Source organism: Cygnus olor, chromosome 1, assembly GCF_009769625.2.
Source record: "Cygnus olor isolate bCygOlo1 chromosome 1, bCygOlo1.pri.v2, whole genome shotgun sequence".
NCBI classification, from domain to species: Eukaryota; Metazoa; Chordata; class Aves; order Anseriformes; family Anatidae; genus Cygnus; species Cygnus olor.
Window position 1 is genome coordinate 40,177,573 of NC_049169.1, and position 144,179 is coordinate 40,321,751.

Sequence of the window (144,179 nt, forward strand, 5' to 3'; positions counted from 1 at the left end):
GTAGGAAAAACCCCAGGCACCAGCACGTGCTGGGGGCCACCCAGATGGAAAGCAGCTTTGCAGAAAGAAAACTAAGAGTCTTGGCGGACACCAAGGAGAGCATGAGTCAGCAATGTACCCTTGCTGCTAAGAAAGCTAATGATACTCTTAGCTGCATTACACAAAGTGTTGCCAGCAGGTCAGAGAAGCTGATCCTTCTGCTCTACACAGAATTGGTGAGGACACACCTGGAGTACTGAGTCCAGTTCTGGGTCCCTCAGTACAAGACCTGTACATACTGGAAAGAGTCCAGTGTAAGGCCACCAAGATTATAAGGCACTGGAGCACTTCTCCTACAAGAAAAGGCTGATAGAGCTGGAACTGTTTAGCCTGGAGAAGAGAAAGCTCAATGTCTATAAATACCTGAATGGAGAGGGCAATGAAGACAGAACCAGGGTCTTTTCAGGGGTACCCAGTGCCAGGACAAGAGGCAATGTGCACAAACTGGAACGCAAGACGTTCCATCTAAGCATCACGAAGCACTTCTTTATAGTGCAGATGATGGAACATGGGCACAAGTTGCCCAGAGAGGTTGTGGAATCTCCCTCCCTGAGAACTTCAAAAGCCCCCTGGATGTGGTCCCAGGCAACCTGTTATAAGTGGCCCTGTTTGAGGAGGGGGTTGCTGATGACCTCCAGAAGTCCCTTCCAACCTCAAGCATTCTGTGAAACAGTGTTAAGTTCTTGTCTCCTTTTTTTTTTTTTTTTTTTTTTTTCTGCCTTGTATTTTATTGATTTGTACATCATAATCTCTTCTTAGCAGGAACTTTGCGATGTGCCATTTACCCCCTGCTGCTTTTTTACACACACATAAATACATTAAAAGAACATTAAAGATGTGCCAAAGACTTAAGACTGTCAGCATTAACATTGCTTGTGCAGTTTTAATTTGGTCTCTTGTGTATATGATGCAGCTGTTAATATTTTCCACAGAACCTCTGCCTCACTCAACTCCCAAGATGGACAGAGTTTACCTAACAAGCAGATACACAGTATCTCATTTGTCCTCATTTATGGCAAATAATTAAAGCATTTTTTAATGTGAAAATATTCCTTTTCTCATGGGTGTTTCTAGAATACTCATCATTACAGTGATTTTCTTGCACAGACATGCACAGACATAGTGTTTGCAAGACAAAAAAAAAAAAAAAAAAGATTATTGGGAACTTTTCCGTTGGGTAAAGAAGACTTGGGGAATCAAATCTCTTAAAAAATAGGCTCAGTTGCTTCATGGATGACAAAAAGAGTCTCCGTTGCAAGGGTCCTTAAAATGGCATCTTCAGATGAATCATGTGAAAAACATTTAATGGCTCTTCTGATGAATTCTCATACCCTACATGACTACTGCAGCACATGTATGACCATTGCTATTTATTATCTTGAATTACATACAGATCATCTCCATCCTATGTGACTCTTAGTGTACCTGGAGGAGCAGTTTGTCTTGACCATCTTCAAGTAACTTATCCATGACTGAGTTTAACTTTAGTCTATTCAGTGACAGCAACTGCCTGGAGGAATCTTAGTGATAGGCAGACACTCTGTCCAGGATACTCATCAGGACACTGATGCACAGAAGTCATACACATTGGTTGAATTTAGGTGCAGCAAGACGAGCCTAGGAAAATATTAGCCACTGTCCAAAATTCCCACCCAGAGAGCTCCTATTGCAATTACTCAAATGCTTTGCTGTCAAGGTGGTCTCTCTTCATTCCTGCTGCCCCATATCTTGTAGTCTATTCTTGTCCCAAGCTACTCCTTGATTTCTCTCTTCTACCTAATTCTTATTATAGACTATCTCACAATTCCATTTCTCATTTTCATTCCCCACCTTTTGTCTGTTTTTTGTTGAACCTCCTGCACCTTATCAAGTTGCCCACATGGACCACTGCTTCCAGGCCCCTTGTCCCAGCATTATGCCTCTTCCATCCCAGACACTTCCAGCCTTTCTCTGCTTTTTAGTCAAATCTTTCTCTCCTTCCTGCTGAGAGGGGGGCAGCAGCAAGAGATGCACAGCATATTGGCTCCTTCCCTCCCAGCAGACATGAGCAGCAGCTATGGGAAGGTTGGGCTCAGCCCATGCAGCTGTGGCACAAAAGTGTCCAGATGGGAGATGCGATGTCAGTACCTACCAAAGCCACTGCTGAGAACATTCAAGGGGAAGATTTTTCAATGGCCTGTAAATTTTCCAAATTTAGGCAGTTTCTCTTGGGGATAGGAAAAGTCTCATCCTTGACAGAAGAAATGCACCTGACCCCTTTTTCAGCTTGTGTGCCAAAACCTATGTCATCTTATTAAAAAGCTACCCAAGCTGCTTCTTACTGTAGGAAAAAACTCTTCTTCCTCCCCTTCTTTTCATTCTCAGAAACTGAGAAGAAGGAAAAAAAAAAAAGAGAGAGAGAGAGGTTGAGAAAAAGAAAAATTAATGTTAACATTTCACAAACAAAGGCAAACATTCTGGCCTCAGCATCTGGTAAGGAAAGAACAGCCTTCATGGTTTAAGTGTGGCAAAATTATAAGAAAATGAAAACAAAGACCTTCATTAGAAAATGTCACACAATGTGCATTATGGGCAGTCCTACTGAGGCCTTCTGCAAGAAAGAAACAACATTAAGTAGACTTAAGTTTCTGCTAGTTTATGATTTTTGTTATACGTTAATGCTCATAGATGCAGCAGGGTAAAATTCACTTTGTGCAGCCATCCGGATGCTTCTGTTGAGTATTGTACATGAGGAAAAAAAAGGGGAAGCTGGGCGGGAGGTGATGCAGTAAAGTCACACTAACTATTGGATACCGTAGAAACAGAAAAACAGTTGTACAGAAAACTGCATAGAGACCTAAAGGGCAGTAAGTAAAATACTACCTTTCCTTTGTACGCATGCAATGCTGTTGTCTTAAGACTGAGTCACTCCTTGTTCCAGATAGGCTTATTGCTTCTTAGTACAATTCATTGCCTACAAAATGCAGGTGCTATTTCTATAACAGTAGGAATTTTTACTTTGCAATGGGTTTTGTAACAGATTGTAACAACGACATATTCAAATGACTGCTTTGTCATCCATTCCTCTCTTTCTCCTTTTTTTTTTTTTCCCCAGTAGTGATGGAAGTTTTCCACCTTTAAGACAGGACTTGCTGCTACCACCAGCACTGAGCTAAATTTGCTAAGTTGATTGTTCAGGCATAAAGATCCTCCCTTTCTTACTCTTATTTTTCCCAGATACATCTTTTCTTCTGTAATCCTCCCACAATGTTTTTCTTTCTTCCCTTCCTCAGCCATTCCCAGATGCCAAAAAATTATTGCCTTCGTATAATATCTTTGAAATCTCTTTGCAGTCATTTCCACTGCAGTCCCACTGGTGCCTACTCTCTCTTCACATGATACTTTCAATCAGTGAGCAAATTCTCCAGCTGTGCTGTTTAGCATGATGTGAAACAAGCTGATTAGTAACAGCAGCAACAGGAGTAATTAAAAAAGAAACTAGAAAGGATACAAAAAAAAAAAAAAAAATCCTCCTTCAACACAGAGTTTTCCCTTAACACTTACCCCTTCTTCCTTTTAAGAAAATCAACATTTTAAAACTAAATGTTTGCCTATAGACTTCAGGTGAATCCAAAATTCAACTTCTACACAAAAAACACTAGAAAAGAATAGTGGTTGCTGCATCTACTACAACCAAAGAGCTGGCAGATATGTGATGTTCTCAATAATATATTTATATATATATATATTTCTGTAGCTTTTTATGAAGACCATGTCTTATGACTGATATTGAGTAATCAATCTTTATTTATAAAGTCGTTTTCCTGTTTATCATATCTTAAAGGAGTGTAGAACAAATTCACACAAAAATATCAGGGACAGACAAAACAGAACTAAATACATTAAACAAATATTTCTAGAAGAGTGCAGCCCATATAAATTATGAAAACAACATCTGATCAAACAAAGAGAGATCTTAAGCTTTAATTTAAATGCATGAGCAGATGCAGCTGACCTAAAGTCACTGGAAACAACAACAACCAAAAAAAGCCAGTCTCCCAAAAGCAGAGCATGAGAATAGAATTTTTTGCCATTTTCAGTAAGCCTGACTGAATTTCCTTGATTTGAAACCACAACCAAGGAAAGTTGATGAATATATTTCCATGAATAACAGTGAGATTTATACTGGGCCCTAAATGAAAATGCGGTCTATTAGAAATTATGCAAAATCTTGTCCAGAATATTTAAGAACTTGTCAAAATTACGCATCCTTTCCCAAATACTAAAGAACTTTGATATTTGCCTTTTGGTAATTTTAACTCCTTCAATGTGTCTGGATTCCTTATGGTCACATATTTATTTCTAAAGATGCTCTGTACCATGCTAACTTTGTACTCTTGCTATCTTTTCTGAGATGAAATATAAGAGGAGTGACAGAATGCAGTGAGACATCAAATAGAAATATGTCCTACAGGGTTAGGGCCTTTGTATTTCAGAAAATGAAGGTAGACGTGCAAGAATGAACTCAAATGTGATTGGAGCAATGGCAAAATCAAGTCCTAGTTGCTGAAACCTTGATTCTTGCAATATTTTTAACCAGGAAGCATCTAAATTAAAAACAAACAAACAAACAAAAAACAACTAACAAACAAATGAACAAAACCCACCATGAACAGTGCTGAAGTGCTGAGAGAGGGAAACCTACATTCCAGCTGAGTGTTCTCGTCAGAGGTTTTTGACCCTTTTTCTCACTGATCTCTTTTTGTCTCTGCTTTGCACTGCTTTGTGTGCAGCATCAAGTGGCAGACACAAGAAAGCCTGACTACTTTTTAGCTATCACCTTCTTGTTGCCTTTTGAACAGAGCTCAAATCCCTGCGGGCCAAGTCTTTCCCAAAACCAGATTTCCTGATCTCTTGCCAAACCTTTCAGATATATCTGTCTGGGACACAGACTCAAGCACTGGCCGTACTTGCTTATGCTGTTTGGCTGTTAATGTGTTTCCTGGTACCTTTGGGCCAAGCAGTGATCTCTCAGATGATATCTGCAAGGTTCAGGGCTAAAGTATTCCAGATGTGGTTTTCAGTAATCAAAATAAACTATGTTTTTTTTGTTGTTTTTGTTTTGTCTTTACTTTTGTTTGATTAGAAATAGAGTTTAGCCAAACAAATATATGCTATAACATGCCACCTGCTATTGTGTACAAACAGTTGGTCTGAGCTGTTTTACTTGGTAGTGCAGACATAGACAAAACCCCTCTGTTGTCATAGCCAGTTTAATAGATATAGACCCTGGCTTCCTTCTCATTTCCAGCTTCACAGAGATACTGCATCTTACAGAAGTATCTCAGTCCATGTTAGGTCAGGATTTTACACACACCTCCCTTCCTGAAGTGTCCTGTTGAGAATTGCTATCCAGACATTTAATTTCTGTCATTTACCATGGAGGATATCTGAGGGCTTACTCCTGCATTTTGAACCACCCACCCTAAAGAGATGGGTGACAAACCTTTAGATTTTATGTTGTCAAGCTTTCTGAAATGCCAACATTACTTTTTAATTCTCAGCCAACGTACACTGCTAGCTAAGCCTGAGAACTTGTAGCTCTGCTTCATTTCTCATCTGCTGTCATTCCTTCTCTTCTAGGTTAATTCCTTCCACTTCTCATTTCACATGCTAGTAGAAGCAGAATATCATCAGGCAGACATCACTGAGTATTTGTTTTTATCTCTTCACTTTGATTGGTTGCTGTTAACAAAATCCTCTAGGGGTAATTTGAGAAGTGTCCTTTTATGTCACCTTTATGCTATGATACTCTGGAAATGAACTGTGAGAGAGTAATAAATAAATTCAGACATGTTCCCCCCTCTCCCCTCAACAGATTGTGCAACTGCTTGTTTGGCTTGGGGTAATATATACAATACACCCCAAGAAATACTTGCATAATAGAAAAAGAAGGACATATTCTAAAATTGTCTGTTTAGGATGGCAAAATGTGGAGTTGTCTTGGCCTACTTAGTGAGGTGTGTGTTTCTACATGTGGGGGCTGAGAAATGATGAGAGCAGAAGGTTACATATGGCAGCCTTACCGCTATCCCAAGGTGACTACACAGTTAAATCAGCCTTAGTTGCCAGTTTGGGAACAGAGCCTCCCTAGCTGTTTAAGACTGAGCTTTGAAAGGTATGTATGGGTATTTGGCCGTATTAAATCATACCTTCTTTCCTTGCACCAAGTCTTCTTGTTCTACACATGACTGCACAATGGAGACCTGACATTTTCATCACTTGCCTGTCCTCTTCATATTTGTTTCAAAGTTAATTTTGTCTGTGAGGGTTTCATAATTCCTTCATCATCCCACAGGACTCTACCTCTGTCATTGATGATTCCTTTTTTGTAACTATATTTGCAAAAACTGCAGTCTAATTTATCATTTTTTTAACATTTTAAAGCTCTTCTTGTAACAGCAATATGTGGAACTTTTTACTGATCTCAAAATACTTCACAGAGAAGGTCATCTGACATTTATGTTGTTTTGTTTTGTCTTGTCTTGTCTTGTTTTGTTTTGTTTTTAAGACACTTGCCCAAGGTTACCTAGAAAACCAATGGCAGAACTGGGGAGAAATACAGATCTCCTGAGTTCTGCATCTTCTGTGCCTTCCCCAGGCAGGAAGGAAATTAAGAAATGCTAAAAGGTCTTTAATCTCTACCTGTAAAGTCACTCAGGGATGTGCAAAAAGAAGATGTAGTTTAATAATACCATGGAAGGATAAAGGCTCTAATTATAAATGATGCTTCTTTCAAAAGCACAAAGCTCTGACTAAGGCCTGATACTATGCAGCCATTGAAAATATTTCAGGTTTATGAGCTAGAGCTGAGACTACTTGCTGTTCAGAATAACATTTATTTTTCAGCTAAGATATTCTTCAGTTGCATAGGTAAAAATCTATGCAGAAACTTTGCCTCTTCATACTTTGATGATATGTAAAGGGCATTAGAGATACTTTATATCTTCGGTTAGATGCAGTCCAGAATGGCAATAGGTCCCTTAAGCATATAACATTAATGCAAATTGTACAGTCCTTTCTGGAAATGCATTCTGTGAACTATAGCCAGATAACCAAAAACTTGTCGTATTAGCTAGTATAGAGTTCCAGTCAAAGGGCTTGGGACTCAAATGCTCCCTTTCTTCCTCACACTAATTATCTCCCCCAGCCATGAATGCGTTATCTCCAGTGTACTATAAATCATCTGAAACAGAGCTCCTGAATTGAGGAAGTGGGGTGGGACTGTGGGGGCGAAGAAACACATGAGTAAGAAAAGGGATCTCTGGATCATCTGTTGTTAAAAGGGAGGACAGATAAATTGAGGTTTTTGCAGGACAGTTTTAAGCCCCATCTCTAATTTGTGCTTTATGCTCCATATCGTTAAGAAAAGGCAGGTCCTGCCGCATGCAGTTAAGTTCCTTAATTTATTTTGGGCATTACACTGTTTCAGAATTGCTAAGCGACTCACAGTCAGCAGATCACAGAAACTGCATCAGTCCATGCTGTCCTCAAAACAGTGAAGTCACTGCTCCATTTTGTCACTTTGTTACAAAATGCCGGAACTGTAATTAGGACTTGGGCTTGAGTAGCTCTCAAATTACTGGAAAAATACAGATTTCATAATTCATGTCATGAAGGGCATCACCAACCAATCTTATTACAAACATACTAGTGTGTGTCCACTACCTCCACTGAAGCTCAAGAAATCTAGGAACATATTGCATTAATAATGCATTAATGCTAAGACATTCTAGTCCACTCTTTATTTTCTTTCCAAATAATAGGAGTACTTACCCTATAGTTCATTGTTAGATATTTTGTGTTTTTGTTGTTTTGTTTTTTCATCACTTCAAAATGTTGAAGTAATCCCTTATTTTCTCCATTCGTGATTTCTGGAGCAGGTAGAGAGAGCAATTGTAGCCTCTGTCACTTTTCTATACCATCTTCTGTGTATGCTGGGGACATCTAGGGACCACTACAGACACACGGAATTTCAAGATATCTCAGAGGTGCTCCCTATACTCACAACGTAGTCCTCCCAATTGCTCAGATATGTCCTCTGTCAGCACAGCCAGAATAGAACAGGTTAGAAAAAGCAGCACTGAACATTTCAACAAAGATATGCCCCTGTGCTAAACGAAATGGTTGTCAATCTCTGAAGATTTCAAGTCCACTTAGACATTCCAGAAGGATGACAAAGGTACTTGTTAGAAAGGGAGGTGGATTCTATATGGGCTAGCCACCAGAACACATTAATGTACAGGTACAGGTTGCTTTCCACAATTAAAAACGGGAAATATTTCTGCTCTGATTTCATTAACCTGCATATCAAGTGGTACAATTTTCATCAGAAACCCTACCAAAATTTATCGTTTTTTAAATGGAAACCTTCTGAATCATACTCAGATTAGTTACTTGTAAATATATAGGTAAATATATGGGTAAATAAGGTATACACATATGCATATATGCATGTGTGTTTGTATACATGAAATGATTAACAGAGTTGAAAACTGCCAAGCAATTCTATTCACAAAGCTAGAAGTGACCAAATGCGTGCAATGTTTTTGAGCGCCAAGTAAGACTAATTACAATACTCAGCTGGTCTCCAACAAATGAATGATCTTAACTGTTTGCTTTTCAGCTGCCAGATGGAGTGAAGCAGAATAGTCTGAGCCATGTATCTAGGGATGAGAAAAATCTCTAAAAATTGAGATTAATGTTTGATTGTTTCTGACAAGAACACTTTGTACCTCCAAAATCATGTACATTTGCAACTCCAATTTTCATCTAAAGGACACAAAGTGGTTCAGAAGCAATAGTTCATTTGTCCAGCACCCTCCTAAGATATGCATGCATTATATCAGTTTTCCAAAAGGACATAGTGGACCACAGATTGTAACTGATTGAATTATAGGTCACATTACCTTGAATTTGGCTGGTGGTATCTAAGAGTCTCTGAGCTTTGTTTTAACTCCACAAATGGCCCTGGTGAATTTCCCTGATGTTAAGAAGGTGCCGCATGCTGTAGTAAGGTGCTCATGGCTACACATGGGATTCAAGCCCACAGTGGAATGATGGGCAAATACTGCCAGCAGCGAAATCAGCTCTGACCCCCACTCATCCTCCAAACTGTTTTCAGTTCAGGGAGCGTTCGTGGTACTACCTACTCTGCTTTGACCAGAAAATAGCAAGATCCAAAGCAGTTCACAGCAGCCTGCTTCAGAATTGATGTTCTTAAGTTCTGGAGGAAGCGCGGGTCTATTTAACCAGACCCAGCTGGCAGTGCTGCTGAAGTGCCTTTTATGCCTGGCTGGCACCAGGGAGCCGGATCGTGATCCCCAGCCGCAGCTGGGCACCAGCTCTCTTCCCATGCGGGCAATTGCACCACATACGGACTAAAGTGCAAATGAAGTTACTGCAGTCCAACCCTTTTGCTGATATAATTAGGGTGAGCAGAGGGGAACAATACATTTGAAGTTGCAACTGCTGCTCCAGCCACATCCAGCTGAGAGTTTGACACATCCATAAAAACAGCATGTGTCATGACATTTGAAGAGCAATAAGCAATCCCAGGAAACTCTTCTGAACAAGCTGTGTACGTACGTGTGTATGTGTGTATCCACTTTTAATTTGCATTTAAATAATTCTGCTTGTTATTTACTGATGTTTCCAGTCCCTTTCCCCTCCCCTCCATGTACCAGCAGGAGCTTGTTATGTAAGAGAAGTAAAAAATCTGTTTTTCACTGCTGGAGGCTAGATATACACAAAATTCTTCTATTTATGTCCTTATTAAATAAGGACATCTGTAGAATTTATACATCCCACAGATATGAAGAGTTTGATCCACCAAGTGTTTTATGGTGGTAGAGAACTATAATTGTATCTAAATAAATGAAAGAAAAAATGAATAACAATTCTGATATAGGTAGGGCTAGAGATTATATGTCCTTTTTTATCATTATTATTTTTATATATTTCTTTTCATAATAGGGCCAAATGCAATTCACACAGGGACAAATAAAACCTGTGATGTTGAGGCTCCATGTGAAGATTTGGGGTGTTGCACAAGATTACAGTGTCTCAAGCATAAATTTAAGAGGAATGGTTAGATGACTTTATACTTGATTTAAATGAAAGGAAAAAGCCCCCAAACCTGCCAAAGTGGTTCTATGATGTCTGTCATTAATATTTTACTCCCAGATGACTGACTTCATCTATCCTAGTAAAATATAAGCTTTCTTTGTATTGAGTATCAATGGGGATATATACATTTACCAAATATAGGCTGCCTGAAACCCTATCTCAAAACCATCCCAAAATGAATGAGGTTATGAGGATTTTCTTCTTCCTTGTGAATAAATGGTTTACAATGTCTGCCTTCAGCATTTTTTCAAGATGCGAGCAGTTTTCTACAACCATGAACTCTGAGCATCCTATATCTAAAGTTTTTCTTTTATTTCTTCCATTCTTATCCCGTGTGTTAATACTATAAAATAGCTTACGCTAAAATAGACTGTAATTTGTTTCCTTGTGCCATCTGGTGGATATTATTTGTAAATGCACAATTGTATGCATTTGGAGAAATTCATCCACTCTGTTGCATTGCCAGGATTTCTTGCAAGGCAGCAAGGCATCCAGAAGAATTTTAGCTCTTGTAAATATTTCTGCCTCACTTTAATAACATGCTGCACTTTTATTTCCTATGGGAATGGAGGAGCACAAAAGTTAATTCTTCACCTTGAAAAAAAATAAAAGAAAATAAAAAATTTAAAGCAGGGCGAAAAATTGTTATGTAATTTGTAGACAATTCCATATTTTGAAAGTTGTCATATACTTCAGGGGATTTTTTCATATTACTGCAGTGAAACAACCTTACAACAAATCAAAAATAGCTGATGATTTCAGAAAAACTTCTGTAAAAGCATCAATGCGGTAGTGTTGCTCCCTTGGTAAAAGCAAAACTCATTTGTTTTTCTTAGTTCCTTCAGTAACTTCCATGTATTAAAATGCCAGACAGCTGCTAAAATAATATAAAGAACTGAATACTTTTAAAAGTATTTTAAAAGTACATAATTTAAATATTTTCTTTAAAGTAATTAATACATATATAGTTTCTCTTTTGGCTATAATTTTTGTTTGTTTGTTTGTTTTTATTTCTTGTCATATTAATGATTATATATTAGTAATGTGACCTGCATCACTTTAAATAATCACATATTACTTGTTCATCTCTAGTGCCCACCAAAAAACTACCATTCCACTGTTTTTATGGATGGAAGTTATTTATATTGGTTAAAGCACATGTTTTTTATTTTCTAATAAGACAAGAGAAAGAGTCAAAATGACTTGCTTACACTACGTAAAAACTCCTTCAAGATTTTATTTTTTCCTGGGGAATTTTCTACTTCTTTTCTTATTTTAAAATGAAATTTAAAAAGATGAGAAACCTTAGGATGTAGCTTTCATTGAACTTACATATTTTCCAATAAAGTTTATGATTTTCAACTCGAGCTAGGCAGAAACATCTCCATTCAGAAGCCCTCTGTGAATCAAACCCTGGGTACTTTCTACTTGTCATGACTCTATTGTGAGAAAAAGTTATATTTAGTTAGGATTTAACTTTGGCTTTCAAAGCTTAGATAAGTGTTATACTGAAAGTCTCTCATTTCTGTGCATTCATGTCTGCTTAACAATTAACCAAGAATTACTTTACCAACTGCATCTAATTTAACTTTTGTGCTTAATTTCTAGGATTAAATTAAAAACAGATGGCCCCTGAGTGGTAAAATGATCATAAATTAGTCTGATATATTGAAATTAGCATGGCAAAATATTAAAATTATACTGGAGTGCATTTTTTGCTGTGCCTTGCTTTTTGTAAAAGTTAGCATGATGGTGCGTGTAATTGAGCAATCTTGCACTACAGATCTGGAGCCCTAAAACTCCATCTGTCCAGAGAGTCACTTCCCATGACATGGGGTACTTTTCCACAGAATTACGCAGAATTTTCTCTTCTTAATTGCATTCTCCATTAAAGAAGACAGGACAAACATTAAGATGTAGGGATCTGCTCAGGCTTACGAAGCAGTTTAGGGGCATAGGCTCTACGAATTCGATGGTCTTTAGGCACTCATTTTACTTCTGGGCCTTATATGCTAAAACACGCTTATCTCCCTCAGCTCCACATACAGTCAGCAGAGATCTGCTTATCTCAGCATGCAAGAGCAATCAGACCCCAAGAATTAAGTTTAAGGAAAACACATTTTAATTCACATCCTTTTACCTAGAAAGTCTCTTTCAGGTGAAGGACTTTTTCTAGGACTTTCCTCCTAAGATTTTGGCTCGAGCTAGAGAGCTCTCCTTTCTCTACTTCTACCTCTTATGGACAAGGGTGGAGACTTGCACAGACAAGAGTAAGAGTTGTTTCTATGAATTGTGTAAATATGGAGGCATGGTCACAGCATAGACAGAAAATCATCTGCTTGTTTAAAAACCGTGCTAAAGTCATAACTGATCCTGAGACACATTATTTGATTAACTGATGCAGTGGGTAGACAAGATTAAGCCTTAAAGGATTACACCAGCAGTACGAAACTTCCGTGATCATTTTGGAACAGGCAGGCAGCCTAGTGATGTTTCTTTTCTACTTATTAATATGAAGGAATGCCAAACACTTTCAAGTATTTAGCCCATCTTATTGGAACGGCTGAGAAGTAACTTCCATCTACCTCCTTCATCTGACCTGTCCTCCTTCTCCTCCCCTGACATAGATTGTTGTGGTTTAACCAGCAGGCAGCTAAACAATACACAACCAATCACTCACTTCCCCACCCATCTCACCTGCATAATGGGACAGAGGAGAAAATTGCAAAGTGCAAGAACTTGTGGGATGAGAGAAGGACAGTTTGGGGGGGGGGGGGGGGGGCGGGGGGGTGTTAGGAGAGGAGAAAAGAAAATGGGAAACAAAACACAATGACAGGAAAAAGAATAAAAAACCAAGTTACGCGTAATGCAATTGCTCACCACCAGCCGACTGATGCCCAGCCAGTCTCTGAGCAATGGCAGCCCAACCCCAGGCCAACTCTTTCCAGTTTTATTGTTCAGCATGACACCATATGGTATAGGACATCTCCTTGGCCAGCCTGGGCCAGCTGTCCTGGCTGTGTCCCCCTCCCAGCTCCTGGTGCATCCCCAGCCTCCTCACTGGCAGGGCAGCGCAAGAAGGTGAAATGTCCTTGGCTTTGTGTAGCTCTGCTCAGCAACAACTAAAACATCAGTGTGTTATCAGCATTTTTTCTCATCCTAAATCCAAACCAAAGCACCATACCAGCTACTAGGAAGAAAATTAACTGTATCCCAGCCAAAACCAGGACATACAGTAAGCACCAAACTATTCTTCAAGAAAGTTGTGCCTGTAAGCACAAAGCAAAGTATGCACTCAAATGAAGACAACACAAATGGAGTTGATTTATTGGTGTCCTCAAGGCTTTTGTTCAAAAGACTGCTGCTGAACGTAGGGATAATAAAATAACATTAGGCCCCTGGGATCATGTCAGAATTAATATGACCTCAATTTCTGATTGTTCTCCTGCCTGACTCACACAATGAAATTTTTTCCTTACAAAAAGTTATTCACTTTGTATGTGTGAAAACCAAGTGGCATTGCTGAGAATTACCTCAGCTGTGCAAGACAAAAAGCATGTCACAGCACACAAAATCAGGAGCCGCCAGTGCATGTCTATCCTTGCTTATGCCAGACTTTTATGTCAGTCTAAATGAACCTTCTTGTCCCCATGTGACCAAGAGGTCACACCTGCCACCTTGCCCAGCTGTGTTTCTGTGCAGTCTCCTTCACTTGCTCCTTCACTACAGCTGCAGTGGTGTGACTTGCCTGGGTTCTGCTTTGCAGGGTGAGGATTTTTTCCTTTCCTTTTTCTGCCCAGCAAAATGCCAGAGCAAGTAGTGCAAAGCACATTTGCTCTTTATGTAGGGTCATTGGAGACTGAGTGAAGGAAGAGATTTAGGGAAGGGTCTCATGCCCTGAGACTGCAGTAGGCTGCATCCTCACCCTGACATCCTTTGTCCCTTTACTAAAAAGAGACAGTCTGGGGAGTAGGAAACTTTCAGGGGAGATAGGAACCATAGTTCATAGATACTTCAACATCTTCTTGTCTGATAGTGATGTCTTGTTCAGTCACATCATGACTCCTCTTTGGTATCAGCACTGTGTATCAATAGTCTCTAGGATTACTGGGTGTTAACAGCAAGCAGGAGTATGTGAATAAAAGAAATAAAATTGCACATATAGTTGTGAAAATGGTAAGTATATGCAATTTGTTTTCCATTATATTCCCAGATTTTCTGTATTTCAGTAAAAGAGATAAAAGAGTCAAATTGCCCTTTTGCCACATCTCAGACTCCATCATCCATAGTAGTCTTGTTCTGTTGCACTGATTTATTCATTTGCCTCTTCTACAAGTGCAAATCTAGGAATTACAGTAATTCCATAGAATTTGAAAGACCTTTTGTGTTGGAATATATCAGTACACGGGGGCTCTATTGGTGCATTGCAGATAGTGTTATTTTCTCTATTCTGTCTTTAGACATTTTTGTTCCTGTTTTCCTTCACATCTGGCTTTACACAATTTAAACCTGTAGAGCCTAGTACTAAAGTAAGTGTATCACCCACTACTGCATCAATGGGAACCTCAAATTTCCAGGGGGAAAAAAAAAAAAGCACAGAAATTGTTTAAAATGTAATATATTATTAATAACATTAATTATTATTATTATTATTATTCAATCAGAAAGGCAAATACAATGTCCTGAAATCCCAAGTGAGAAAGTGGAAAACTTATAAAAACTCTGCAAATACTTATTTCTTTTCAAAACCAGCACTCTGGAAATTTGTCTGTCCTGGAAATATTTTTAAAGCAGACCATGGATTACCTGGTTTCTGAGCACACCTTGTGCTCCTGAAGTATATCTGAATTCCCTTTTAAATTCAACAAAACAGGATACAGTGTATTTAGGACTCCATATAGTCATGCATATGCTAAAACTTAATGTTGAAACTGTAGTTTTTTCTATCTTTCAGTATTCACAAACTACTGGTGAACTTGAACCATACCCTGTTAGGCCTGAAGGGATCTTTATGATTACATAATGATGTGTAATGAAGATGAATCACAGTAATTAGAAACAAAATGAAACCAAATGAAATAAAACAAAACAAAAACCTCACCATCATTTAATTGAAAAACTTCCCAAATTAGGGACAAACCTAGATACAGATGAAAAGAAACAAGTCCCACATCTTCCCTGTGATCCTGGATTGAACACATGCACGTTTCTTTTCTATGGTTTCATACATATTTTTCTATGAACTTTTTGTCTAAAGTTTTTTTTTTTTTTTTTTTAATTCCTGTGTCTTCCTGTGCACATCTGGACTATGTGTATACACCAGGTGATATGCTAAGATTACAAGATCACAAGTTTGAGGCACGTGCATCTCAAGAACTAGCTCAAAAGCTCCTTTGAGATGTGCAGTAGCTGTCAGAGGTCAGCTCTTGTAAGGGAAAATTCCACCGTAACTGTAGCAGGACCTTATTCCTCCTGATTGAGATTCCTGCCAGACTGATTACAGCACAACAACAACCAAAATAAATTAAAAAAAAAAAGAGTATTTATCTCCTTGGTAAATTCAGAAGCATAGAATAAAACGAGAGGGGAAAAAAAAAAACATTTTTTTTTTCAAATCACAAAAGCCCTTCACTTACTTAAAAAAAAAAAAAAGTTATCTAAGAGAGATGCAATATGTGTGAAGCATCAGCAAGTGCTTTGTAAGCATACTTAAATACACCTTGCTAGAAAACAGAAATTTTGTCTTCTAAAAGCTTTCAAGGATTAGATGCATTTTTTTCGAAAGCATCAGAATGACATTTTGAAGGAACTAAAAATAAATGCTTATTATTTAGGGAGCAAAAAAAACCACACACACACAAATAAGATAAAATAAAAAACACAAAAACAAACAAACAGAAACAAAACAAAGCAAAACAAAACTCTAGAAGAAGGACCAACAATGTAACTACTTAGCTCTAGTAAGTGGTAACATCAAATAAATTCTTAAGACACTTTGACAAATATTTAGAGCAATTTAAGTAATCGACACAACGTGATTGCACTTGAAAAAATAGGAGGCCACGTTTGCCTTGGAAGTTATGAAGTTTTCCTTGACAATGTCCCTTTTTATTTAGTTCTGCTAAGATATCATGGCTAACATGCAATTAGGAAAGCCAAGCCTTGTTTGCCATGATGTCACTGACATAGGACAGTCTGGCGTAGGGCAGGTGGTAATAGGCAGCTTGTGGCGAACCAGTGTTTTTGTCATGTAGGAAATTTTATGAACAGTCTGACTTCAGGCAGCTTATTCAGATACTCTGTGGTGTTAGACAAGTTATTTTAGCACTTTGGAGGTGTAATCTCCCAGTCCAAGCACATAGTCCATGGGGCAATGTGCAAGCCACTTTATACTGATATGCAGTAGCTAGATGGGGTGAAATGGCTGACCCTCACAGCAGGGCTCTGTGGGGACCAAAGGCACTGGAGAGCAGGAGCACCCATGTCTCAGAAGAGCTCCCTTCCCAGGAAAAGCACAAAAGGCTATGTGAGGAGGTCTGCCATTGCATGTATGTCTCTGTTGGCTGGCAACATGTGGGTGGATTGGGAAGACAGGAGCGTTATACATTTGGCTGGATCTCTGTTCAATGTACTATAGATAGTCTCCCCTTACACAATGCTGATCAAAGAGGAGCCAGGACAGAAGGATTCAGATTCTGGCAAACTCCTCATATCCAAGTCATTTTTCTTACATGCCTTTCAAAAGCTACTTTTGCTTTTCCATGTGCCTTAGTTTATTTAGAAAGGCAAATTGGTCTAAAGGATGCAGCTCCCAAACCTCTCTAAAACAGATATTTCCAGGAGAAAGAAACCAGTCCACGGGTCTTCTGCATGACTAAAGAACTGTGCTGCAGGCTGTCAGCATCCTTCCTGGCACCAGAAATTTCTATTTGTCTTCTATTTCCTTCTGCACAACCTCACCACCACAGCAGGAATGGTGACACCTCCTCCCCATCCTCCCCAGTCTGCCCACACTAATTCAGCTTGGTATTTAGCCTTTCACACCTACCTGCAAAAGAAAAGCAACAGATTTGAACTCCATCTGTGAGAGAGGGACTCAGACTTCAAGTCTTAGGCTGTTGGTATAAAAAGACAGACCTGACTGATAGGGCACATGAGATAAATCCTGCTCAGCTCTCTCTGGAAACAGGGTGCACAGCTTGAATTGAGGTTGGGTTCAGGTCTGCAGCAGTAGGCTTGGCTCAGATACTCATACTCTGGAAAGACAGATAATTTCAAATAACCCCCCGTTCTTAGTGCTTAGCTCTGCCTTTGCCCAGTCTCAGCATGCAATTTTAGCCTGATAGCCTAAACAGCATGGCTTGTGAGATCATCCATGCATTTTACGTAAAGTACATGCATACAGACATATCTACACACATATAAATTATATTAGTATGCATAAGTCAGTACCCAGTTGCCATCCTCTCAACCTCTCCTTAAAACAAACAAACAAACAAAAATTTACTAAATAAAATGGACTCCTCCACATCCTTCTGGGCAGTTCCTGACTTCTGTTTCTAAATCTGATAGCAAAAGATGATGGAGAAATTTCATCCCCACAAGTTTCCTGAAAACACGGTATTGGTATACTTGACAAGCTAAAGAAAAAGCTTTTGACCTGGGTCTTTGTAGAGAATCTACTAAGTAGAACACTGATAGAAGTCTCACTCAGTAAGAAAATCTATAACTGGACTTCGTATCTTTTTAGTCATAGAGAACTCACCTAGAAGGCAAGAAGACTCAGAACATAGGTGTTGCTATTTCCTCTGCCTACAGAGCAGCTTGTTTGAAGTTGCTCTAAAGAGGTGCATGTCAAGCCTTGCTCACTCTGCAAAAAGCTCTTTGGCCTACTTGGGTCTTGGATTATATGCTGGAGCACGGACATTTTAACCTTAGTTAGCAGATCCTGCACTGGAGAACTTATTGACAAGGGACTATTGATGATCTCAGACATGAAGGCATAATTACATTCAGTCTGCTGAAGGAAGAAGAATTATTCTTTTATTTGTATAGCCTTTACCTACAACAAAATTGACATGGAACATTTCAAATGTTTCAAAGCCTGAATCATGTAAGGACAGTCTTAATGAAATCTCCGTGTATCAATATTTTACACTTGAAATGTGTGAACAGTAAATGACTCTTAATTCATGAATCCTCATAAATGTTAGATTATTCTAAATGCATTCATCATACAATGCATCTATCATTTGTGCTCAGCTTAAAGGTGAAATGATTCTCAAGGTCCTCTTCATTCACCAAAAATAGACTTTGATTTTGTTCTGACTTATCTGACTCACAGATCCTTCCTTCTCCCACAGTTCTTAAAAGGAAGGAAGGAACGAACGAACGAACAAACGAACAGGGGTAGAGGAGTATAGCTGGCTTTCATGTGGATCTGGAAGACTTTGGGCACCATCAGTAAAGAAACTTTTCCCTACCTATGACTCACTGGAAGAGTGTAGGAACTATGCCATCTACCTTGAGTGAGGATCTACCCTGCGAACTTGAACTGTGTGTATAGGTTGAATTGTATAATGACAACTTTGTATGATTGAAGGGGAAGGGGAAAAACACGTCCTTCTAAAAATAGACATGATCCAGATGGAGAGAAGGACAGGGCAGGAGCTGCAGCTGCCCTAGCATCTGCCACTGCACCTGGGGCTCTCTCCAAGATGCTGCTTTCATTGCTTTTTCCTCTGTGAAAATCCCTTGAAGGGGAGCCCACAGGATTTGGCCATCTCAGAAACAAGACAAGAATCTGTGAAGAGGCATTGCATGAAATGCATGAATGGACCAGCAGCTGCACTTGTGAGATTTAGGCAAGTACTTCCTGAATCAGGGGTCTGGACTCTGTAACCTGAACAGCAAAGCCACCCCATCTGTCTTCATAGGGGTCTTTATCTACAGAGTGGTAAGAGAAGCTGGGTCACAGGACTGGGATCAAAATTGCTTCACTGCTTCTTCCTTTCAGGTCTTGACTAATATACAAAAGGACTGTGGTTGCCATGATTGCTCGTCCTCTCTTCTTTCCTTTATCACACTGCAATATTTTGGGAGGTGGAGAGGAAATATGTTATTGCTTCTGAGCACCAACTCACTGAGTACAAATGAATTGAACAAGAACTACGTGAGATGACTTCTAAATAGAGACGAACAGAATTTGAAATAGCCCATCTGACAAAGTACACACAGATACCATCAAAATACTCATGGGTGAATGAATAATACAATCTGCTTAACATCTTTAAATGGCATATTGGGTGTATGCTCTCTAATGCTCACCAAAAAAAACATCCTTTGGGGCCACTTATGTGAAAAAAGAAAAAAAAAAAAAAAGAGATCAAGAAAGTAGAATTGAGTTTGTATATGAGAAAGCTTCTATAACTTCTTAACAAGGATTTCAGTCCTTGCACATAAATACTACAATGCTCAGGACTTTCACCCAAATGAGAGAAATACTGCTAAGCTGCTGTCTGATGTTAAATGGGCTGCACACAATAGATGTAAGAAGCAAATAATTCAGTGGAGCACTTGTGGGTTACACAGAAGCTTGCTTTCAATGTCATCTCCCCTAATAAAAATGCAAATATAAAGCTAATTCAGTTACATGAGCACTCAATAAACCTTAGTAAGAGCAAAACAAAAGTGTTGGACTATTCTTTCGTACAATATAGTCACATCTGATTCTTTCACTAATGTGCTTTTAGGAGCTACTTGATTCTATCATTTGAAAAGGTCACAATTCATATGCTAAATGGTTCTGTACTCTTCCAAGTCTGGTTTCCAAACAAGTGAATAGCTTAGTGACCTCCATGAGCTGTTGTCATTATAATACATAGCTTCAGTCAGAACATTTTGTACGTGAGGTACAGTTAAATAAATAGCCAAATCAGCAACCCGTTGAAAGAGGGCAGTTCAGCTCACCTAACTTCAGCCACCTAAGTTAGTCATCAAAGCTCTCTGTGTAGCTGATGGAGCCCTCTTGGATACTTCCGGAAGATGACTCATCTCATCCTGAAATGAGTGACAAAGACAGATGAGATGAATTGTCTTTTGGAAGTACTCATCTCTCTCCATCAGCTAGAAAGAGCTAACATAACTGTCTTAGGGTATCCTGGATGATTAGCTTTAAGATCTCTAGTCACTTTTAGCTGTCCATCTGAACAATGAGATATCATGATTTGTATGTATAAAAGCTTTTAGAGATCACATTTCTCTATTATGACTTCATAAGTAACAAATCCCCTCATTTATGGGCAGATCATATGAGTATGTATATATACATAAAGTTTCAAATTTACGTTTATATCTATATTTAAAGAACAGATCAACAAGTAGCGCTTCTTGGAATGGACATCCCTCCTTTTTTTTTTTTTTTTTTGTGACTGGATAATGATGTTCTTCAATAGGTTTTAATTTTATAAGCTGTCAGTTAACCTTTTGATAACCGGAAAACAGATCACCCAAAGATAAGGTCATTCTGCTCCCACCTTTCAGAAAATTACAGGGAGATGGAACAGAATTTGCATGGCCACAGTTCCTAGTTCCTGGAGAGCACTTTGATATTTCAACCGAATTGAAAGGCTTGCCACTATGCTGAATATAAGGGACAGACAGAGGGAACTGAAGCATTTGATTATCAGGACTGGCAATTCACAGTGATTTACCCTTAAATCTTCTGTCTTTAGATCTTAACGAGTATTGTTGGCATGTACACATAAAATAGCCTGGTGACAAAGTCATAGTCAATAACTGAATAAGTAAAAAAAGGAACTGCTACAGTGGTTTCTGTGTAACAATATTGTTAATGACAGAACACCATTCTCTTTAGTGACTGCCCTCCACCCATTTCCTACTGACTTTGTCTACTAATGATGTAAATTTTCCTGACCCTCATGGAGTCATCATCTTTTATTTATTTACTTGTATTACAAAAGGTTGTCATCATAGACAAGGGGCCCACTTTTACCTGACGCAGAAGGGAAAATGCAACCCCTCTCCAGAGTGCAGAGAGATGGGAACCTTTAAGGCCTCTGTACTAGTGCTTTATTTACATCCACTGAAGAGTGAGCATCTGGAAGGAGCCAACAAACATGTCTACATAAGCTTAATATGGAAGAGCATTTTGTAGGACATGGGAGACTTCATGTGTACATATATAGAGACATATATATACGCACTCACATACATACAGGTCTATGGAGAGGTAGACTGAGAACAAAGAATATATAAAGTCTTGAAAAATATAATAGTTGTTAGAGTGCTAGAGAAAAACATGGGAATTCATCCGTGCCAAAAGTGTGGAAGTTACTGCACTCAAATGCTACACTGCAGTGAAGGAGCCCAGGGCAAAGTGATTTATGAGTGGATATTTATAGTCAAAAGATAATTAAAAAAAAAAAAGTCACATTTAGTACTTTGTGCAACTTTCTTGGGTTACTGAACACTTAGGAAATGGATTGATGCATGTCTAGTTAGCTGTGCTGAGCTGTGTATAGCATACAGCAGGAGCCCTGAACTACAAGCAAAGCCAGCAGAAATAAATAAGTGCCCACATTCAGTAAGAGTAACTAACTTCAGTAACTAATGTCATTGCCTTACAGAAGGATTTAAATAGCAAAAATAATCACTGCTTAAAGTAGAAACAATTGACCTTCAAAACATAGTTAAGAAAAAAAAAAAAAGAGTCGCCTGAAATTTGTGATTTTCAAATCCATTGCATTAAACTTCTTTCATTAGGAGTACTCTTCAGAGCCACAAAAATGCTCTAAATAATGTATACGGACAATAAAAAGTTTGGTGGGGAAGCACTGATGGCTTTACCTATGGAATCTTTTTCCTAGTCCTGAACGTAGGGGTTCTAACACCATGAGAAGTGATGACTTCCATGGCACTAATGCCTGGCCAGATTCAACACAAACTGTTTCTTGACAGTTACCTGCTGAGTGACCAAATATCACTCTGTAGTTACACTGGAGATCTGGTGTCTTGCTACAGATGCATCTTTCCCTTTAATTACTTTGATATACTTTGAGTTCCCCTGGGAAATAAGTGTTTGTAATGGGGAATTCTGACAGAATTCCACAGCCCCTGTGTTTTGTTTATGATTGATAGAAGTTCTATACACTGACCAGAATGTTTTCCACAACAGATAAGGATGAAAAAAAGAAAAAAAAGAAAAAAAAAAAAAAAGAATTTATTGTATTTGTTGAACTGAAGGGTTATTTCCAGTTTGGTGCTTGGAGGATAGGAGATCAAACACCTACTTTTTTTTTTTTTTTAATCATTTTTATTTATTGATTTTATAAATAAACTATGGTGTCAGGTAGGTATACTCTTAGGAAACTTCTATTTCCTCCTATCAGCACCAGCCATGATAAACATCATCCTTGGGTCTTAACCTTGTCACCTTGTGAATATAGCTCTAAGAATCTCCATTTATCTCTATGATTATATCTGAGTTGTTTTTTATTTTTTTTTTCAGGAAGGCACATCTAAATGTTAGCAGTTGGGAATTTTACTTTGCACCAAGTCTTTCGTAGGAGGCTGTTATTGTGAATCATGGATGAAGTCTGTACTTTGTAATCTTTGAAACAGTGTGATTAAAGGGTAGTTACAAAGCAATGTCATTTCTCTGATTAAAGTGTGTAAATATATATTTTTCCATAGAATATCAGTAATTCGGTTTAATGCACAGTAGTTTAGAATGTTCAAGAATGTAAGATTTTTTTCTTCTCCTTCCTAGTAACACAAATTTTGTACACATGTGCACCACATGCACGCATGCACACAAAATGCTAAATATATTCATAAGAAAATGGACTCATTTCATAAGCACGATAAATGCTTTACTGAACTTTAAGCCACAACCAAGCAAAATGGGATGTATTTTGGCTACGGCTCATTTCACAGTTCCTCCCAGAGATGTATAGCAGAGCTGATGCAGGGTTCACTGGTTCAGAAAAATTAACCATTTTGTGAAGGCAGCTAATACAACACCTTGTATTAAAAATCGTTTTTAATAACATACAATTTTAAAAAAATTGAAATATTTCTTTAAAAATTCAGCAAACTTTTGGTTCACATGAAATTCAACTTCTAAATTCCAATATAATTAGAGAGATAAACTATAACATTAAATACATGGGGAAAAAATAATGTTGAGACTTTTAGAAAACATTCTCTGTGAGTATGAACATAGAATTGCTGCATATGCTACACGTTTGATTAGATCATATATTTATTTGTTAACTGAAGATGCTGCTGAGAACATCCTAAGTACTAAACAAATAAAAAGGTGTTCAGTATTTGATTCTTGACAGATCCATAAGTGAACAGAATGTGGGCCTTTTGTTCAGGAGATCATGCAGTTCAGTCCAAAGAAACACAGACCTGTCATGCTCTGCTTATAGGGTATTATTTTGTAAATTGTATTTTTCTTCTCTTGATCAAAACATTTAGTAGATATTTTATTGGCCTACACCAGTATTCCAAAACCTGGGTGAAAACCTATTTTTCATAATTTTGATATAGTTGAAATAATAACAATGAAAAAGGAAGGGATAGCATTTTTTTCAAAAGCAATAAAATCTGTGGCTTTTATACAAATGTGGTTTCTCTTTGCTTATTTTTATACTTGTTCCAGTAGTCATAAGGTTGTTGCATTGGTGGTGGTTTTGTTTATTCTTTTCTGACACACTGTTTCTTCATTCTGAGGTAGTGATAACATATTGAAGTCTTTTTTTTTTTTTTTTTCAGAATCCAGAGATGTCTTCTTTTAGTACAAAAAAAAAAAAAAATGTAACAAAAGAAAAGAAACATGGCAGCTGTTATTGTTTGTGTTGCATCCAACCTACAGCACAAATACTGGAAATAACCTGAAGGTCATTTAAGGACTCAGACAGTATCTCATGCATACACTCATCTTCAAAATGAGTAGCCACGAGCGATATAGCACATTTCTGTTTTCCATTAACAGTGGCACTACCTACTGTTCAGTAGACCTATGAGTACTGACTGCAGCCTGTGAGCTCCATGGAAAACATTCAGCATACAATTTAGGCACACACCGTGTGTCCCATACCATATGATGTCCCATACCATACAATATCATGTTCAGTAATAAAGCTGGGGTAAAGAAGAAGGAAAGGGATGGCTTTCAGAGTGATGGTGTTTGTCTTTCCAAGAAACTCTAACGTGTGATGAGCCCTGCTTTACTGGAACTGGCTGAACACCTGCCTGCCAATGGAAAGTAGAGAATGGATTCCTTGTTTTGCTTTGCTTGCACATGCAGCTTTTGCTTTAACAAGTAAACTGTCTTTATCTCAACCAATGAGTTATCTCACTTTCACCTTTCTCATTCTTTCCCCCATCCTGCAGGGGAGGTGAGTGATTGAGCAGCTCTGTCATGCTTAGCTGCCTGCCTTATTAACTACATCTCTAACTACATCTCTAACTACATCTGCCTATTAAACTACATCTCCCAAAGTCAAAGAGGTAATAACAAGGCAAAAAATGTACCAGGCAAGGCGCTTCCCATTTCAGACTGAGCCCCTGTGGACATGGGAGACAGAACCCATTGGTGAAGGTCAGTCCTGAGCCCACATGCCAAGGCCCTCAGTTAGGGGTGAACACATTAAGGGTGAAGCCCAGGAGTATTTCTGCTTCTTAGCCCCCTATTGCCTGCAGCAAGTTACCAACATGGTCCAAGAGGAAAAAAAAAAAAAAATATATATATATATATATATATATATGGATACCTTACTGCATTAAGTGGCTTTATGCTCCGAATCCATAAATATTTTACAAGGTACTTAATCATAGGCCCACAACAAAAACATAAATTCATACGAAATTATCAACACACCCTTATTTGTGGCATTTCTTACTGGTGAATTGAAGGATCACAGTTGTCAGTGCATTAGATACTGAAAATGACTTTCCTAATGAACAACATCTCTCAGGCAAAGAACTGAGAATGCAAGGGACAAATTCAGCACTGGAAAATCTACTTGCAGATCTGGGGTTTATCATACCAACATCCTCTCATGAATATCAGCCTAAGTGTTAAAATTTCCATTTACTTAAGTAAATCTCATTCCCCCTTTTCTTGACGTGTCATCTGCATTTGAGCAGACCTTCTCATTGGTTGTACCACTGTGAAATAATGATATTCCTATTAGCAGATCTTTACTTCCTTAATTTTCTCCCTGAGGAAATTTATCTAGGCGTAAGCCTGTTTGCATTCTCAATATTTCTCTGTCCAGGCTTTTGATTACAGCAGACTTGGGAATTCTTGGCAAACAACTTTGAGAGATTATTTTCAATTGGCTTTCATAATGTAGCTAATTCTAACAAGGACATCAAATTCACCTTTCTGGCCCCCAAGTGATTTTGAAGAAAAAGCATTTGGCACTCTCCCACATGAAATCCTTGTCTCTAGATTGGAGAGACATGGATCTGACAGATGGACCACTTGGCGGGTAAGGAACTGGCTGGATGGTTACACTCAAAGATTTGTGGTCAATGGCTCAATGTGGAGATCAGTAATGAGTGGTGTTCCTCGGGGGTCGGTGTTGGGACCAGCACTGTTTAACATCTTTGTTGGTGACATGGACAGTGAAATCAAGTGCATCCTCAGCAAGTTTGTCGGTGCCACCAAGCTGTGTGGTATGGTTGACACACTAGAGGGAAAGGATGCCATCCAGAAGGACCTGGACAGTCTTGAGAGGTGGGCCTGTGTGAACCTCATGAGGTTCAACAAGGCCAAATGCAAGGTTCTGCAGCTGGGCCAGGGCAATCCTAAGCACAAATACAGTCTTGGCAGAGAATGGATTTGAAAGCAGCCCTGAGGAGAAGGACCTGGGGGTGTTGTTTGATGAGAAGCTTGACATGAACCAGGGATGCATGTTGCAGCCCAGAAAGCCAACCTTATCCTGGGCTGCATCAAAAGCAGTGTGGCCAGCAGGGCCTGCCCCTCTGCTCTGCTCTCGTGAGACCCTACCTGGAGCCCTGCGTTCAGCTCTGGGGTCCCCAGCACAAGAAGGACATAGACATATTATAGCAAGTTCAAAGGAGGGCCACAAAGATGATCAGAGGGCTGGAGCACCTCTCCTTATGGGGACAGGCTGAGGGAGTTGAGGTTGTTCAGCCCGGAGAAGAGAAGGCCCCGGGGAGACCTTACTATAGTGGCCTTCCTGTACCTAAAGGAGCCTGCAGGAAAGCTGAGGAGGGATTTTCTACAGGGGTGTGTAGTGACAGGACAAGGGCATAATGGCTTTAAACTGAAAGAGGGTATATTTATCTTAGATACATAAAGAAGGAATTCTTTACTCAGAGTGTTATGAGGCACTGGCACAGGCTGCCCAGAGAAGCTGTGGATGCCCCATCCCTGGAGGTGTTCAAGGCCAGGCTGGATGGGGCTTTGGGCAACCTGGTCTGCTGGGAGGTGTCCCTGCCCATGGCAGGAGATTGGAACTAGGTGATGTCTAAGGTCCCTTCCAACCCCAACTATTCTATGATTCTATGAAAAAATCTTCAAAAAAATCATATTAACTTTTTTAATACTTGCTCTAGTCTATGTCTCTCAGTGTGATCAGTTAGGCACCTCTCCAAACTTACATTATTATTATTATTATTGTTGTTGTTGTTGCTATTATTATTATTATCATCATCATTATTATCATTATTATTATTATTCACTTTTGTCCTATGAGTAATATATGAATAAATAATGGAACTGTAATTACAAAAATGTTGAAAAAAAAGTAGTTATGCAAAACTTAATAGAGTTTTCTGTTGTTTACATTACCCTACTGGAGCAGAGGAAAAGTCCCTTAGGACTATGTCTACATTAAGAATCAATAAAAATCAATTGGAGAAGAGGTGTAATGTAAAATAGGTGATGTCAAGGCTCAGATGTTAAACAGCCATGTGTATTTCAGCTCCTATATGTAACTGGAAATGCATATTACTTCCATACCAAATATGCATTTCTGTTTACATAGGGGACCTGACATATGTATAGAAATATCCACATTTCAGCTCTATGTTTTACTCCTGTGGTAATCTCATTGCATCACATTCTTACATAAAACCCTCATATTTTGTGTCTGGCCATGGCATGAGTGTTATTAAATACTCGTATTCTATTCTTTCTTACAGTACTTTAATACATTTCTATTTTGATTCAAGGAAAGCTAATATGAAATATATCTTGATTAGTGGACTTTTAATTTGTAGATGTATAGCCTTTATTTTGGCTACAAACTCTAGGATGTGAACCAAAGCCCAGTAAGTTAGAATGATCAGGAAATTCACTACAGAAGTACCCTTCTTATTTAAACTAGTATGTTAATAAGGATGAGTGCTCCATAAGAGTACTAAAGTCCACACTCTGATGAAAAATGAAAGGGAAACAGCACTGATATTGGCAAATTTTATACATAGCATCAAGGATATAGCAGCTTTATCTTACGTACCCTGTGGTCATAACATACAGCCTAAGCTTGTGAATATTGAGGCAAATTAAGATGAAAAAGAGAACAGGCTCTTGATGGAAAATTATGTCCAAAAGAACAAGTACCTGTAATCATACCATCAGTAATTTGATAACTTCACATTTACAAGTTTACTCTGGGCAGTGCTTTTTTCTAAGGAAGGCTAGAACTGGGATGGCAACGGTTTTTTCACATCTGAACTGACTTCTCAGAAGTCCTGTCCACACCATTGCATTCACAGTAATTCAATCTTTTTTTTCTGCTTTTCCTATTTGTGAGCAGGAGGAAGCATTTGAGTTCTTGGCAAATGGATACAAGTGCTTGAATGATCACAGAGTCGTAAGAAGACATAGTGTTTTTTCAGGAAATAGAAAGGAACTGAGAAAGAAGAGAGGGAGAGGTAGTGAGGGAAAAAAACAGCAGATACATTTCTTAGGTTATAACCACAGAAGAAATGTGGTGTCCTGAATTTTGAGACAGGGCAATCCTTAAAGTCCAGCCAACTCAGGGGATATTGAGGGCGTCTTGCAATTTAGGTAGATGTTCTGGCATAAATCTTATTTTTGTCAATTATGACCCAGGATGGCAAAATGGTTACAAGAGACTATGTTGATTTTCTGGCTGCTGCCCTGTTTCTTGGTTATAGACCCCATGCTTATGAGAAGGAGAGGGTACTGTGGGGCTCTTATATCACCATTTCTCTGGCCTTCAAGAAACTTTGTCACCACAGCAGGCATGTGCCAGACTAGACATAGATATGAATGGGCCCCAGGAGCTTTGACAAATCACGTTCTCTCAGCATGATCCATGAAGACCTGCTGCCTTCTTGAATTATGAAGTCAGGTTCTCCCCCTGGAAAAGAAACATTGACATTTCAAACTCTGTAGTCTTTTCCAACCTTTCATTTGACACAATAAGTCCTAAGATAAGACTGACAAGCACTGAGCGCTTCTTTAAAACAGCAATGAGTGTTTCTTGATTGGAGATATGAATCAAATCCATGGAAAATGCTAGAAAGGTAGTTCTTCATTATCCTGTTCATCCAGGCATAAGTTTGTTTTGAGTGCTTCTCACAACTGTACAAGAGATAAAATAACTGATGCAAGGATTGCCTTGGTGTTTAAAAGAGTGAAACAACCGCAGACTGTCAGAATAAACCCTGACAGTTTTCAGTATTTGTGTGAAGGAAGAATACAGTGCAAGTAAATGTATGTGGACAGAGCAACCAGCAAACCTTTTGAACATACAGCATACTTCCCTTGCTTTGCTTGGCCATTACCCTGATGTCAGCCAATCCCTTTCCAAATATCTGGATAAACATTAAAGGAACAGTGAGCTCAAACAGAGTAAGAAAGGTACTGATGCTAAAAAAGCACCTAATAATCTATTCACATATCACATTGTAAAATGTTCAATGGAAAGACATACTTTACTCATGTTCAGTTATTTATCCATGTCTTTCAATTGCCTTATATGACTTATTTTCAGTCAAACCAAAGAGATGTCTGAAGTCAGCAGTTCCAAATGGCCTCCCCCCCAACCCCCACCCCCACCCCCCCATCCCCTTTGAGTCAGCCAAGACCTTTATTTGGCTTTCAGTGTCCATGATATAAAACTTAAAGTACTAACATTGTTCCATTATATGTGTCTGCCTCTGTACACACTAAGGCTATATCTATATTAGCAAATAGTGCAGTCCAGTGGGAGCAGATTTGTGCGGCAGAACAGTTGGTGCTGAGGGCTGATGTTCTTGTCAAATGTATTTCAAAGGGTTTTCCTGCTGACCACCCCTAGTCCAGTGCCACAGACCAAATGCTTGCTAGCAGCTGGAGCTCATTAGGTGAACTCCCTGGGATGCATTCTCCAGGTTAGTTTCAGCCAAAAGGAATCCAGTTAGTGTGTTTCAAGACAGCTTTGCGATGTGAACTAAAGCACGATATGTGAGGTCTATCGTGTGATTGCTTTGAAAAGTGTATTTCTGATCCAAATTTCAATGCTAATGTAAAGACATCCCTTGAATTTAGCTGATGCACTTATCCAGCAATGACTAATATGAGAAATATACTTTTCTGGGCCAATGTGTCACACAAAAAAGAAAGGTATCATGCCTTTCTATCACAAGCTGGCAAGCATTAAAATGATATGCTAAATGCTTGTTTTCTGAAAAATAACTCTATTTTTTACATATTGTAATCACTATCAGTAAAAGGATCCTCTAGGTTTTCTTTTGTGTTTCCTAACTCCAACTGAATCCTCATTTACCTCTTAATTTAATTAACTGACCTTGAGCCTACTGCTTTGTAAGTCAATGTCATCCCTTTGAGTTTTGTAAATCATATTACTTTGACCTAAAGTGCAAACTAGCTATCTTTGCAAGACTATTCTTACTGTCTTTTGTTGAAGAACTCCTTTTCCTGACAGTTCTCCTCAGCAGAAGGACAAATTAGTACCAGACTTCTTTTCAAGAAGTAATTTTGCCATTCAACACAACTTTCATTGTACTTTGAGCTCTCCTTGTGAATTGTTTTATCTGATTTCTATTTCAGTTGTCAGCTGATTGTTTTTTTTCTTTTCTTTGCCTCTCTCCTCATTAATTGGACATGTTTCTCCTTCATATTGTCTTTCTGACTCTGTGGTTTCCCAGATGTGATTGTCTGCTTTTACCTTCCTTGGGTTCTGTCTTTCAATTTCATCTCCTTATAAATGCTAGAAGAAAATCTGTGTTAGACCTGAGCTTACCAAGACTGGAGTACTCTCCATAAATTATCTTCTGTGGTAGCTTATTCTCATACCAGAGTCTTCATCTAGTATCTGGGTCACAGACAACTTCATCTGTGTCTCAGGTCTGTATAACATAAAGCACCTGCTCCTTAGCAAGACAACATAATTAATATTTTAAAATCTTCTTTTTGAAAATGTGATTTTATGAACTGATAGTGGCACTTCATACTTCACATTTGCATTTGCATTTGACTTTTAATCTGGTTAGAGGTCAAGTCCTTTCTGCTTAGTTGCAAATAAGAAAAGTAGAAATTGTACCTGGACATATATGGACATAGCAATTTTTTAATATTCAGGGTATGTTTTTTCTCTGAAAACCAGGAATCACTCTGAAACCAGGAAGCACTTGGTATCATTCCCATCATACTCTCTTACACACAGTGTTCATCACAGATTACAAGCCTCTTCCAGACAATCCTAATCGTTGAAAGAAATTCTCAGAACAAGCCATCATGATCTATAAAGAAATGTTTGTTAGCTCCTCTCTTGAAGACTATTTTAAACGTTCCTTTTGGTTCATAAACACAAATCTAGGAACTCTGTTGTTTGGTTTGGGGAAATTGGAAGATATATTACAGTATTCAGGATAATTGACAGAATCACAAGGGAAAAACCTCCAGCTGAAGTTAATTTAAGTTAATATTAAATTCTTCTTTTGTGTTTCAGCTACGTGTACACGTGATAAAGTTTGGTCACAGAGAGGCCTTATGACAAAATAAAGAAAAGTTCTCCCTTCTTAAGTAAGTTAAATTCAATCTTGATGACTTTTTACTTTAAAATATAAAGGGGTTGAACAACCTTGAAAATTAATAAGGAAAGTGATAAATTGGTAAGTGATTGTCATAGCTTGTATTCAACCTTGAATAAAGGAATGAAGGTCTATTTTGCTTGGATGACTTATAATTTCTTAACTTGAATGCATTTTCTTGTTTCCACATTTTACCCTATGTTACATAATATGGTTTACAAAACCAACACACTTTGTAGATTCATTGCATATGTTATACAATATGTTTAATTTTTAATATATACAAGTTCTGGCTTTTAAAACTTATTTAGATCACCACTTTCCTAGAGATGTTATGTCTCTGTGTCCATGATACATCGTGTATAAACATAATTGTGGATGTGATAATTCTTCCAAAATTCTAAACCAAACAGAGAAATAAATAAGAATAAAGAATATTTCGTATACATATATGAATGCAATGTGTAGGTATGACAGAATTAAAAAGGAACAGGATGGTTGTTTAGAAGTTAGTACAAGTACCCAAATCTGAAACCAGAGAAACAGCCTCTCTACTCCATTATCTCCAGTATTGAGATACAGCAATTACAAATAGTGATACCATCAGATATGTAATGAAATATCTCATGACTATCCAGTGAAAAACTCCCTTTATATATGTAACAGTTGCAAATTATAGGCATTTTTTCTATAGAAATGACATTGATAAATTCCTTACCAATGAATAACAAACAATAAACACTTTCTGAATTTTTTTGGGCAGCCTACCACAGAAAAATTAATAGCTTTTTTTCCTTTCCACATCAGTGGCAGCTAACTTTAGCTTCATAATTCTTAAAATGTCAGTGCTATGTGTGCTTATTCTGAACTTTTATTTGGGTTAGAACAAACTGTTACCATTCAAATTATGCAACGCAAAATGCATTTTGTACAGCATGGAATTTCAATACCTGCACTTCTTCAAGAAAGCCAGTGAAATGACTATAGTACACGACTATGTAAAGCTTGGTAAGGACCATGAGGAAAGCTTCATCAGGAAGTCCTTAATGTAACAGGAAGAAGTCAAAGAACAACTTCTGCAGCCCTGTGCAGTTTCTACTGCTCTGACTGTGTCCAGATTCAGACATCTTTGTTTAAAACACAGTATGCTCTTCCCTTTTTTTATTTTCCTTTTTTTTTTTTTTCATATATACATGAATCAATTATTGTATCTCTTGTACCATTGTGAGAAGCACTCAAAACAAACTTGTGCCTGGATGAACAGGATAATGAAGAACTATCTTTCTAGCATTTTCCATGGATTTGATTCATATTTCCAATCAAGAAACATTTACTACCATGAGTATGCTGAAACTGTGGAAGAGATTTCCCAGAAGGAGAGTCTTCATCCATGTGGGTCTTTAAGATTTGACTGAAGAAGGCCCTGAACAGCAGACCTACTTTGAAAGGGAGAGTTGAACAAAATGACCCTGAAAAATCCCTTACAACCCGCTTTATTATTCTCTGATTCTATGAATCAGAGCTCTTATAACTGCTTTTGCTAATGAAAATTGTTTTAATCCTACAACTGCTGCAATAAAATCCATAGTGTAACTGAGAATTAAAGTGAGGTTCAGCAAATATGGTATGAAAAAGTACTTAGCCCTGCTTGTTCACCACTAGGCATAATTCTTTCCTGCTTTTTGAAGGATTGTCTACCACACTGCCTATTTTTAAAAGGCAGGTGCATATCATGAATAAGCTTCACCCTGAGCAACTTCATTCCTGACCTGTGCATAGGTTAGTCACTCAGCAAAACAGATTATGTTTTCTAACTTCTATTTATATACTCAGCACCACTTTAATAGAAAAAAAGTGATGGCATCTTATTATGCAATGTTCCTCAGCACAGATAATATCTAGACGTGCTTTATAAAAAGGCCCACAATAACAAAGCCTATTCACTATGAATAATTATGTTTTAACCGCAGACTAGTTGTTTTATGTATTGTTTTATGTTTATGTTTTAACTGCAGAACTTTCAGTTCTGTGCTAGTATGTTTTTGATGCTGACACAGACTAGTACAGAAAGAGAATGCAGAAGTCTAAGACAGCTGCCAGGTTTTTTGTTTGTTTGTTTGTTTGTTTGTTTTGCATTGGGGGATGTTATGATCAGGAGCCATTATGATCACTACATCATAACATTCTGATACGTACTGTATCAGAAGCAAAAATGTACCCGTAATCTGTCTGGACAAGTACTTTGCAGTGCTTTCAAGTGCACTTTTTTTTCTCAGCATTATATCCTAGCTTCAGGCTGAAAATCTGGAAAAGTGTATAGCTACTGTGGAATATTCGTAAAGACTTCCTGAAGAAATGTACCGTAGTTTTACTTTGTTAACTTGTCAAACTAGCTTAAAAAAAAAATAATAATATTAAAAAAATCCCTGATTGAAAATTTTCAATCTTTTTAATCCTTGTGATTGCAAATTAATCTCCACAAACACAAAAGAGCACAGAGGAATTATGATGGTTACCTAATCAGAGAAAGGGACACCTTGGCCCTACTGGGTGCTATTATAAGTGAGGAACCAAACTCATGGACTTTGTGTAAGACCCATTATCATAAGTGAACAGGAGAGACTCTCAGGATCACCTTACAGAGTGGGGGCATCAATGCCTTATGGGATGCCCAGGAAGAGCAGTTTGGGTTTGCACAAGACTTGTTATGGGATTTTTAGGGTAAGAACTAAAGAAAGGAAAATGAGGGATCATGGAGGAGGGAAGGAGCAAGTGCTGGAAATAGAGGAAGAGGGGAGTAAAAGATCACATGCAGTTTGCTGGCCTAGCCATGTCAGGCAGCTGATCACCACAATCTTCCTATTAAAATCTACTTCTAGATAAGTTTTTGGAGTGAAAGGACACTGTTTTGTATGAATATATGAGTGTGGATGTTTAAGTTTTCTTCCGTCTTTGTTAATTTTTTTGGCTGACTGTAGGTATATACATATGCGTACTGCGTGTATGTGTGCATGTATGCCTACGTGGAACACATGCTCATCCTTGCTACTGACTGGACGTGTGCACATGAAGCTGCAGCAACCTCAATGGGTTACTGGATTTGGCAGTTACTGGAATTAGTGATGTTCTTCTCAGAGTTTAAATGTTTGGGGTTTTTTTTGCTTCTTCATCTCGTGTTTCCTAACCAAGTTACTCATCTGTAACTAGAGTTATAGGAAGACTCACTTGTTCTGGTGAAAGTTGTCCTTACTTATATACCTAGATTTCATTTATGACCTGGAGCCTGGTGCTACGACCAATATGCACACACCGTTGGCATAGCATTTCCTGACAATATGGCTATGCAAGATCACATCCTCCATACTCCAAGAAATTGGAAACATGCAGTGAGCACTGCTAATGGTTTGTAAGTACCTGATAAAATCTGTTAGTCTGCTATGGGGTAATTACCTCGCATGCTATTTCATGGTGTTTCAGTTAATTGCAGTAATAATAGACTTCTGATTGTGTTGAAACAGAGAAGAAAAAGGAGGTGGGTAAAGGAAGGTTTAGAAGGGAAGATGAACAATTAGCAAAGTTTATATTTGTCATGGAGAAGATGGGCAGGAAATTGGGGACTACACTGCATGACAACACACAAAGTATCTTGTCGATGATTTTTGACAAATTCCAGATTAATAATGTCAGTTTTGCATTCAGGAAAGTGTCAATTCCCATTTTCTGTTACATTGCCAGGATAGCTACACTACTGTTAATTTTCACTTAGTAAATGATGAAAAACTCTGGGGACTCTGTGTTTTTATTGTTATTACTTAGCTAGTCATTTGACAATGCATAGGGTGTCAGTACTATTGAGATTAGAAATTTTGTTGGCCAACGGCCTGTAATGGCCTTTGGAAAGCCTGTAATGTGAAAGCAGAAAAAAACTCCCCAGGCTTGTATAATGACCTAAGGAGAAGAATATCTGAAACACTCTACAGAACAACATGTTGACAGTGTAGAAAGATAGCTAGGTTTTGAAATCCAAGATTAACAGATCTCAGTTTGAGACTTGAACAGTTTAAAGCATATCCAGGTGTTACAGCATGTGCCCAGGATCTGTCTTGTTTATAACACATAACATGAATTACAGAATGCAGGAAGTAGTTTAGGTTCCTATTTATAAATAATAAATATATTTATTTATTCCTATTTTAGTTGTTGAGGTTACTAGAAGCTAAGTCCCGTGGAACTGGTTTTTTTTGTTTCCTGCTTGTGTTCAAACATGAATATTTCTGAACCTGAACAAGCCCAGGTTCAGACCCAATGGCTAGTGTTTCCCAGAGACCTTCAGTGAAAATATGCAGATGTCTTTCATGCAAAAAATGGGTCTGCACACAAAACCAATTTTAGGAGCTCTGGCTATAAGTAAATAAATTGCAATGCCTGAAATATTCATTTACATCTTGACAGCTAGAGTCCTTTTATATGGACATCAGAATATTGATTTAAATGCCCACCTGTTGATATTTAAGTTTGAAAACTCTAGCACATCCTGAATAATCCATATCAACAGGAGATACACAGACAATAAAAATCACAAGGGTCACTTGATTCACAGCTTTCTTTTTATTTGTATGTACATTCTGATGCTTTGGTCTCTAAACAACACAATTAGTAAAGTTGATTGATTTAACATATCTTCTATGAATATTAAGGTAGGTTTGAAACCCATATCGTACTATGATGGTACTTAAATTTGTGATGCTTTCTAGGTATCAAAGAGTTACAGAGGTTGATTATACAGCATTTCAAATACATATTTGATGATAACCAAGAGTTTCAACATTTGCTTAATTTTTCTTTGGGTTTGAATATGTGAAAATGTTTATGTGCTGCCTATAATGCTTTTTGTAATCGCGGCCTTAAAGATTATTCCTGGCCAGACAATTTAGCACAAGAGGCAAACACATTGGAAGAAAGGGAGCTTGATTCAGTGCTCATTAAAGCCAAGGGAAAGACTCCCAGCAACTCCAGGGAGCTGTGGGTAAGCTGCTGGTAGATTCCAAAGGTTCCTGTTTCTACGGTTACTTGTGATTCAAACCATTTATGTGTTGGTTTTTTTTTCTCTTTATCAGTGAAGCCACTACCATCATGCCCACTGAATCAGAGTAAGAATGCTCTGTCTATGTTTGTCATGCATGAAAGGCTCCTCTAACATCTGAAACATTTGAATATTTCACACAGTGTAGCTCCCACAGTCACAGGCAGAGCAGTGAGTGAACTTCTGGGACATAAAGAGATGTTGCACCAAAGCCAAGCAGTGACACACTGCAGGAAACATCCAAATTCTTGCTGAAAGTAGTTTAATTATCTACAGCAATAGTTCTTCCAGACAGGGGATACAGGGCTCTTTTCACTGAACACTCTGACCCCACTTCACCTTTCCCATCTATTCTCTGCACCTCATGGTGTGAATAACCTATCTGTGATGGTGTCTTACCTCTCTCCCCCCTCAAATTCTCACCTCCAGTCTGGCCATTGCCTTGGTCAAACACTGGCTGTTGCGCCCAAGGCCCTGCTCACGCAGATATTAGCTCAAACTGCATGCTGGAGAAACAGACAAATTGCTCAGCAGCTGAGAATGAATGAAGCATGCACACTCACACGCAAAAAAGTATGACTATTAGTCCATCGTCTTACCCCATAAATAGTGAGCAGGCCAAGAGACCCTTGGGCCCTTCCACACAGCAGCTGGCTGCACGACACGATCTCCCCTTAAGTAAGGACACCTGTCAAGGTCACGCCTGCTGCAGAGATCCTTCACTCCTTGCCAGGGATTCCTTGCCACGACAGATACTTGGTAAGTGATTAATAGCTTGCTAAACTTTGTAAGCTTTGCTAAAATAATATCTTAGATTGATTGTACACATATAATCCTCAAACCTTTAGACATAAACTGTTGACCAAGTCTGGGACTAGGAGTGGATTCAGCTGCACCTAGGCTCCTTCACTTTTTGGTTCAAGGAGTTTAGAAAGCAAGGAGGTCTACTCGGAAGCTCGTGACTTAACAGGAGAGTGTCCCCAACACATCTGAGTTTCTTCAGTGCAGTAAATAATCAAGTGTACCTTGCCATCTCAAATTTGTTAAGTTGCTGTCTTATTTACAAATGAGCTTTCTTAGATCACTACAATATATCAGTAATTATATTGCCGCTTCTCTCTTATAAGTGAAGTACATAATTTCATCCATGACAATATCCAAAATAGAAATGCACAAAGCTCTGAAGAATTCAGCCTTCCCAGTTATTCCCCATCTAGGCTATGGGTCACAGCATCATTATTTTTAGTTTGGGCCTTGTTCACCTTAAGCAGAGGATGTTGAAACATTTTACAATATTTGCACAATCAATACACCTCAGCAAATATATCAGAACAACTACTCACAATTGTGCCCATCTGGGTGAACAGAGGGTTTCTTTAATGGGCCAGTGTAACCATGGTCTAATAAGCTCAAATGCCTGTGATAATTTTTTGCTTTGTATTGAAGTGTTTACAATCTGTCATTCTTTTAAGTGCTGCTATTTACTCAGAACTGTTACTCTGGAAGAAACATGCATGAATTTATTCATTTATTTTATAGCTCCCTTTATCATGAGCAAATGCAATATAAATCTAGGAGTTTAATCTTGAAATTGCTACTATAAGCAAAAGTACAACTGATTCCCTAAAAAGTCAGGGCACCTGAAACCTGTATTGTGTTAAAATAAGTAAATGTAATGGCAGTGTATAAGCAGTTAAAATGAAGATATTTTCCCTGATCTCTTACTACATTAGAAATCTAACCATCCATGGCCTCTTCAAAGGCAAGAGACCTCTTCCATCTTTGATTTTGCTTCAAGCAGCCAGGAGCTGTTCTCTGAGCAATCATCCTGCCATTTGTACTAACTGCCTCTTCCTAGGATGGTTCATCATTCATAAATGCTACTCTGCCCCATCTGTCAGTTAGCTCAGCTTCCCTTTACTAGGAGTTCTCCCAAGGATAAAGGTAAAATTCAAAGTAAGGAATTCTGAGCAGAAATATGATGCACACATGCTAACAGTCATTACAGGCAGAGACTGATCTAGAACTTAATGTTAGCAAAAACGGAGCAACCACTAACGTTTTTAAGTGCCCTTCAAATGAAAACAGTCTCCAGATATTCCCAGTGTTCCTATATTATCAAAAATAGACTGCACAATTTAAGCTATTTGTTTTAGGTGTTCCAACCCTGTAGTGTGAGGGGAACTGTTTCAGAGTATTAGCATAGGCCCCAAGTATATTTGAGACTAAAGCCCGTGGAAGACAGTAAGTGCTTCAGAGAAACTTAAATGTCCTTCCTGAAGAGTCAAGTCACATCACATATGTACTCACAAATATGAATACATTAAATCTTATTAATAGTTTTAAACAATATTCATCATCCCACTAGAGCATAAGATTTTATTATCACTTCCTAAGTCCTTCAGAGCTTTTATACACAGTATTGAGAAGTCACAATGAAACAAAAGAGATTTAAATATATTGGGGAAAACAACAATAGCGGAAAAACCTTGTTCCTTTTAATCAGGCTCTTCAAGGATCTAGTTGACACCTGAATGTCTGTCAGAGAGAAGCTTGTCCAGAGACAAGCAAGCAGGCTGGAGCACCAGTGTCCTGCCTGTTCCTTGTAAATACAAAGGGACCTCAGATGTAAGGATTTTCACCACAAATATTTAAAACAATTTTTTACTCATTTTGTGAATTGCTTTTGCTAAAGTCAGCAGGAATAACAGATTGGCAGTATGACCAATCTTTAGGTTGGTGACCCAGACTCCTTTAGAATAAATACTCGTGAAAGTGTAATGTGAGGGGCTCCCTACATTGTTGTGACTTCCATCTGAGGAAGACCAACCTCTCTTACCAAGATTCCTTGCAAATGAGTTTAGGGAAACATATTTTTTTGTACAACACCTGAACTCTTCATTTTCATTAAAAAAAAAAAAAAAGTGCTTCAGACTGCAGATGCAATCTACCCCTCATCTGTGTACAAGCATCTTTCACACACTGGGTTATCTTTGTTGCCATACCATGCTAAGCTGACAATCTTCCAGCTCTACCTTAGACAACTAGAATAATTCAGAGAGCCATGCAGCCCTGAGGTGTTTTTTTTTTCCATGTGGTAAACCACTTTTAAGTCTTACGTAAGTCATTATCTAAAAGCATCTGAAAGTTACCCTACTATCCTCACAAACATTCATTGTGCAAACAATGAAATGACAAGACAGAAGCAAAGGTAAATCTGACTTTTGAGCTGTCTACATTCTGAAATTGTTTAGAGATACTGAGAGAAAGGACGGAGTCATTTCACATACACCACAGATCACTCATGTAGAAAGACCCCTTGAGCATCCAAGCACTCCCGTTGTCTTAAATGGAAGGACTGTTCAGCTGAGTAAGGATTACAGATGTCACTAGGAGATACAAGACGAGACCCATTATTTCTGTGCTGCCTGGAGCTGTACTGCCTGGTAATCAGTACAGAAAGCCAGCCGAATGAAAAAGACCAACTCTAAAACAAGAATTGGTTTATGGCTTGCACTGTGTTCTCACTTCAACTCCAGCAATAAAAGAATGATATTGCTTTGGTGCTCATTAATTATTTATTACCAGATATCTGCACCTCTGAACTATTTCTGCTGCAGGAGCCACTATGAATTTATCAGACACAGATGTTTTCAAATTCTCTGTAAAGCCATAAACAGAGTTGCCAGCTGTCCAGCTAAGTTAGAGAAGCCTTGATTTATTGGAACAGATTTTACTATTTAAAAGGCCTAATATACAAACTCTGGGTAAGATTGGCAAACACAACCTGAAATATTAAACAATAGAAAAGAAGAGGAAAAAAAAAGAGTCAGAAGTTTGTTTGATGGCCAACCATGTGGTTAGTGAAATAAAGACAGATGGAAACATAAACACCAACTTTTTATAGCAATTCCGCTATTTCAGATTCTCACTAGAGCTTCCCCTGCTTAACTTGCTTTGCAATTTGCAGTCATATGCTTGCGTCCCAAACAGCCAAGCAGCTTTCAGTACCCTTCATGCAGAACTGGTTCTGCAAAATGCCATGTGCTTCATTTTTTTCCTTTCCATCATTTGTTTTTTGTAGCATTTGATTCTCCAGAAAATTATTCATAGCTACTCAACCCACCACAGTCACTAGGGTCTAGCATTCCAGAAGAGAAAGATGCTACATGAACATCTCTACTGGTGTAGGATTTCTTCATTCTTGTGCTTGCTCAAACTTTCTCTTAAAGTCTATTTTTATTTCTAGGTCATGGTGCCAATGCTATTAAAGCTTGTTATTCAAGCTTAAAATGTTCAAACTTGCTAGAAATCCAGGTTCAGGTCAGAGGTCTAACTTGAGACCAGCTGATATAAACGAAAATAAGTCTACTGAGCTTTGAATTCTGTCTTGCATGTATGAGTACTTCAAGTGTCACCTGAAAAACTCTGCTGTATGATGGGCTTTGGTGGGAAAAATGATCCTATCATTGTTTTCCTGAGAACCATTTTTTTTCTCTTCTGTTGAGACTAAAAGTATAATTTTAACCAAATAATAAATTTGTAGTATGTTTTTTTTTTTTTTCCTAATCCTGTCTAGACTTCCTTCTGGGTGCGAGTAAAGGAAATGAAACAGATTACATAGAGCATCCTATTTAAAAAAAAAAATAAAATAAAAAATCAGTCTCTTCCATTTGTTTTGTCTGTATGAATGACAAAATGCAGACACCTTAGCAGCAAAGGTGTGGATCCTCCTGAGAAGCATACACTTACCCAGACAGAGACCTAGGTTGACAGACCCAACAGTTCATTCAGCACAAACACAGGTGAATGAACTAACATTGAATGGAAAAACATGAAATAACAATCTTGTGTCCTGCATGTACAGAGGAGAAATCCAGAAAAATAAACACAAAGCAAAAAAAAAAAAAAAAAAAGAATGTATTTACTGTACCAAGTAATCAGTGAAATATTTTCCTTTTCCTTGTTTCCTTTCCTTTCTTTGATGAGGTATGCTGACAGGCTGGAAGAGTCAGGGTACTATTCACCTTACTGATAGTGTGTTCACTGCAGTCCTTGTTCATCCATTACAACTGTTAGGTTCAGCGTATTTCAGCATTTCAGCTCAGAAGGGACACCATAATTGAGGAAAGCAATGAAAAGATCATGATCCATGCTTAAAAAAATAAAAAGAATTGTCAAAAAAAAAACAAAAAGGGATGAAATTCAGACTTCAAAGTAAGGAACGAAAAATTAGACGTGAGTTTTGATCCAAAGTTTAGTGGAATATATATGTTCTACAACAAATTTAACCGATCTGAAACAAGTTAGATATCCCTGAGCCATAAATAGCTTGATATGGGAAGGGTGCTCCAAGATTTATCACATTGTCTTGCCTTGGCCTTATATTCTTCACCTTGCATCTGCCCTTGGAGGCTTGTCAGAGACTGGTTACTGAACCAGATGGATCTACAGTCTTAACTCCATGCAGCTTCTTCTACATTCTCCCAATGTTCTGCTTATGTGTGCACGATACAAGAATTACAAGATGGGTATCTGCAACTTCTTGTAACATTAGCCATGGGAGTTATATTATGAAATAATTTCTTGATCAGTAGGTTGAAAACTTTTTAAAGTTTGAAATACCATCCCAAAACATAAAGCATTCATTAGCAACTTTTTCATTACATAGCCAGTTTTATGTCAAGTATATGCATTTAGGTGTCGCAAATAATTCACACTCCAATAGTCTTACTTCATTTTAATCAGTCTACTTTAATCAGTAAACTTCTCACTTATTAATTTCAGATGCTATTCTGAGCCAAACAAGTTTCAATTTCATCTACCTTTGAGATAATTAGTCCACCTAGTTATGTTTACCCAAGCACCTAGAGCTATGCTTTCAATGTGTGCAACTCAAAGACTGCATAATGTCTGAGCATGCTAAGGACTGAGCCTACAGGAGGACTCTTCATAAAGATCCACTACTAAGACTGCCCTATTCATAATGAAATTTAGCCCTTGTCAGACTAAGCATCCTTTATGCAGTCCACATTTGCTAAATCTAGTCAATGACTCTATAGCATTTCTTAAATTACACCAAAGACTTTAAAGATGTCAAAGCACAACACTGTCTGCACCTTCAGGACTTTCTCCATGCCAGGTTAATGTATGGGAATTATTTTATGTCAGATACTGTTTAAACAGGAAGGGACTTAAATAGCCAGATCTTGAAATTGAAGATATAAATAACCTGTTGAGGTGAGAGACTAAATTCAGAAGAATTTTTCCATTGGTTGGGATAAGGAACAATATTTTGGATTTCTGGTAAGTCAGTCTTAGGAAGACCCAAAGATGATTAATGTGAAAAATTACACCAAATACAAGGATATATTCCATGAATTCTTTAAAGCCATTTGAATCAATCTGAATGTAAAGATTTTTTCATCAGTAAACAAGGTATTTAAAATAATCTAAGATCAAAGTTACAAAAATTGGACAGAAATATTAGAGCTTTATATGTTATTAAAGTAGGCTTCATAAAAATAAATTATGTCTCAGACTTGTCACATTAGATATAAAGCTTTATTTAAAAGGACAGATTTAGAAAGCTGGATTTAACTATTTTAGATGGCTTATTTTGTGCTATTAGCTGTACTATTGTAGTTCAGTAGAGTATTTTATAGTTATTGGAACACATAATAAGAAACAGCAAGATAAACATTTCTTTCTATCATTGTGTTTCTCTAAAATTATAAAGGTCTAGTCTAGCTGATCAAGCAAAGAGTGGAAAAAGTATGAGCTGGATATAAATGTGAATGCATTCAAGATTAATCTTGAGGACATAAAGTACCATCCCAAAATATTTTTGACTGATTTTTTTAGGTTTTATTTTTAAATTGCCACAGATATAAAATTGAATGTCCTGAAATAAAATGCATAGTGCTGTGCTTCTGCCAAATTTCTCTGTGTTCTCCTCTGTGTTAAACACTGATGAAAACTTATTACAATAAAGCCGTATTTCTGGGGTTTCCTTCCAAATCCGATTCCACAGGCACCATTGCTGTCCAAGGCTTTTTGTGAAGGTACTATTAACAGCATGCAAAGAACACAGCATGCAGCTATCCAACATACTTGGTTTAGCCTCTCCAAATGTTTATCTCATTCTTATGTTATTCAGCTAGCTCTACTAAATTTTTGGGGTTATTGAAATATTTGAATCATAGAATGGTTTGAGTTGGAAGGGACATTAAAGACAACCTAGGTCCAACTTCCCTGCTGTGGACCTTCCACCAGACCAGGTTGCTCAAAGCCCCATCCAACCTGGCTTTGAACACTTCCAGGGGTGGGGCATCCACAGCTTCTCTGAGTAGCCTGTGCCAGTGCCTCACCACCCTTGCTCATAGTAAAGAAGTTATTACTTATACCCAGTCTAAATCTACCCTCTTTTAGTTTAAAGCCATTACACCTTCCTACCACTACACCCCCTGACAAAGAGTCCTTCCCCAGCTTTCTTGTAAGCTCCTTTTAGGGACTACAAAGCATAGTGTTTTTTTTTTCTAAGCTTGCTGTTGGAGAAACATACCTATACTTCATATAGACCAATGGTCTAAATTCCAGAGATTTCCATAACAGTCTTCTCATTGAATCTGGGGGAGCTGGGTCATCACTTATATGCTTGGATCATTTGAAATGGTTTAACTACAGAGCACTGGTTTTAGATCCACTCACTGCCGTGATCAGAGTATCATGCCCTGGTCCTAAACTCTGGTCATCCCGTTTGGGATGGTCATCCCGTTTGGGATGGTGTCAGCACTATCCCAAATCTGACCACCACCCCTGCTAGTTGCTTGGAATTTCTTGGAACAGAGATTTAGCACAAAACTATCCTTCCACCCTTGAAAAATTCCATCCTGATGAATGAACCAGAATGGTTCTCCATCACCATTTCTTCATCTTCTTCCCCTGTATCCAGAAACCCCCTCTTTGTGAGGAATTCAGGTTTTCCTTAATATACAATCCTTCCTACATAAAATTGTACCTACATATCGACTTTAAATGTTATAGGGCTCATCACTGCAAAAGGACATATAAAGATATGGTAAGTGGTTTGAGGTTGTCCTTTGTGTCTGACATGATTTTGAAGTCCCTTATGCTTAGCACAAAACTACCTCTCTGGAGCCACCCTCAATGATTTAGAAAAGAAGAAAAGCACAGATGAAACACAAAGGTGTAAGCACAGCTCTGATGCTCAGGGGGAAAATAAAATAAAAAATAAAATAAAATAAAATAAAAAATAAAAAATAAAATAAATAAAATAAAATAAAAAATAATAAAATAAAATAAAAGTAGAAAAGAGTTAATATTGAGGGAGAGTTTAACTGCCACTGTCTGGGACTGGGATGAAGCTTGGGCTGCAGAAGTCTTTCCCAAGGATGGTGCTTCCTGGAATCAGGATTTCTTTAGTGGCAGCTGATTGTGCTAGAATATGGCAGGCTGAAAGAAGCAAACAAGATAATCCATGCAGCTAAGTAGGAGGAGAAACAAATTTTGCCTACCTATATGCTGGGCAAAGGCTAGTCTCTCTAGTAAGACTTTGAGCAGCAGGGCATCACAAGAGAGGTGAGAAAGGGCACTAGTGTCCAACCTACTTTTCCAGCTAAGTGCTGCACATCAGAAAGCACAGCATGCAGGATTTGCCCCCGCCACTGAGAGGATTTAGCTCCATATTTTTCTGGTTGTCACGATTTTGGCTGGGACAGAGTTATTTTACTTTGTAGAGGCTCATACAATGCTGTGGTTTGGATTTTGGATGGAAACAGTGCTGATAACACACTGATGTTTTTAGTTGTTTGAGAGCAGTGCTTACACAGAGCCAAGGACTTCTTTGCTTCTCTCTCTCTCCTGCCAGCGATGAAGCTGGGGGTACACCAGGAGCTGGGAGGGGACACAGCCAGGACAGCTGGCCAAAACTGGCCAAAGGAATGTCCCATACCATGTGGCATTGAGTTCAGCAATAAAAGTAGGAGTAAAGAAAGAGGAAAGAAGGGGACATCCAGAGTGATGGTGTTTGGCTTCCCAATAAACCATTATGTGGTTTCCTGGAAAGTGGCTGAATACCTGCCTGCCCATGGGAAGTAGCAAATGAATTCCTTGTTTTGCTTTGCTTGCACATGTCTTTTGCTTTATCTAGTAAACTGTCTTTATCTCAACCCATGAGTTCTCGTACTTTTACCTTTCCAGTTCCATCCCCCATCCCACCTGGAGAGTGAGCGAGTGGCTTTGTGGTACTTAGTTGCCTGCCAGGGCTAAATGGAAGCACTGGTACAGAGCAATTTCTTAGAAGTGCAGTATTTGGGGAATAATACTGTTTACTTATATTACAAATACCTTTCATTCTTGTATATGTTTGTGATAGAGTATAAGCTTTGTGTAAAAAGGAGCATGTAAAATGTCCCTAATGTCATTTCAAGCCCTTCAAACTTACACTTTCATAGAAAGAAAACTAAGGTGATTATTCACAAATATACGAAAATTCTTGGCCAGATTCTTTTTAATCACTTTGCAGATCAAGAACAAGTCCACTGACTCAGTAAAGTCACAATAGCCTAAGGAGGATTTCTGTCAATATGTCATTATTTTTTATGATATCAGAATGTCCTGTTCTTTAATTTAAAAGGTAGTCTATTTTATTATAGGCAGTGTAATGGAAACTGCAGTGCTATCCTTTAAGGAGTTGTAAGTCATGAAAGCATAAGTTATCCATATAAGTGTTCATCATTCATCAAACACTAATAGAGTCTTTAATGTTTGAAATAAATATAAAAATACTGAATATTACCTTCTTTAATTCTGAGTATTTTATCTTTTCCGGTGATGCTTCAGAAGCCATGGAGGTTCCATTGAATATATGAACTGCTATTTGAGCTGTAAGAAAAGTATTTGTGCAATAATTCACTGGATAAATTCACTGGATAAATATTAGTGAATCTAAACTGGCAGTGAATATACCTCCTATTTAAGAAAGGACATACCACCAGATGTCAAAGTTGGAAAAATACGGGAACTAGTCTATAGTAACCTATCCTCTCTTTAAAAATGGACCTTGGTTAATAATGGGGAAAATCACGAACTGGCTTAACAGGAAACCTGACTTCTGTGACTTCTTAAGTTCTTTTCTGTACTGCCATCAGGAGTCTGTGACATTGATTTAGAAATGCTATCAAAGCATTGACCCATCTTCAACAGATCCCACTGTTCTCTCATTTTCTTTGGGCTATTTTAAGCATCAGCTGACATTGTTCCTCCTGCTTTTCATCTGCTTATCAGTCACGTTCAGGCATCAGTCAGAATTTCCCACATCAGCTTTCTACTTGAGTATCACTTATGCTTTCCCTTCATGCTCTCCTGTCAGGATTTCTCAAAGGCTGTTTCTGTTTTCCAGCACTGGATTATAGTGTCTATTAATGCAGCTTAAGCACAGAAATAATGCACCTCAAAGGTGCTAGGAAAAATCATATATTTTAAAGTTGGATTATGACTTTTACTGTTGTTGAGAGACACTGATTTCTTGGGCTGTGAATTTAAGACTGCAGTGAGCATCATTTGTCTGTTAGTGTGGTCACAGTTTGAGAAGGGCGTAGGGAGGACTGAGAAGAACTGCAGGTCAATTGTGATATAATTAATTACAATTATGTAACTTGGAGTTCAGGCTAGTGATCATTCAATTACACTTGCAGGAGATGGAGCACAAATTGATTTTGTCCCAAACAGTTAAGCAGAAAGGTCACTGTGTCTTTCTGTTATGAAAAGAAACTGCTGAGAATCTGCCTCTGAGAGAAACCAGCGAAACTAAGCTTAAAGGTGTTTTTAAAGCTGATAAAGATCAGTCATTTAAACTTTTTAAAGTAAAAAACGTGATGTGTAGAGTTTGTGTTGTGCAAAATCAAAGGGCAGCCAAGTTTTCCAGTCTTTCAGTCAGCTGCTTTAGCCTGAAATATGATAAACTAATGAACTTCTGAGGAATAATGAGTTAAATCTGACACTGACTATTCACCAAGAAATGGCTTGCTATTCCAAACAGTAAATTATTCACTAAGCTCTGAAAATTATTTTTCTGTCATTTGAAGCATCTTCCAGGAGACCTTATACTCCATTACCTATTGTTGCAATCAATTGAACTTGGAAAAAAAAAAAAAAGAAAAAAAAATCAGAATAATGTAAAAATAGCTAACTAAAGATAGCTTTCATTTTTACTGATCTCAAAATCCCATGTGATGGCTTTAGCTAGCAATCTCCAGCATGACAATTTCTTATTTTAATACATCACCCTTTCATTGAATTGGTTGATTTGATCAGGTGCCAGCTCATAGGTGTCAGTCATCGTGAAAAAGACTGTAACAAATGTTGTTAATGGCACTGGTGAGTCAAAATCTTCAACTCTCTCTCTGATGGACCTTTTAAGTAGCCAACATATACAGATACAGAGCAGATATAGCAGCTAAAGCTTATCGCCTCTTTCTCCTGTCATTGAGTTGCTGTAGATAACATCTGGTTACTGAGTCACACTAGGCCAAACTATGTATGCTAATAAAAGGTAAGCCTTGAAGGAAGCATATTGAAAAGACTAATTCCTTCTGCCTTTGTTCTGTACAAGTTCAGCATTTAAAGTTGGCCATCCTATCTCCCTTAACAAAGCAAGGTTGATACCTTCAGCAGACATTTCAGCTGGCCTACCTAGGACATATGTCTTAGACTGGAAGAAGTCATGCCTGAGGTTTTGACCAATTGCAGCAGGCTTTTGTATGATTGGTTCAGATCAAAAAGTGCCTTTACATGCTTAAACTGAGGAAGGTTAATCCACCCTTTCTGACCCCAAGTATATCACAGCAGCCTGTACTGAACAACTTCACATTCTGGGGAAACACCTGGTGTTTAGAGAGGTGATTTCTTGTGTGGACTTTGGAAGAGCTTCTCAAGACATTGCAGTGTATTTGTGAGGTATCACAAGTCATATCCTTTAATCTGCCATTAAATGAAATAAGATCAAGCCCTTGGAATTTCCCCCTGAATTTAATGCTGCACTTCAGCCCTACTTACCAGCAATTGAAGAAGTTCCTATGGACATCTGGATTGCCCATTATTCCTCTGAAGCATATATAGCATAATGCTGTTTCAACCAATGACATTCACAATGAGATGTTTAAATAGCATGGTGAAAATATAAATCATAAAACTTATCATAAACTTGTAGAATATAATCTTTTCCACTGTAAGTCAGTTATTGCGCTAGCTTCTATGTAAGATTGCGTTAACATGGCAATGAACTACTGGACATAAATATTAAACTATTTACATAAAAATTGAATAGTAAACATCAAGCTATCTGAATCTGTAGATGAAAGGCATTAAAAAAAGTAAATAAATTTATAATAGACAAATTTTCAACTATAGGAACTGTAGAACAATGGAATGGAAAAAATAAATTCCCACAAGGAGGAGATAGATACTTGCGGACGATCAGCCACTGAATTATATTAAGTTACCAATGGAAATACACAGTGTAGTCTTTGGATAAGGAAGCATGATATCTCTGCTTTAAATCTAGATCTCCTGATCACATCCACTGGGTTTTGTTTAGCTGGTTAATTTGTGTAGTTTTGTTCTTGAGCAGTATGTTTATCTCCAGATAACTGGTGTCAGGTTCATGGGAGTTTGTAAAACCCGAAACTTTCTTAGCTCCAGCAAGATATAAATACCAGAAGACTCAAAGACTCACAGGTACTGAAAAAAATAAAGTAGATCACAGTCAAGCCAAAAAAAAAAAAAAAGAAACAGCTTGCATGCAGGGGTTTAGTTGTGGGATGTTGAGACGCAGACTCTATCTATAAACAGTATGTGTTCTCAAGGTAAAAACCAGTTCATTTCAAGGTCTAAAATTTTATTTAAAAAATCTTCTGGTGTCTCCTTTTTTCCATCTGCAAGGAGGGCAGATTTGTTGGAAACAGCGCCATGTGGCTTGTGAATTTGCCATGAGGTTTCTTCTACCTTTTTTTGTATGCCTTTTCCTTGTGTTTTAGGTTTACACTTAAGACTGAATTAGAACATGCGCAGGCTTAAATTGTTAATGTTCCATATACAGATAACACTCGAAAGAATATTCTAGTCAATAAAATCTACAAAAAGAAAACAGTAAATTCTCTTAAGTCCTATGTAGACTTAAGCTAAGAGCTGCAGCTTTCTAATTTAAGTTTCATTGCTCACAAGTTGAAGGTTCTGACTTTGGTTTAAAGAAGTACTTCTTCAAAAGTGGCATTTTAGAGTGTTTCTTCCTTAAATTTTCATTCTTCAAATCTTCATTGCCTTTCCTTAGTTTCTCTCCTCACCACCATCAAAAGAACAGTTTATTTCAAGAAAAAATATAAATGACATAAATAAGGAGTTTTGTAACAAACACTTCTTTTTAAGGTTAAAGAATAAAAACTTTCCAAAGAAGTGTTCCAAAAATTATAAATGATTTTTTCTCTCCGTGTTACATGCACATATGTGCATGCATCTGCACTCTCCTTAAAAATGTGAAAGAAAATGTTGCTTTAAAGCAGAAGATAGAAAATTGAATTCTTTTTTCCTTGACTTTTACCACGTGAAGGGGCTTTCTAGGAACAAGTGGCAGAATTTCAACTTGAATTCATAATTAATATGGGATCTCAGTTTGTCACCAGCTGGCTGAAGTGACCACAGCAATGTTTACATCACATATTCCACTAGGATTTTTTTTACGTAGGTTTAGTTTGTTCATTGTTCTTTCTCAGACACAAACTTTTGTGACTGTAGATCCATGTACATGAAAACACGGGTTCAGAGCAAATAACCTACAGGCTTTAGGCCTTAATCTACAGTAGAAAGTGCAATCATTGAATGGATTTCTATTTTTTATAATGCATAATGGTAGATTAAATGCTTTACCAGTAGTTCCAGGATCATGATAAGTAATCAGATTTTGTAAGGAAAAGAGAACATAGGATTTTACTTACAGTAATTAGTATAAATTTTATCATGACTAAAGATTACCTTTTATAAAAATATCAAGTATCCTAATGCATGTTTTTATAGGTACTCGCCCTAACAGTAATTGCCTTCAACATTCTGTAAATAGCTTAAACCTTATAAAATTTAATAAAGGAAACCAACAGTACCATTTAAATTGTTTTCATGAGTTTGATTTAACTTTAAACCCCAAGATACTTTTGTATTTATCAAAATCACTTATGATCACACTAAAGAACTACAGTTCCCAGCCTCAGCTTGGATGTGAGTTACTGTAACATTTCACAGCTTGCATTGGAAGCCTTATCTCCTTCCCATGTAGCTGTGTAGTGCTGGCCACATGCTGCTGAAGCTGGCTCAGGGATCTGATGGTTTTCTGTAGCTGGTTTATTTAAAGACGAAAAGTTACCTGAGGTAGGTACCACAGACTGGAGGAAGAAACACTGTAACTTAAGAGGCTGGACAAACATTATTTATATATATATATATAGATAGATAGATAGATAGATATATTCAACACTCCTATCCAAAAATAAAGGGCAAACAATATATTTTCTCAAGAATAAAGCTTTGTCATGAGCTCCACTTCTCATACTTCACCAAGAGGAATCTCATATATTATTCTAAGTCTCTCAGTTGTAAGGAGTTCCCATTTGCAAGCAATTAATCTGAATAATGAACATTTTTCTTTCATCAGAACTACCCTTAAAAGTGGGGGAAAAAAAAGGACAGAAATCAGGGGTGGTTTTTTTTGTTGTTGTTTGGGAGGACCTAGTTCCCAACCTCCTTTTATGTTCACATCCATTTTTTACGTGTATTGGAGAAGTGTTTATGAGTCCCATTTGGGATCAACCTTGTATTGTGCAAGGAGCACAATAAGAAACACAGCAAGAAATACATTTTATCCCAAATATGCTTCAGATAAAGCTAAAATTAAAAGCTTTGAATGCTCTCTAGGGCTTCTCTATCTTTGGCCTTACATCATTTGTCAAACAATAACATCTTCAGGATCAAAACTCTGAAAATGGAAATGTTTTGCTACGGGGAAACTAATGGAGCTTGGGCTATTGTACAAACAATAATCTTTTATATTTATTCTTAGAAGATTTATTTTCAAAGAAGCTGATACTGGAACCTGATACAGTCCCAAAAATTATGAATACAGTTTTAAACATTGTTGGTCTCCATCTCACTATGATTTCAAACTTTTAAATAAGCTTCAAAGAAATGAAAAAAGGAGAAGGAACGGTACAAAATCTATGCCAAATGGAACTAAATTTCTGTCTGGTGAAAGCTAGAGTGTTTGGGAAATCTCTTCTACATTGCCAAGAAAAAATAAATGGAGTCCAAACAATAACTTGGAGATTATTTTTCTTGTTCATTCAAGTAAGAGTTTCTAGACTAGATCACATCCATCTTCACCACTTAACTTCTTACCTCATCCTGCATACTTTAAATGGGCATTAGTTAAAAACAGTTTAAAAAGTCTTTAATTGTGCTTGCCACAGGCAATCATGATAGTTTTGAAAAATTCTTGCAATACTTCTATAGTTATCATTTAACAACAACCTATGCAATACCTATATAGTAGCATAATTTTAACACATATAATTTAGATACCTTTCTAAGATTATGCCTATATTTAAAATTGGAGTATATGTGCAATTTTGGTGCAATACTGTTTGCTATAAAGTCAACAGTTTTGTAATAGTATACATTTTATCCTGTGTATGAAGATGTGCTCTTTTTTGTATGCTGCTCTGAGAGTTCTTATCAAACACACTCAAAAAAAAAAAAAAAGTTGCTTTAACTTGTACTCTGAAAGGCATATAAAAGGACGCAATAAAGCTGAGGTGCAAACACACACATACAAAAAAAATCACTTTTTAAGATAATACAATCATAGTCCTAAATTTGTCTCATTTTGGTTAATCCAAAACCTAAAGTTAATGGTTATTAGGAGAGAATGGAATCTAGAATAATGTAATTCCATCTGCTGAACGGGAGTTTCCCAGGTCACAAGGAAAGACTTAATTGTCCATTCAAGTCATGAGATCAATACAAGTTGGTGCTATTTCTCTCCTTCTTTGCATCTGTATCAAAACTCATACATAAAGGTACTTTGACCCTGATGTTAGCTTACAGTGCAGTCATCTTACTATGACACTGGGAGGACAGTGGAAACATTCACCAACAAGAGTGTTGGAAAATCAATCATCTATTTGTGGCCCCACTAGTGATTCTGAGTTTATGGTGTAAAGCTCAGTAACAGGTTGATTTGGCACCTGTGAGGTGGAACTTCATGCATTAAACAAGTGTCTGTGCTTCTCCTATCTTTAAAGTCTTTATTTTCTGATTGACATCATAAGCACCAACCCCTGGCAGATCTACATCTTCTTTGGTTAAAGCTTTGGAAAGTTTTTGTTGTTACTCCGTGACAACATGTATCTAAATAACTAAAAAGTCTGAGAAAAAGAGCAAATGTTTATACATATATGCTATCCCTATTAAGAAAAGATGCAGAGTTGCCTTTGGCTAGGGTTCGTCCCCTCCACCCTACCCTTTCCCCCATTCTGAGAAAAAATATTGGCAAAGTCTGTAAAAACAAGCAATGGCAATTAAGTTCTGGACAGTCACTCAGACTGACCATGCTCTCCCCACTTGATCTGGTTGGTTTGTATAATAGAAGGCTGCACCTACTTGCACAAGTTGAACTGCATAATCAAAAAGGTGGTAGCTGATTAAATTACTCCAAGTGACTGCTGTCTATAGGTGGCAGCATGGGACAGCAGTGCCTGAACCTCTGAATGGGAATATCAAGAAGACTTTCTACCCATTAATCCAATAAGGAACTATATCTGAATCTTTATAGTTTTCACCTTGGATGATTGAGTACCACAGTTGGACTGACAGACAAACAGGCAGACAGAAACAGCATGTAAAGGCTTATTTTACTTGGATAAAATAATAAAAAACAAAATCCATTTCTGCTGTATTTTCCTCTCCTGACACCTGTATAGTCAGTCAGCTGTACTTCACCTGATAACGCTCCAGGGCAATGCCCAGACCCTCCAGAGAGGATCACAGCACATTGCATTCACATGGACCTATCTTCTAGTAACTGAGATTGAGGTTTGGAGTCAATTAACTCAAAGTGCTTTGCAAATATGTTATTCCTTACTGTACAATAGGTGTTATTCAAGTTGCAAACAGAGCACTACTGCTCCACCTTTTATTAACAGGGATAACAAATGGTCTTTCAAAAGAAGAACTATAAAGCATTAAAAATAATAGATGGATAGATAATAAACAGATACATATTTTTATACGTGCATGTGTGTTTAAAAAAAAAAATTTTCAGAAAAAAAAAAAAGTATTGTTGTAAGACTGGATTTACCCAGTGTGAAATTATGTTATTTACAAACACTGGCATTGCCTCTGAGGGTCCCTGTTTTAGGGGGCAATAAGGAAGCAAGAATAGAGTGCTGAATGACAAAATCTGTCAGCTCTGACTGGTCTGGGCTCTGGGCAGCAGGAAAGGCCAAGCACAAGTAGCTTAATTCAGCTGAATTAGTGTATTTTACATGATTGATTGTGTGTGGGAAGACCATGACCTCCGATCTTGTTTTCACATTGACACAGAGCAATGAGGAACATCAGGACTCCAAGCTCCTGAGTTCGCTGGGAGCTGCCAGAATACAGTTGTCAGGCAGACACCCAGGGTTTAGGGACAGAGAGCTTCACCTGTGGGTGCAGTTTTTCAATGGACTCTGCAGAAACTGCAGAGGGGATGAGGCTGAGCATATGAGTAATATGGTATACGGGGACAAGCACAGTAATTGTGAGCATTACAACAGAGCACAAAACACTAACAGTAACAAGGACTTATGCATGTATTTCAGAACAAAATGGATTTTTTTTTATAAAGTTGAAATTGCTGTTCAACTCACTTTTCTCCCATTTTTACTAATGAGTTGTTTAAAATAAAGACATCCTAGCTCATAAATATATATTAAAATTATAAGGTGAGCTGATATCCCAGATAAAAACAGAATATCTAAAGATGGATAGGCTTTGTAAAAGGCAAAGTTAAATCACTGAAATGTAAGCAGTTGATTAGATTTATGTTTTTATCCTCAATATTCTACTCTTCAAACAAGCAGACTGTCTTCCTCATGCTTGCACGTGTTCTGTATAAAAGAATGTGGGAAGATTATAAAGACTGGCCATGAAAAGTAAGAATATTTGTCCAAGGTAAAACTGTTGGAACAGCCTTTACTTTACAAGTCCTTGTATAGATGCATCATCACAATGTCTTTAAGGAACAGGATGACCAAGTATTTTTCCAGAAATCCCTCATGCAGTGCATAAAGAAACAGCATTTATACATTGAGGCTTCCACTTCAATGGTTTGTTTTCTCCTCATTCTTTGACCCAATGACTAATTTACCACACAGTCCTCAAACTTTATTTCGGAAGACAGAAGTAGTAACTTCCTCATGAGTTTTGTTGTTGTTGTTGAATTTGTTATTATAGTGTTTAGATGCTTCAGTAAGCATTGCTGTAATTAATTTACCTTCATAAAATGCCAGTGATGTGAGTACTAATATTAGTGGTAGTCAACAGTTTGGAACACTGGAAGTTTGGAAGTTCAGAAATGGAGTACGTCCTTTTCCTATCAGACACACATATCTGGGATTCCGGAGACAATTATTTCTTTCTTTCTTTATTTATTTATGAGAAATCTATCTTAGGGACTCAAGTGACTTCCATGAAATGCAGAATTGTCTCCTGATTTAAAGGTCTCTGAGACAGTAGGGATACTGAGAGTATCCTTTCTTTTCCTTTTTTTGCCACTATCAAGCACTAATTTTATAGTATTTGATAGTATATAATATTGTCTGTCCCTTTAAAAGCAACTTGATAGATTCAGTTGAAGCTCTGAATAATTCCTCCACAAATCAGAACCCAAGATGTGATGCTAGACAAAAATTACTGGGAAAAAAAAAATAGAAAGAGAGAGAGGGAAAAAAAAATAGAAAGATAGAGAGAGAAAAAAAGAAGAAAAGTACTTTTAGATAGCACTTGATGAAAAGCTTGGTTTCAGGAACTCACTTGCTCTTACAAAAATATAACTAGGGATAAAGATTCAACACCTTGTACTGCATTGACTGTGTTGGCTATGAAACTAGAACTGGACAAGACAGAAAGGTTTTCCACTGTGGAGCGTATCTTGTTCCCTACACCTAACTCAGCTAGAGATGGAAACTGAACAAACTGTTGATTCATGTCCTGTCACAGAAATAAGTCAATATAAAATATAGCTCCTTTAGAGCTTCTGTGGATCCTTCCAGCTCTGTGAACATTTAATGCTTCCTTTAGTCTGGGTTAGATTTCTGGATTAGGCGTTTAAACTCAAGAAGACCAATTGAAAAGTCTTCCTAATATATTTTTCCAAATAGAGCATGGATAGCTCTTAGACAATTAATCACCATGAAAATCAGTTCTACCCACAGCAGAAAAACTCTCCATAGTTTTCTGAAGAAATAAAACTAATGTCCTTGGAAGTCAAAGAAGGAATCCAAGGAAAGGATCAAGGACTTTCTCCCACAAAACTGTGTCAGGTACATTACAGAGATGAAACGGAAAACACTGTGGACAGATCCTAACTCTCTAATCTGAATAAAACATCCACTGAGAAAGAAAACTGCCCTACTTACAGTAAACTGTTGTCAAGGGCAAACACTTATCGCATCTCCATATCTTCCACCTACCTACCTACCTACCTACCTACCTACCTACCAACCTACCCCTGCTCCTGACACATAGTTTCTTGTCCAAGCCCAATGTTTTTACCCAAACAAATTATCGAACAGATTGCCACCAGTCTTTCCTTCTTCACCATCCCATTCTAACCTCTTTCTTTAGACACACACCATTTTACACCTACTTCTACACCCAGCATTTCCTGTTTCCTGGTTTAAATTTCTCTCCTGCACTTCTACCAAAAGCTTCAAAAGCTTCCAAGCTGTCTCTTCTCACTTTGGGCCAAAGAAATAAGCTTTATAGAGATAAGAAAAAAGTGGAAAAAAAGGTGGAGAAAAGTCCACTACAGGCCTATGTAAACAAGATTTTTCCAGTTTCCATACCAGTACAATTAATGATAGAGCTGATAGGAAATACCTTTAATCATGAGTTTGTGGCATGTTCTGTCACTGTTTGTGGAGGTGCAAGGTGCAGTTTGATCAACATAGGTAGTTTCGGAAGTTCAAGTCTGTCTACTCAGAAGAAAATCTTCAAGGACTCAAACAAAGCTTGTTTAACCCTCTGCTTTGAACACACTGTGATTCTGTAAAGATTATGTCTTGTCCATATGTTTATGCACATAGTCAAAGATATATTAGTGATATTAGATAGTGATATTAGATACTCATTCCAAAATTTCAAGCTCAAATAAAGAGCATTTAGACTGAGCCTGCCTTTTACAGAGGAAGAAAGGATGTGTTTTTTTTTTTGTATTCACCACTTTCTAGCGAAATTCTTATTCTTTGTAAAGAAGAATAAGAAAGATATACTGAAATGAACATTTCCCTGTAAAGTAAGAACGTTTCTAACCCCAAGGCAATGAAATAGCCAACAATACTGGTAATTTGCTGTATAAATTCATATAGATAAGCCAGGATAACAGATAATTCTATATGACTGATACACAGGAAAAGCATTCACAGTGGACCCTGGAAAAAGAACAAATAACATAGTTAAAATGCAAAAGCTCACTTCCACTTTCAGTAGAGACAATGAGAACTTTATTATTGACTGTTGCAGCCAGGATGGAACTCACAGTATGTCCCTGCGTCTTCAGAACTCAGTAACTTGAAGCATCTTGGGTAATGACTAGGTCAATGATGCAGACTGTGCTATTGCCATTCCCTGAGTAGCTGAGCAAACAAGCTCTGTTAGCATACGTATTTATGTATATTAGCAAGAGGAAAAGCAAAGTACTCATTGAAAGTCCCAATCTGAAAGCATTCAGGCAGATTCAGTTGTTTTGCTCAGTGTTTATTGAAAGTGAACATAAAAAGCAAGCAAATGAAACCAGATGGAATTCATTTTTGATCACATTCTATAGTACAAAATTCAATACTATAAAATGCACAAGCCATGCTTCTGAGAACCAATAACATAAATGTTTGCTACAAACTCATCTGGGATCCATCATTTAGAAAGACTAGGGAAGAGAAGGTTCTGAGTGCCCTAGTTAATCGCAGGGGATGACTGTGAGTCAGCAGGTTACTGCAGTCATTAAAAAGGCAAATGTGATACAAGGATGATTCTGATGAGACATTTCTAGTAGAGAGATTATTATTTCCATTCTATAGGGTACTGATAACCCATCTGAAATATCTCAAACTCTGTATAGTTCTGGCCACACATGTCCATGAAAGATTAAGTCATGCTGGAATAAGCGCTGAGAAATGCTAATGGGATGGTCTGTAGATGGAGAGGTTGTCTTACAGGAACAGACTAAACAAAATTAATCTAGTCACATTAAAGATGGGATAGGCATTGACAGAATTCCATAAAAAATGCTAGAAACACCTTAAATGAAAAAAAAAAAAAAAAAAAGGAGTCTTAATGGCAGAGGAACATAACAGTATAACAGGAACATGAATGCAGATAGGTTGAACCACCTGAATTAAATATATATATATATATATATCATTTGAACAGCAAGACTGTAGGACAGTGTTAACCTTCAATAAGTGTTACAGAAGACCTAACCAATTTTAAAATGGATTGTGATAAGTTTTACTAAAGGACCTATAAAATGATATGTCTGTGGTAACTTTGATTAGGACTTACTAGTCTATGACACATTTCTTATTAATTCACTTTTAAAAGATTGCTGGATATTGTCAATGATTTTCCCTCATTGCTTCTCTTGGCTAGCTATATTCAATAGCACAATTAACTTCCATGGCAAATACTTATATATTGGAATATTCAGTAAGATTTGTTTGGTACATAAAAGTTATAGAAGGTTGTTGATTCCCACCTGTTCTCCCCTTCCCAGCCCTCTAATGTAGGAAATAACATTTATTTGTTTCCAGATCAAAATTTCAGTTGAAAAAAGGTTCACCAGTTATTTCCACTGAAGAAGCCATTGATAATTCTCTTGTAGCAAGCAGAACAACATTAATGACAACAAAGTTAAATGAATTCCAAGCCAAGACAAAGACATAAAACATCTGTATTTCTAATGACTGTAATAAATCTTAACTCTTAAAAAAAAAAAAAAAAAAAAAAAAAAAAAAAAAAAAAAACTTTTTGGCTAGCTTGAAAATTAGATCAATTTTTCACTTATGGGTTGTCAATTGCTTGACATTTTAATGCATGAACAGATCTCAAAAGTATTTAATTAACACAGTAGGGCTCAAACCCAGCCCTAGTCTTCTAATTACAGTGCTAAACCATGTCTGAATATCTATTTACTTATTTACTAAGCAGAAGTTAATTAAAAGCATGGATCCATACTATACACATAGCATTAAACTGAAGGCTGAAAGTGTACACCATCTGCAGAAAAATAGAACTAAAGTGAAAATTAAGGATCTTTACAGACTCATGAGCTCCTTTCTTCATGTACCACTTTGACTGGTTTCATTGTAATCAAAACACAGACAAAGGAGATGTCTTATTTTGCATTTTAGTCTGGATGGATTTGTAAAAGAAAGTGGCTTCTGAACAAAAAACAAGATGAAGTAGTGTCTAGCTGAAGGTTACTTCTTTCTCAAGTCATTCCTCCCAGTCATTTATTTGCTCCCTAAGTTATGTCAGTGCTATCTGTAGAGCTCTGCTCTAAAGCATAGTAAGTGAGGAAGTACCACCACAGATATATAAACTGATCACGCTGAAGATTTGTGCCTTGATTTTCAGGAGAGGTACAACATCGTAAGCCAGGCTTCACACCAGAAAATTAAAAGATTGAAATGGCCTCTAAAGCCAAGACAATCTAAATGTCATTTCCTGGAAAAACAAAGGTTTTGGCTTATTTGCTCATTTTTTGACTGTTATTATGTAGCACTGCTGCCACTGATTACTTTTGTACTTACTGACCACTCCCAGCCAAGAGCTAGGCATCTCAAAGGCTTTGCTCACACAAAAAGTGTGTATCCAGGGAGCTAGGAGAGTTTGGACAAACACACAAATTTCCAAAACTGCAGTGGTATTTTAAGGTGTCTTTATTCAAACAGAAGTAATCAAGCACATGCCAGAACCATTCTTAGGAGGAAGAACAGGAGGACCTCCTCACTCTGGTAGTTATGTCAGCTCGGCTTGCTCATAGAATCACTGCCCTCAGCACTCATCAAAATATTAATGCTTGTTCTTCTAACAGCAGAACCAGTAGCCCTGCAGCTAATCTTCAATTCCCTGCCAACACACTGCATTAATACTCTACAGACATTTGGTTTCCTGTAACACTCACCATTTGTGAAGTGGCAAGAATGAGTATTAGGTATGGTCTAAATGTAAATGTGTTGGGAAAAATACAGGTTGAAATCAGTCTCTATGGAACTATGTGCTGGAAACCTATAGGTACCTTAAAGGAGGCTTGTAGCGAGGTAGGGGTTGGTCTATTCTCCCACATGCCTGGTGACAGGACAAGGGGAAATGGGCTAAAGTTGCGCCAGGGGAGGTTTAGGTTGGATATTAGGAAGAACTTCTTTACTGAAAGGGTTGTTAGGCATGGAATGGCGATGACAGGGAAGTGGCTGAGTCACCATCCCTGGAGGTCCTTTAAGAGACGTTTAGATGTTGAGCTTAGTGATATGGTTTAGTGGAGGACTTGTTTGTGTTAGGTCAGAGGTTGGACTAGGTAATATGGAGGTCTCTTCAAAACCTAGACGATTCTGTGATTCTGTGATTCTGTGAAACAGCTTAATCCATTTTAATGAATATGGACTAGTCCCATCAAATTATCTCAACACAAACTCAGCCTGGTCTATGTGACAGGCAGATGATTTCTAGGAGGCAATAAAATTTCAAAAAATATGGTCAAGAATGGTGGGGAGTCATTCTCATGTTCCTAACAATTTAAGCATAAACTGGAATTAATGCTTAAATCCTAAATTTTTATTCTTGCATAACATATATTGAGAGTATATATAAGGAAAATAAAAGCTCTAGGAAGAGGGAAGATAGACATGAAGAGAGATACCTTGTAGTTTTCTGCGAGTTCACATGCCAAGAAATCCATATTCATCCCCACATCCTGACAACGCGTATTTCACTGATTTTGCTGTCTATAAACAGTGTTAATTCATTGTAGTCTGAGCTTGAAGGTGGAGAGAGGCACATGATGAAGCGTTCTATTAGAAACCTGCCATAAAAAGGTAATTTCTAGAAGAACTTGTTCAAAACATCAGTGAACAGTCTCACAGATGTGTCAGAAACTGGAAAGAGATAAAAGCTGACAGGAGCAAGCTCACTGCAGTTTTCTGGCAATAAGTGCTTGAAGCAATATGAAAGTCCCTTCTGACAACTCTCTTATGTTTTGTGAAGGCACTGGGCGGTTGTTGCTGCGGACCACATCTCCTTACATTCCCCTGCCACAGAATTTTGGTTTAGTTCCCCTAAAGACTTGAGTCTTGATACTAAATACCACAGTCTGATTTATTCATACAAATAAAATAAAATGTGAGATAAAGTGCAGAGATTAATAACTGCAAATATTAGAAAATTTGTTTTCCAGTGAAAATTGCATTGGAATAAAAGAAGTCAGATTTGTTCCATTTTGAATGCATGCATTAAGAGCTGTCTTTTTGACATACTACCTCCTTTTAAGGAAAAAAGTTTGTGAAAAGTGCATCAGCTTGAATTCAGTACTGTAGATAATTATGCCAGTAAATCATATGACAACGTTTGAGGTACAGATTTTGAGCTACTGCAATATAATTAAAAACCTGTTGCAGTCCATTTACTATAAAGAACTACCTGTGGCTTTATGAGTAAAATGGAAAAGCGTGTTAATGTACCCATAAGGTAACAAAACAAAATATGAAACTTCTCTACAATGAATCTGTTTTTCAGAAAAAAATAGTTCCTATTTCTTCTTTTTATCCCAAACTTAGTAAAATGTTCATTTCTCAGCAAATACAAACTGTGAATAGAGAACTGAGATAAGATTCTGCATCCAGACAAAGGCCATGAAGCAGTACGGAACAGTAATATGTTTCCATGTCAAGTAGCAGATTTACTTGCCAACATAGCTGACGCCCAACCCAGACTTCATCATCTTTAAGGGAGATGAAGAACATTTTTCTTCAGAGAATAATTTTGGTGTGCTTCTTTAAATCCTATCTAGCCTTATAAGATGTTTCTCTCTATAAACCACATGTTCTCCACAGCTCAGGTCCATGTTTCTCAAGGAACAAGTCCCAGCTCTGATATGCCACAACAATCTAACCTTGGGTCAGACTGCTGAGAAAACTGTTAATCGTGAAAAAGTTGTAGAATGGTCTGCAGAGCAGAATCATGCAGGGGGAAAAAAAAAAAGTTACAAAGACTGTTAAGATGGTGATTATTTGTATCTCAAATATTCAATATGAAAAACACCAGAACAGAAAATTATAAAATCCTAAAGGAGAACACAGAGATCTGTGAGATGATGGAAACATAGGAACATAGGAACATTAAAGAACAAGGAGGGCTAAACCTTTCTCTCCTGCCAGATGGCTGCCTTGCAGCAAAATTCTTTGATAAGCACAATAAAGCATTTATTTGCTTGCTAACTGCAGCTCTCGATTGTGCATTTGAGCTAATAATTGCTTTATACGTTAAGTGGTATCTATCCTGCCCACATATTTTCTTTACACATGGATAAAAATGCCTTAAAAAAGTAACCCATACAAGGAGAGTAACAGCCATTATATTACATAAATCCACTTCATGAAAAAAAAAAAATAATAATAAAAAAAACGGTCTTTAGACTGTGCCTATCATTAGATATTCTTCATTTAGAACAGGTGAACACACATACATTGCCAGATTATTTTTCTTTCATGATTTATGCTAGTGTTCAGTTAGGCAGACTCAAAAATAGTAATTTTAAGGATTCATTCACAAATAAATGACCATGAATTTACCATGTAAGAGTTAGAAGAGTTGCCCATGTGCCACTGCTTTCCTCTTGAAACACTATTTTTTTTCACCTACTTCAGTGCAAAAACACAGCCAAATGAGCTCATGTTTGCTCGAGGTTAAGAATTGCTAAGTTAACTCTTGCCCAGGCTCAGCAGTCAAAGTGCATATTAAACAGCCATTGTATCATGTATGACATCTCTAAAGCTAGGGTTACATAGAGGAGACCTGAGCTGCATGCCTGAAAAAAGTACATTTATAAAGGGTATTGATAGAATTTTCTAGCTTTTACTTAATTCCACCTTGCAGGCCTAGGGCAGCATTATAGCGTGCTTCACTTAATTCTTATTTGACTTTCTCAGTCAGCTGTACATCTGCTCTGTTTGCAGTGAAGTAGTATGAAGCAAACTTTAGTGGTGGCTAACTCCCAGGTCCCAAAGAACCAGCTTATTCCTCTTAAAATGCAGTTCTGATGGTCAGTAAAGGATTTCCTATGGGTGTATAAGAAACAAAACATAATGAAATGGTAAGATCAAATTTCCCACTGTCAGCTCTGACATTGACAATGATCTTCATTTATCCTGCTCTCCTTCTGTGGCCTTATAATCAGGCTTTTAGTCTTTCACTGTAAATCAGGCATTTGTTGGAGGATGTTGGGAGGCACTTTATGGCCTGTAATGTGTTCTGGAGTAGATGACCTATCTCATTTCAGTTTACTTTTGCTATTACGGGGGACTCCATGACTAAGATATCTGAACCAGTCTTATATTATTCTGTGTCACAACTGTCTCCATGTTTTTCTATGGAGAAGTTAAGATGTGTAATGTGCACAGCTTTCTAAGCTTGTTAGAAAGAGTATTTCATAATTATTATTTTGTCAGCTCAAACCAATGTTCCCTGCTTGGATTTGCATTGCTGTATTATGACTGACATATGGCACAGTCAAACAGAGAAATATGGTAGCATGCAAAATAGCTATAAATGAGATAACAAAATATCAACAGATTGAAAATGATCTTTGCTTTCTTCTTTAGAATGAAGGTTTGTATTGAACTGAAAGACCTAAGACATCTAGCATACAGGTAGCCATGTTCACGCCATGAAATCCAAAGAACATGGCAGGTCTGAAAAAAAGAAAGAAAACAGTCAATCTCATGTAACAAAAAAGGATGCAGGAAAATTTTCCCAGTAAATCCTCTGATGCTTGTTTGCGTGAAATATAATGTTTCATCCTGTTTAAAATGGAAACCCTGTCCTCCCTGCTGCCTTATCAGGATCATCTGTACACTTTTGAAGTCATAAAGATGCAGTTCATTATGTGTTTTTTTGTGGTCCCAAGGACAGGAGTGTCTGAGAGTGAGAGGAAGTCACACTCCCCATGGACAGAACATATATCTTAAACACCCAGATAGTTCTAATAACTTCATTTGATCAGGCAAAGGCATTATTCACGCACCTTAGTAGAAGAGCTGCATTTGCCTCTGTCTCCTGGATTCAGAGAACATGCAAAACAGGGTTTCCAAACTTGTTTATAAGGCCAGTTTATGAGGGGGACTTAAGGGTGGAGGCCATGCAATTATCAGGACTGTCAACCTCAAAGTTGGCTCCCTTTTGACCTACCTTTACAGATGTCTCAGACTCCAGGGTCACATTGCAGCCTGGGTGTCTCTTCTGCCCACTCCTCTCAAAAAGCAGAGGATTCAGCCTAACCCTAGCAGTATGAGCGCCTAAAACTGCCCTCCCCTGCCATGATGCACTGCTGTGCCAGCCAACTGTATTGAAGGAAGCTTCCCAGGCAGTATGTACACATCTATACACCTAGGTTCCCTTTTCCCCAAAAAAACAGGGTAGCCACATCCAAAATGTCTCCTAGCCTCTGACTGTTGTTAACATCTGACTGCGGCCTACAGATTGTTTGGGAGAGCAACAGGACATTCAGGCCAAATTGTGCCAGGGACTGCACTAGAAACATGACTTTCTGCACATCACATGCTGCAACCAAGCCCTGTGTCCTGGTACAGGTAAGTTTTACTAGCATAGGTGTAAGCTAAGGTAATATTTTCCAAATTAAATAAACACAACAAACAATTTTAAAAGCTAATTTCACCAAAAAAAAAAAAAAAAGGGACTTACTTTTTGACATTAATTAGTAATTTTCTTAAACCAGCAGTTGTATTCCTTAGTTACTTAAAATGTTTCTGAAAACCATCTTCCAGTTCCTCAGCTGGGTTTGCTGTATGTACCGGTGCCTCCTATAGTCATAGTCAAATTCTGATTTATTTATTTCTCTTTTCTTACTTAATATGCTTTCAGGTGGCCTTTAATACAGAACTCTTTTATTTTTCATTTCAGTGGCTCATTCCAAACAGTAAGTAATTACAAATAATAAAATGCAGTAATGCATGGGTATATGCAGAATATTTAATAGGGTGAAGTAGAATAATTTACCTTTTCCTATTTATGGGAGCTCTCGTAACAGTGAAGATACCTGACACCAGGAAAAAAAATGATTTTAAAATTAAAGTTAGAAAATATACACTCATGTATTTACTTTGCATGAAGTTTCTTTGGTCTACAGTAGACTGTTAACATTTGGTACTTGGTAAAAAATTTTAACCCCTCAAGGAAGGAAAAAAAAAAAGAGGTTAGTACTATAGCAACTTTAAAAGTAGAGTGCAGTATCAAAAACAAAACAATTACTGAAATCTTTTGTGTTCTGTGTTGAATTATACCTGTTAGTAAAAAAGCCGCCATATATTACAGGGGAGGACAGTTTGCCTTGTCAATAAAAGATAAAACCCAGCATAATAAAGTAAATTGTTTTCCCCTAGCAATACTAGGGATGGGGGGGGTTGTTTAGTTTTATTTTAAAGTGAAATTATTCTGTGATTAGGCCAGAAATAAAGATGCAAAGAAAAAAAGAGCTCACAGACATTAATACAACTGGGTGAATCAAAGTCCACCTCTGCTCTCAGATAGTTCAGACAGAATGCTGGAGAGAAAATTAGAAAAATTTTCTTTCTCTCTAGTTCTCCTTTTATCGTAGACAGTAATTCCATCTCTTACACGAGCAAGTATTAAATGTAAGCTTCAAAACTGATTTCTTCCAGGGCTTTTCTTTTTTCTTTTATTTTTTCTTTCTTTCTTTTTTTTTTCATTCATTAGATTAGAAATGACAGTGTCAGTATCTGTTTTGCAAGGCTTCATAAAATAAACATATAATATGTTCAAAATGATCACAGTTTAATTTAAGGATAGAGAATAGAGAATCGTAGAGAAGAGGAGGGAATATTAATTAAACTGGGATGAACAGAGTATCAAAAGTAGGTTAGTTGTGATGGTGGCCAAAGAATTCCTGTTTACTATCAACTCACTTCAAATAAAAACTGGATGTATAAAATCGTTTTGCATTGCTGGGAGAAGTGTTACCTTAAAGTGTCACAGTTGAATTTGATTTCCAAGATGATTCAGCAGAAGATGTTCCTGCATAATTTGAGATAGATGCTACAGGCTATAAATTTGACACAGTCAAGACTTTTTTGAGGAAGCAGAAAAAAGGTTGATTAAAATTTACACATTGACAGTGTTTCTCAACAAGAGATTGTTCTCTGTATTGACTGGCTCATACAGGACACAATTTACAGCATTCTGAAAGGCATTAGCCAGACCTAGCAGTGGTAGTTTTTCAGCTTAATTATCTTTATTTTTCTTGTGGTAAAACGTTGCACTTTTCCATGGATTAAAATGAACAAATATATACAATAATATTGTTGTAATTTTTATTGGTTTTACTTTCATTTATGTTCCGCAGTCAACTCTTGGAATCCTTTTTTTTTTCTTTTTTTTTCCCCCAAGTTAAAAAAAAATCCTAAAAAAGTGTTAATTTAAAACTGAAATATAAAGTCCTGACACAACCTCTCTACACTCTCCCTTATCTTCTTGGCTTTCTTGCTGTTTTCTTTCTGAGAGAACAGTGGGTAGAGCCTGCAAAAGCTTTCGCATCGCAGCACGCCTGAGGTGCTGTGATTATCTGCAGGAAATGACAGCAAACAAAAGAAATTCTCTCTGAACTTCCCTTAGCTCCTGTGTGGTACCACCATGAACTGCTTGCTGTTGTCTTACCACTTGTTTCCAAGAGACCAAAGTGAGGTGCTAATGTCTGTATTTGGGAATATCACAGAATCACAGAATGGGCAGGGTTGGAAGAGACCTCTGAAGATCATCTGGTCCAACCCAGGGGAGCAGGCTCACCTAGAGCACAGCACGTAGCGCAGGATGGCATCCAGGATCGGTTTTGAATATCTCCAGAGAAAGAGACTCCACAACCCTCTGGGCAACCTGTGCCAGCTCTGTCACCCTCACAGTAAGGAAGTGCCCCCTCATATTCAGCCAGAACCTCCTGTGCTGCAGTTTGTGCCTGTTGCCTCTCATCCCGTTACAACCTTCTCTTACTCATGATTTACAGGTTTCATGTCAGAATGAATATCTCAAATTTCTCTCTTCCCTTTCTTTTCTTTCTTTCTGTCTTATCTTTTTTTTTTTTTTTAATTGAATTTCTCTCTATACTTTTGGCTGTCTATAGCTTCTTCAGTTCCTCTGAGGATTCAAATGTAAAAAGAGCTTTCACTACTGATTGCCCTATATTCTTAAAACATGAACATATTGTTATAAAACAGTTCATATTCTCATAATGGAAGATTGAGGCCCAAAAATCTCGATTAGCTCCTCTTTTTAGATGAAGGGCTGCACAATGAAGAGCATAACACCATCGTTTTTGAAGGAGGAGATTGCACAGTTTTGCAATTTAATGAAGATAGCATGATGAATTTTGTTATGAAATTTTGGTTATGAACTGCTGCTCAGCTAATTTCAAGTATTTGCACTATAATATTATGGTGTATGCACACACACATACACCATTATTGGGAATACAAAGTCAGGAACTCCATAGCTATTAAATGGAAGAATGTAAATTATCTGTGCAAATATAATTCAGTCACATTAAGTACATAACAGAGAACAATATTGCAGGAGAAAGAAAGATTCAGAACTGTATCTCTATAGACCATTTTCCCTGTCTTCCTGCCAACTTGGTCTCTGTTTCACTGCCCTAAGGACACAAATATACTGAAGAGTCTGCTAGAGGTCTTTTATGTACATTTTCATGGGAATTCTGCTTCATTTAGGTCATACAATGAATGATGCTCGGTTAATGAGCACCCATTCAACATTTTGTTTTACAGTCAATTTTCAGTGAGCATTTCCATTCTTTATTTTAATTCACTCTATTCACATCATGTTCTGAGGACACAAATATTGATTTCCTCAAGGGGTTTTCTGTGGTATTTTTCATTACATTATGTGAATGCTACGCAAAGTAATTATTTTCAGATTTTGTGAAAAGGCAAGTTGGTATTGCTTCCCAATTTTACAAGTGTCCTGAAGTGGCAGAAATAAAATATTTTAAAAATATCCCTGAGTTTTGGATGTCCCTTTGAAAATATTTGTCACCTACTTCCTTTCACAGACATTTTGCATTACAGAAAGACTCAAATCATGGCTGACACCAAAAAGAAACTGTGTGGCACTGTCACGGTTATGGCTTTTTCTCTCTGTAAAGATTCAGAGGCTTTAAACTGAACCTTTTCTCTTTCCTTCCTATAATTCTGTTTTTACGGTCCTCGTCTACTGCCTGTGGTAACATGTAAAGAAGATTCTCAAATATATTTGTGTATTTCTTCCCATTTTTAAGTGGCATCATGATGAAGATAAAGAACATGAAGGGTAAGGTGTTACACAGAGCTTCACAGAGAACAGCAGAGGATACTCAGGAACAGAAAGTGGCTGCTTTGGCTCCAACCAAGCTAGAAATAAGGGTGAAGATAAGCTAAAAACATGGCATTGGACATGGGGGACAGAAGGAGGAACACCAAACAGATAAAGATGATCACCTCAGTAGAGAGGATGAGTTTCAAACATTTTCTAGACTGTACCATCAAGTGATGTACAGCAAATGAGACTTCAGGGTCATGATCAATAATGAATATTACCCTCTCAATTCAATACTGGAAATAAAAGCTTGGGATGCAGAAATAAGAACAATATGAACTAAGTTTAAATAATTTATCTCTGTGGGTGACATTTATGGACTGATTTCTGAAATATTCTGTGTATTCTAGAACCTACATCTAGAAAAAGGTTTGAAAGAAGGATTTGACATCTGGAAAACATGTCCTACTGCACTTGAGAGTTCAGCAAAAGTAAGCCCAAAAGATAATTGAGAAAGTGTCTTTTGTATTGTCTACAGCTGTAGGAAGAGGTTTCTGTTATTCATTATGTTGGCAGGAAAAGTGCTTGGAAGCTGAAGACAGACAATTTTAAGTAGAAATAAAAGGTTCATTTTTCAAAGGAAAAGTACTAAAGAAATGAACCCAGGGATACTTGGGTCCTCCATCTTTTGACATCTGCAGTCTGGAAGGGATATATATCCAACATTTACTATGACAACAAAGAAGTTCTGAGTTTATACGGGCAATTCTACAACTTGTGCTTTGCATGAAAGTAAATAGAGAATAGGGCTACAGAATCTGAAACAGTAATGAGGTCATTTCGTCTTTAACTAATCCGAAGAAAATAATTGCAAGAGTTGTACACAATGCTAGAATGGATCTGGGCACTACAGTGCGAAGCTACCGAGAGTTAATACACAAGGCTTGATTTTCTTAGGTAGCCTTTTAGAATGCAAATCAGGAATTATTTGAATTTGCATGTTGTGCCTCTGTACATTATCAGCCTGAAACTCTGTAGTCATTGGAAGGACATGTGAACATTTTTTTGATATTTGTCTCTATGGCTAGAACATTTCTTGAACACAGGAGATCTGTTCCATTGGCTGAAACACACAGAAAGCAGCCTTGTGCTTTTCATCTCCAGGAGCAAGAAGAGAGCAAATTCTGCACTAGTTTCCAATGCATGGAACTTGTTCTTGGACTCATATGGGTCATAAAAGACAGGACGAGAAGTTTTCCAGTGCATTCGTTTGTCAAGGTCTTCTGAAACATGAAGTAGATATCAGTTTGGCTCCATTTTTCTAACATAATAATTGCAGTAGAAGGTAAAAATTTCAAAAGTCCATATAATTTTATTAGACATACAATGTTCCAGAAGAGATAACAGGAAATACCATCTTCCACATTAAAATCTCAACAGCCAAAGCTATTTTTTCAAGAAAAACAACTTTGCATACAACAGAGAGAAACTGGGAAAATCTTGTCTGCAAATTAAGAAGTTATGCGTAACTCCATAAAAGGAGACATAAAAAAGTCAAGGAAGCCAAAATAATGTAACTTAAATATATATACATATATTTTAAATGAATTAATGAGGGAAAAATGCAAAGATGGGGTGAGGGAAAGATTAGTGAATTAAGTTAAAAATAGGAAAAACAAACAAAAAAATCTGTTATCTGTACACAAGATAAAAAGATCACCTGCTTAATTTCTCTTTGGTGTTTCCACTGACTTAAATAAATGTAGCATATACAGACCCTCTTATACCTGTAGTGCATGACTATGTGTAGAATACTGAAAACTTCACTAAATGGCAACCTCAGCTTCATGAAAACTCAGAAAACTGTTTTTGATGTTTCATCCCCACATTCCAGTGAATGGAGTTTAAATCTCATCTGTAAATTACCTGCACCAGGTTAGTATGCCAGCTACGTGCTCTTTGCTCTTCATGCACACTCCTAATTTGTCGCAAGGAGGGAGCAAAGCATGGACCTCAATCCGAGCTTTAAGAAGTGTTTTTTTTCTGATGTTTGACTCAAGCTAAGAGCAAGCACAGCGATACTGTAGCTCATGGGAGCCATGGCTATGTAGCAAGACAGCAACTTACTCGTATACCTCAGACACTTAGATTTTGAAAATGATAACTTATTTTTCTCCTGGCCAGTGACCATGCACTCTCCTATTCAATCTCATGGAGTAGCTAGCCATTTGTAGGATATACATTACAACACATATACAACACATCTGCCTACTCTGACTTCACTAAGTGTAGATTTCACTCTTGATCACATTAGGAAGATAAAACTATTAGACCATGCTAAGTCATTGAGTCTGGGTTATTTCAAAACAGTATAAATTATAATCTTTTTTGTGCTAGATATTTTTTCTATTTCCAGGAAGCTACTACAAAATGGCACAAATACTAGTAGCAATCTTAATAGATGTACAAAGACCTCTATCCAAATACAAGCCCCAGATGGTACTGTAGCTATATACCTACAAAATTTCTTATCTTCTCCCAAATTAGGTTGATTGAAAGAGCTGTTTTATCCATGCTATCAAACATTTTCTGATATTTCAACTGTCATGTTGTTAACACCCACTGCATTGTGATTTTTGAGAAGACAATGTAGTGGTGCACTGCTGCTACTCTTGCTGTAGGCTCTGGCCTGGCTGTAGGAGGGCAAGAGCATGGGATTGAGGACAGTTGGAGGTGAGGACCCAGGCTACAGTTTCTCATTAGCAGAGCCCTTCTTTGGCTCCTAGCAATCCTTGGTCCAAAGCAACTATTGACTATGCCTTTACCGAAGCACATGAAACAGGAGAATAATCAGTTTCTTAAAGCTCTGGAGTACAAAGCCAATCTTGCAGTTTTTCATTCATTCATTCATTCATTTTCGTATGCATTCTTTGTTTCTCTTACATTATTGCAACCCAAAGAGTGTTCCGCCAATAGTAATCTGAAAGATCTGCTTGTAACCTATGCAAAATTACTGACGTGGGTAAGGCAGATGACTGCTTTGGTACAAATGCAGAAAATTAGGCTGTGTTTATCTTGTCTTTAATGGGACTGAACATTTCCATTTAACTGATTTTTGTTCTTCATTTTGCCCAGTTGTCATAACAGTATTTCAAAAGGCCCATGACTTGCATCTTTCACTCAAATGATGTATGGGATTTGATTAGAATCCACACCAAAACTGCTGCAGGAATAACATCTATTCTAGAGCTTGGGACCCAAACCAGAGAAATAGAGAGAAACCTACCTTCAATAGAAGGTTTGATTTCTGCATTTTGGAGAATTCTTTTTTGAAAGTAAGTGCTGAGAGGCTCTGGGAGCATGCATGCACAGAAAGGCAAATTTTATTACTTGTTCTGCTCTGCTAGCAAGACAAATTAGTTCATCTGCAGATCCATGAAGTTAGTTAATGAAGGGTTTCAGAATTAAGATATAGATCATGGTATAGTTTTAAAAGTGACTCCACGTACTGGGAGCTAGACTTTCAGAAATACATCAGTGGTTAAATGGCACAGAAACTACAAGGGTAACTTACTATATCATCAAAAAATCAACATGAAAACTCAGAAACAGTTGCTTATCTGAGGTAAGTTAGGAACAGCATCCATCCTGTTCTTTCAATTAATTTAACATGCATATACTATTGCACATATTTAATAAATACTGTGAAATTTAAGCTTAGTTTTTCAGTTCTAGTTCAGACAATCTGCTTAGTAAAGTCAAAAGTAGTTTTGATATAATGAAGTCTGGTGGTAAAGCAGATCATTAGAGTCCATACTACACCCTGCCCCTAGCCTTCTCCCCTCCCTCCCCTACACACACACACACACAAAAAAAAAAAAAAAAAAAAACTTGAAATTTTAAGGATTTCTCATCTACATTATTTATTTAGTAGGAAAAAAAAAAAAAAAAAGATATTCTGTGGTATCTAAGCACCTGGAAATAGGAAATGGAAATCATGCTGCCAAGAGGAAAATTATTTATAGTTATTTGAATATCTTCACTGTTTTAGACTGCTTTTACATTTATTCACTAAGGAAAGACTGCGTTGTCTCTGTATCATGACTAAAATTTTTTTGCTGTTGTTGTCTCTCAGCAGATGCTTTTCTCCCATTCTATTATCTTTCATAATTGCAAAGAGAATTGGAATGCTTGCCAAAGTGGATAAAGCCTTCTTGTTTGTTTGTTTGTTTGTTTGTTTGTTTTTTAATGAAACTTTGTGTGTGTGTGTGTGTGTGTGTGCGTGCTCAAAACTAACTGGAAAAAATGTGTCTGTTTTGATGGTAACAGAAAGAAGAGAAAGGTGGCATTGTTTTTCAGTAATGAACCTGTCATTCAGATTTTTTATCTATCTGAAGAGAAAGAGTGGAGAAAGAACAGAAGCACTTGGGGAAATGTGTATTTCTGTCCCTTAAGTAGCTTGTGGTAATAGCAAGGGAGTGAGAGGAGATACTCAGCGCAAGCTCTGCCACAGGAAAACAGAAAGACTTCTGCAGAGTGTTTGAAAGAGAGTCAATAAGATGTAAAAAGCAGTATAATCCTCAGGAGAGAGCACACAGCACAGGAACCCAGACACATGAGCACCTGGACCATAGGTTGCCTCTGTTAGTGCTTCAAAAACACACTATTAGAGTCTGTAATTTTAAAGGTGTCTGCATCCAATGGCCAGTCATGTTCAACAGTTTTATATTACCTTACATTACTGTATATATACTTTATCTTACATCCTTGCTCTTGTTTTCTTTGGTCATTCTCTTTTCTGTCCACCACCAACCTGAACACAGCTCAAGTGCCTGGTCAGTGAGGCAAGGTCACATCCCTGCAATTAACATTCAGTGCTGTTTGGTCTTCATGGCTCATTAGTCCTGGCTGTTTTAAGGGGATACAGCCCCAATGAGTTTCATGCTGAAAGGACAGACATGCCATTGTACCTGAAACAGCAGCTGGGAGGATTTCAAGACCCAAGGATCCCCTGCAAGTCTTGCGTTTGTGCAAGGAGCAGAAGTCCTATACTTAGCAGTAAAATGGATGGAGCACACTGAAAAATATGGGCTTGATTTACCCCAGACAATATTTGATAAGTTTTTTTAAACCTATTGATTTTACAGCTTGCATGGAAACTTCACAATAGCTTCATCAGAAGGTTTAGCTCAGTTTAGTTCAGTAACTCTATAGCTTTCCAATAAGAAAACATGATTTTGAGAATTGAAAGATGCCAAGGATGATTCTAAGAATAATATTCAGGAAACATTGTCTAAAAAGGATCATAGTTTAAAATTTCAGCTGAGTTTTCATCACAAGTTTCATCTGGGAGCAGAAAAGACAAAATAATTTGAATCAGAAACATTTCATGCCAAACCTTTTCCACCTGTTCTAAAATGGTGCCTGTGCTGCCACCTGGAGCCCACTGCTGGATGAGAAACAAGAAGGCAAGGCTGGAAAGGAAAACTAGCAGCTGCTCTGTACAAGCAGTGCAGACAGTGCTGGGATAACAAAACAGCCAGAGAATTAATGCAAGCTTTTGTCTCAGCTACGTGGTGTCTTGTGCAACCCACAGCAAGTTCAATGTAAATACATAGCCAAGGACTGAGGAAATATTTGATGGGGCTAAATCAGATAGATTCAACAAAGAACTCAAATCTCACTACTCACCTGAGGTTGTTTTTGCCTCTCAGAAGGGCAACAAAAGAAATGTGGTTTTTTGTACATCTTTGTTGTTTGTTTGTTTTAAGCAAACCACAGTCAAGCCTGGTGATTTCAGATAAACCCACATGGCTGCCAGCGCTAGAGGTAACACTTCAGTAGAAGTTGCAGCTCTCAACCGGAGTAACTCTGCAATAATTACCTTGGTTTTGACTGACTCTTGTCACTTTGCAACGGTGACAAGGCAGCCAGGTAGCACTCTGTGGCTGGGAGGATGGGAGCTGCCTTCTTAAACCAAACTGGAGATAATTCTTTTGAAGACTCTGACTTGATCAGCAGTTGCTGCATGAGATTATCATACCAATTATTTAAAATATTTATAAACAGCTCTGTACTGGTATGGTAACTCATCAAAACATCTGATAATTACATCTAGCAATAAGTGACAGAGGCAGATATGATGACTATATAGACGAAAAGTCCAAGTTTTTAATAAAAGAAGGCTCATCTGGTCTGACTTCTATTAAAAGAAATAGTAAAGAACTAATAAATGGAGGAAACTTTATTTGATTTGCAATTTTGCTAGAATTAGAGTTATTTTGTTCCCTGCTTCTACAGCATCTAACCACTTCAGGGATTGTCCAAAACTCCCAGGCTGGTCCTGCTGTGATACAAATCAAAAAGGCACCTTCTGGCATTCAGGAGTCTCAGGCGAGTCTGTGTCAATGGAGTTTCAACATTGTCTATATTTTTCATGGTGTGCTAAGCACCAAATGTGTATATTGTCAAAGACAGCTATTAAGATGATACCTTTACTAATGAATGAAGATTCACAACAAAATCTTAAAATTATAATACCTTTCATTAAAGGGTGATTTGGTGAACATTTTTCAAAGATGCTTATGATCTGCTGCATGAACAGTGTGTTAGGGTGCTGAGTGACTTGAGCAGAGATTAATTATTCACTTTCTAACTTTGCCAATATGAAACAACAGAATCTTTATTCTTCTTAATAAAATATTAAATAGCAATTCTCTGATTCTAATTAAAATTATGTACTTATTATTTGGGGGGTTTAGTCATAGGAAACAGTTGAAAAAATGTAGCATTTCATTAAAACTTCCATTCCTGTATAAAAGTTCCATGTTTTAATTGCACTTGTCAGCATAAACAAATTCATTTCTTTCAAGTATTTCTCAGATGAATGTCTTGGCTCTGCACTACTCTCTTTGTGAAAGTTTGGGGCAATCTTCACAAAAATATGTATGATATTCAAGTTAGCTTTTGAATAACTGAACATTTTCAGAAGTAGTCAGTTGTTTTTTCCAAATGCTCTTTCAATCCTTTCCCAAAAGATTATTTTCAACTTGGTCATACAAAAGTATCATGTAAACTATCAAGAAATTGTACCATGAGTAGCCAAGAAAGGTCACTTAAAAAAAATATATATATATATATATATATATTTATTAAAATTATATACTAAAAAAGTGCTTGACCAGGACTCCCGATTTGACCTTTACTTTCCCAGACTTTATCACACAGTTGCAAATCCTACATTTCACAGACGCTTAACAAACTCTTATGCTTTTAGGTGCAATTGGAAAGTGATTAGATCAAGCCCTTTAGAGTAAATGCAATATGCAAACTCTGAAGAGAAAGACTGGGGTTCCTGGGGAAAGATACTTGGTAGCTTAGTTGCTTTCCTGACCAGGAGGGCAACTGCAAATGTACATGTATGTTTTTTAATATCACTAGTGTACTAAACTGAAGGGGAGGAGGTGCTCTTGTAATAACTAGATTTCTAGGAGATACAGTATTTCATTAATCATGTGCAGAGTGGCTGTTGTGGTTTAACCCAGCAGATAGCTAAGCATCACACAGCTGTTCATTTACTCTACCCTCAACAGTGGGATGAGGAAGAGAACTTGGAAAAAAAAAAAAAAGGTAAAAACATGGGTTTAGGTAAAGACAGTTTATAAGGACAGAAAAGAAGACATTAATAATAATAATAATAATAATAATAATAACAATAATAATAAAAGAATAAGGTGATGTACAGTGCAATTGCTCACAACCCACTGATGCCCAGACAGACCCTGAGCAGCAGCCTCCCCCAACCATGACCAACTCTCCCCAGTGTTATTGCAGAGTATAACTCCATATAGTATGGGATATCCCTTTCGGCCTGGGACAGCTGTCCTGGCTGTGTCCCCTCCCAGCTCCTGGTGCACCCCCAGACTCCTCGCTGTCTGGGCAGCATGAGAAGCTGAAAAGTTCTTGGCTGTGTGTAAGTAAGTGCTACTCTGTGACAACTGGAAGATCAGTGTGTTGTCAGGATTATTCTCATCCTAAATCCAAAACACAGAACCATATCAGCTACTAGGAAGAAAAATAACTCTATCTCATCTGAAACCAGTACAATGGCTTTCATATGTTTTCTTTCTTGTTAAACATTATCTCAAGTAAGTCACAGATGTTGGCTGTAGTCAATTAGCTATTACTTTAGATGAAGAGCTGAATATTCTTCACAACTTTGGCATACTTAAAAATCCCCTTAAAAAAACCAGAAACTCTTGAGGTTCATTTAATGGTTATAAAGAACAAACCAGTGCCAGGGTTACTCAGAAAAGTTCAGTATTTCCTTGATAATAGCAGGAACATGCAAGCAAGTTCAAGGTTTGAAAAGGTTGGGCCTGAATGTTTAAAAGACGTGAAAAAGAGGAGGAGCACAATAATTAGGATACATGGGACAGGTCAAAAATAATTGATGTCCAAGAGCAAACTGTAAATGTCAATATTTGTTAATGAATGCTAAACTATTTTTTTTAACATGCTCTGGTCTTTTTGTTCCACATCTGGAACTTTGCAATTTTCAGAGTTACTCCAAATAATAGAATATTATTGCCGGAGGTCATGACTTTTTTTCCCTTTACAGAGCAGCATGAAAAAGTTTTTCTGTTCTGAAATTTGTGAGAATATCAGGACCTTCTTTGTTTTCATGAGCAACTCCCACCTTCTTTCAATTGATTTAGCTCTTTTTCAAAGACTAGTGTCCTCATATGGTCATAAATCAGCTCTAGCAATTTGCACATTAAAAGCAGGCAGCTATCATGTGGACATCTCTCTTACAAAAGTAGATCTTATAAAATGATGATAGAGTTGTTTTGTTTTGTTGTTTGTTTTGTTGTGTTCTAAAAGCAGAGTGATTCTGGCAATCAGTAATGTTTCTTTATACACTTGAATGAAATAACCTATCTGAATAAATGTTCCCTTCACACCTCTTAAGTTGATTTTAACCAACTCATTGATGCAGATAGCTACAAAGGCTGAATGATGAAAATAACAAGCAATGGGGGAAAAGATTTGCAGTATACATTTGAAAAGCTAGAAACTGTCTCATTGATCACAGAATCACAGAAATGTTGGGGGTGTAAGCAACCCCTGGAAGCCATTTGATCCAAGCCCCCTCTTCAAACAGGGCTACCTTAGAAAAGGTTTCCCAGTACTAGGTGGCTTTTGAATGTCTCCTAGACTGGAGACTCCACAACCTCTCTGGGCAATCTGTTCTAGGGCTCAGTAACCTCAGTAACCTCAGTAAAGAGGTACTTCCTGGTGTTCAGACAAAAACTTGTGTTTCAGTTTGTGTTTATTACCTCTTGTACTGTGACTGGACACCATTGAAAAGAAACTGGCTTCATTCTCATTGCATTGACCCTTCAAGTATTTATATACATTAGTAAGATCCCCCTGAGCCTTCTCTTCTCCAGGTTGTTGACATCAAGCTGAAAGGTGCAGCTGACATGATAGAAGGTAGAGATGCCATCCAGAGGGACGTGGACAAACTTGAGAATTGGGCACACACAAACCTCATGAAGTTCAACAAGGCCAAGTGCAAGGTCCTGCATCTGGGCCGGGGCAATCTCAAACATCATTACAGATTGGGGGATGAATGGATGAAGAGCAGCCCTACAGAGAAGGACTTGGGGATACTGGTGGATGAAAAATAAGACATGAGCCAGCAATGCGTGCTTGCAGCCCAGAAAACCAACTGTATTGGCTACATAATCAGAAGGTGAAGGGATGTGATTCTCCCCCTCTATTCTGTCCTTGTGAAGCACCACCTGGAGTACTGCATCCAGCTTTGGGGCCCCCAGCCTAAGAAAGACATGGACCTGTTGGAGAAGGTCCACAGGAGGCCACAAAAATGATCAGAGCACCTCTCTAAATAAATAAATAAATAAATAAATAAATAAATAAATAAATAAATAGGTGGGAGCTGAGGTTGTTTAACCTAGAGAAGAGAAGGTTCTGGGGAAACCTTGTATAGTGGACTTTCAATACTTTAAAGGGGGTTATAAGAAAGATTGAGACACTTTTTAGAAGTAGTGATATGACAAGAGGTAATGGTTTTAAACTGAAAAAGAATAGATTTTTAGACATAAGGAAGAAATTATTTACTGTGAGGTGGTGAGGCACTGGGAACAGGTTGCCCAGAGAGGTTGTGGAGTCTCCTTCTCTGGAGATATTCAAAACATTTCTGGATGCCATCCTGTGCAACGTGCTCTGGGTGATCCTGCTCAGCAGAGAGGGTTGGACTAGATGATCTTCAGAGGTCCTTTCCAACCTAGCCCATTCTGTGATTCTGCCCAGAGAAGCTGTGGATATCCCATCCCTGGAAGTGCTCATGGTCAGGTTGGATGGGGTTTTAAGCACCCTGATCTAATTAGTGATGTCTCCATCCATGGCAGAGGCATCGGACTAGGTGATCTTTAAAGATCTCTTCCAGCCCAAACCAATCTATGATTCTCTGAACAGTCCAGATCACTCAGCCTTTCCTTATAGGATGCTCTGGTCCCTTGATCATCTTAGTGGCCTTCTTTGGACTTTATCCAGTGAGTTCATATCTCTCCTGTACTTAGGAGTGAAAAGTCAGGCATGCTGATACTACAGAAACAATATTATTTCCCATCTATTTGCTGAAAAGATTCATATTCCCTCTCTCTTTTTTTTTTTTTTTTTTTTTTTTTTTTTTTTTTTACTGAAGGACTTAATGTTCAAATACTCTGGTTTGGTATATAGTAATTCCCATAGCTCCTTTCCAATCTTAGGGTGCTCTAACTTCCTAGAAAGATAGACCAAATCAAATTTAGTACAATATACATTTATTCATACTCTGTTATATTTCTGTGGCTGTAGATAAGAAAGTATTTGCAAGGACAGAGTGTTAAGAGACTCTTCCTGGAAATACTGTTAGAGGGCACCGAATGGCTCCCTGCTTTAGAAAAAAAATATCTCCATTCATGATCACTTTATCTGGAAGATTTTGGGAGCTAACTAATTTAATGAAAGAGTAATGATCCTACTGGTGATATCTTTGGAATGAATACAGGTCCAAAGGGCACAAGGCTTTCCATTGTGAGGGGTGCATGCGCTTACAAGACAACAGCAGGACAATTCTACAGTTTTGTTGCTGCTGTAAATATGTCACATACTGCCTGTAGCCACAGGACAGAGTGTGTCCGTTTACCAGTGCTTCTGGGCTTCTCAAAGAGAAGCAGAGCTGACCAGCACACACACGTCTTCACATAGCCAAGAGCACCAAGCCACAAACCAGAAGGTCTGGAGAGCCAAGAGGACAAGGAACTCTGGGAATGGCAAGGGATGACAACAGTTTTATTGCTGAATGTAGAAAAGGATTGAAAATGGGCTCGCAGCTGCCCTGCCCAGTGGCCCAACACTGCTGAGCTCAGCAATATTCCTCCCACAGTGATGAAACTTGGTTACCCCAGATACCCCACAGCAACACATCCTGACACTTTCCACAGCCCCACGTAGGAACAGCCCTCAAGAGGTGTGCATAGTTGCAACTGTCTTCTTTCCTAGGAGGATAAGGACAGAAAACAGCAATTTCCCATCAAGGTTATTTTAAAGGACAGCCTTTGAAAGAAATGAGGCATGAAAAGTGCCACTCTCAAAAACATACTTGAAACACTGGAGGCATTTAGAAGTTTGTGTGCTGCTTGTTTGCAATGTATTGCTATTTTTCCATCAGAAAATTTATCCTTGTTATCATATTTGACCTGTACTATTGGCACTTTCAGGGGAGCTCCACACATCCGAAAATCTAACAACTTCTAGTACATTAATAGGCCACAAACACCACATAATTTCTGCCTACATATGGCTTGTTTTAAAGGCTCACACATGCCTAGAAATTCTGATGCAAAAGTTTCCATGATTGTATTAATTTGCCCATGAGAAGCTTGATTGCAGGACATCGATTCATGAGACATCCTTACACACAGGTACAACAGAAAGTAGAACCTTTTCCTACTGGAGAAACAGAGAGGATCCCCAGGAAGAACTGATCCTTTCTCTTCCTAATGAACACAAGAAGACAAAGTCTTAACTTTTTTGGTAGAGGACAGTCCTACAGATTCATGGTTCAGTCACTGTTGTTTCATGAAATCAGAGTAGAAAACAAGTCAGAGGGGGGCAACATACATTAAAAATATTCAATGATCATGAGCTTAGGATAACCCAGCAAAAAAACACAAATCTATAAATTCATACAGGACTTTGGAAATAAATATTCCTGAAACTTGAGGACCATATATACTCAGGAATCTTTTTAATATAACACAAAATTATACTAATTTGTTATTTCTGAACGGTCGTGCATCTAAAGAAAAGAGATTTTCTATTCAAACCCAGATGCTCTGGTCACTGAAGGCCTGCAGATTTTTCCAGATGAGCAAACTATATTTAGCTAGTGTTTTGTCTGTTCAGGGGACTGTGAAGTCTAACAGTGTGGGATGCACATCTCTAAACAATCAGAAGGTGGCACCTTATTAACGCTGCTGCGGCAGTGCTGTGCTGGGATTGTGTCCTGGCTCTGTGCTGCAGCTGGGCTCTGCCTGGCTGCAAAAAGGGCAGGCGAACCTGGTCTGCTGTAGTCATCTACAGGGGAAAAGAAAAGTGCTCTGAAATGTGATATGAAAGCTTCTTGTGATGTGACAGACCTATCAGCACTGGGCAGAGACACTTCTTGGAGGCATATCAAACACACATGCTATGCTTACGTGTAATTTGAAAACATAGAAACACAGCAGGTATCAGTAATAATAATAATTATTATTTTACTATTGTTACTAGTATTATTATGTTACTTTTACTGAGAAGAATTTTGAGACTTTAAACTATCTTCAGTTGCTGAATTCATACATGTTTACCTTGAAGATGTTGGGTTAATTCCAATCTTTCACAGATACATAGGGATCAGTTTTTGAAATACATACTATGTAGTATAACCATAAACCCTTACGTTTTGGGGAAAAAAAAAAGAAGAAGAAGAAGGAAGAAGACAGTTTCTGCCTTTTCTGATGATAGTCAAAATTTTCCATTCCCCCACCCCATCTCTGGCTGTGATAATTAGCTCTGTGTCTCTGTTGAACACCCACCATGACAGTGCAGACACTCCATAATGAAACAAGGCTGGCCTTCCCTCGTTTACAACCTGAAAGAGCTACTCTATAGCTTGCCTAAATTGAATGCAGCTGATTTAATTAATAAAGTTGAATATATTTGAAAATGAACACTGTTAATGTTGACTTGTGCTTTTTGTTCCTGTGTGGCTGGGGAAAAAAAAATAGAAAAAAAAGGAAGGGGAATTCCTTCTAAGAGCCTCTGGCATAATGCAGAGTAACGTTAGAGAGAGGTTCATTTTATTCTGAGTTGTAAAAATTGAGACAGTGAATGGAACAGAATTCCCACAGGCTCCTCAGCTCAGTGCAAGACATATTGCTGAAGTGGTTAAACATGCTTTGCAAATCAGAAGCTTAACTGAAGGTGCTTCCAAGATCAAATGGGACCAATGCAAAACTCAAGAAAAAATAGAGAAATATCACATTTTACCACAATGAATTAATCCTGTCCATATCTGAATTGCTGGCTTTAAACTCTGGGACAGTGAGGTACATTCAAATTCAAACAGCATGTATACTAAACATCAAACCTTACTTATAGCATTAGTATCTAGGTACATCATAAATTACTAGCCAAGATATTATATGTTATTCTACTTCTCTTCCAAACAAGGAGATATAAATAAATTCAATACTGAAGTTTGGATGTCATCAGAAAGCTGACAAAATACTGGGAGTTCAGCCTTTTTTCTTTAGATTTGGTTCTCTAGCAATAATCCCTTTGCATGGGCCAGCAGCACAAACCTATCCCTCTCCAATGTTTTTTATGGGACAAACTTTTATGGTTCATCAGCACCTAGATGGAAGGACTCTGATCACTTCTGCAGTAAAGCCTCTCCAGATGATCAGTTGCTGAGCAAGGCAAATGACTCCTAATGAGTATATGCAAATAATAATTGGAGGGAAAGGCTGAGACAGAAAGTGTCCTTTTATCTGGTTCAACACAGTTGTTTTAACTTTAGTGCTTTAAAATGTGTTATTAAACAACCAAAGTTTCAGCAAAAGTCAACTCCTACTCCTATTCGCCTGGCCTAAATAACCTTTAATATGTCTTTAAATTGTGTGTCAGGGGCCAGGGGAGGTTACAGTAATAATTAATATTATGACTCCATAATGACTCCATTTGGCACTTCGTAATGGAGCTGTCACACTATACATGCTGCTTTTGTAGGAGCTGAAGTACAACAAATCTTGCTGAGTTATTATTTCATTATCTGAATTTTCGGCGATGCTCAAGAAAAGCACAAACAGCATGTTGATAACCTTTACTTAAAATATATGGTCTTTGCTGCTAAATTATAAAGATAAAAAATTAACTAAATAAACCAGTTCCAATCCCAGCCAGGGAGTGATTAAGTCTGAAAGAGCCCTATCAGAGTGATTGCAATGATCCTGATTGCGCAGCAGTATGGTTGGGCATCTGAAGGCTAGGTGGCTGGCCCGTATTTTGTCGTTTAAGACTCTGCACATAGCCAAGGAGAAAGAGAAACACTTCCAAGGGCAATTCATTCTGCTTGTCTTCAGGTAGCACGGATCACTTAGGGAAGGTGTGTGTCTCTTTCACTCACTTGTGTTAGAAGCTTAAACTTTGGATTACTAAAATCAAGAGAATCACCAGCAACACACAAACAAGACTTTGTGATCCCTATGGTCAATTGGAGTGAACTGGTTTAGCTCCCTTGACACACTACGGGACCTGGCATCCTGAAGGATATCACCATTGCACACAGTTGATTAAAAGACTCTGAGTTCCTGTTTAGAGGATTTAAATCCTTACTGCCTGTCTTTTGCCACATAATTAATTTGTGGAAATGAAGACTATACAGGTATGGGATTTATTCCAGTGATGTAAAGTCTTCAGTCTTGCTCAATTGTAACCTGTTGAGAAGTCACTATTAGTTGTTAAGTAAGTATTTAGTTTAGAAACATTACAGTCTGGAGAAAATCACGACCTTTTTTTTTTTCTGACTAACATAAAAGAGGATTAAATAATCTTTTTTTTGACAGTGGAACACATGTTATACAAGCCACCTGCAGCAAAAATCACTTTTACCTGTCTTTGTTAATTTGCTGGTATTGCTCCCAAGACTATATGTATTTCAGAGACTGAAAGAGTGGCAGTTTTTTTTGTGAAAGTCTGGGCAGGTGCATACCACTGACACTAAAACTAGCTGCAACATACAAGACGAAGTTTTCTGTTCTGGCCGATTTTTGCTATGACAGAAGAAGAGGACATCCCTGAAAGCATCACCCTTGCTGAAGGGCATCCTCCTATTACACAGATCTGCAGTGGGGTTGCAATACCTTCTTCTTTTTATATGAAGAGATTCTGGGGTAATGCTTGCTGTGGCAAGTCCCAGCTTCAGAGAGGCTAGGAGCTGCCATGGCACTGAGACCACATTCCTCACTGATTTCTCTTAAATTAAATGCAATGTCTAAGCCTGTCAGAATTTTAGCGTGGTAAATAAATTTTGTATTAGAAAGCCAAGGTACCCTGCCATAAGAGCAAAACACAGGGAGTAAAGAAAAGTTCATCTCATCTCTGTATTTTTCCAAAATCTCTAGGACATGCTGGGGACAAGAGTGTGCACAACAGCCATCCCACTACCCTTTGTCACAGCAGGGGTTACCCCAAGACTTCACTTCTTTTATCCCTATTACTGATCTTCACTGGTATTGATGGTGGGTCATTCATTTATATGTGTGTGCGTGTGCATGTGTGTGTGTGTGTGCGCGTTTTTCCCCAATAACATAATTGCACCTTTATATAATATTATCCTTTATATTTGAGCAATGAGAATAAAAATACTGTTGCATATTATATTAGGTCCCCCGAAAACTAAGTTTAGATTGTCATTTGATTGCACTAATTACCTTATCAATTATTTTAATCAAATCAGCTGTCTGCAAGATTTCATTTCTGCCAATGGACATTGACTGTCATCTCATTGATGTCTTCTCAGAATTTAATAAGGAATGTTTTTTTGTTTGTTTTGTTTTTTGTTTTAGATTTTATTTGCTAGTGTGATGTGAAGCAATTTAAAATTCAGTGGATATTCAAAATGCATGAGTAAAACTTGTCCATTACTTTTGCTAGTAGGTTTAAAACTGAATTACTTCACCTGGCTGAAATATGTCACCATAAAATGAACTGTATGAGACCGATTCAAAAATCTGTGTAAGTGCTTGGCTGGCTAACTTTACACCTGTATTCATCATTTGGCATGATTATTATTGATTCACGTTCTGAAGTATTTTATCTGGGGCCTTATGGTGAAGTTGTCTTGCCAGGTTCTACCGTATACTTTGTATTTCCACAGTGATTATGAACATACATTTTCTGCTGTGTATGTAAGTGAATAGACTGCTTCAGTGACTGAAAGAAGTGAGATGTCTGACAGATCCCTGTTGCACACCAACAAAAAGCTAAGAATTTCCCTGCACATGATAGCTACTGAAGAGCTAGACGTGGTGACATACTGAGAAGTGTGGGTTTGAGCATTGTGGGTGATTACCAGGAACACAGATCATTCCCTGAGCAAACCTACTAGAAAAATACTGTGCTTCAGGTATGGGACAGGGCCACAGGAAGAATTTGAAGAGGCAAATTCCATTCATGAAGACCCCCAGTAACACAAGCAATGACAGTTTATGCCATTTTAGATAACAAGTGAAAACATGCAGTCAAAATGTCCAAGCCAGAACAAATGCATAGGTCTAACATTTTGGTCACACTTCATTTCGCTGCAAATGTCAAGCACGATTGAAGGATGGAGAATTTTTTCTCAAGTTATATTCATCAATCGTTCACAAACCACTCCTTATTTTGATGCTACTTTTGCTAATGAGTATTGTCCTTTTTTACTTATCCAGTTTCTGAGTCTGGACATTATTTTCACAATGTATTTGCAAGTTCTAATATTAATTATTTATAGTATATAACTGATCACCTTATCCACACAATGGTTTTCTGCCCTTGAAGAAAAATAGATGGCAGGGGACTGTAACAACAACAACAAAAAGTTAATGATAAGGCATTACCTGAATCTTTTCCACAGTTTCAGCATTATTGTCATGTTCTCTAAACATCTAGGCCATACTTAAATCTGAAGTAGCCTGTGGAAAGGTTTTTAGGACCTTCTCAACATCTTCTCAGACTCACTTCATTGTCGTATCATCTGTTAATATTTGTTCCATTATTAGGAATAGCTTGTGGAATGAAACTGAAGGCTCATTCTTCATCCTGTTAGGTGTAATATTCCATGCAAGTTGGTCTAATCTTTCATACTTTTCCATTTTATGTGAACTTTTAAAAATAATGGGGATTTATACCCACACAGCTTATTTCTGTGGAAATATATTCTAAGTAGCATATTTTTTCTGTCATTGTGGTGCACCAGGTGTCCATAATAATTTACCTCCTTTCTAGAGAGTCCATTAGCAAAATGGGAAGGAGCTCAGAAAGGAAAAGGAACTGAGGACTGAAAGGAGGCTTGTAGGCAAGTTAGACAAAACTGATTTTTGTCACCTCAAGGAGGAGAGAACCATGCAACTGATGCTCCTAGGGGAGAGAGAAGGGGGAGGACAGGGCAGGGACAAGGAGCCAGGTGGTTTAGGCAGGTGCATAAATTCAGGAACACCAGCTGCTGCTTCTCACCATGGGCATCTCCTGGCCAACACTGACTGTTCCCAATACTGAACTTTTCCCTGTTGCCTACCATGAAGCCAGGCTGCTCTCCAGGATATGAGCCATACAGGAGCTACATCTGCCTTCTCCCTGTTTTCCTTTTCTATTGAGTCAGCCCTGTCATTGGTTGTCTTTGTGACTCCTGCTATTTTACTCTGCTCTTTTATTTTTATTTTTTTATTTTATTTTTATTTCTCAAAAGTGATAAGTGCTCACATTATTCTTCCAGCAAATGAAGGCCTGTACCTAACCACAGTAGAGCAGTTCCACTCAAATTTCTCATACTATCCCCTTGCATGGACTGGGGGAATGTTTGTTTGGTTGGATGGTTGGTTGGTTTGGTTTTGGTTTCTTTCTGGATGCTCTCAGACTCCTTTGTACCACGGCGCCTGAGGGAGTCGATTTTTCTCTTGCTGCTGACAGGTGAGTGGTCTTATTTTGCTGATGTTAGTAGTATCATTGTTCCCTGCCTGTGCCGCATCATTATGCAGCCACGGGATAACACAGATAGTTGAGCCTGCCTTGCTGACTGCTGTACACAGTCCTCTGCATAAAAAGCAGGGAATAAATTTGTCACCGGCATCTCCGATTTGGTGATGTTAAGCAGAAAAGTGGCTGATGAGCCCCATTACTTTGTATATTGACCTAGCCGAGTCAAGTCCTGCACCAAATATTTGCATCAGAGAAAGGGGAGCTGTCTAGTGCCTGTGGTGGGTTTGGCTGCTGCCCACTGTGCAGTGGGGTTCCAACTGCAATTCACTCTTTTTTTTTTTTCTGTTAAATAATTTCATTCCCAGCATGCTCTTGTGTCTGATGGTTGAACAGCCTAGGATAGTCCTTGGCTAAGCAGTGTTAGCTCATTAGCTAACTTTTGGCACACAAGTGGGGCAGTTTTGTTAGCGGATAAAGAACACGATATTTGTATGGCACTCCTTGAACACCAGTTGAAATGTCATCTCTGGCATTCACTGCTGTTGTTTGCTGCCTGCCTGGAAGCATCTAGGCTCTCATTTGCAGGGCAAAGGACTGGAAGGGGAAACTCTCTGCCACGTCTGATTTGTTTTGTTATATCTGGATGGAAGCTAAGCTAGGATCATATTAGACAACTAATAGCAAATGGTGGACGGGGTATGAAAAAGAAATCTGTAGGAGCAAAATCAACTGTGCCTGATACTTTCTGCTGAACATATTCACCTTGACTTTTTATTTTTTCATTGTCAGAGTTTACATTTTTCTGTGCTACAGCGACTCATCATTTAGCCCTATATCTTCTCTGTTAATGTGAGCAGTTGAAACTAATGCAGCTAATAATAACAAAATGAATACAAAGCCACTTGCATTAAGTGCAAATAAGTAAGACAACATGACAGAATAATTTTCACAGTAGTGGATAACTAAAAGGAAAAACCTAAAGCAGGAAAAGAGTACAAGTGGTATATTTAGAAAGAATTTTTTATAGCAACTGGTTGCCATGGAAATACTGCAACAAAGCAGGAAGGTAGGCATGGAGACTTTCAGCTCCAAACAGTCCCCAGATCAGGCTCTGGTCTGCTAACCCTGCTCATACACTGCAGTAAAGCTCCTAAAGCCCACCAGAAGTCCTGGCCTTACTGAAAGTGTGAAAAATAGTCTTTCACATGAAGGATGGTCCTATGCCTCTCCTGAAATAAACAAAAACAAAATCAAAACCAAAACACTATGTTCTCTGGCACATAGCACACATACATGTACACACACACAATAATAAAATTATTAGAAAGTTATTAGAAAATAATATAGAAATACATATTGGAAATATATATTAGAAATTTTTCTTGCAATCCCCCACAGCCAAACCTTGAGCTGCCACAGCCAAATCAAGAGCTGCCCTTGGCGCAGAAATCATTGCTTAGAGTTAAGAGGAGACAGTCACCCTGCCAGAGAAATTGCTGGTGCCAGAGCTGATGCTGAACTGCATTTGCTGCATCATGTTGTGAGTAACTAGTGTTAGGGATGACTCGAGTACAAATTCCCTCATAGCTCAGCTGTATTTCCCTACCTAACAGGGGTTCCCCATCTTGCACTCTTCTTGTAATTTTTGAAAATTTGTTTTAAGGTTGTAATTTTGAGGGAGAGTCTTTTTTTTTTCAGAGTTTAACTCACTCACTCAGCCAACGCTCAGTACTGAATCACCCCAAATGTTCACAAAAATTCACTTTCTCCTTAGATAAAGGGTAAGGAAGCACTGGGAGCTTAATCTCTCTGACAGATCTTGCGTTCATTAATGTGCTATTTCCTTTGGAAATGATACACCCAAATGATCCTGTGATGTGCACATTAATAAAATAAATTCCCAGGGGTGCCTAGCAACCTTGCTATGTTCTGCAGTGTAAGATGTGTCTTAGTTTGGAATTTGATAGAGTTCAGAAGTAACTGATGTTATCAACTCAGTCAAAATGCTAGTCCAATAGCTTTTAAACACTTCATGCCAGCTTCTGCTCTGAGGAAGAGCACAGTTCATCCAAATTCGTTTCAGGTAGTAATTAAATCAAGCAATTATTATACTCTTTTTTTTTTTTTTCTCCTCAGAAAAATCTGGACTTTCAAAGGAGCTATCTGATCCCTTTACTTCTTTGACAAGGCAGTACAGCCCTGCAAGCAGTACTCTGGTGTTCATAGTTCACCTCTTAAACCTCTTGATGTTTTAAATGACATTTTACTTGTGCCAGCCTTAGGCTATGACTCACACCAGAATACTGCAGACCAAAAGTCACTTATCAAGCTTTTTTTTTTTTTTTTTTTTATATACCAGTTCTGAACGTGGTATTTCTTCCTTTTATCTCCCTCATTATAAAAATATGATGTAGCCTTTCTCTTAAGGTGCAGCAGAATGCCAGGCACACCAAAGATGTGATTTCTTTTCCTCAGTATTGCATCAGACACTACATTTTAAGTCTAACATTTAAAATGTTCCAACCAAATTAGTTTGATTCACAAAGTCCCCTTCAGAAAAAAATAATAAATAAATAAAAAAACATAAGTCCTGTTAATATAAAAATATTTCCTTCCTAGGAAAATTATATTATAAAAGGTATATGATCAGCTTTATGAGAGAAAGCAGTCACCAATTTATTTATTTATTTATTTATTTATTTCTCTATGTTTGTCTTCCTAATTGCCTTTACAGTGACTTTCAACTCAGCCTTCAGGGCAATCCATCATGTGGATGCAATATTTCACCTCTGGTTCAATCCTGGACATCACCTACAATAGCACAATTGTCCCTACAGGAAAGATGTGAAATATTTATTCATCTAAATTATTTCACTTAGGCAGTGAAATGAGATTTGAATAAATTTAGGTTACAACATTAGGGCTGATTACTGTTGAATATACAAAATCAACAAAACTCGCGACACTCTTTAGTATGTTAAGAAAAAAAAGGAGAAAATATTCATTTATAATAGTGAAATCTCAAGTAATTCCTTTAAAAAAAATCAATTCCTATTTCAATTAGACATTTTAATTTTGACTTTCTCTAATAATTCTCAGTGATATGACTCTACTATGAAATGTATTACTTTATTTGGGGCTTTCTGGTCTATAAATAAACCACATAAAAGTATAAAAATTGCAAAAACTTGAGGTAAACTCATTACCATTTCAGCCATCTTTGCTGCCCTCTGATCACTGCTGCACTCCCCTAGATCTCACTGAAATTACAAAGGTTCAAGCAACTTCCAAAGGATGCTTCCCACTTCTCTCATGAAAAGTGCTGAAGTTTCCCTGAGCCATTACAGTGAGTCAAGACTCTGGAAAACAAAGTTCTCTTTTGAGACAGTTATTCTTTTTTTTTTTTTTTTAAGTATTTGAATTTAAAAACTAATATTTCATGCAACAGTAAAATCTAAAACAGTGCCTTTAAACTGTTGGGAAAGTGATTTTCTTAGCTTCCCAATGAGACACATCAATCACTTTTGTCCAGCAAAGTATCAAGATGAAAGAGACTGAATACTTCACTTATTTTAGTAAAGAGCAAACTCCTTCAGGTTATTTTTAAGAAATCTCTATGACTGTGTTTGCAGAACTGGCCATGTGGCAATGAAGGCAGTCATTTTACAGCAAAGGAAAAAAAAAAATAGTATTTCAAATAAATATGAAAGCACATTACAGAACTGTGTTTCTATGGCACATGTCATGATGTAAATGTAGGAGGATAAGTCTAAATGTTTTTGAAAATCACCTGCAAGAAGTCTTCAGGACTTAAATGCTGATGAGGAATGTAGGCCACCAAATATTCATCTGATATAAAAGTGACCACTTGGTATCTATTTCAGTTACTGCATACGGAATGCATATGGTTATACATGCATCTTCTCAGCTCTTCTTGCAGATAACTAGTGATAGGACTAGAGGGAATGGCTTCAAGTTGCTCCAGGGGAGGTTCAGGTTGGAAATGAGACATTTCTTCTCAGAAAGAGCAGTTAGGCATTGGAACGGGTTGCCCAGGGAGGTGGTGGCATCACCGTCCCTGGGGGTTTTCAAGGCAAGGTTAGACATGGTGCTTAGGGACATGGTTTAGCAGGTGACATTGGTACTAGGGTGATGGTTGAACCAGATGATCTTGGACATCTTTTCCAAACCTAATAGTTCTATGATTCTATATACAGAGAAGCAGTTCACAGTTTATAGGTGTGATAGCTAGTCTTTAAACACAGGCAGACCTTTTCCAGAAATTACCAAAATGTTAACATAAATCATTATAAATATATATAATAAGCGTGGCATTTTATAACATCAGACCTTTTCCTGTGAATTAAACATGAGTAAATGTCAAATTAAATTTCTTTTTTTTTAGTTCACCACTCATTTATTATTCATGTAAACCAAGGAAGTTTAACATTTCTGCATAAAAGCTTGCAAGAATTACTGTTTCTAAAAACCAGAAATTTGCAGAAACTTGTCTATATATCTGTCCACTTCATTAAAATAACAAGCAAGTTACAGTACATGTTTTTCATTACCTCTATCACATGCTTGTCCCACTTGAAGCACACAGCTCAAAACCAATCTATTGAAGACTGATTTGCTCCATTATCTCTTAGCTGCAACAAACAATGTGGAGGGAGGAGGCTGGAGACATATGGGATGAACAGAAAACAGTTTGTTGAATGCAAATTATATTTTCAGCTGTTCAGCAAATAATTCTCCAAGTAAGACAGAATAATTTCAAACACATGGAAAACCTTCCAGTGATAACGTACAGTGATAACAGATGCCATGGGGCAGCAGCTGGCAATGTGAGGAGACCCACCATGAGGAAGGGGCACACAAAGCAACATTTTGAAACTTTGCAAATGAACAAATGCCTGACTGATGGGAAAGTGGCAACTGCTAGGGAGAGAAAAGCAGAGGGTATTCTTCTAAATAACAGCAGTATTACTTCTGAAGCAGTTCTTATGTTATTATTTTTGCCCTAAGAAGGGCATTAAACACTGATTGCTGGCTGAAGTTTTTTCATTAGATATCATCTCTTCTTCATGAGGATATCAAAAGGAAAGCAGAATATTTTGTGCACACATTTCCCTATTATTCACACATTATTATGCCTCAGTTACCATTGCAAATGGGAATAATTCTTACCCAGTTGGCATGGATTAACTAGCTAAAACCAATGCAGTGTTTTCATGAGTTTATTTATAAAGACATGGCATTATTTTATATCATGGGACAATGTTTCAGCTGCCAGGAGAAACAAGAAGCAAGTAAATTTTTTTTATGAGATTCAGGCTATACAGCGCTAGAAAAGCAGATGAGATTCCAATGTGCAGATCATTTGATATGTCTTTGACCTCGGCTTTGCTCATATTTGAGGGTGGGATGTGAAGGTGCAGTTTAACCCAGAACGAGTAGATTTTTTTTACAGTAAAATGTTGGTCAGAGAAGCTAAAATGTCCTATCCTGCACCAGCTGAAGATATGACAGAAAGGATTTCTTGTCTTGGGTCTGTCAGGGATTTTTGTGCAGGATCCTGTATGCTGTGGCTGAAAGTACTGGATGCTTCAGAAACAGACATAAATGTTGTATGGAAAGTAGTATAGAAAGTTACACAGAAAGGTCCTCTTTTCTTTGCCATAATCATTCTTTTCTACCTCAACATGAAACACGTACATTCTCTGTGTACCTCAACAACACAGAATACAAGACAGCTTTCTTTGGAAAGAACTTTAATGAATACAATGTTTTCTATGTGCCTCCTGGTTGGAAAGAATGGGTTGGACTACCTAAAAGTTCTCAATTTTACAAGTACACACTCTGTAGAAATAGAGTAAAGGGGAAACATGGATTTGATTACTCCAGGGATTATCTAACTGATCTGATTATCAATGAAAATATTACCTTCTTCAGAATTTCAATACAATGTAAACCTGACTATACAGAACTGTTTTGAACATATGTGTTGTTTAATGAGAATGGAAGAATCTAAAGGAGTCTGTGTGACTTGGGCCGCTTTGTACCCGACCTAAACTTTAATCTTTAGTGATGCCTTCTCAATTACTGGTAACGTCTCCTGTCAGTGTCAATGCTTTTGATGCATTGTGGGCAATATGTTCTAGCAGATAACCTACTGCTTTGCACACTGAGGAAAACTAGGTTTCTTAATATAAATACAGCATGGTCCTTCACTGGTTCTGAAATCATTAAGAAGCTTATCCACATTAGGGGGTTCAGGATGTACCCTTCCCTATTCAGCACATTGATTTTGCACACTGGGAGGGAAGATGCGTCTCACGTACCTTGAGAAGTCCTCAGGGTCAGTGCTCATACCTACAGTTGCTTTAATTGACAGACTGAAAGAGGCATTCACAACATGTGATTCATCTCACCTATCTCCAATGCCTACTTTAGCATAAGATAAATTGTGCCCTAAAAGTTCCCATTTTTCTCCACTGACTGTAATGTATACTAATGACCTAGGGAACACTGAGATATTAGCTCAATTGCAGGTGTCAATGTCTGGTCAAGGATGAATTCCAGTCACTGTGACTGCCACTTAATGAAGAAATATCCAATCTAGCTTTCAAACCATCAGTAGCTAACCTCCATTCCGGCATGTTACTCAGCACAAGTAGCAAAATGAGCCTGAGAAGCTGGCCCAACCTGCCACGCACAGCCCAATCTGAGTTCTGTGCATGGAAAAGCATGGATCTCCGTGCCTGGGCTAACTGGTTTATCCCAAACCCAGCCCTGTGCAGCAGGATGCCACAGAGGGCACAAATATCTTATGCATCAAGAGTCTATGCACAGCTAAAAGTGATGAAGTACTGAGACACAGCTAATGTTGGCTGTCTTTCAGCATAGGCAGACTTTATGCATTTGGTTTTCAAAAGACTATCAGGACAGCCTGAGTCTTAACGAAGGTAAATTCTTTGCACTGACATCAGATGAGCTGTTTATTCTACAGTAGAAATAATATTTGTGATCTCTGTTTCCAGGGCTTTTCAAAGTCTCCATAGATATTAACTTGACAACTTCTAGCACACTTTAAAAAAAAACCAATAAAACAACAAAAAAACTTTACCATTTGACCTAATTTGAAATCAGATCTATATGTTTACTTAATTGCCCTCCTATTGTGACAATTTTCTTTATTCAGTGGCTGACTTCTGGCAATGTCAGCTAAATTTCATTTATAGTGTTCTACTTGCTGTCAAATTCATATTTGTATTGATGTATCCTGTGTTCATTTGCAGACTTTGATATACACACAGATGCAGAAGAATCTGTTCAAACTTTTTCCATCCTATAAGTATTTCCTTGAACCATCTACATATTCTGGTTAATTTCAGTGTTTCTTTACCATGATTGCCCTTTAGAGTAGAGGGTTGTATTTTATATCATGGTGGAAAAGGCCTGAAGACTTATGACTTTTTATGTGTCGGTGTTATGTTTTACTAATATGAAATTACAGATCAGAGATCAACCCATAATTTTCCTGACTGAAATTAGTTATTCACTCCTAGATGAAATATGTTTTGAATAAACACCAGAGAGGCTGTCAAATCAGAAACTAATGGTTCTGCTGCTCAGAGAGCAGAAGTTCTGCTTGCTTGGGAGAAAGTACAGAGAGTTAGCAAATAAAACACTTGAAAATGAGGCAGAGACAGACTCAATATCAAATTACCAATACTATTCAGATTTCTTGCTATTTTTATGATTTATTTTAAAGACTAGGTGTAATTTAATTGCATGTATTAAAATTCAATTAATTAGTATTAGTTTGTGCATTCTTATCTATAAAAGGTTTATAGTTCCTAAAAAAAAAAAATAATAATAATAATCCTGTAGCTTGCTAAATACACTTTGAACAGCCCTAAACTATAGTCTAAAAACCCTACAACGTCTTCTGCTTACACTTACTGTAAGGAACACAGAAAGTTTTACTTAAAGTTTTAAAAAGTTTTTTTTAAAAAAAAAAGTTTTTTAAAAGTTTACTTAAAGTTTCACTTTACTTTAAAATTAAATAGATTCACAATCCATAGTAAGACAGATAAGAAACTTATGGGACAAAAGTTAGTGCATTTTGTCATTTCCCTCTTCCACCTACTTTTTTTTTTTCTAGAATATACCAAATTGAGGTCTGGGATGAAATGTATCACATCCCATATTGTAATCTTTTGACAATTAATTCTGCTCACTAGACAGCTATGCTGTTAAATTAAATATTGTATTTTCAATGGTATGGTTGGCTTAGGAAAGGAATTGTATTTTAACACTAATTAAAACTTTGCTTTATTACAGCCTGAGAAAACAAACAAGAGTATGCAATGAAAAGAGATGGAGCTGAAGAATCTGGTAAATTAGAGCTTCAAGAAAGTTGGGCAGTTAGAAAGCCAAAGGCAGGTGGATGGGTAGGCACAAAGTCAAGCAGAGTTGCACCAGAAGAATCTGGTTAAAATCCAGTCATTCTTAATAATATTTCAACTATAAATTCTTCACAAATAATGTATGTTTGTAGCTATCCTTCTAGCTACAAATTTTGTATCATAAACATACCTTATGAATAAAAACTGGATTTATGTCCCTATCAGTTGAGATGTGTATCATGGCTTTGGCTGGGATAATTTTCTTTGTAGGGGCTCACACAATGTTGTGTTGTACATTTTTTATGAAAAATAGTGCTGATGACACACCAATGTTTTCAGCTGTTTCAGAGCAGAGCTTACAAAGAGCCAAAGACTTTTCTACTTCTCCTGCTGCCCTGCCAGCAAGGAGGATGGGGGTGCACCAGGAGCTGGAAGGGGACACAGCCAGGACAGCTGGCCCAAACTGGCCAAATGGATGTATCATACCCTGTGGTGTCATGCTCAGCAATAAAAGCTGGCATAAAGAAGGAGGAAAGGGGGAACATCCAGAGTGATGACATTTGTCTTCCCAATAAACTGTTATATAAAACAAGAAATTGTTGCTGTTACAGGACATGACATGAGAAACTGTTTTCCTGGAAGTGGTTCAACATTTGCCTACCAATGAGAAGTAGCAAATGAATTCCTATCAGTTGGGATGTGTTAGCTCATTATGTTTGCACTATCTCATCTTAATTTCAAAATAAGCTAATAATGAATTAGGTGAACAAGTGCACTGATATGGTTACTTAGCACACAGGCATGAACTCCTACTGAAATACCTAACCCTTACCGTCAGAGAGTAGAAACACATCCAAGCTCCATAGGGTTCAAAGAAAGCTTGCTCCAAATAACTTTTATTTTCACAGACCAAATATACTAGAAGAACAATATGTGACAGACTTAATGAAAACATCTCATTATACAGTGGTCATTAGCATTCAACATTGGTCTTACTGCAGCATAACTGAGCTCTATGAATAGGCCCAAGAGCAATGAAGTGCCATGCCCATTTGTTGTGGACTGATTTGGCTGTCATCTCAGTGGTTATCAACTAGCTAGGAGGTAAAGTATTACCTCTCCACTACTACTGGAGGTAATGTAGTGGTAATTCATTTTGTTTTAGAGACTACAACAGTCCCTCATGCTTGCTCTGCCTGACAGCAGTGAATTCTGAAACCCCTAGAGATTTATGAACTGAATATACAGGTCACAGTACTCTGCACTTCAGAATGAGGTTGAGCAGGAAAAGGTTAGGTCAAGTAGAGGAAAGTCAACAGTTCTTGATCTATCTGATAAAAAAAAAAAAAAAAACACCTAGTAGGCTTCATTCCCATCTTCATTTTTACCAGACTTGCAGGAATTTTATCCATAGTTACCTGAGCAAAAGTTTCTCCTGTTTTCCCCACTCACCAGTAATGACAGAGAAAGCCTTAATTTTCCATATATACATATGAGGACAAGGTAATTTCTACTCATCCATGTCTCCTGTCTGGTAGAAAGATATTAGTTGTCCCTGGAAAGAACTTCTCCACTTCAGGGAGCAGTGCAGTAGAAGAGGTATCTCTAAGACTTTAACCAAATCAAACAGCTAGTACATAAGTGTTTTCCTGCGTACTTACAGATGGATGAATTTCCTCCTTACACCTCTGAACACATGAAATGGGAGAATGATAGTCACTTTGTTTTCATAAAGGTTTGTACTTTCTGTGTGAAGGCAAACACAGCATTTCTCCTGCATAGCCCTATTTCTCAGTTGCTTCTATTCCTAGTAAGATTGTTAGATGGACTCCTATGACTGACTTCCCTTTCTTTGAAAAGGAAAAAATGGACGTGCATCTTCAGAATAAAACTCTAAACTAAAAAGATTCTGTGGAAGGCCCCTGCGTTACTAACTTTTCTCTAGTGATTATGCATAGAGAGTCCTGTCCGTAGACAGGACTGCCCTGTAGATACGTGTTGGTTGTGTGTGTTTTTTTTTTTTTGTTTATTTGTTTTCCCATTTCATTCCACGGTACTGATTTCTTCAAAATATCTAATATCTCTTGTGCTCATGAAGCTTATCTCAAATCTGATGTTACTCAAGTGCAGAAGAATTTATATTTTCACAGGTTGCAATGACAGCAGAAATCTTTATGTACAAGAAACTTTAATTCCAACTCTATACCATATAAATACTCCATACTCTAAATTTAACTCATGCTTATGGCTTATGGCTACTGAAATTGCAAAAGTATATAGTAAATAGAAAAAAAAAAATTGCTGTACTATCAAAAGGAATAATTAGTTGGCTTTTTAATTCTAACTCACTTTTTATTTATTTATTTATTTATTTATTTATTACATTTATCTTTAAAGCAAAACCATTCAATTTTCTGATCCTACAGGAAAGGAATAAGACAGTCTTTGGACCTCTCCTGCAAAAGATCTGCCATCAGTGAATTCTATATGGCCCAAGAGTTACTCCACATAGTGATAAAAATTGTGACAGATTTTTTATGGACATTTGAGTTTTATAGGTACAAGTATATGTCTTTTAAGACCTACAGTTTTTCTACTGTGATATAGTTCTGTACAAAATGCCAATAGTTTCTAAAAGCCAATAGTGTTCTTTAACTAAGTCAAAATTTAAAGCAAGAAAAGATTTCTTTCTCCTTCACTACCCATACCCCACCCCATCCCCGGAGAGAACAGAAAAACAAAATAATGGAATTTTCTTAAAAGGCAATCTTTATGGAAAAATTCCTTTGTAACGTGGGAAAAAAAAAAAAAAAAAAAAAAAAAAAAAAAAAAGTAGTTTGTTTCTTAACACAGAACCTGCATGTACATAAACCTTAGGTTTAATTTAGTTCCCAGTCCCACTGAAACTTGTTAATGGAAACAATATCATCAAGTAGCCAAGTGATGTCTTAGATCTTGCTCTTACCTGAAAAGATACAGCCCATTCAGAATTATTGATAATTACACTGTATTTTTTTCCGCTGAGTTAGAAACACAGTTCAATTAAATACAGTATTCACTGTTTCTGTATCCAACAGCAAAACAAGTCCTAACAATGTTTTCTGCCACACTTGAGATACTTATAGAGACATCTCCAACATTTTCTATGTTATTTCTTGTATTTCTTTTTTATAGGTGGATTTTTCAAAATTGATGCTTTCAGTATCACCAGTTTTACTTCCTCAGCCATGCATAAGAGTCCAGTGCCTTGATCCACTGGCAAAAGAGAGCATCTGATTCATAGAATCATAGAGTCATTTAGATTGAAAAAGACCTCTAAGATCATCTAGTCCAACCTTTAACCTGCTACTGAAGTCCACCACTAAACCACGCTACTAAGTTCTAAATCTACATGTTTCTTGAAGATCTCCAAGAATTCAAAATGCAACATAAATTGGAGGTGGACTGATTAGCTAGCTTATTTTCTCTTCCATTGTGCCATCTATTACATTGCAAAGTCCAAAATAGTTCTGTTACTCCTCAGGCTGGCAGTCAGTAACTTATTTATGTTTCTATGACATCATTCTTCCTGTGAGCAGCTAAGCAGATTTGTATTGATGTGATGTTTTTCAGCACCCTAGAGAGTCAACCAGTAGAGCTAAATGTTACTTTAATCATTCCCAGCAGAGAAGTCTAAGTCAATGACCTGTATCGTTGAGCTGTATTACTTTTAGACGCTATCATTTATTTTGTAATAAGCAGTCAAACGGCGCTACCATCTACAGCATCTGCCTATCCGCACACTCTTCCAGGGAGTGTAAGTTATATTAATTTGGTGTTATATGATGGTTTAAATATTTTTTAGCCATCTTTTAAGGTTTACTTTTGGTATTAGATAATCTAGAAGCACACAGTTCACCCTGTCAACCACTGAATTATAGAATATTTGAAACCATATTGTCAGCTGTCAGTCTTTATGAAAGTGTATTATATATTATTATTTATTTATTTATTTACTTTGCTAAATAAGTTTAAATTGCTCCTAAAAATGAAAAGTTTACTGAGGTCAGTAAGAATCTGCCCAGATTTCAGCAGATTTCTGAAGACTGTTGTAGGCCTTCCTTAAACAAGGAAGAGATGCTTCTATCTCAGCTTGTGAATTAGCAGCTGAAAGATTAGAGATGCTGCTGCTCTGGTCATGATCGTCTAAAGAGCGAGTTAAGATTACATTTGTGGGATAAAAATAACTCTTACTAGAAGACTGAAGTAGTTATAGAGGAGTTAAACACTTGAAGGAACCCATGTCCTTCAAGTCTCTAACAGGGAAGCAGCCTTAAAAGCCAACCCAGAGAATAATGGGTCTGAGTCTGACTTGTTGAAATGCACAGTGATCACTTAGCCTGTCAGAGTCAGTCTCAAATTCCCTTAAACTCAGCAATATCTTCATAAGCAGATAAGTTGCTTGGGAGACCTTCTCTTGTAACATCTGTCAAAACTATGAAAATTTATTTATTTTTTTCTGCTTATGACACCAGTATTAACAAATCTACTTTATCTGCTTGCTAAAACCTACATGTGAAAGCATATTCAACAGTATTGGTAAAGAGGAATAAAATTAAAGCTGTGATATTTCCAAGTAGTCTGTGGAAGAGCATTACAACTACATAGAATGATAGTTTTTAAAGAAAAAAAAATGTTTAATTTCCTGACTTTAAATATATGACAGGATGCATGAGAGAGAGACAGAGAATGGATATTATATAATATTCATACAAATTCATTTGGTTTAAAAACACTAGTTTATTCTTCTACCAATTATTAAAAATACCCTAGTCTGAGATTTAAAAATGAATCCTTTTTATCTGTGCCTTGAATACAAGCCAAAGCATTGGGAAAGCTTCCATAACCATCCAGCTCCCAAACCACTCAATGCAGTGTGATTTATAACAACCCAACTCACTCACACAGCAATGAGAGCACACAAATTCAGATTTGTGAATAACAGGAAAATTGCCAGGAGAGCAGGCACAGGGATGCCCATCCAGGGCCAGCCTGGGTGTGGGGACAACCTTCATGCAGTCTAGCAGCCTGGGCATGCAAAGCACAAGCAGGGCCACATTGGTGGCAGTGCCAGGGCCCATCCAGGGAACCCTGTGAGGCTCAGCAAATTCTTTTCCTGCCTCTATGACACATTGGGATATTTCAGCCTTAGCTTTCCTGCAGTCTGAGATGTAGTATACCACTCTCTCTTCATGAGACTGAAAGGGTAGTGGACAGATATTGTAGATATTCAGATGTAAGGTAGCACAAAGGGGCAGATCCATGACATTTTTCTGACTGTCAGGCAAAAAATATACGGGCTACCATTCTGTAACATGTATGTCGAATATTAAGCAACCCTGGCGATCAGGAAAATTGATGTTCAGGCCTTTCAAAACTGAAAGAGCAAAGGCCACATATTTTAGTTTCTTGTTTTGTGGGTGCATTCTGCCTTAGTGACTGAGCATACAAATGATGGCAGATGTCTCATCACAGTGCTTATGAGAAAGCAACAGACATTATCAAAATAGCCAACATTTTTTATTAATTGTTAAATGCTACTTTTTTTCACCCATGAGAATCAACTCACCTACACACAATTTCCAACTGAATATCTTTGAAGTTCTCTGCTTTTGAAATATTCACACTCAATTTATATTTAACTTGCTCTTCTATACACATTTGCCACCACTGTACTCAGTGATTCAGCCAAGGAACAACCTATTATTCATAGACGCAGCGTTTCCCTAGGACTGTTCATTCCTTTTATTCACAGTGGAATGCACCTTTATCAACTCTCCTACACCCTTCAGTACCTGTGTTTTATGAAACCACTGAATATAGCACATTCATTACAAAAAGGAATACAGTGGCTTTCCTCCTAGCCTTCATTTACACTATGAAAAGAAACAAAAAGAATGGATGGAATACACACCGCTAAATGTTTTGTTTAGTCCCTAACATCAAAGGTTATTAAAAAACAAAAATAAATAAATAAATAAATAAATAAAAACAGCTGATCTAATTTATCTTTTACTGTTTTTCTTATTCTGTACTGTTTTCCTTGGGAGTCAACAGGGTTGCACAAGAGTAGATCACATTCAGAAAAAGTCTCCAGATCCATAAAAGTTATATTAAAATAAAAATAATAATGAAGTATCAAATCTGGGAGACCTTTATCTGTCAAGGAGGATTAATCAGTGAAATAGGTCCAATCTGGTTTAAACCAGGAATTAACATATCTACTGTAGTTTCAGAATGGTCCTTCATTGAGTTATTTTTATCCTCTTCAGACACCAAATTAATTTTTCACTTAATTTCAACTCTTCATTTTATATACCCTCCCGGCTATAATTATAAGCATATTAAACAAAGCACAGATTTACTAAATCAATTTTACAGGTCCGTTCCACCCTACTTCCAAGGTGCAGTTTCATTGCAGTCTCCCTCCCCAGGTCCACCTTTTCTCCTCCTGCTCAAACTCTGGGAAAGCCTGATTTCTAATGATGTGGAGCCATCTGGTGTTTTTCACTTATGTCACACATTCCTCTAACCTGCTTACAAAAGGCAGGTTGCTTGACTATAATCCTCTGAAAGGATCAAAGAAGTTTAAATCCCCTCCCCCCAGTTATTTGAAATATTTTAAATATTCTTTGCATGTTTTTCTCATGTTCTTCATAGGTGGAATTCAACGCAGCACTTCAGGCTGATTAAGTATTAAGTTGTGTGAAATTTGGACAAGCAAGGGTAGGCTGGAGAGGGTAAAATAGGAAAACCGTGGAGAGGGTAAAATAGGAAAACCTCACCTTGTCTTTTTAAATGCTTGAGGAACCTTAACTTAAAGTTTTCTTCAAGATCCTTAAAATGTTACTTCTTGGCTGCTAAGGCATCCTTAGGTAGAACAGTTCCCCAGCATGGTACTGCCTGCTGCACTAACCAGATTCCTGTCACTGTTTATCACATCTACTTTGACATTTGACACGTCTTCGCTGAGAACATGGGACACTGATTAGTTCAGATTTTGAAAGTATACACTGAATTTAGAGGAAATCCAACTGCACTGATGAGTGCATCGGTCCAGGCTTCACCAAAGGACCTACTGTTGTCAGTGGAGAGCTCTGCTGCTCTGAATGTGAAGTTAGACACAGAACTGTGGCGCTGAAACTCAAGACCAAGACCAAGCTCTTGGAATTAGGAACTTAAAAATTGCTGACTGGGTCTTGAGTAGTTCTGAGAATGGTGGGAGCTACCAGACAGCTAACTGCATTACAAATCTGGCCCTAGTGCTATTGCAGTCGTACCCAAAATCCCCTACAGGAATCAGAGATTTATTATTCATCAGTCTGCTCCACAAAAGAATAGCAACCTTTCCTGTGGACAAAAAAGCCTGTCAAAACACTTTAGGTCCTCAGAATATTAAATGGACTGGTCTTCATGGCAGAGCACTGAGTGTAAAAACAGTGTTGTTCCTAGCCTGGTGGCCAGGATGAACATAGGTGCCTGTGGAGGACATATTCAATGAAAAAATAGGGTGCAGAGCCAATGTGCCATACACTTGAGATAGGGCTTGCTTTAGTGTACTTTGATAAAATAAGTCTTGGTCACATTCAGGAACAGAATTTAAGCAGCCAGGAGAATGTGATTACAGAGCAAGTTAAAATGTCCTGTGAGTCATCACAGCAGCATTTTAAGGCATGCTGTTTCATCATGACCACGTATAATCTAAATTGTGAGACACTTTTTCTGAACTACAAACCTAAAATGAAAAGATCAGTTGAATTCTTTTATATGTATTAGAATAAGAACCACAAGCCACCTGGGCAAGTGACTGAAATAAAAGTATTAAAACTAAATAGAATTATTTGCATCAAAAATTCAAACTTCATAATGACAAATAAAAACAAAATGCAGTTTTAGTAGTTAAAATGAAAAAAATAAAAAAAATATCTTCTCAGAAGGGCAGTTCTCTAACTTTTTATTATTTATTTTTGTATTTCTGTATTCTTATAATGCATTTTTAAGTTTCTTTGGCAGGTAACTAATTTTAAATTCTTGGAGGGGGCCTACATTCTTAATTTTGGTCTTAAATAGAAGTCTAGTCTCACTGAATCATAAACTTTAAGTATTTTCTGTTGTACTTTAATACAAAGTCCAGTGACTACAACTGTAATCTTTGCATGGTCCATAGGGTATTATAGGGTATAAATTAAGAGTTATGTAAGAAAAGGAAGTCTAAGCAATTTTATCACTCACCTTATGCATATCCTACAGCCACAACCTTGGTGCTTTTTCTTTACTGTTTCTCTCAGCCAAATAGCAGGTTTAAGGCATCTACAAAGGTACATGACAATTATCTTGCTTAAAATACTGATTTACTTTTTTTTTTTTAAATAAAAGAGAGTTAAATAAATTGGAATGTCCCTTCATGTGTGGTATTTCATCCAAACATAAGGTATTTTTCTGCATTTTGCTGATATTTCTGGAGAATAACTTATTTAGTTATACATTCAGGCTCCACATGGTGCTTGGTGCTTTATAAATCAATAATGCAATCTAAAAAAACAATCGGAATTTTCAGCTGCAAGCCAGCATCCTTTTCTCCAAACTGACCTGGCACAGTAATTCAATTTGGTATGATTTCAGTTTCTGGTCACTGGTCTTTACTGAACCAGTCTATAAAAATTTCTGTTCCATTTCCTTTCCTAAAGACTTTCTCAAATGAGCCATCACATTTGAGTACCCAACTGTTTCCTCAGTCTGTAGGTGGCAAAGACACGAACAGGGTATGCATGGGGCATGCAAGGTGCACTTAAGACCCAGCCTGCTCAAAAACTCAATATGACAGTTGAAAGAGTCACTTTCCCAATGTTTCTTTTATACCATGTGTGTATCACTGTTCTGCCTACAGCAAGGTGAAGAAATACCCCACTAGCTTTCATTTAACTAGCACGGATGGTAGCAGCAGTCCAACCAAAGGTCACGTCACACACAGCTCAGCTCTTTGTCCAGTTTTAGTTCAGATTGCTGTCCAGCCTGCACTGGCTTATTGCTGTATGCTTTAATCATGTGTCCTGCAATTAGCATGAATAGACTCTGGGTACATGGAACAGCTGCCCATCTTCAAACAGCAGTGATACTGGTACGCCATTTTGCTAGGCAGCCAAAACCAAGCAGGAGGACGCATATCTCTTTCCCAGACTGTGGGAGAAGTGGGGACAAGTATCACTGAGGTGACACTAACAGAGTGTTTGGGTTGGGGCTGGGAGGGGAAGCAGAAGGATTCATCTGGGACATGGAGACAGGACTGCAGGTCTGGGGATCTCAAAGGTCTCTACTGACCCTCAGCTTGTCACCACAGCACCTTGCTCCCAAATGCACCCCATCCCTTTATCTTTGATCCCTGTATAGCATATCTGTGGCCACAGCCTTTTCCCAGTCCATCCTCCATTCCCATCTGATCCACAGCAACTTCCTCACAGATGCCTTTCCCCTATTACCTTCTTCATATCCTGTGTCCAAAGGGCAGGACATACACATGGGCTGTAGATGGAGTAAACAGCCTGGTGCCAGCTGTTAGAGATGTCTATGGGCTTAGTGATTTTTCACCATTTGTAATTTTTGTGCATAAGTCTGAGTAAACTCCAATTATGTTTCTTGGCAAGGGAGCACTACAGAATATAAATTATTTAATGGCTCTCTTAGATGCTTTAGTCAATACTTTATCAATTGCTATTACCAGCATGAACAATGTCTGTGGTCTTTCACAAGCAAAGTGCTTAACTGCATGCCTAAACTCAATGCTTTGTGTTCAATTTAATCCTTGCCACAAGCAATTTAAACATCAGCAGATTGGGGCCATAGGGCCTGTGCTGTGAGATGTTACATCCTAGAAGGATACAGTCCAAAGCTGGCCAAGATTGTTGTTAATGAAATGACTGTTCTTTTTGGAGTGTGCCCTACCAGAAATTGAGGAATAAGCGTTTATTTTGTCCTCATTAATAATGGACAAAAACTAAATGATATATGTATATATATTTATTTTTTCTAAATCCTTCTCAAATATTAGTTTCTTCAACAGCTTAAAAAAGTAAACTTTTCTAATGAAATGCAGATATTGTCTTAAGGAAAAGTGCAATCAAAAAGCTCTTTATCAGTTTTTAAACTGCAAACTAGTATTTTCTTATAGATATATTCACTGCTTTTCAGTTAATCCCCAAAATAAACCATACAGAAAGTTTCTTGAAATGCACCTCTTTACATAAAATCAACAGATACTTCCTATGCTTGTGGGGTACTTTTGTTGTTGTTGTTATTCATAAATTGTTTACTTAAAACAAGATTTCCAAGTGCTTTAGGTTAAACCTATCTTTTATCTTCATGTGACTCAACTTCACGTGACAGGCGATTATTATCTCTGTTTTGATTGTTTCATTCTGTAACAAAAAGATACAAAGCTACTAAAAATTATACTGTTTGACGGAAATCCTTTACATTCTTCCTCTCCAGAGAAGATAGTAAATTCAGTTAAAAAGTCAATCTCCATGAATAATTAGATATTCTTTCAGCTTTCTGATTGACACATGCTATTGCATGGTATTCAGATATTAGAAAAGTCTTAAATATGGATATAATCTGTCTGAACTCTCTCTCCTTCATAGTAGAGGAAGCCCAAATTATCATATTAAAGTCTTCAAACAAAGTCTGTCTAGAAATTTAAGAACTGCAGTGATTAACCAGTTCTTGATGACATATTTTTTCTCTGTAATTCTTGATAGGTCAGTATAGGGACCCCATTTTTTTGTGTTTGGTTGGTTGTTTTTTTGATTTGTTTTGTTTTAATAATTTGCCACAACAATGTTTTAGAACATCAAGTATTTGAAGTTTGGTTTTACTTCTGTTAATCTTCTGACTTCTTCTTCTTCTTAAAATAGCTTAGAGGTTGCTTACATGTGGACTGTATTTGTCATGACAGAACTGAAGAATGTTTTTACTGACATCAGCTGCTCCAAGAAATAGAAGGTCTACAGGTGATCAAGGAGAAAACATTAAGGGAAAAAAAAAAAAGACAGGCAGGAAAAGCAATAGCATACATACATTACCTTTGCAAAAGGAAGTTGATTAGCCCAACTTATGCCAGCTGTCTGTAGGTAGGATGGGAAGGGCATGATGTAAAGGACTGAAAATCATCCAACTGCAGGAGCCATTTGGGGACATAATTATGGGGACATGACTCACTTCACAGAGGCCAATGATTCTGTGGACACTTAAATATTTTCCACTGTTGCTGTGGACCATTTTAGAAATGTCATATATGTAATTCACTTTATGTCATATATATGAGGTTGGGAATTTTTGGTCAGCTCCTGTGTACTCTTTGTTTAACTGCCTCCAAAAATAAGAGCACAGAAAGTTAGTATGGTTATTATTTAATATTATTTATTATTGTTGTTGTTGTTGCTAATATTAATATTGATATTGATATTGATATTAATATAATATTAATATTAATATTATATACTTGGAGTCACTTGTATAATATTTACTTGAAATGTTAAATAGAAAGAAAATGAATTCTTTTGCCAGTTTTGTGCAGTAAGAGTGAGAACCCTTGCTGTCATTAGAAGTCTACCTGGACATACTCTTTCAGAGGTCCAGTTGGACTTCATACAGAGCATCCCATTAAAAGATTTCATTTCACATCATTATAACATTATTTTGGAACATAAACTATAACAAGATCTTTTCCCCTAACTAGGTACCTTCTTGGGAACTTACTTTTGCTTAATTGCTTCTGTAACAAGCAATTTAACCACTAATGAAACACTTTTCCTTTGCCCTTTTGACCTTCAGGGAAATAATCTAAACAATAGAAAATATGATTACTCATCAAAATAGCTATGTCTTTAGAGTACAGAAGTGGAAAACAATGGCCTGTAGGAGGAAATGAAAGAATGAAAGAAAAATGTTTCTGGGTTACCTCCCACTTGGAGAGGTTGTGGTCTGTTGTTGCAAAATACAATACACAGTGGCAGACAGAAAGGACTAACTCATAGTTCATGCAGGGGTAAAGAAGAGGAGCAATATGGGGTTGAAGTTACGTATAAATCGTGAAGTAGCTTCACCCTTTTCACCGCCAAGCATCCTGTTCCCCAGTCATCAAATATGATAATATGCCATGATTTCTTTCAAGCCTATATGCCCATTTTCCCTATTGTATTCACCACCATACTCAGTACAATTGGTCCATTAGCTGCTTTAAACCAGACTGGAGTGGTTGTGCCTTTCCTTTTCCTTTTCCTTTTCCTTTTCCTTTTTCCTTTTTCCTTTTCCTTTTCCTTTTTCCTTTTCCTTTTCCTTTCCTTTTCCTTTTCCCTTTCCTTCCCTTTTCTTTCTTTTTCCTTTTTTTCCTTTTTTTCCTTTTCCTTTTCCTTTTTTTTCCTTTTTTTTTTTCCATTTCCTTTTCCTTTTTTTTCCTTTTCCTTTTCCTTTTTTTTCCTTTTTTTTTTCCTTTTCCTTTCCTTTTCTTTCCTTCCTTTCCTTTTCTTTTCTCTTTTCTCTTTCTCTTTCTCTTTTCTTTCTCTTCTCTCTTTTCTCTTTCTCTTCTCTTTCTCTTTCTTTTCTCTTTCTCTTTCTCTTTCTCTTTCTTCTTTCTTCTCTTTCTTCTTTTCTCTTTTCTCTTTCTTTTCTCTTTCTTTTTCTTTTCTTTTTCTTTTTCTTTTCTTTTCTTTTTCTTTTTCTTTTTCTTTTTTTTTTCTTTTTTTTCTTTTTCTTTTTCTTTTTCTTTTCTTTTCTTTTCTTTCTTTCATTTTTCTTTTTTTTCCCTTTCCCTTTCCCTTTCCTTTCCCTTTCCCTTTCCCTTTCCTTTCCCTTTCCTTTTCCTTTCCCTTTCCTTTCCCTTTCCTTTCCTTTCCATTTTCCAACTATTTTACACATCTTTCAGCTGACATTAAATGATTCAGTTAAGTACTGAATGAAATCCTGTCTGTTTTTGCTAGCACTTTATCCTTATCCTTTCTAGGACTAAATTTTATGACTCCAGTTAGTTAACTGTTTTTACTCCAGCTGTATTAATGTACCCAGCTGAGCTTTTATCCCAGCAGAATGGCCAGTCTTATTGTACAGAAGATACTGTAGAATACACAGCCCAGCAGTGCAGACATAGTCTGTAAGTGAGACTATCCAAAAATAATCACCACAGCAGTGATTCCAAGAAGCAGCTGACTGTGCTGCTCATTACATTCTTCAGCTATTTTAACGATAATGTTGACAGAAATTTATCTGAAGTCACAGAAATGCAGGACAGCTTCACAAAAGACCTTTCAAGAGATCAAAATATGCTTGACTGTTCCTGAATAGGAGATGAACAGAAGCTCCTTCTTTCTCTTGTTTCAGATATAATTAAGACTCTTGCTGTTCTCTCCAGTATCTCCTTCCAAATCACAAAGAGCCTAATTATGTGACAGCCTTTTTCTTGGTTCCTTTGGCCAAATTACAGATGTATGGTAAATTACAAGTACTGTTCTTTGTCATTTTTCATACCTAATACTGACCGAAGAAGAAAGAGCTGGTATCCTTGATCAGCATGTACACAAACCCATTTCCCTAATACTGAAGCTGGGGATTAAGTAAACACTGTATCTGTGATTACCCTTCCTAAGTAAGGAGAAGTGACAACACACATCTGAACAGTATTTCATCCTTCTGTGGTATTCAGGATCCAGGGCTGTGGCAAAAATACTAAATGAACAAGCTGCTCATCTACTCTGTGTCTTTAGGCAACACAGACTTCCAGGAAGGAAGGAAGGAAAAGAAAGATCTGGGATTTAACCCTATCCAATTTAGACTTGGACTGGACTGCCACACTAACAAATTTCTTTTTTAGAGACATTCTCAAATTCAACCAGAAGGCAAATAGGAGTGTTTCAGAGATATTTCTGCCTGAATGTCATAGCCAAATGTGACCAATGAACACAGAAATATTTAGCTCTGGGAAAAAAAAAATATATATATATGTATATACATTTTTTCCTTTGTTTTAATCTTTTGAACATAAATTTATTATGGAAGCCTAAAAAAGATTTTAAATTTTAATGTTTTTATAAGTAAAGAAAGAAACCAGAGCACAGATGACTCCTACTGCCAGTCAGAGACTGACACTGCTTCATAGCCCACGTTTTCAGCAGGACATTCAACTTAGACTCATGCAAAATCTTATTCTGCATTCATCATCATCCTAGTCAGATAGACTATGACAATGAAATTATTTGTTTGTTCCTGTATTTGAGCAGATACTGGAGCAGGTTCAACCTTCTGTTAAAACATACTCTATTAGAGAAACTTATTAGATAGGATGAAAACATAGTAAGAGGCTTCTGCAATGTTTCTTCTTTCTTCTTATTGAGCAAAATTTCCCATAAATATTTCAGTGCATCACATTTAAGAGTAGACATCTCCAGTCTTGATTAACGATAAGGTCATTCTCTTGCATATGATCTGTTGTGTTATTTGAGAACCAGTACATGGTCCTTGTAATCAAAGATTGTTGTACAGTAGTGAATTCAGCACACATAGTAGTACTTTTACACCTATGACTGACAAAAATCAATAATCACAAGAAGAAGGTACACATCTTAAAAGCAGAAAACACTGGTACAGTTTTCTAGTAAAGTTTCTTCCTAACCTCTGACAGCATGAAGGTAGGATATCCTGAAGCACTCTGGGGCAGAACAAAGGTTAGTTGTGACCTCAATTTTGCCTTTAACAATTTTTTAAATGTTTGGGCCATTTATACCCTCTTATTGTGACTTTCCATAATGAGATATGTCCTTTTTAACTTGAAAATAAACCCTACCATCATGTGCAAATTTATTTGGATATTCCTTACTAAATTTAACCTTATGATCTTCTGGGGTCTCTGTCTATAGTGGGTGCCATTTGGTAAAGGATTCTATAACCCAAAAACAGAGAACACCTCAAATAGCATTACACAGGACTTGGGGCGAATGAGGAGGAACTGAGGAGGAAGACTTAATATAGAGCAGCTAGCATACGTCAGCCTCACTTGCAGTCTCTAGTATGGCAGGGACGGTTTCCAAATAGCCTTTTCTACCATCTTGTCCTTCAGGTGTCCTGAGCCTGAATTTCAAGGCAAAGCTTTATGGTTTTTGTTTGTTTTGTTTTGTTTTTGACTTTGGTCCACAACACAAAACTCTCTCTGGAAGATTTGGCCTCCTCTTCTAGAGAGTGTTGCTTCTAGGCTCCTTTCCAGGATCTCAAAGCCCCCAAAGGTGTGATGCTCTGCATGGAAAGGTCAACCCCAACAGCTTTGTACTGTGGACACTGTTCAAAAAGTATACAGAGCTGGACAGCTGCCAGATCTCAGCATTTCTAATACGGGACTAAAGTAGTAACAAGACATTGTCTAAATCAGTGGGCAGTCTGGCTCTTTATCTGTATATAGTGCAGCTTGCATATTTTATTAGTAGCTTTAAAGATAGCCAAAGTATCATTGATTGGTTGTACACGTCCCCCAAAATAACACTAAAAATAGGCAGCTTACCTAACCACGTCTCAAATCAATTACTGGCATCCTTTCAGGCTGCATTTAATTATGCTATCCTAAGATCTCAAATGGAAAAAGACACACAGTGTCACAGCTAGTGAAGGGCAGATGTTTAGCATCACTGAGACTCGTTAAGTCCTCAGCATCAGGCTCTTTCTTTCTTTAACAGAGGGTGTCCAAGCAGGGTTGCTTTTGATCTCTAGCTCTGAAAGACAACCTGGACCTTTTTAATATGTATCTTCAGTCCTCCTTGTGCAGGGAGAACAAGCAGAATTCCTTCAGAGAGCCCATCTGGCTCTTCTGCTACCTGCCTTAATGCTTATAGCCCTGAAATCCTCTCTGACCAAATTTACATGTTCTTTCTTGCAAAGCAACTATTTTAAGCATGCTCAGACCTCCATCTGTAAAATTACAGGACCCTTTTCTGACTTTGCAGTGTTTTTCTTTCCTTGGACATACACTCCTTAGCTTTTGAGAATTTAGGTGTAGTGGCTTTACGTGGCAAGGTTTTGGTAGCAGGGGGCCATAGGGGTGGCTTCTGTGAGAAGAATCTAGAAGCTGCACCATGTTAGGTAAGGGCCCCACTGCTGACCAGAGCTGAGCCAATAAGTGATGTTGTTTTGTGCCTCTGTGAGAGCATATTTAAGATGGGGAAAAAAAATGCTGCGCCACACAGCAGCTGGGAGAGTGAGAGGAGTGAGGAACAGCCTTGCAGGCACCAAGGTCAGTGAAGAAGGAGGGGGAGAGGTGCTCCAGGTGCTGGAGCAGAAGTCCCCTGCGGCCTGTGGTGAGGACCATGGTGAAGCAGGCTGTCCCCTTGCAGCCCATGGAGTACCACGGTGGAGCAGGGTTCCACGCTGCAGCCCGTGGGGAGGAGACCACGCAGGAGCAGGTGACCTGGCAGGAGCTGCTGCCCGTGGGGGATCCAGGTTGGAGCAGTTTGCTCCTGAGGGATGGACCCCATGGTACAGACCCATATCTGGAGCAGTTCTCGAAGAGCTGCTGCCTGTGGGAAGCCCACGCCGGATTAGTTCAGCAAGGACTGCATCCCGTGGGGGGGACCCCACAGCACAGGGGACGAGAGTGACGAGAAGGAGCAGCGCAGAATAAGCACTATAGACTGACCATAACCCCATTTCCCGTTCCCCTGCGCTGCTTGGGGAAAGGAGGTGGAAGAGGGTGGATTGGGGGGAAGTTGCTTTTGGTTTCTTTCCTTTGTTTCTCACTTCTCTAGCTTGTTAGTAGTAGGTAATAAATCTTAGTCTCCCTATGCTGAGTCTGTTTTGCCGTCATGATAAGTACTGTGCAGTCTCCCTGTCCTTATCTCAACCCTTGAGCCCTTTTCATCGTATTTTCTCCCCATTCCTCTTTGAGGAGGGGTAGTGAGAAAGTGGTTGTGGTGGAGCTCGGTTGCCCACCCAATTAAAACCACCGCATTAGGTTAGCTCAGCACAAAAATAAAAATAAATAATAAAAAAAAAATGTCAGCTTTTCTTTACCTGTTTGATCTTTAACCTCAGTTGGACTTCCCATCCTTTGTGATTTAATTTTATCTAATCCTAGATCCTACTGTGCTATCAATAAAATTGATACTACCTCTTAGGAAAAAAAAACTGTTTTTATTTGTGTGGAAATTGTACAAAACTCTTCACCATCACACAGAAGAAACATTTATATAAAATCAAAGATATAGGCAAAGGGAAGAAGAAAAGGGGCAATGATTTTTGATAACTAGTAAATGTCAATAGTCTGTTAGCGTGAGGTCTTAAAAGCATTCTGTAGTCTTTCCTCCATCTTCTGAAATGTTTGTTTGGAGAAAAAACGAAAAACTCTAACATTCATGAATTTGAAAGACCAAGGGAAACAATCAGCTGGGAATAGCATAGGGCGGAAAATAGCTGACAATTGGAAAAATAAAAATAAAAATAAATAAAAATCCAGATTTGCAGGTATCATCTGTTTGGCTATAGCATTGATTTTCCAAGGAAAGAGACTCTTATATACTTATTTATTTATTCAAATGAACTCCACCTCTACTTACACAAAATTATAATACACTGTGAATTTAAATGGTTGACAATACCTTTCTTTAGTGCAAGCTAAGGCATTGTAATTGCTGTGGGATTTAAGACAGAACTCTCAGTGTATCCTGAGTTTCACTGACTTTGTTCATCTGTCTGATTTTGATAGGTTTTATGCACATATATCTTTCTGTGCACCATCAGTAGCTTACCCACATAAATATTTTATCTGAAAACAGAAGTACACTTCTACAGTAAGTATCTCAGTCATCCATTTACTGTGTCTCTGTCATCATTATGGGGAAATATATGGAATGCATGAATTGGATTGTTTTGGGATAAAATTAAAGAGGAAGAAAAATCTTCAGGAGATCACATAGTACACTCCAGCTGAAAGCATGCGTTTAGACTACAGGAGCAGAATAGAAAAAATCCAGAAAAAAATACTTGGAATGGGAGTATGCATCAGATCATCATCACCAGCTGTTTTTCTCTATAAATCTACGCTTATGAAAGGTAGTGTATGTATATCTTCCAGATACCTGATTCCAGATAATGGATATCTTCCTCATGGTCCTTTTTTATGGATTTTGGTTTAGGATTGGCCCTGAAAACTGTTCCTGGTGGTCAGAAAACTTTGTTGGCTAAGTAAAACTTTTTCCAAGGAAACTGGAAGCTGCTAGGTTAAATCTGCACAATGATTTTAACATACTTTCCTCGTTACTGGGACTGGTATTACACAGGACCATAAAAGGAGGAGCAGAGGCAATGTGAAAATAAGGCCAATGCCTCATATGACCATTACAAAATATGTAATATTTACAAAGTGTTTCCCCCCACACTTTTTTTTTTTTTTGCACAGTTGAAATGTCTCTCATGAAGCTGATAATAATCTCACTCTCTCTGCAAGAAAAGCTCTTATTTCCCACAGACACCTCCTAAGTGACAAATACTGTAGATCACTGCCCAAGGCTATTCTATCTTTAATGGCCTCTCAGGTAGCCAAGATTAAGGTAGAATAGCACCTAGGCCAACAGCATGCAAAACTCTGTAGCCAGTATCATCTCTGGCTGCCTTTAAACAACCAGGTTCTCCTTCACAGCTGCATCAACACCAGACAGATTTACATTGCTATGTGTCTCTATTTTGAGTGCACAATGCAAGCACATCCTCCAAGCACGTGTTCAACAACAGACGTGGACAAGACACAAACTCTTGTTTTATGTAGAGGCACTTCTGAAAATACACTTGTGAGTGTGAACAGGGACTGGATCTTTAGGGCTTGATGAGAGGAGAATGTGTACAAGCCACTGCAATTACTTTGTGTAAGGGTTCATCTCTGGTACATTCTTGCTCAGGACAAGGTTAGATCTGAACAGGCTTGGTCTGGTAGGAAACGTCATCTGGTTATGTTAGCATGCAGCTCTACTGAGGATAATGCAGCCCTTTCTTAGGTTATGCACATCGTACATGGACTATACATGTTGCCAGCCTGAGAGAGCATTCAGAAGAGCTAGCTCACGCTGAAAACTGATAAGCTGGCTCCTGAGAAGGAACAAATGCAAAGTGCATGAGGAGAAAGAATTTTGCAATGAGTAATTGTGCCTCAGGATTTAATGCCCTCATATCTGTATCATTTTATTTTCCTAAAACTCTGAAACGAATAGCTTAAAAATATTTGCAAAAATGGTACAAAAAGAAAGTTTTGGCTGACATTCAAAAAAAGAGAGAAGAAAAAGGCTTTAGCATTTTAATGGGGATTCTTAGAATCAAAGGCTAGCAGATAAACACTGTAATCAGCTACATGCTGATTTCAGCTGAGTTTTTGTTATATGTATCTCTGTCTAATTCGTTTTAGTTCCTTACAGGTTAATCGCAACTGGACTGTGAGGAACAAAATGAGTCCAAAGCAAAGATGAGTCAACTGAAATGATTAAAAAGTACTGAAGCTCTGTATTATTTGTCTTTTATATGTAATTGATGAGGTTAGGTTTAGATATCAATTTCGCATTTATGAAAGTATGAGGGCATCTGTCAGAAAACTAGATATTGGAGAAGAGCTCTTCCCTCTCTTGTCGTCTTTTATTTCCCTTTATTCTTTTCTATCATTTTTAATAAAAGTAAAAAATCTTGCTTCTGTTATGTAGCCAAAATGACTGGTCATTCATCTTACTATACTCCTCTAATTTCTTTTGAGAAGGATGTTTTGTTGAAGTTCCTATTTCTGACTCAGACTTCACTTAACAACAGCTGATGTGAACCATATTATGTAGCAACCTAATTTAGACTTACAGGCTAGTCTTACCTTCTGTCCTGTATTTACTTCTACTTCATAAACTTATAAAAATACCTCGGTCCCTGTCTTTACAATGTTTCCAAGAACATAACCCAACTTTTTCTAACCTATTAATATGTTTTTAGAATCTGTCATTTCTTCCAGTGCTGCCTTCTAAAAATTTATGATGATTAGATTGTGCTTAATTCTTCGGTTTCATCTTCAGGTTTTTTAGACTCAGTCATTGCAATGAAAACAACCATCCAGTGTATAAGTGTTGGTTAGCTATATTTGAATGTACGGAAATTAATATTTTTGTAGTGTAAATCATTCTTTTGCAGTCTTTCTTTCACATATCTCAGAGCTGGAGTTCATACCTATATACTGCTGCACGGGTGTAGGCCAATGTCTACTGCTGTGTATTTCCTCACTGTGGCCCTTAAGGAAAAATCACAGTCACAGGTCCAAGACAGAAAGGGATATAGTTTCTCCCACATTGCAAGATAACAGCACAATTGGTAAGCATTGCTGGAGAGCCCCAGTGACAAGTGAACTCTTCTTCTTTATGGCAAATTAGTAATTCACTTGTAAACAGATGCTCTGTGGAAACATTCAACTTTTTTCAGTAGCTCTTTGTAAAGACCACTCAGCACTATGTGGAAGCAAATTATGTCAGAAGCAATGAAGGCTTGGAATCCTTTCTTGGAGAAAGGATTTCAAGACATATGCTGTCTTCATACCATACAAGTCCTAATTTCCTCATTATTAAGACCTTTATCTTACTGGTAGACAACCCCAGGTCAAAATCCCTACTCTACTGGTTTGAAACTCTGCTGGAGATCAAGGACTTTTCATAACCAGGATGAATGATATCTCTCACCACAAACTAAGTCTTGCACCTGGGCCAGAAATTAACCCTGGATCTGCGGAAATTCTTGTCAAAAATAAGACTTTCCCACAAATATTTTTTTCCCAGTATACCCAAACAAAAGTAGCTTCCTCAGAAAAATCCTACTTAGCTGTATGTAAAACCTATTTTTTCCTTATAGACCTGGTCTGGTACTGCTTGCATTCCATAGTGAAATAATACAAGACTCCCAGAGAAATCTGTGTCATATTGGTCATATTGGAACAGGTTGCCCAGGGAAGTTGTGGAGTCACTGTCCCCGGGGGTGTTTAAGAAAGATTCAACATGGTGCTTCAGGGTTTAGTGGGTGATATTGATGGTAGGGGGATGGTTGGACCAGATGATCTTGGAGGTCTTTTCCAGCCTTAATGATTCTATGGTTCTATACTCTCCCTGAGAAATATGAACTGGCATCTCGATAGTAATGATATCATACAGTGGGGAAGGGATAATGTGTTAATTAAGGAGAGAATTAAAATAAATAAATAAATAATAAAGTAGAAGAAGAGAAGAGAAAAAAAATGAAAACTTATTCTGATATTTTCTAAGGAAAACGTTATAATTCACCAAAAGAAAATAAAGAGAATAATATATGAAGTGTTGAATATGCATTCCTCTGAACTTTAGCAATTTTAAGGTGATTTAAATTTAGTCTTCAGCAGCTTGAGGGTTTTAATTTCATTTTCTAATTATTAATTTAGAGAAAAGGAAACAGATCATGTTTGACTGGATATATCAAATTCATTCTAGCATTCAGGTTTGTCTCCTTTGTTCTTACTGTCCTCACATTAGTAATTATTAGTCACTTTTGTAACGTCTTGCCAGCACTCTAAATGCATCATATGCACTAGGGAGAACAATTCCATGATTAGGGAAACTGAAGCATAAAATAAAAAACAAAAACCTAAAATAAAATTTAGATTCATGTAGTACATCTGCAGAGACAAGGTCATGGAGACAGAATGATGTTCACCTTTCACTGCAGGGAGACGATGGTGAAAACATTGCAACTTTCTGCTTCTTTTCTGTGTGGTTTGCATATTGCAGTTCTAAGTTATCTAAGAGATGTGCTTGTTACAGTCCAAACATTAAGCAGCAAATTTATAATTTGATTTAAATATTTCTGAAGTATTAGTATGCAAATCCATAATAAAAAATACTCAGGCATATGTAAGACCATAATAAACAAACAAACAAAAAACCCTTTGGCTTCAAAATTCATTATTGTTCACTCCTCAACATAACTTCAATAAGACTACACCTTCATGTAATGTGAGCGTATATGACAGTACTTAAAAAGGCGAATATTCTCAGAAAGAAAGAAAAATAGGACAACACAAATGATATCAAAGCATTGTATACAATGCTTGAGAAAGAAGCTAAAATGTGACACATGGGTATGAGTACAAGAACAATGTGAATTCCTCACATAAAAAATCATTCTACTTCAGTGGCTGAAAACATGTGAAAGAGGGAACAAAATGTACAAGGAATTAGACAAAAATAAATGAATCAATAAGACAAAATCTTCAGGATCAGACCTGAAGCATGTCACTTTTTTAATGAGTTTGAGCTTGTCTGTGTTAATTTATTGCATTTTATATCTATGCATGGTCATCTGTAGAGGGGCTTCCTCTCCAAGCTGCTTCTTCTCCATGTGCATGAACACCAGCCAGCTCTGCTCAGCTGGAGCTGTGCTGTCTCTTTCTCAAGTTTCTAATATCAGCTCCAGGGCAGCAGCAATCAGGGCCTGCTCGTTGCCCCATGGCTGGAAGTAGAGGTAGAGTGACTACAGGGCAGGGCAAAAGCTTCATGTACTATATAATATTCTTGCTGGAGGAACCACTAGCCTTTGAAAGGCGAGGTAATCCCTCAAATTTGTGATGAACAATGTGGTAAAAATACTACTGTATTTTCCATAGAAAGCAGGACCATTTCTTACAGTATTATATATATAAAATAAATAAATCTCAGTTCTGTATCAAAAGTTATGTTTGGGCCCCTTTACTGTGTTTGAGAAAAAAAAAAAAAAAGTTTCTACCATCACTATTTTTTGAGGATCTCCAGATGAAATTTCTGATACTGATAACTGCTATTGACTTACAAGACATAAAACTTCATAATAGAGTATTATTAATGAGGAAGGTGGTTCTAATTTAGTTTTTCTTGCACCATTTAGTATATCTTGCACCATAGAACAGATCTAACTTATTTCAAATCTAAATTAACTGCATTTAATTTTCTTGCAGAATTTTCTTTATTGATGATAGAATTTAACTAGAGATGTGTAAATCACCTTTGAAGGAACACTGTTCCAGAATATGTAGAGGATGTAGTACCGGAATACGTTGGGGATGACAGACAAAATTCTCATCTTTTGTTATCATCTTAGGCCTTCATGTGCTTCATTCAAAGCCAGTAAAGTCACTTGCTGATATCAACAGGCTTGACTCAAGCCCTCTACAGAGAAGTGACATAAATAGGCACAGGATAGCCAACATGTTCCAGATATTCTTTTTGAATGCGTCATTTCTCATGCAAATGGAAGTCTGTTGTGTTCGCTTTGAAATAGCTGAAAGTCCTGTTTCCAACAAAGCACACAGAGCCTCTCCACATGCTAGTGCCACCAAATATCAGGGCTGCTTGCCGAAGAGTCATTTCTGTGGTGAATCTTGCAGAGAGTGAAGTGGCAATCAGTCTGAAGCTATGGATGCCCACCCCTGCCCTCAGCATCTCCTGCAAGATTTACTGGCAAGGTCTTGCTGAATACATCTGTGCAAGGAGCAATGCTTCTTTTTTTTTTGTTTCTGGTCAGGGTTGAAAGATGATCACTTGGGGTCTAACACAGTTTCAGTCAGTCATATGAACTCAGTGAGAAGCAAATGTAAGGGATGCACTTCTTTTTCACCTTCCTCCTCTTAACAACTTTAATGACAACCTCTCGTTAAGATTCTTGCTCTCCCTATTCAAATGTTGTGTTTTGTCCTCTTTTGATTCAGACAGCATCTTGCTCAGTTAAAAAACACTGACTTATTTGTAATACACCTCCAATGAATTAGCAACAAACCAAACAGGAGAGTATTTATACAGTTCTTAGTAGCAAGGCCCACTAGTTTATCATAATTACTGAGATTAGCTTTTGAAAAATGAAAATAGTGATTTTATAGGAAGAAGAATTACCACAGGAGTTATCACAGAGAAAGAAAATAATGACAGAGAGAAGAAAAGACAGAGAAGAGGAAGAGATAACATTTGCTGAGTTACAAATATTGCAGATATATAAAAGAAAAATGACTTAATCAAAGATGCTGGAAAAATGGAAGAAAAAAAAAAAAAAAAGGAGAAAAGACAATAATAACAGAACTTACAACAGCTGTAATACTCAAGCATAAATAAATATTTTGTCTGAGAGCTTTCCAAGAAGATAGGGCTTTTAACCTTGCAGACCTCACCAGCAACAGCAGATTTCCAAAATGGCAAGCGCATCCTCCTAGCATAGCTCCTCTGGCCACAGTAGATCTTTAAAACTTTAAAAGCCCGGTTGCTTTTACTAACACCTGGACTGAAAATGTATTGACTTGAAAGTAGTTCTATTGAACATGATATCACATGACACATCTGGGTGACTTGTCACCCAGCCATAGTCTCATGCCCTGTGGTTTCTGCACTGCAAAACCCAGGGTTCATTTACAGCTCTCATAGGTGATGCATGCTTCTCAAAGGGAGTGGGGGGTGAGGGATCAATTGTTGTACAAATTAAAGTGTTAAGCTAAATGAGGGTGCACATAGATACACACTACCAAAATATTTATTGTGTTTGTCTATTTCTATCTTATTCCTCTGGAATTAAAATAACCATCTGATATATGGAAAAATAAAAATGCATACAGCTGGAGCTCTATTCAGAAAACAAAATAACTATTAAGTTTTATACTTCATATGGCAGATATTAAAAACAAAACCACAACAACAAAAAATAAATGTAGTTCATCCCAACAATTAATGCAGTTTAGTACCCCGCACATGCTCGCCCCTTCCCATAAACTATTTATTTTATTACAGTCATATTTTAGAAGCCACAGCTACACTTCTCACACCTACCTATAACAGGAAAATGTAGTATTTTTTATTATTTTCTGCTCTTCAGCTTCCTGTCCATAGCTCAGGATCTCCCTTCAATATATGAAAAAGGGTTATGGGCTGAATCATATAACACTTGCATTTGGTAAACTCAGATAACATGAAGAATTAGGGGTGCATGCATGCGTGCGAGTGCGTGAATGATGCTTGGATTATCTCATTTTTTCTGGCTGCAAAATCGTAGCTATGATATACATGCAACTGACAGCCTGGGGAATGTTCTGAATGTCTGACCAAAAGCCTGGGGCAAATATCTTCACCTCACACCCAGAGAAGGATAAATAGTCCATCTGCACTTAGGCTTGTGGACATCTACTGGCATGTTTATGGAGATAAGTAAATCATTTTTAGTGTAAGACTGACTGCTGGCTACTTTCCACCCACTGAGCAAAAAGTCCAGAGTCAGATGTCCCAGAGTTTTTAACCCTCGTATTACTTGTGTGGTTTCAGAGTCCTCTCTCCTTTTATTAAATGCAAAATATTGAGTCACCACATTGAGACTGTCTAGACAGAGGGGAAAAAAAAAAAAAAAGTATAAAATCTTAAAGGTTTTAAAATCAGGAGAAGAAAATACAGCTTTCCTCCCCTTAAGATGTTCAGATGTCATAGCTTTTCAGTCAATCTCCTGGATCTGAAGTGCTTGAACATGATATCTGAACATGTGTGAGGATGGCAGGGCAGATGCCCACCATTACTGCGAGTGTCTATGTTAGTGATCCCTCACAGATCATCTCAGAAACCAGTGTTTATGGAAATCAGCAAGAACACTAAGGCTCAGAGGGAAGTGGCGAAAATGACTACTGAAGAGCAAAAGGAAGGAAGGAACAGAATTTTAGAAATGAATACCAGTGCTCAGGAGTTCACCATACACCCGAAAGGTTAGACTGGTTAGGAAATTCTAGCTTTTGGTGCTTTTTTTTTCAGTTGTAACTAGGGTTGAGCATGGATATAGAGGCTGCAGGAGAAGCAAATGGGCTGAAGTAGCAAGAGCAACGAAGGCAACTTACTGATTGCTCTTCCCCAGAAACTGCATAGGACAGGCAGCCAAAAGCAGTGCTGCAGGCTCCTGGCACAGCCCTTTTCTGCCTCAGTCCCCACTGAGGAGTTGAGGGAAAGGAGAGGTGGTGGGAGGAGGCAACACATACACTTAGGAGAGAAGAGGAACAGAGTATAAATTCCAATACAGCTTTGCTCTCTCCCCCTGCTTCTCTCTCTAGTGAAAATGTCCCTGCTCCTTTCTCCTCCCTTGCTGTCTGTCCTCTTCACTCCTGTAATCCCACTGGATTGTACTCTCAGTGTCAATAGAAGATTATTTGGACTGAACACTATTGTTGTGATTCACTTGTATCCTAGGAAAATCAGTTCTGCCAAACAAGAGCAACAACTAACAGAGTCTTCTAGCTAATGCTAGCAAAATTGTCTGGGAGTGATTTATGTTTAGTTAATCAGCACCATAACAGGGAAAGAAATATTAATGTCATTTGCTGACCTTTATTCAAACCAGTAAATATCTTGGTGCTTGCCTATTTGATTGTGCCCACTTTGCTCTGTTAATTAAACTTCTGTTGAGAAAGAAATAAGAGCAAAACTGTGATCTTATGGATGATTCACCCTGAAGTATTCAGTGCAAACAGTTTAGCCATAAAAAAACTTTGTAACCTCTGCTTTGATTTCCTTAGGAGCCTTCCTACACTCCGACTTGGCTGTACCCAGTTGTTGCGTTTTCCTTGGAAAAGTGTGCTCTCAGCACCACTACAGCTCAGCCCACCTCTGCTAGCCAGGCAGGGAGGAGGGCTCCGTGAGGAGGCAGCTGTGACCTCCACAGCTCCTCATCCAGGCAGGTTCAAAATTGTGCTAGTGCTAAGGTGAAACAGCCAGAGAGGTGACTGCAACAATTTATACCTTTTCGTCTGCAACGAAATTATAGCTTTTTGTCTTTTTGTCTTAAAAAACAGTAAACCCTAACAGTCCCCCGATGACTGACTTCTCTCTTGGTTTAAGGGAAATAAGCTCTGTGGTTTTTAGACTAACAGTATAATGAAATAACATTTAGCTCATCAGAACGTAGCACTTCCCTTTTTACATACATAATTTTCAAATGCTAATTCATGTCTGATCTACTGATCAGATACTAGAAAATCTCTCCAGGTTAATCTGACTTCTGTATTTTCAGGTTAAGTAAGTAGAGTTTCAAAATGAAATGTTACATGGGGGGAGAAACTCAGCAGCTGGTGCTGATTAACCCTTAATCATTAGAAAGGGTCCCAGGATTGATTTGCTTATAGGTTTTGTATAAATTAAACACAGCTCATAGCAGAAGGGGATTAAAAACAAAAACAAACAAATAGGTTTGGAGAGAAATTAAAAAAAAAAAAAAAAAAGACAAATATTTTAGCATGGGATGCTAAATCTAAAACATAAGACAGGGTAAATTGCCCTTTCCATGGAAGTTTTGGTTCCCCTCTGGAAACTTAGGCACCATCTTAGGAGTTACTTTTTTGTCTAGTTTAAACGATAATTTAAAAAAATATATTGAGTTAAGCTAACCATGTGAACTGTTGTGCATCTGGGAAGGTTCCTGCCAATGTTAAGAGAGACGACTGTTCAGTGTTTGTCTTGATGATGGCACAAGGGGCCGAGTTACAAAAATAGGCTGTCTCTAACTTCTTTAGAGGGAGTGTACTGTTCAGGCGAGGGTTTCTTTCCTTCCACCTGCCTGCAGGCTCAGACTGGTAGCTGGAATTCAGGGAGGTTTCTGTCCCCGCTGCATCAGCTCAGGCAGGAGCAATGCCGGAGCGGGGAGAGAAGCGGAGTGCGAGGCCGAGGTTTATTGCCAAATCAGCACGAGGTGGCAGCATTTTAGCACAATTCTGCTGAGCCTGAGCGGGACGTGACTTGGTAGCTGCAAACTCTGCGGTAAACTTTGGATGAAGGGGGTCTAGCGGAGACATGATCTGGAATGAGCTATAAAAAGAACTGTAAAGAGATATAAAACACTGCTGCTAGCATCATAGACCTCACACACTTTGGGGAGCTTGTGACGAGACGACCACGAAGTATGCTGAACCATTGCATCAAAACAGACCACAAAAATCCATGTTTGTCTTAACATTGCAACACTGTGGACCTAAGAAGAAAGTTGGTCTTTGGTTGAAACTCTGGTTATGCTGCTCTGGAAGCTGTGTCCCTGTGTGGCGTGGCTGGCAAAAATCAGTGATGTGCAGATTGCCTCTGCTTTGTGCGAGGTGGTGCAGAGCAGGGCTCCTGTGCAGATTCCCTGTTGTGCAGTGGGGGTGCTTAAAATCTGAGCCAGCCACAGGGGTGGACTGCTGGTGGGGAACTTAAGTAACCTCTGTGTTGGGTCTGTGGCATACTTATGGAGGAATATCCTGTATTGGTTGGAAAACACTAAGGAGTGGTAAATACAGCATCTAGCCTGATAACCTTTGGCAGTAGCTAAAACGTTGTCATTATTAAAAATCACGTATTGCTTTCCATACCAGCTTTTCTAATTACAAATAATTCCAGCCACTGATCCCTACTGTATGTTTTATCACCAGATCGAAAAGCTCTTTATGATGCATTATAGGTACTTTCACAGGGGTGAAGTCATTAATTCATTTTTCAAATTAAATGAAGCAGACTGACCACTTTAAACCTATCAGGAAAAAAAAATGTTCAAAGAAGTATGTTCTTAGTTACTTTGCAGCTATTTTCTGTGTGCTTTTCAGTTTCTCGACATGTTGTTAGGTTGGTGGCCACCCAGAGTGAACATGTTGTTCCGTTATTGATCTCAGCAGTAACACGGATAAAATGTCACCTCCCTGCTGCTCCTCATTACTCCCAGCTTTGTACAGTCAAAGAACTCTGCCCCAATAGTCCCTGACACAGACATCTTACACCACAGCACAATTTAACATTAAGTTGAGTGCCTGTCCTATGTTTCTGCATGAGAAAAGTAGCATTTGTCTTTCTAGGATGCTTTTTATCTTATTTATTTATTTATTTATTATTTATTTATTTATTTTTGTTAATTGTTCTGGTAGCATTAAAAAACTGTATGCTGAGGGGAGCTCTCATTGGAGCCCTGCATGGTGAGACTTTGACAGTCCTGTGGGATTTGAAAGGAAAATAACGTGAGAATGAAAACTAGCTCTACAGCTCAATATTTTTGGCATTAAGTTAGGCTTCCATAGTAATAATATTAGCTGTCTGTGTTTTCTCTTCAACAGCAGAGAGCTTTTAGGGAAGAATCCACTACTTCTGAGTCTTTTACATCATATTAAAGATAACAAGAACTTTCTGAATTTAAGGAGAAAAAATGGTAGTCCATCTGCTCCTGTCAAAGTCCTGTTCTTTTCCCTTGGGTACAATAAGTAAACCCACAAGGGAATGAGACAGCAGTGAACAGGGTTAGAAAAGTGTCAGTTCTGTTCCTGATCTGTTTTTGCTATTGCTGTACTGAAGGATCACTCAGCAACATCCTCTATCACCCACTCTTAGACCTAGCCCTGGGCTGAGAAGTGAACTTCTTATCTGCCTCACTTAGAAGCTCAAAGAGGAGTTACAGAGGGGAGAGATACTGAGTGGTCTCTCTAACCTTGAGTATCTTTAAGCAGAAAGCAAAAGGAAAAATAATAGCAAAGAGATGAGTAAGTGAGACATGAGGAAGAAGAGCAAGAGGGGGCAAAAGCCTCCTATGCCAGACAGTCAGAATTTAGGTAGAAAGAAGGGGAAGTAAGAGTGACCTAATCCCTCTCCCTGAGCTAGCCTGGTTTGCACTATATGGATATGAATGACCTGGTAGACCTAGGATTCAATCAGATGATGATGACACTACCCATAATCATAATCTCACAACGCTCATCATGAATAACTTTTGAGGTAAGTCTTCTGAAGGCAGTGGTAGACTTGTTCTGTGAGTACTAACGATCCGAAAAACAATAGTAAAGATAGCAGTAACTGTTAACAGTTGATTCCCTTTTTTAGTTCATTGCAGTGGATCTCAACCATGAGCACTTCATAACGATGTTGTTAATTAAATGCCCCATTCAGAGTAATATATCACCTTCAGTTCTGGCTGAGGTTTTTACATCTTATATGAAGGGCTGACTTGACCTCTCTTTATCTTTCAGGACTAGTTTATGAGAAATAAAAAGGCCAAATTTCTCAAGATTATACCAAAAGTTTGCTGAGAAAGTCAACAATATAAATTATTCTTTGGCTAACATCCCACTGGTGATTTATACTACCATTCTCAGGTAGTCAATAGGAAGGCTGGAACATTTTAAGATGTATTTTCCCCCCGAGGAAGGAGTAATTGAAATTTGTATTAAAGTTGATTAGATGTTTCAGCTAATACTAGATTCCCATACAGTGTCCAGGAAGAGATTATCTGTTTTGAAAGAAATTGTTTTAAAGAGGTTACACCGTAAAGAAGAAAAGAGAAGAAAGAAAAGTGACTTGTCCAAGACCACACAAAAAGTCCATGCTAGATCCAGGACTATGCCGTATGACTAGGGTGCTCTGCAATTTTACCATACTTCATTGTCCTTAGAGAGCTGCTCAGCTTTTAGAAACTCTTTGTCCTGTTGTGGAAACTTTTATTTTCCCAGATCAGTGGCAGCAATAAAGCTAGAAGTGTTGAGCTCTGTGATGTCCCGGTGACCACAGCAGCCTGAGAACAGTGACCAGAAGGAAAAGAAGAAAGAGCTGTTATTTTTGCTTCATCCCAGCTCCACAATTTGCTCTTATTTCACTCAAAGATCTCTGGTGTGGCTTTCATTAGTTTTTATTAGACCTATGTGATTTCTGTAGCATTTCCAATGTTAGTCATTCACTTTGCTTTCTTGAAATGTGTTATCACAATTAATTTGTTTTGCCTTTTCAGTCATCTGCAACCTGTGCTGCAACCACATTTACACGTGAAGACTGACCAGTCCCTTGCTCATGTCACTGCCTCATATTTCTACTTTAATGAATGACATGTCTCAGCTGCAGTTGCCCTTCACAGTCTTGTGACATTTTCTATTTATACCAAAAAGTTTTCTTCTGACTCCAATCAGGCACTGTTGTAAAATTTAAATATCTTTCCAGACAAACTCTGTTCTTTCTCCTGTGATCACCCTCAAGATTTGTAATGAAATCTGATATGGGGTGCTAGATTCTTACCTTTAGGATTCCCTTTAAAGCTCTTTTATACTCTTTTATCTCAAAAAAGGATCTTGATTTTCCGAGACAATCAGCTAATAGTCCAATGTATATTATTGGTTAACTATCATCTTGGTCTGTCTTGAAGATGTGATTGCGAGATGTGTGTGTCTGTGACTGCCTCAGTCCATGAACGTACAGCACCTTGAACAACTCAGCCTTATACTGTAACTATATTTCTCGTACAACAGTGGTATGTGAGGAAAAAAATAAAATAGTTCTCCAGAAATTCCTTGCTGTAACAAAGTATTTTTGAGGATATTGCCTGTAAGGTACATAACTGGTCAAGGCAGAGCAACAATATAGACCTCAGCAAAATTACAGGAACATTTCAGCTTTCAGCAGAGCTATCTTAGCAGTGCATTTGTGCAGTTCTGCTAGCTCCTGTACACTTCTGAGCTTATTCAGAGCTAGCTGTGCATGACATAGTTTTACAGGAATAACTTGAATATATGCGTGCTTCCATTCTGTGTCCATAAAATGGGCTATCTGTGCTTCCCAGCCTTTTGCAGATAGCAAGGACTGATAATAGCAGAGGATGGATTTTGATGCGGGAGTGCTGTCTGGCCTGACAGCAACAGAGGCCCTGCATGTACCTTGACAGGGAACTAAATTGGAGCAAAGTAAAATTCAGCCTCCCTCCAGAGAGATTTATCTTAGAAATGCTTAGAAATGCTTAGAAATGGCATTTGGGCTCACTGATCTCCTTAAAAGAACTTGCATACCACATGTGATGGAGAAGCTGACTCCCTTCCAGGCCCTGGAAACTAGTTGCAGCCATTAATCCTTTACATGCTGCATAATTTAGACCTGATTAAATCAGCCTGGGACTTTATTCCAACGCTGCAATTTTTTTTCCAAATAGGTGCATCAGTAGTGTGGGTTTAAAAGCATGACTGAACAGTGACAGTGACACAGTTACAAAAAAAGAGAAGACAAAGTCTTCTGCAAAGACCTCTCCCCTATTCACATGAGTGAGGATGGGGCAGATGTGAGACAGAGAAAATGAATATCAGTGAAAGGAAATTTAATTGGCAATGGCAGATGTTTTCGTGTATCAAAGTGTGAATGTCTTCATTTTCAAAGACAGCTTTGGCCTTCTCCCACTCTGGAAATGAATAAATAAATAAGAAGAAGAAGGTGAAAAGAAAAATGTCCACACCTTTCCCACTCTTCCTTCTCAGGACAAATGCCCTAAAATAATTTTTTGAAGATGAGCTTCAGGTGTACCAGTGGGTATTGCTCTCTGTTTTGGGGTACTTTTTAGAAAAACTCCTTCAGTTTATACAAGGACAGAACTATGCTCTCTGCTGAACTTTTCTAGTAGTTGGCAATCCCCTGATTCTTTATCAATAGTGTGCCCACCTGAGTGTCCATCTGTCCAGTTCTCAATGGTGTAAATGGATTTGTCACGGTGGTTGGAAGGATCAACATTCATTGACACTGATAGTAATATTTTTTGCCTCACTAAATATGAAAAAGTAGTCCACATCCAAGGAGATAACTGTTTTTTTTGTTTGTTTTTGTTTTTATTTTTTTTTTACTTCTTGTGAATGTAGAGATAAAGGTAATTACAGACAGTAGAAATGAAAAGAGACACATTTACCCTCTGGGAAGGACCTTTTAAAAAGTACCTTTTACTTCGATAGGTAAATCAAGATTTCTATCATATATTTTTCCTTTATGTGTAACTCACCAGTTCATGCAAATTGAGACGTCAGTCCTGCTTTGTAGTGACCAACATGGACCTAACGAAGGAGTAAGAGAAAGCCCACACCAAGGACATCTTCAGAGTAACTTCAGTGCCTAAGATATATGCCCTCAGAAAAAAATAAAAAATAAAAAAAATTGTACACTAGATAATGACATACTTGTCAGTTCAGGTGTTGTCACCTCACACTCGAAACCACTAACTGTCCCAGGCTAGCTTCTTCCACACAAGGAGAAATTTCACTTGGAAGATATAATATGAAAACAAAAAGAACATCTGTCTCATCTCATTTTTCTAATTTCTTCTGTTTTCATTACAAGAATGGTAGCATAAAAGTGGCAATTCCTGCTATTTGCCTATGTTTAAGCCAAACTAATCCTCGCAGTTTATATATACAGTTTACTAACATTCCTGTGAGCAATAGCCTTGATTTCTCAAAGATCAGCTAGGAAGTGATGACTGAAAAGCAATAACTTTTTATGGATCCTTGCCAGAAGGAGCATATACACTAATGATACAGTATTTTGTTTTCTTAGGTTGCTGTTCCTTCGTACAGCAATTTCCCTAATCAAAGCACAGTGTACATTAAACACTGCAGAATTTGCTTAGTGAAAAAGATAACAGCATTTTGGAGAGCTCCATCACAAAAACATTTTTGATCTTCCCTTTAATCATAAACAGCTTGAATGCGGCAGGAAACCTGCAGCTCTCTGTTTCTTGTTTAAAAATATATGAACAGTCTGATTAATGGTTTCATCTACCAGATGAGTGGAAAAGAGGATTTTCCTGGGATTGTACTAAGTGCAGACAATTGCTGGAATTCTTCAGGAGAGGAATGAGTTCCTCTACATATATTTTCTTAATTAAAAAATCACTGCAATCACTGCCACTAAAGCAATTTGTGTTGTATTTCTGTTTTGTTTCAGAGGACGGATAGATGGATTTTACTCCTGCTGTCTCACAGTTTCAGATTTTCCCAGGGCGTTCTAATGGCTCCAGTGGGCATTCCTAAACATCCCTTTGAGGCATTTCTCAAGATCAGCTTTTTTTTCTGAATAGACAACAAATCTGGAAGCAAGTCCCAGCTGAAGCACTCCAGGGCATCATCTGGAAGAGAAGGGTCCCTGGGTGCCTAGGTGTTTAATGGGGTGTTGATATGCCACTAGACATATCTGGGCCAGCCTTGGGCTGCCTGTAGCAGGTCTGTGAGCCCTGATCTAGACAAAGCATTGGTGGTTGATAGAGCAACCTGTGCTCCCAGCTGTTCCTGACATCATTTCATGGAGGCAGTCGACAGAGGTAAGACTTGCCCACCTGTGGAAGTCACCTCCAACTGGGCTGGATTCACGACTTTCCTAAAGTCTGGGCAGAGACAGCTGACCTGGCAGTGATGTTTGCCCAGGTCTATCCCAGCTGGTGTGAAGGGTGCTTGTTTAGAGCTGGCATGAAACTGTAAGAAAGCACCAGGTAGCTGGAGCAAAGGACAAACTTTGGGTAGTGTAAGGCGAAGCAAAGGTCCTCCATAACCACCACACCTTGCGCTACTGGAAAACAAGAGGCTCTAGCTCAAAGCGGGCAACAACTGGACAGTTTTCACTTTTCTAGGAGGTAAACTAGGAACTCAGAAATGCAGCAATGAAGGACAGACTGGTATATGTGTCACATTCCTCGCTAATTAATTAATTGTTTTATATATTGATCAAGAGTGTGTGGGATTCACTGCACTGTAAACACATTCCTTAGCATTCTTGTGCTGCAGAATATACAATGTAATTGTAATCCTGACTAGATCATAAAAGTATATCATCATACCTTATCTGAAAAAAATATCATATTTGTCTGTATTTTACTCATATCTCTCTTTCACCTTATTCCTGGATAAAGAAACAGGGTGTTTTTGTGTTTCTGTTGTTTGTTGTTGTTGTTTTTGTAAACACTGGAGTTGAGCCTTTATGCAAAAATACCTGGAAATTCTCAGAGCAATAAGGGAGTACGAGAGCTAGAATTGCTAACTCAAATAATCTGAGTGCAAATATTAAACTATAATTCTCCAGTGAATTCTCTGATTTTGTTAACTTCAGAAAACAGATGTCTGAACAGATACAGTACCCAGATAATCCTTTTATTAGAGTGTAGAAAATGTTTTACTTTTTATTTCACATTTTTTTCTGTCTTATTACCATGAGTTGTGCCCCATAAGAACCCTGTTTAACATCCCCAAATCCAATTTGCCTTTTTTTCCATATCCAATTCCATAATACATATTTTGCATAGGATTTAATTAATTTGCTAACAATTAATCAATTTTACTTAAAAATCTGAAACACTTGGCATGTCTGGCTGTGATATATTTATTTGGAGCCCTTTCAAATATTCAAATCACTGAACTTTTTAAAAGAGTCTTGGAGAATTAAACATTTCTCAACTATTATCTTTCTCTGCTTTGCTCACACACACACACAGGTATACACATTCACATAATGCACATTCTTACTCTTTTTTTTTACAGATACATTTTATATGTCCTTCTCTTACTTCATGATTACTAGTGATTTCATTGAAATGAAAGTCTATCACTATGTAAATCAGCCAATTCATTCATATCCATAGACTTGTGTTGGAGAGCAGAAACCTTCACATCAGAACTCTACAACAAAAAATTTACGACATTTTCAGGAATTAAACATATGAGGAAATGTGCAGTAGAGTGGCCCCATCGGCAAATTGGAAAGAGATTAAGGCACAGTCTGCCTCCACGTTTCCCTTACACTCGGCGTGCTATGATGTAGCACAGATATCCCAGGTCTCATCCAACATTGTAGACAAAAAATTATGCCTTGAATGAATGGATTACTTCAATTCCAGGCCCTCTGAACAAGGGACAGGTTCTGTCTTGGAATTTTTTCTTTTAGACAATTGCTCATGGGTTGGTAAGATAGCAATGCCCTTCGCGGACACTCAGAACCTCTTTCTCAGGTTTTCCTTAGGAAAAATAAAGGATTCACCCTGTTGTCTTTAGCAAAATTGTCTGCCTGTGCACAAATCTGTGTGTCTGGGACTGCTGTTCTGGAAGTGACAACTTTAGATATATAATTTATGAAGCACATTTGACACAGAGATTATAAATATTTAGTGCTTTGGGTGCACACAGTACGTTATGTGACCCGCATCCACATGAGGCAAAGCAGCCCAGACTTTGGACCACAGGGGCTGAACATCTCACCGTCTTCTGGGCTGAACTACCTTTGGAAAGACTTCACACAATTTGCACTATTTTCTCAACTTGACTCCCTATCCTATTGGGTGTTTAATATATCTTATTATTATTATTAAGCACTTTGAGACCCAGGAATGAAAATAGTCACTTACCTGTAGATAGTATCATCCTTATGGGATAAATAATCTAGAATTGCAGAGTACTCTTATGTATCATTTCATTTATACTCTGTAAAGCTGAATCTGTCTGATGGAGTTAATTACTGCACTCTCCACTGTGACAGCTTCCTCATCTGTATTTTGCTGCTCTGATGCAGATGAGCTCAGAAATCCAAGCAATGAGCTGAAACACCCTGATTCACAAGCTGCTGATGTTAAAATATGTAAATGTGTTCTGGCGCACATTCAGGTTATTGCAACAAACAGGACAATGGCCACTGCTGCAGGAGAGAGAGCAGGAAACTAGCTTTCCAAAGGATATAATACTTTAAAATCACCCTTTTATACTGAAAGTTCAAACACCTTGAGGAACATCACATGCTGCAGCAAGAATGAATGCACTGCAAGATATCAGGGTGCCTTGCTACAGAAGCACGCTGCATCTTCCATCCCCACATCAGCATGTGGCAAAGCAGAAAGAGGCCAGCTGGTTCTTTATGATGGCAATGCTTTAAGATGACCAGCTGATGTAGAAGAAAAGCAAATGTTGCAAAGGGTATCCAGTGGAAGAGCAATCAAAGCCTTGTAGGGCTTTGATCAGCTTCCTGCTGCCAGCCTCTGAGTATCAGTTTGAACCTCTCACACTTCCACCTTCCCAGAAAGACTCAGTAAATACATTAGTTACAATTTTATGCAGCTCACACGAGGATCATCCAAGTTCTACACAAACATGACTTTTGTATACCCTGATAGCTCTGCAAAGAACTTATTATTCCCAGTGGAAAAGTCTGGCATGTGGTAGCACTGTTAGGTAAAAAATAATCCATTTGTTGACAAAATATGAACACACACTATGCAGTATTTTGTGCTCTTGAAGGAATTCAGTCTTCAGGAGAAAGTCACTGATGGTTTTTGAGGCTGAGAATGCCAAAGTTATGCTGTTGTATTTTAAACATAATGCAGGTGTAGTGCTGCATTCATAATTCACACTCCCACTGTTGCAGCCTTACTACAGCAATAGCATCCTTCTTTCACCATCAGCACAAGTGACAGAAGAAGTTTGACAACTTGTTTCAAAAACCTTCGGATAATGGGGCTGCTCAGAACTAGTGAGCAGCCTGAGTAATTTATTTCTGTGCTTTTCCGATTTGCTTCTTATTCAAAAGACAACGAAAGCAATAAAAACAAACTACTGTGAAAAAACAGTTCCTTGTGGCGCTTTGTTAAAGTCTAAAAGTCTTTTCCACTCCCCAAGAAATATTATGCTGGCTCCTCTCTGCCAGTAAGGCAGATGTCTCATGAAGAATATCAGGACCAAAATTTCAGTGCAGTCATTCATTTACATATTAGTCCCTAAAATATTAATACAAGAGCTTTTCAGCTGATTTGTTCCCATGTAGCACCATGAAACCTCACTTATTAAGACCACATTCTTTGTCACAGTGAGGCGTTATAATAACAGTGGTTTCCAAACATGTAATCACTTGTTTCCCGTCTTAAACCTGAGCATTTGCTGAGAGTACTATAAAACGCGGTTGGAAATTATCCTCATTTTTCTATGAATTTTATTACAAAGATGTCACCTGTAGGTATTGTCTCCCACACTGGAATACAATTCAGTTCTTACTAACATAAGGGAGGACTGAAGGCAAAGGCTCAACCTTGAGGAGGATCCTTGTGACAGAATATAATGATCTGATTTGGGTTTCTTATTGGATGGTTTCAACACCTAGTTTTTCCTGCAAATGATTCTTGCGTGCTTCTTGGACATTTAGATTTGAAAGCCATTCTCAGCTGCGTTTTAGATTCAGATCTATCTCCCATGAAAATCAAATGAAACTCTTCCTATCAAAGTACTGTTTTAAGGTTCATCAAGTACTGAAGGTGGGATGCATAATCTTCTTTTTAGAGACTTTGTACCAATTTTGTAAAAATGTAAATATTGCTTTGAAATAATGTCTCTAATAATAGTACTTTATATGAACTACTTTTTTTACATAAATGCCATTTCTAATAACTGAAATATGAATTATTCATATATTTTATCTATAAAGGTCCTTTATATGTTATCTTGAATGAAATTTGAGTTATGATAATCCAATTATATAACAATAACATACAAATTTTCATTCATGTGGTTATTCTAATAATAAATCAAAATGGTGAAACAACATAGAGCAGAGGGCAGAGAAGTATGTATTTTGTTCATAAATTAATTTGAAAAATAATATAAAAAGATAAATTTTGAAATCACCAAAATGACACCAGTATATAAAATATTGCATACTGATTTGATAAAGTCTGGAGTCTACACAATTAATTCTTACTAATTTTGAATAGTTTCAGCAGCCTAAATATTTATACTTTAAACGTTTGCAGGACTATATTCTTGGACTGGAGCTCACAGTAGTTTTCTTTCCACATAGGTTATCCTCAAGATCTTAAACGACTTTGCTTCAGTTTGTGGACTCAAACCAACATGACACGATGATAAATCCAAGTTAGGTTGTGTATCAACGCACGTTTCTTATTTGATCCAGTAGTCGGAAGCATTTCCATCATTTTTCTGATGTCAGTGACATCATCTTATGAAACGATGAGGCATATGGAACTGGCCTGCCTAGAAGTGACTGACAGCACATGACCTTGGCATGGAACTCGGTTTATGTTGCTGATTTACTGTAACAAATTCCCTTTGGGTTTCTAAGAGATACATTTGGCAATTAATACCTCCCAAGCTAAGTGTCTCATGTCACTGCAGTAATAAATCTCATCCTGAGAAGAAAGATGTTGAATTTTCTGACGTGCTACTGAATGCATATGTACAAAAAGCAACATTTTGTTGTTCTATTTCAGGGAATGAAATCATTCAGAGACATATTCTCCCTTTTCTGAGGTTTATGTGATATCTCTCTTTCAATTGCCATATCATGTGTTAAATTCCACTTGTCCAAATCTTGTATGCTATCATGGCAATATATTTTTTCTATCACTTAAATCCAAATGTGAAATGCTTTCCAGACATTACAAGCATTTGGACTCTTAGTGTCAGTCCATTTTCAATAATTACCTGACAATACCTGAGAACACACAGACAGCTTCTGCTTCTGGTATACATAATCACCAGAAATTAGCAAGCAATTTCTAAAGGGAAACTGTTAATTCTGCCCTCTCACTCCAGGTAACCTCCATGGCTGTAGAATTACATTGTTACCATTGATTACTGCATCCACAACACGGCAATTTGCAGCAGATAAATGGCTGCCAAAAATAGCATCCTGCTGTTCTCTGTGGGAAGTACTTGGAAATTCTGCAATAGTGTTGCTATTGCTCCAGCAACATGAGGACAAGAATAAGGAGAAAGATGAGGACAAAGATGACTACCTCCTCTGCTCTCTTCTTTCCCACGAGTGGTTTCCCACCCTGCTTCTTTAGCTCAATGAACTTTTCAATGAGGTGAATAGCAGTGGTATAAAACACCACACATTTGGATTGCTCCAAAAAAGCATATTTGGATGAGGGTAACCTAAAGCTGGAGAATAACCTAAAGCTTTCTGTGACAGTCAGAAGTTTTCAGCAATATTTTTGACTTAAAATCAGATTTTTTTCATCCTTTCTTCTCTTTTCCTGCATATGTTCATCAGTCTTTTACTGAAAGACATATATTTATTTTTTATTTATTCATTTACGGATGATCTATATTTTGTTATTTATTTTCTGCTATTTGATATCCTATCCTTTGACTATTTAAAAAGTTGTCCAGTAAATATCTACTATTTATTTATGGCAAAATAGCCAAACAGAGCAAAGGGAGATGTTTGAGTCTTAAGAAAACAAAATTCAAGCTTTTTTCATTAACCATCTTAAAAAAAAAAAAAAATGCCAAAAAATCTTTCCCATTAAAAAAATATTTGACCAGATATACCTGCTATAAAATGTTGAAAAGCAACTGGATTACCATATGGAATTTCAATTAAAAACAGGAGAGCCTGAAAGTCTTTTTCTGCCAGTGTTAAAATGCTCTCGATAGGTCTAAAAATCTTTTTGACAATTTTATGCCCTAACTTCAGGGAGTGTTATGTTGCACCTCATCTCACTAGCTAAAGAGGACTTGATAACAAAATAATACTCTTTTCTCAGCTAAGTGATTGTGTCTATTATATTTGTCATCTACAAGCAGAATGAACCCCCAGCAGTAAAAGATTTTGCTTCAGAGGACTCAGTTTTACCAAACTGAAAGTAATGAAAAGCTAAGTGAGCAACTTTAATAAGAAAACAAAGAGAGTGATAATTGGAGTTAGGTTATAAATGCTTTGATAAATGTCTAAAACCTCGTACTGAGAGAAGCCTACAACATTTAAAAATTCATCCTCATCTAGCAGGAGAGTAAGAACAACAAAGGTTAAGAAGCACATAGGAATGTGAGAGTAACGAATACAAGTTATACAGAATCAGAGAAAACAGATATTGGAACGAAAGAGCAGGTTTTGTAAAGGTTTTGTAGAACCAAGCAGGAGTACAGGAGCCAGGAACAAGAGGAATCCTACCACCAGTTCTCATCAGTTGTTTGACAAAAATGATAAAAGGTCTATAAAGCAGAAAAGACTGTGCTCAGGAAATGTTCTTGATCTGCAGATGAGGGAAATTGTTATGTGATATAGCCCCCAACAGCAGCCAAGGACATAAAACAGAAGGCAATAATGTTAAACATTTTAAAATTAAGTATGCCTGAATAATTTGTGTTTATGAGTCTTTAAAGAGTAAGCCAAAGTGGTGTGTGAACATCATTGCTGAGTTTTAATGCTCTTGGATAACAGGAAATTTCTGAGTAACATAAAAAAAAAAAAAAAAGGCACTGCTAATATTTTTAAAGTATTTATAGGTTTCTCATATTGATATAATCCCAAACAAATAATGAACAGCTGATATAGTGTTCTGTTAATACAGAAGTATGGAGAGGAACAAATGAAATTAGCTGTGATTTAAGGAAAAAAAAGTCTCAGACTGCACTGACTTTTTTTTCACCCTGAGATTCTAAGGTTTAGTTGAGAATGGTATAGTTGTAAAATTAATATACTTAGTGACTTATTAATGCTTTTGAGAAAGGTTTTTGGTTTTGCTCTGGAAGGTGTCTTCACTGAAATAAAAAGACAAAAAATCAGCATTGATATATTATAAGGATTCAAAACTAATTAACTGACTGGTGTCAGAATAATTGTAAACAGTTTTTGCCATCATTGAGCAGATGTGTTTCTAATAAGGACCCTTGGGGTTCATTTGTATTGAACTTTTTTTTTTTTTTTTTTTTTTTTCCCAAGAGATCTTGAAGGAAATGTGAAAGGTAAAAAGTGAATAGCTAGAGTTGAAGCCAGATGTATTTGTATGGATTCCATTGGCCTAACATATGAACACACACCCAAGCTTTAATGAGTCAAACTGGAAACATAAACTGATTTAGTAAATGATCAAAGCCCTTTGGTGTAAAGAGTGCATGCTAATTTTAATCAGTTTATCCTGACTTAAATAAGATAAAGAAATTGTATACATTTTGTCTTTGATAAAATTGATTAGAACTACTTCAGTTAGTACAGTGCAAACTCTGGGTTAGACCAGCTTCAGCTTAGCTCTGCCGCTTGTGAGTCCTCTTCACAGTGTCTAAACAAGAGCAGCTATTACAATTAATTGATTGTTTATGTACATAAGAAATTAGCATGATTCTGCACTGATGTTTGCACTTTATAGTGATTGTTCTCCTTTCTGAGTAAGGTTTAATGTTGCCACACTTTAGAGAGCTGAATGAAGTTGTCCATGTTCCTGTACCCCAACAATGATTGTGGAAGACGTCAAGTTTACCCTCTTGAACCTAATCTAATGTTTATATAAAGGTGAATATTTTTTTTTAAAAAGAAATCATATCTGTTTTATACCAGATTTCTGATAGCCATACTAAAGAAATATTAGATAAGATATGAAAATTGTCACAATTTTCTTTCTCTGCATTAGGCAGTATACATCTATTAAATTACAGAGACCTCAAAATGTCATTATGGTTCATGGATATTAACAAAAGCAGAAGAGTTAATCAAAGTAGCACAGGCATTAATTCCTGTTTTGCAATGAAAAGCAGTCAGCTCTCAGCTTACCAGGAAAAAATCTAGGCGACTTTATTTTGTCTCTTAAATCTACCTGCTTCCTTCTTGAATGTCATTTCTTTTTCTGCTCTAGCCTTTGGCCTACAACCATCTGCAGGGTGTACAGTAATGCTATTAGACAGCTCAGCAGGAATTGGTCACACCTTCTGTGGGGGTGTCTCCTGTGAAGTATCAATTTGTTCCACCAAGAAAATGGTTCATTTGTTGCTGTGTCCTATTTTACCTTGTTTTGTCTTTCTCTGTTGTCATTTATTTCCTGAATGGTTTAGTCACTGAGGTTTTAGAAAGCCACTGGCTCTCACTAAAGTGTAATATATAACATACATATGCTAGGGATGTTTATAACACCACGGTATATCTCCAGATGTGTTTGATGTATTTACCCCTTTCAGCTGAGGCTGGAAGTTTGAATAGTCATTGTTATGCCTCTGGGAAGTTCAGTATGTCTGCTTCTTCTAATGACAATAGTTTATTCAGGTGCAATGCATACATATTACTTATTTAGCAGTCATCTATAATTCCGTGTGAGGCAGGTCAGTTTTGGGATAAATAGGCCAGTCATGAAAGTAAACAGCTGAGATTTTCTTGTCTCCCACTTATTGTCAGCAATTACAAATTTACAACAACAATATCTGTGCTGTGCCATGCAGGATATTCATTTGGAACATTTTAACACTGAGTGCTGTCATACTCCCTTGTCTTCCTATTCCTCAATAAAAACAACTTCATAAAAGCCCTGGATCAGATCCAGGTCATCTCAAACCTGACTTTCAGAGTGCTTCAGTTTGAGGCTCTTACATTCAGGAAGAGGACTGAGTGAGACTTTTTAAAGTAAGTTTTCTATTGCCCTTTAAGTGGAAAGAGGTGGGTACTTCTAAGGACTCTGGGAAGTCTAATCTATTTATGGGGCCTGCTGTTATCCTACTGCTTTGTAAACTACTCCATCAGTACTCAAAAAACCAACCAACCAACAAAACAAACAAACAAAAAAAGCGGTAGAAGTAATGCTGTCTTCACAGTATCCAAGTATTCTGAGCATTGGTATTTTGAAGCTGTTTCTCTTTGGTTTTATTAAATATTTAACCACTTCTGTCAAGGTTGCATTGGTCAGTGAGAAAGTAAAGGCAGAGACAGCACTTGAAGGCAGAGACAGCGTCTGCCATGGAAGAGTAAGTGCAGGCCTAACTATTGCTCTGCCAATAGGAATGTATTTTTTTCAGAAAGCACCCTTTCTAAGAGGTTTGGCACTAAACACCAGGCCTAGGAGAGAGCAGAAATCATAAGTCCTGGCATCCCACATACAGTTTTAAAATATTTTATCCAAAGTTAAAGACATGTCCACAGGTCAAATATAAAATACAGAACAAGTAACTTGAAGTAACAAGTAACACGGAAAAGGAAGACGTTAAAGGTGAAATTACAAACATAAACTGTTCTCCCAATAAGCTGTTCATTGCCTCTGAAGAAGCAAACCTATCCTCCTGTTATTTATAAATTGTATGAGCCCAGAAACTCTATCTGATTCAAATCAAGTCATCCCATCTTTTCTTTAACCACCAGGATAATAATTTCTAGATTCGTTAAAAGCTGTGTTGCTGGAGATTTTTATGACAGTTAGCAATTAGTCAGTACAATCAAAATTCTCAGCAAGGTCTGTGATTCTTACAGAAGACCAGCCAAGCTGAGTCAGACAATATGCTTTTCCATCAGTAGCCATAAATAAATGCTTACAGAAGAGTCGAAGAACAGGACAAGCATATACATTTCTTCTTCCTAGCACTCTTCCAGACTGACCATTTTTGGTCTTTTTTTTAGATATATATACTTAGTACTTCCAAATGGATTTTTCTGCTAGGAACTTCTCTCTTCTCAAACTCACATCCTCTTTTGGCAACCACAGCATCCTTCTTCTTCTGAGGACTGTGCCATTAAAATCATACCTCTCCCTAACCACTTTAAAGCAACCAAATATTTTCTCAGAAGGTAAAAATCCACGCTTGGCAGCACTGTATTTGGACAGCTATTTGTTTCTGTTCATTCTGCTCATATTTATCATTTTAATATGTATCAGTATTGTCCACCTCACATTTTTTAAGTTAAGGTGTTGTTTGTAAAGTCATCAACATGACCTCAATAAAGAGGCATTTAGCATATGGTTGTGTCTGACAGCAATTACTAGGTTAGCTGGAGGCACTCTACTCTGAAACAGTGAATGCACACTTTCTGCTAAGGGAATTTTTAAAGCTCTCTCCAACTTAGTGATATGAGACAAGGAATACCATGACTTGTGAAAACAATGAGGAATTTAACATGGGGAATTCTGTATGGAGAAGAAACAAAAATGATGAAAAGTTCTATGAGCCCTAACAGCTTGCCTATAATTTAATCACAACATGCAGTTTGAGAAGTCCAGTTCCATGTATGATAGTTGAAGGGGAGACTCTTGAGAGAAACCCAGTGCAATACAAAAATTGTCTTTGATCCAGTCCCGTATCTGGGTGTCTCAATAAATATTTCCATGGCTGCTGCTGGGCATTGAGCAGGTACTTAATGACAGTCAGGACATAGGCAAATTATTTAGGTATCTAAAGACTTGGTAAACAGTATGAGACAGAAGAATTCCATAGTAGGTTAAGACATTTACATTTAAAAAATTATGCAGGAGCTAAATTCAAAACAGCCTCAGGTATCACACCTACATCCCCTATATCCCAGGAAAGCACCCTAGCCCCACTCTCCTCGTAATGAAGAGCTGGCAGTTTAGTGGAGTCTTCTGTGTAACTGCTGATCAGAGCATGAAAGGAAATATGTCTTCTGTGCACAGTTTTCAGGGTATTCCCCTCGGAAGGATTAGGCCTGAGGTGTGATCTCTGCTCCCAGGACCTCAGACTGTAGATTAGGACTGTCTCATGTTAAACACATAAACAGACTGTGGGAGAACGTTGAGAGCCTGGGTCTTTGCCTTTCCCCAGGGAGTATTCTATCTGCATAACCATGCTCACAGGTAAACTCTTTCCAGGAATTTCATGCTTTTGTGCACAAAACAGTAAGCACCATGGGGAGCATCTCTAAGGAGCCAGATGTTTTATCAGACCAGGTAGAAATCTCTGACAGATAAAGATGATCCCTATTTTGTTATATCATGAATAAACACCTAAAAATTTGCCTATTGTAAGGACAGAAATGCTACTAGCAATATTCTGGTTATGTTAATTAAAAGGAGAAAATGAAAAAAAAAGTGAAAAAAAAAATGAAAAAAAGGAAAAAGAGAAAAGGAAAAAAAAAAAAGAGAGAGAAGAAAGAAGTATGATCCAGACGACACCACCGGTCACAAATGCTTTCTTACAAGTGAAAAATTGCAGGCAGCTGAAACACTTTGTTTTGGGGAGGTGGGAGGCATATCTCTGGACCTCAAAGATTTCAACCTGAAATTCAACCAAGGACTCCTGGATGGGCTTCTAGATGTTGCTGAGGCAGCCAGGGAAATGGGCTCCACATCGCAGGCTGGTTTACAATGCTACTCTGAATAGCATGTCTGCAAAGTGTGTCAGTTTCTGAGTTTGGTGGGACTTTAACCCACAGAGGTCACTCCCTTTAATGCAGGTCATTTCTGATGTTATGGTTGGATCTCCCATGAGAGTCTGGTATGCAGTATTACAAAATGCAACTTGTCATAAAATTAACTTTTTTTTTTTTTTCTACAAAATAAAAATAATTCTAACTACAAAAGAACAATATGTAGCTGTACTTAAGAGTTGTGAGACTTCTGGGATTTGATTCGTGGTGGTAGAATTTATAAAGGCATGTGGGAAATGAAAGGATCCCCATATTAAACTAATATGCTATTGGAGTTCTTAAAACTGATCAGGATGACAGGACTATTAAATAGTACTTAATGTACACCACTTACAATAGCTATCTTTTGAAAAGCACCAGTATGTGTTTGAATTGATTTCCCCTTTAAGGGAAATGACAGCCAGCGGTTACAGTTCTAATGTTATAAGCAAGAAAAATAAAACATGTTCATAAAAAAATAAATAAAATACTGGAGATCAGGCCCAGTCAGCATGGGTTCATGAAAGGCAAGTCCTGCCTGACCAACCTCATCTCCTTTTATGACCAGATGACCCACCTGGTAGATGAGGGAAAGGCTGTTGATGTAGTCTGCCTAGACTTCAGCAAGGCCTTTGACACGGTCTCCCACAGTATTCTCCTGGGCAAGCTGGCAGCCCATGGCTTGGACAGGTACATGCTTTGCTGGGTTTAAAACTGGCTGGACGTCTGCGCCCAGAGAGAGGTGGTGAACGGAGTGAAATCCAGCTGGTGACTGGTCATGAGTTGTATTCCCCAGGGGTCGGTGTTGGGGCCCATCATCTTTAATATCTTTATTGATGACTTAGATGAGGGAATTGAGTGCATCCTCAGTAAGTCTGCAGACGACACCAAGTTGGGGGAAGTGTCAATCTGCCTGAGGGTAGGAAGGCCCTACAGAGGGACCTGGACAGGATGGGTTGATGGGCAGGGGCCAATGGAATAAGGTTCAATATGGCTAAGTGCCGGGTCCTGCACTTTGGCCACAACAACGCCATGCAATACTACAAACTTGAGGGAGAGTGGCTCAAAAGCTGTGCAGAAGAAAAGGATCTGGGGGCAGAGTGTCTTGGTCGACACTCGCCTGAACATGAACCAGCAGTGTGCCCAGGTGGCCAAGAAGGCCAACAGCACCCTGGCTTGTATCAGGAATAGTGTAGCCAGCAGGACCAGGGAGTTGATCGTCCCCCTGTGCTCTGCTCTGGTGAGGCCACACCTCAAGTACTGTGTCCAGCTGTGGGCCCCACACTACAAGAAGGACATCAATGCCCTGGAGTGTGTCCAGAGAAGGGCTACAAGGCTGGGGAAGGGCCTGGAACACAAGTCCTACGGGAAGCGGCTGAGGAAACTGGGGTTGTCTAATCTGGAGAAGAGGAGGCTCAGGGGAGACCTTATTGCTCTTTAAAACTACCTGAAAGGAAGTTGTGGGAAGCTGGGGGTCGGCTTCTTCATGCAGATAACTAGTGATAGGACTAGAGGGAATGTCCTCAATTTGTACCAGGGGAGGTTCGGAGAAATTTATTTTCAGAAAGAGTGGTTAGGCATTGGAACCGGTTGCCCAGGGAGGTGGTGGAGTCACCGTCTCTGAGGTTGTTTAAGGGAACTATGGACGTGGTGCTTAGGAATATAGTTTAGTGGAAGATATTGGTGGTAGGGGGATGGTTGGACCAGATGATCCTGGAGGTCTTTTCCAACCTCAATGATTATATGATTCTACGATTTTATGATAAAGCAAGTTTGCTACTGTTTTCCTATTAGGTAAGATCCAGAATTTTACATTTCTTTCAGTGTCTTCACAGTCTTTGATGAACCATCCCAAAAGAAAAGTTACTGGTAACCAGCACAAAAAGCAAAAACTTTTAAAGAAAAATTTCATTATTTGATATGCAATAGGACTCTAGAGTGACAGAATTTGTAAAATCAACAAGAACAAAATTACAGTGGTAATTATTAAGCTATAATATTATTAAGTTGATATTATATTTATCTAAAATACCGTACAGATTTTAGTAAGTGGCAGCTGTGGAGTTCGTGCATATATGGTAGGCAGATGGAAATGATCAGCTGTAACATCTCCAAAGGGGCTTTTGCAGTGCATCAGACCAGTGAGTCATGAAATGAGAAATGTTTGTGTGACAGAACCCAGCAGCTCCATACTAGATGAAAGCAAACACCGTCAAGTGAATATTCTCCAGACTGACACGAATTGAAACATACAGTAGTCACTTGCTTGATATTTTTTAAAAGATATTTTAAACATGGAGTGTATGATAGTTCATTTATACCCAGTTCAAATTTTTTTTTTGTGCAAAACTGTACCCAGTCAACTTCAATTACTGCAGGGACAGTATTAGGTATAAGTGAAAATAAAGTTCTGTGGCTGTTTTTACATATAATACAAACAAAGACATGCAACCTTTTTTTCTTTTTTTTTTTTTCATTTTCCTTTGAGCTACAAAAAGATTCTATATAACAGGCTCAAAGTGAATTGTAGTCTGAAAGCCATCATGTTTATATGTTCTATTTCATAAACTAAACTGCACCTGAAAGTTACATCTTTTTCCACTCCTTTTAGTCTTTTCTGTTCATTTATTTTATCCTTAAAATGTTACTACTTTTGCATCTTATATTCAAATACCTAAGTATTTCTCTCTAGAAGCATTCAATATCTCCCAAAGTCTCCAGCTTCCTCCTTAGAAAGCACTTTCCTAAGATACTAGTATAGCATCAAACACTGAAAAACCACCTGCAGTTTTTTCAGCTCACTAGGGGAAGAATAAACATGAGGTCCCAAAATTGCTTTGCCTTTCTGTCAGCTAGTGACCAGAAACATTTCAGTTTGAGTGCATTTATTGAGTCATTACAATGTTATTTTGGTTCTCCAAGTGACCAGTTTTGGTGACTACTTTCATGGTCGCCATGAGCCATTTTTTAATTTCAAACTAAATTCTGCCCATAAGTGCTTTGGTGTGTTTTGAGAGTCCAGGATGAGCTTAGCAATGGGGTTAGGCCAATTTTTGACTGGCTGCAGAAAGCTCTCATAAGCCACAGTGAGCTGATAGGTCTTACTGACAACAAAGTGTTCTTGATTCGTTGAATTGAAATGGACAGTGACTAGCAAAAGTTTGGAATACAAGCACTCATGGATGGCCTTTGATATCTGATGTCTTCAGGGGTAATATAAATTTGGGTCAATGAACTAGCACAACTTTAGTAGAC

At 37.8% G+C, this 144,179-nt stretch overlaps 2 long non-coding RNA genes across 3 annotated transcripts; both read right to left on the reverse strand.

The window, feature by feature from the left end:
* Window positions 1–61,937: 61,937 nt before the first annotated feature.
* Window positions 61,938–74,281, reverse strand: LOC121064209. Its single transcript, XR_005816411.1, has 3 exons — window positions 74,181–74,281; window positions 64,976–65,015; window positions 61,938–63,651 (listed from the first exon to the last, which is right to left on the reverse strand). It is a non-coding gene; the product is annotated as an uncharacterized LOC121064209 (long non-coding RNA).
* Window positions 74,282–87,006: 12,725 nt separating this feature from the next.
* On the reverse strand, window positions 87,007–119,963 carry LOC121064210. Of its 2 annotated transcripts, none has more exons than XR_005816412.1 (4): window positions 119,883–119,963; window positions 103,270–103,347; window positions 91,156–91,264; window positions 87,007–87,813 (listed from the first exon to the last, which is right to left on the reverse strand). It is a non-coding gene; the product is annotated as an uncharacterized LOC121064210 (long non-coding RNA). The 2 variants fall into 2 exon arrangements; XR_005816413.1 differs by lacking the exon at window positions 87,007–87,813 and adding an exon at window positions 89,818–89,943.
* Window positions 119,964–144,179: the final 24,216 nt, after the last annotated feature.